Genomic DNA, 144179 nt, shown 5'->3' on the forward strand with positions numbered 1-144179 from the left:
ATGAATAAGTCATTTGTGCCACCTTTTATATACATCTTTGTGTGTAACATTGAATTATTACTACCTTTTGCTGATATTTTTTCTTACTTATGGTAATTTATGATTATACTATAGAATTTTTATTTCTGGACTTATTCTAGTGTTCCCGTTCTCAGCCGTGTGAAATATCAGTTGAAATGAAACAAAACCTCTTGCCTGGATTTTTAGTAGTCAGAATCAGGTTTGAGAAAAATCCCTGCAAGGACTCAGAAATCAGAAAATCAATCACATGAATCCAGTGTGAACTGCTTCTGAGATGTCACGATTTTTAAACCGATTTAATTATTTTAGTGGGGAAATGACTTGGAGAGTCTGGGCTGCTTGGCAAGGGCAGTGCTGTGGTATGCTACATTAAATGGTCCTGTCGACAAAAGGAGGTAATTAAAATACGTTTGTCAGAAAAGAGCCCAGATTTCCCATGCAACACGCAGTTCTCTCTACACAGCAGAGCTTTTCCTTTCTGCGCTCCCCTCAGCTCCTTGGTTTTATCATGTCTCAGTCAGAGGCAAGCAAGACAATAGACATTCTTTGACAAATTCACTACAGGGGATGTGGAGCTGAGATCTGTGGTGCCAGTTTTACATCTCCTTAGGTCTTGTCTTCGTGGCAAATGTGACCAGAATAGCTATTTTAGAATTAGTTTTCTATAGTGTTGCTATTCCAGAGGAAAGAGATTTTATTCCAGATGAATTACCCTGTTTACGAAAGCGCTTGTTATTTTGCAACTGAAACATATACGTGTAGAACAGCACATGGTAATGTACAGAGATATGTGATATAAGGAGGGTCAGAGGCCATATGGCCACATTAATGCCATGCTCAGGTCATGCTCTTAACTTCAGCATCATGTAGTTGCATGCACCCAGAAAAAAAACTAGGATATTAATTAATAAATTATAGTTGCCTAAAATACATTGTCCAGTGTGAGCTGGACACTCTGTCCTTCTCTGCAGTTAATGGGGTGAGAGGATCCTCCAGAAGGTTGTTGGTCTCAGCTGTCTTAGGTATCTCAGGGTGGGCAAACTGCTTTGTGCAAACATTTGCCTCTCTGCTGACTAGAAAGGAAACCAGAATTCAGAGCTTAATCTAGGTTTACAAGAGCAGTGATGAAATAAATCCTTCTTTGGGTGACTTCTGTCCTCAGACAGGTCGTGGGACTGGTCCTGCCAGTTCAGGTCAGGGTACACACCACTTTTTGAGGGGTGTAGAAACCCAAGATAAAAGTTGTTACAGTCCCTGTGAAAAGGTTTAAGGTGCCAGCGGGTCACTTGTAGACAAAATCTTTGCACCTGAGTTCAGTTGCATATCTGGGCTTCTTAGAAGTTACCACCTTCTCATGAATTCCCTTTCACTGTTGCTCCTTGCCAAGCAGCATCTTTTGTGTGGCTCAGCTCCCACTGCCTGCATACTCTGTGTTGGACTTAGTATTTGTTTAAGTGGATCAGTTGGCCCTTTCCCATCTGGGAAATTGTCCTTCGCTGCTTGGTAGCGACCTGCTTGCAGAATTATCCATCCTACTGTGCTCCATCCCTGGAGACATCCCAGGCCAGGCTGGATGGGGCTCTGAGCAACCTGAGCTGGTGAAGATGTCCCTGCTCATGGCAGGGGTGGCACTGGATGACCTTTGAAGGTCCCTTCCAACCCAAAAAATTCTATGATTCTATACCTGGTGGAGGTAATTTTTCTGTTTAATTAACCATGTATGATCCATGGGAAACGATAAAACAAAATAGCACATCATGTTTAGGCAGCATCAGAAAGCATCTCTGAGCCACAGATCCCCCATGCCCACTACAGTGGAGGAGATAAGTCTGTATGGTTTCTACCTTTTTGATGAAAAATTAGGAATCTTAGCAGGTTTTCTGATGGGAAACAGAGAGTGAGGATGTTCTCCTCTAGTCGAGTATTGCTAGGGAAATTTGTCAGGCCCTCAACCTTCCAGTGAAAGATGCTCTATAAATGCAAAGGAAAATCAATGCCACAATGGTTATAGGCCACTCAGAGTTTGTGAGGAGAGGGAATATATTTTTAGGCCATCTGATACAACTGCAGTAGCAAGATGTACTCCTGGGTACACAAGACCTTCTTCTCATCTAGATCAGTCAAAATTAGGAGAGATGAGACAAATGAAGAAGGTAGATTAGATTGCACCCTGTGGTGGTAAATGGTTTTCAGCCTCCTAGACATGACATATGCTGAGCCTTATCTCATCAAGCTATGCACAGAATGAACCTCGGAGGCCTTTTCCAGCTACAGTCATTTGTACAGGCTGGCTTTATGTGAAATACAGTTCCTAAGGATGGCAATGGACAGCTCTGGAGAGCAAGGGCTGCAAAGTCAGTATGTTGCAAGGCCCATTCCCAATTCAATATGTGGACTGAATGTTCTTTCTGGTTTATGAAAGATGTCTTACAAGGGTTAGGTTGAAAGACTGGCCCTTGAGATGAAGGGACTTAATCCCTGTAATGCAGTTCTTTGTGTAGTATTGGGGAATTTATTCGATGTGGGACTCATCTCACATTATCTATCAAAAAAATAATGTCTAATCCAACATAGTCTTTCACCTTCTATGGTTAATTAGAGAGATCTAGTTGTCTAGAAAGTGATTTTTCCCATCCATCCCAGAGGCAGAGTAAGATTGTAAGCTCAATGTATGTCATATCAAAGTTTTATTTCCTCAGGTTTTCCAGAGTGAGACATGCCCATCTGTTTCTCCTGAGGGCATCAAAAGACTTGATACTTAAATTTGAGAGAACCCAAATCAGGTGAAATGTCTTGCACTTTGGCTTCTTTGCGCTTCTGCTCCTCCTTTGTAAAATAAAGATAAGAGCACTCAACTCTATTATAGAGAAGATGTGGACAGAAATATGTCAAAAACCATGAGCTGTGGTCACAAACATGGCAGAGCAGTGTAGGTTAATTGTCTTGGCACCTGCCGTCTTCTGCTTTGATGGACGGTGGTTGAGGGCACGCAGTTCAGAGAAGGCAACCAACACAGTAAACTTCATCCCTATTTCTGGATGCTCAGTAACCAAAATCCAGTGTCCCCGCTGGGAGGCATCAATGGTAGGAAGAGGTTTCTGTAGCACTCATGGGTTTGGACTACAGTTGGTGAAGAAACCAACCTGTTCCTGGCATGAGGAAGTGTTCCAACTTAACCTGAAGCAAAATTGGCTCAGGAAATTTCTGTAGGTGTTGATTCACTATCAAAACAAATAGTGGTGGAAAACCATGGTGAGCTGTTTTCATGGTTTTAACACTGATGCCTAGTATGACCTCATGAATACATTGGCCCACCATTGTGCTGTCACTTTTGGCCTCCTGAACCCAGCTGAAGTGCTGATCTGAAAACCTTGTCTAGCATAGATGAGCAAAGAGTGTATGTTACTATGGGAGCACTTTTGGCGATGGGTACTTTACAGCCTACAACAGCTACTACAAAGCCACCTACCTTAGCAAAAATAGGGATAGCAATAGTCAACCATCTCAGTGTTGTACTTCAGTTCTCGGGCTGCCAAGAACCATGGGAAAACAGTGTAAGTGGGGCAACAGTGCAGAATTAAGCTCATTTTGTTATTTTTTTCCTTGCCTTTTCTTTCATCCCATGAGTAGACAATTCCAGAACAAATTCCTGTGCTGGTGACTCTTCAGGTTTAGAGTCTGGAGGGATTAACAGCCAGTGAAGATGTGTCCCCTCCAGTAATGCTTTGGGCCTGATATCTGAAGATTTTGAGAAGGTTTCAACACTCATCATGCAGTAGAGGACTGGGAGGAATTATTAACAGTGCATCTGTCAGATTACTTTCCAGCTGCTGGTTTGAATGCTGTAGCTCTTCTCTCTAGTGAGCTTTTGGTTTGGAGGGCTGCAGGGATTAAATAACCCTCTATCTCACTTAAACTGCCAAGTACAGAAGAAGAGCTGCTTATGAAGCCTGGTGGGAGAAAATATTATTTTTGCCAATGTTTTGTTGAGAAAAAGAGAAATCAAGACCTGATTGATCCACCACCCTTTGGATGTCCTCTGAGATGGAATGAGAAAGGGCAGAGAGAGGTCTGGGATGAGAGAGATGGACTTGAAGCCAGGACTGGAGTTCATAAGATTTTGTTTCTATTCTCTGTTTATCTGCAACACTCCTCTGAGATAAACTGGTTTCACGTGATTTATCCTTCCTATTTATTCATAACATTTATAAGCCACAGAATACCTATCACTAAGTGCATGCACAGTAGCCAACCTTCGGTTATGGCATAATACAAATAAAAAATTAATTTTCTGGGAAACATTGTGGCAGGAAGACTCCTTAACACCAACTACACCAAACACCTTTACTGCACTAAGTCTATTCAACATACCTGCAAGATTTGAGCCCTTTTGGGTTTGCATGGCCTCTAGTACAATGGAGACAATATAACTGTGACATTCAGACTCTATTTGAATGTGTAAATAGTAGCTGAACACTGTGACTCTGACATTACAGTGTAGGGGACAATATGCACCTGCTGGCCATTGTTCTCTGCTTATGCAACTGCTCATGTATGCTCCTCAGGGTATTGACTGTTGACCTCAAGTGGTGTGCAATAGATATTTTAGAGCACAAGGAATTACATATGATGGTTACAAGATGCTTCTTATACATGTGTTAAAGACCTAGACTTGCCCTTGTTCAAATCTATATTCTACCATTGTCTCAGTGGAGTAAGATGTGAGAAATATGTCCGTTTCATTTCGGACCTTTTGGAGGCTTCCAGTGAAATCCAGGGTTTGAGGCATCAAGAAGAGACCTGTTGTCTTGTCAAATACATTTTTGGCACGTTTTTTAACCCAATGAACAGACAGTAGATTTGTTATTGATGTGTGAGATATGGCGATGTGTGACAGTGCTTCAAGTGCACTGAATGGCATGGTGGCTCTGAAGATACACGGTCTTATTGAGACACTTCCCTAGCAAATAGATGTCCCAAGATCTATTTGCTTGCAGAAAATTATTCAGCCACCAGATGTCCCTCCACGCTCCCCTGGTGAACAAGGAAGACAAAAGTGAAACACAAGTCATATGGAAAAATGCTCATTTACAGTTTGTAACTCTTGTTCTTTATTAAATAACTTCTGCCTAGAGTTGGCTTTACTTCATCTCAAGAGATGCTGTGCTTCAAGGGTAAATTTTCGTGCATTTCTTTGGGTTGAAGAGACTGGAATAAATATTCTCTGGAGCTTCGTATATCAAAAGTTTTTGTCTGCCTGTGGCTATACATGACAGTGCTGTTGAAAGATTAGTACTAAGAAAGTCACTGAGGAGGTCAGAGGGGCTTTATGGGAGGTGGCCTTTAATGAAGGTGTTCCAAAATAGAGACTGTCTAAGATGTGAGTGGAGTAGTCAAAGAAGAACATCCAGCCAGGAATTTGGAGCATGGAAAAAGAGCCTATAGAGGACATATTTCCAACATGCACTGCTTCTCTGAACAACTGATTCTCAATCTTCTTCATCCTTCAGATACCCTGTACTGAAACGATCTGGAGTCTGAAGCAACTTTTGCCTCCTATTTATTTTGAGAAGTTTAAAGTTAGAGACCATTGTATCAGCCTGACATTTTTGAGTATTCCAAACAAAAGAGAAAATTGCGTGCTTCTGACACTAAGAGATCATGGACCTGGAATAAGTGCAGCTTCCTCTATCTTCACAAATTGTGGATGACTTTGTTTCCAAATGGGATAGATCATTTTATTCTGTTTAGTAGTCAGTCTATAGCAGGTTAGGAATGAAATATCCGAAATCATTTTCTCTCTTTTCCCACAGTACATATATATATTTTATTTATTTATTTATTTATTTATTTTCTTTAAAAACTGCAGTATGAGTTGAATTTGTGGCACCTGCAGAGTTACAGCCTCTTACATTTACTCTTCAAATTCACCCCTAGTTCAGATTAACAACCAGCTCCTGAACCTGTCAGGAAGCCCTTCTCTTGTGGAAGTGAGAAGACAACAGGTCCTTGGATCTGGAAGAGGAGTCCACTCACCATCACTGGCATATTCAGAAAAACTCCTTGCTAAGGAAGGCTTAGCAAGGCAAGTGCTAAGTTTGAACCAACTACTTTCCTTCTAACCACAGAGTCAAAATCCAGCTGACTCAACTCAAAACTTTTGTGCTTCTTCAGCAGGTGAGTAGAGTCTGTTCAGATTACTCCCATTAAGGATATATTGTTTTATGGTCTGGACAGACATTAAGGCCAGTTTCTGGTCAGAAATGAAATTTGCTTTGGTGTATTCAGACACAAGTTTAAGTTTCTTCTTAGTTAGAAGTGGCCTTCACTCTTCAGCTTCTGTGGTTATCAAGAGCTTTTCTTTCTTATGGAAAGTATTGTAGACCTCTCAGAGGGAACCGGTTTTGGGCCAGGAGCTGGCATGTAAACCTGAGGGGTTCAAAGGAAATTTTGGTGCCAAAATTTAGTCATCTTGTACAAAACAATTTTCAAATGTATTTGCATTTTCTTCAGCATTTATTACACTTTTTTTGGTACTTTTTCTACATTCTATCTCACAGTTGAGATTCCTGCAAATTTAAGGTGAGGCTTGCAGTTTTGGGAGGGTTTCATCAGCCCTAATTGACGCCTCTCAAAGTGAGATGCCTGGGTCCAAGTTAGTCAGCCCAGGTTTGCTTTGTAGTCAAGGGAGACGAGAGTCATCCCTAGGGGAAGATTCATCTTGTAAAACAGACACCTAAGGTCAGTCATGCAAATCACTTGCTGGACATGTCCTGTTCTCTCCTCTTTGCTGTACAGATTTGTCAGAATTTCAATCTTTTTAAAGTTAAGTGAAATGACTACTATCTTCAGCATTTTTCTTCCAGACTGGAAGAATAAATAACTTGTTTCCTGAAAGGCATTCCCCCCTGAACCGCAGAAAGTATGTGAGTCTCTTCCAAGTTTGTTTCATGGACATTTACATGTTGATGAATAGATGATCATCTGTGCTGGATCAGACAGCAGGTTGTGTTGGCCCCATCTCCTGTCTATGACAGAGGCCAAGAGTAGGTGCCTGGGGAAGAGCAGAAGAACAGGACAAACACAGGGTGACACTGCCACTGGCGTGTGCCCAACTCCCAGCAACTCCCAGATGGTATTTCTGATTGAGAAGTTGTATCTCTGAGTGTAAAAAAACCTCCTCATGCATTTTTCTTCAGTGAATTTTGTCTAGTTGCTTTTTAAACTCGGATAAATTTAAATATCCACAGCTCCCTGCGGCAGAGATTTCTACGGTTGAACTGTGTCCCATGAGAAGAAACACTCCTTTCTGTTGTTTTCAACCTGCTAATTACAATGGATGTCTCCCAGTTTAATATGATGAGAAACGGTAGATATTTGTTCTATATTCACTTCTCAGCCTCTTGTCTCCCCAGGCCTGGCTGCTCCAAGGATTTCTTTTGCAGATCATGCCAGCTTGCACCCTATGGCCTCTGCTTACAGAGCAGTTCCCACCTTCTTTATGCTAGCAAGGTATAACCACATGTTTGGTGAGCTAGCAGAACTCTAAATTTTTTATTGACTTGTACTAATTCCAAGCCACAAGTGAAAAAAGTAATTTCCTTGACATGACACGTTTGATAAATGATGCTAAAAAGTGGACCTCACTTTTCTTTAGTTAAGCCAAACACTGTTACTATTACTAACTTGCTGTTATTTTTGCATTCAGGTGACTTGCAAGACATCTGCTTGGTATGAAAGACTTTGTGGCCTCCTTGGGTATGGTTGTTGTGTCTACAGGCGAACTGGCTCAGGCAGCCTACAGCAATGGCTAGTGTTGGTTTTATCTATCAGCATCGCTGATGGATGTTAACAGGGTTAGGTAGAAACAGATGACTTGGACTAGAAGTTCTTTAGGACACAGCCCACCACCTTGTTCTGCATTTGCACATCACCTAGGCCTTGGGGTTGTCTTCAGCCGTGATGGGCACCATAGGCACCATCACAAGACGTGGCGTATGACGATGACTGAGATTATCTTAATAACAATGACACCTGGATCTCATTGTGTTCCCCAGATATCGAAACATCCTAATTAGAAGGGAGGACAAAAAATAATTCAACAAAGTTTTGCAGCCAGACTTTTGGTTGTGTTTGATTCCATATGAATTTGGAGTGTCTGCTGACTTTTAATGTGTAACCTTCTTCTTCCCCGCAGGGACAGCATCTGCTGCTAAGGAGAGGTGTGTCGAGCAGTCCCTGCCAGCCTGTAACAGCAGCTGGGCAGCTGGGGAACTTATTCAGAGCTCTTGAGGGCCACTCAATTGTCATTCATTAACAAGTCTAAAGGTCAGCTCCTTGCCAGCCCTCCATGTGCCAAACTCCTTCTTGATGACTGCCGTGCTCAGAGAATGTTGTTCCCACTCCATGGTTGAACCAGTGACAAGTGTGATTATTGATTTAGCTGTTAATAACAACCAAAGTCCTTTCCTTACCACCTCTAGGGTTATTTACTCGTCCTGCCCTCTCCACTTCATTGAGACACCCTACTGTCCAACTGACACTGCAGAAAGCATGCCTAGGAGAAATCTCCTGCAAAGTCCAGTCTGATATTCTGGCCTGGATTAGCAATGTAGAAGATAAAACCATCTGCAAGGCGTTTGAAGGGGCTGTGTCTCATCACAATCTACGTGGAAAAGCATAAATATTTGTCAAAAAATTCACCCATCTTCATTCCCATTGACTACCCGAAGGCTACTGTGGAGTCTTTACTGTGAACCTGGGCCTAAAGAGTGGGTGGGACCCAAGTTACTTCTTAATTTTTGAGAGCACTTGTAATTCAGGTGCATCGCTTGTGGGGGAGCGGCATGAGGAACAGAGAGGGAGCAGCAGTTTCAGAGGAAGCATTTTTCCCCTGGAAAGCAGAAGTTTGTTGAAACTAAGATTCCAGCGAGGTTGCTCAAGACTAGACTGGAGCTATCAGTCACTCAGAAATGGCTAGTGACTCAGCCAGGATGTTGGCTGTAGGTTCAAGTCTCTGTCTGATAGGGAGGGAAGGCTTGCCCTGGGGTTTCCATGTGCTGCCAGTTGTCCTTGCTGTGTGGCTGTTCTGGAATCTTTTTCTCACTGAAGTGATCCTATTTTGCATAAAGACCTTGATATTCCCAGGATGAAAGATGCTGCCTGCATAACCCAACAGCATTGATTAGGACAGAAAAAACAGGTTCGAGACTCTACTTGGATGCCTGCATGAAAGAAATTCTTGCTATAACAAGTTGGCACCCCACCACTACCACTGCTGTTTCCCACACACACTGATGCTGCAGAATTGAGGATGACCATGGCCTCATATATCCCAGGAAAAAATCTCATAGATGCACTTTATTTCTCAGAGCTCAAGTGCTTGTTGAGATATACTCAACCCAGCCTTGCTGTACATCCTCTTAGACAAAAGAGCAGACGAAATTTAGGGTATTGGGGTGTGCATGAGCCAAGGAGAACAGAACAAGGTTTCAAAGGTTCAGGTCCAGAGCACAGATCTATTTTAGATCACGGTTAAAGTCTATTTAGTCTTGCTGTCCTTGCATGAAACCAACTTGGAGAGAAACTGAGCTGACCTTACCTTAACACTACCACCAAGTTCATTAGTTAACACTTCACCTGTTGACACTCGCAGGCAAATCCCAGACTGGGTTGTAGCCCTGTGGAATGCAAATCTGGCTATGTGCCTCCTAATGACTGTACGGTGGGGAAGAAAAAAAAATCCACACCTGCAAATAAAAGCGATCAGTAAGCAAATTCCAAAGCCAGGCTGGGTAGCAACGAGGTGGCAAAGCTTTCAAATTATATTGGGTCACAGCTTATTTCTTTATGGCCTGGTTAGCTGCTGGTCAGGAATTGCTTTCAGCTGGTTTTCACAGCTTCAAAGGATGTTGTATTGGACTGATTGCTCAAGCGGGATTCAACTTGCAGATTAAGACATCTAAATTTAGGCAGCAATATGTAGTGTGCTGCCTACATGTGCTTGGAGAGTCTAAGCTCCCATTACAACCTGTGAAGATCAAAGTGTCAGTGTACTTGCCTAAACACAGGATCCTGGTACGATTTAATGTGCCTTAGTCTAATTCCCTTGGTTATCCACATCCCAGTCCAGAAGGGCTTAGGTCTCCTAAAGGGTCTGTAGCATGGGATGTGCCAAGTCCATATGATATTGCTGATGTCCTCAGTGATCTAAGGCAGCACTCAGTCCTTATGGTTAAATTAATCCCTTTCTAGACTTCACTGACAATAACGGGAACTTGAAAGTCAGACCTCAAATTCAGGCAAATTAGACTCAATTCACTTGAATAAAATGTCTAGTGCCTTTTGATATGTCTTGGGGTATCTGAGATGTCTTCCTGGAGCTTCCAGACATGACAGAGACCTGCAGGAGACCCATGGAGGTTCTGGAACAGCACCTGGAGGACAGGCAGGATACTCCAGATGGAAATGCCCAGAGGGCATCAATATGCCTATTTATGGTTCTGTGGGCACCTACATTTGTGTGTTTGAATCCGTGAGTTGAATCCCACTCCTTGTAATCAGTGAAGCCTGCGTGGCAAGTCTGCAAGTTTGGGGAGACTTTGGATGCCTTGTTCACATGCAGATCTGTCTGACTATGGGTGGTTTATTTCCACCAGACTGGTGCACAAGGACTCTGGGGGTTGTCAGAAGCCTTGGGCTCACTCTGCATGTACAGAACAATTTTCACACGTGCTACAGATCTGACACATCCCAGACAGCTTTGAGTTACTCTTCATATGTGACTGGGTTGCCTGTGCATGCAAAGCAGTCAGAAGAAATGGTGTAGTTCTACCAGAGATGTGGCATGTGAACTTGGCCGCAGTTTGGCCTAGGAGTAGTCTAGTCAGTACTGATTCTTTGCTGGGAACCAGACCTTTGGCCAAGTTCAGTGCACTGTTCTCAAAGAAATGTTAAACTCTCGACTCTGATGATTACAAGCAAGCTAGGTACCTAATTACTTCTCTGCATCAAGGCCCATGTGCACATCAAAACTTAAATTATGCTTGGGAATGAGGTTAGACCCTTGACTCTGAGTATCAAATAGCGGCCACTTGATTCATGGAATGGTTTGGATTGAAGGGACCTTCAAAGCTCATCCAGTGCCACCCCTGCCATGAGCAGGGACATCTTCACCAGCTCAGGTTGCTCAGAGCCCCGTCCAGCCTGGCCTGGGATGTCTCCAGGGATGGTTCATCCACCACCTCTCTGGGCAACCTGGGACAGGGTTTCAGCCACTCTCAGTGTACAAAATCTCTTCCTCATGTGTGGCCTGAATCTCCCTCCTTTAGTTTAAAACCATCACCCCCTGTCCTATTGCAACAGGACCTGCTAGAAAGTCCGTCCCCATCCTTCTTATTGTCCCCTTTTAAGTACAGAAAGGCTGCAATAAGGTCTTCCCAGAGCTTCTCTTCTCCATCTGAACACCCCAACTCTCTCAGCCTGTCCTCACCGCAAAGCTATTCAAGCCATCTGAGTATTTTTGGAAATACTGGAAAAGTTTTAGGTGACTTCTATGAGCTAGGCTGTCATCAGCAAAGTCCACTGCAATGGCTAAATGTGACCATAGTCTGTGCTGCCTACCCATAAAGAAAAAAAAAGACTGTTCTGCAAAAGAGAGGACTGCCACAGTTTCTCTAATGGTGAAAAGTCCAGGTCATGGGGCAACAGTAAGTTATCAACACCATATTTAGTTCATAAAAGGGACTAATAATAATAAAAGGGTTAACAGCATGCATAAAGTAAGAGCAACTGAGATGTCCACTCGTTTCAAACTTTTTCATATTTAAACCAAAAAAAGGCTCTTGCTCAAACCTGGTGAAGCAGGCAACACAGCTTGACAAATAAGCTTATCTCAAGTGCTCTTTAATAAGAATGTTTATCATTTATTTCTGGAAAATATGCCGAGTCTGGTATGCTGAAAGCTCTCTGTGGTGTTTGACCTGTGTCATTCAAAGCAAGGCATGGGTGTGTGTTTGTGGGGGGACGGTATTTTGTCTGGGCCATCACAGTGTGCTACTTGCTTCCCGGTCCCTTCTCATGGGAAGTGTGCATGTTTCGTTATTTATAGATGTGCTCATTTAGATTCTCTGTAGGAAAACAGATGTCTCTGGAAGGTGATTTATACCAAGTTCTGTATTTCGAATAAATGAGATGAATCTCTGAATGTGCCCAGATCCTTTCATTAGCTATAAAGGATGAGCTTAGATGAGACACTTGGTCTATGAGGGATAAAGCTGGATGGCTTCAGTGTCTCCTAACTGTGTGGTGAAGGCCACAAGAAGACCTGTGGTATCTGATCTGCTTCTGTTTGTTTGAGTGAGCTGGGAGGTGAACAGGCATAAAGCCCTGGAAATGCTGCTCTGTCTGCCTGCAGCCATCTACTCTGCAGTGAACCACCTCTGCAACCAACCCATCAATTCTGCAACCAACCCATCAACTCTGCAACCAACCCGTCAACTCTGCAACCAACCCATCACCTCTACAGCAAACCCATCAGCTCTGCAGTGAACCCATCAGCTCTGCAGTAAACCCATCACTTCTGCAGTGAACCCGTCACCACTGTCATGAACTCATCACCTCTGCAGCCAATCCGGTCAAGCTGAAAGTGTCGAAGAGAAGCCTTGCTTCTTTCTGAATCAAATAAGCCCATTTCATGAGGATGTCTTTCCTCACTAAGGAGAGAAGAATGGGAAAGGCTGTTACATGGGGTTTTTTTGGGGAGCAGATTTCTCTGTGTACGGTCCATGCTAGCCATAGTAGGTGCAATGGAAGGCCAGCCATGGTAGGTTCCAATGAAAGGAACAACATCAGTTGCCTCATCTTCTCCATCAGTGATGTCTCCCTCTAATTGTGTCCTAATGCACAATCTCTACAATCTATTCACTTTTCCAGCATGATTACAGCCTTGGTGGATGCATGACTATGCCCAGAAGGCTTCAAACCTAATGTAGTGGCAGAGGAAGAAAATGGCAGGAAATGGCAGAACCAACACAAAATTTCTTAGAACCTTCCACAAGCATTGTGCCAAGAGAATTCTTGTCTCCATCAAGCTTTTGTTGTTCTGGAGAACGAATATTTAAAGCATCCACATGCTGAGGTTATAGTAGCTCGCCATGTACCAGCTCTCAGCCGTGAGTAGCTCTGTGGTTGGTCTTTGTTCTCCCCATGTTTGAAACAAGATGAATGTCTTTTGTCCACCTTTCTTTATGTTGCAGGAGGGAAACTAGGTCTTTGTCCTAGTGATGCTCAGCTAAGAAATGGGCTTGTGGCAGTTGAAGTGTAGATATTTTACTCATAATTGGGTTGTCACCTACCATGGCACCTGGGTATGGGCTAAACGGTGCCAACTCATGTGGTATCTCTTCTTCCAAAGTACACAACTTCTGTCATAGAATCACAGAATCATAGAATGTCCTGAGTTGGAAGGGACCCACAAGGATCATTGAATCCAACTCCAGCCATCCTACAAGAGGAAGACATATTTGTTTCCTACTTCTACCCATCTGTATTTCAGCCCCTGATAAGAAATATCATCCCATCCATACTATGGAACAGTGGGAAAAAATACCCAAACACAGGTTAAAATTAATGCTTTTTTTTATTATTATTTTCATTATAAAGTTAACACATCTATCAAACTTAACTGGTAACAAAAAACAATTGTAAGACATCGCTAGTGTGCTGTCAGTAGAAAATAGGGTAAAAGCCAATGAGGTCACAAGCACAACAGCAGAGCAACGACACTGTCCCGATGAGTTATTTCCGCAAATATATACTCTTACTAATATATACATTTATTCATAAAATAAATAATCATAAAAAAATCATCAGACTTAACAAAATACTGAGAAAAATAAAAGGTGACAATCCTACTTTGTACAATAGCTTTGGAATTTCAGGTTGTATCATACATGCAATCTGTACAAAGGGGTGCGCAGGTAGGGTGAGGGCAGGGGAAGGGTTACAGACAGTGATGTAGCTTTGAAGAAGGCGATGTAATCAGGCAGACAGTCTGTGGGAAGGGAAAGCAACAGTGAAAAAAAACCCACCCGCAAGAAGGTACTTGTCCTCGGCTGCCGGACAATCATGTTTTGTACCATGGGGGAATCCCCTGGGGTGCTACAGGTCTGTGTTTTATGTCTTCCACACTGCTGGTGGGCTTGTCAGATAGTCCAAAGCTACGACAGGTCTTGTTCGGGCAGGTTTTGTCCTGGGAGTGACAGAAAATGATGCCATAAGAGATAGATTGAGTGGATCTCCACCGAGGTTAAGAGGCATAAGGCTGAGCAGCAGTCAGATGGGGACAGGAGAGCTTTGAGGTAACCAGGTCTGGAGGAACACACATCAGTGGGAAACCAGGGTTTCAGTGGGAAGGATTTTGTTGCACACAGGAGAATTTTGAAGGTTTTTGGAGCCTGCCTTAGGCTTCTTGTGCTTTCCAAGTGGTAGCAGCAGGTGGCAAGTACACATTAGGAAGGAGCCTTGACAAGAATGTGTATTCCCTCAAAAACATGGGTGATACCCGGCTACTTGCTAGCCTATGTCTATAGCAGACGTGCCTTCAAGACTTTTGGTGGAGTGGAATGAATGGTGAGAAATAAATAAATACTAATAAATAAGAATAAAGAACTTTCAGAAGAAAGGAAAATGATGAAAGAATCTCCTCACACCTTCCCCACTCTCCACTTCCATGCAGGGCTGTCCAAGATCTCCCTTGGTCCACAGAACATGTATAAGAAAAGCAAGGTCTAAAGAGGCGAAGTAAATCAAGTCATGTAGAAAAGACTCTTGTTACTGTTGTGCTTCAGGAGCTTTCTCTATCTGGATGGTATTCCCATAACAGCAAGCTTTTGCCTGTAGATGACTTGGTGAGACTTGTCCATTTTCATTATGTGCTCACCAAGAGGAAGAGCAGAGATGCTCCCTTGGGGTCAAACCCATTACATACCAGTCAGTAAAGTGGATTCAAATAATTATTCTTACAGAATACGTCCACCCTCTGCTCCCTTTGATACACTTGTAAGTCTGGCATTATGGAAATTATGTCTGCTGATTTATATCAGTTTGAGAACAGAATTGAGCCCATACACAGTTTTCCGTCTTAAAGTCTCTAAAAACATGAGAGTTAGGCATCTGGAGTGGGATCCAGCTCATACATAAAGACACACACTTGTAGACGTTCACAAGCGTGTGTCTCTATGTGACTTAGACATCTTAACACCTGTATCTGATGGAGATTTAGTCACCAGTCAGTGGAGTCCAGAGACTGGTTCAGCTTGCCCTAGAATGGACACTTGCATTTGGCCAGCCGAATTCTTCTCTAACCTCCATTCTTTATTGACTAGGAGGTCAACTGAGTTGCTCAAGCACAGCCATCTATTGTCTTCTGAGGTGCCCTGAGGTTTCTGCAACATCTATGTGGAGCTAGCAGATACACCATACGACTTAGGGGAAGGCCATACTCTTCCTGAGTAGTTTCTAGAGGTCAGTGGGATACCCTGGTGCACATCAGATGGCTCTAGACTCTAATTTCCAATAATTCAATTCAGTTCTAGATGATATGTTTAGGCAAAGGGATCTGTATGGGAGTTCAAGCACCTCCTTCACATGAAGATACCTGCATTGAAGCATCTCACCTTGTATTGTGAATCCCACCCCAGGTACCACTGCTTGGGAGTTAACTACTTGCCTCTCATTTGTGCTTGAGAAAATCTCCCTCTCCAAGGTGGAGACGCACCTCTGGAAAACTGCAACAAAGTGGGAGTAGAATGACTTGCCCAAAACCACAAAGAGACTAGAAGTGTCAGGAATGAGGACTAAACACCCCATTCTCAAAATGGAGACCAAGGAACCTCTGTTTCACACCAAATGGAAGTATCTGCACCCTGCAGGAGTTAATGGAGGCCTGAGGCAGGAAGGTCCTGTTCCCTTACTGAGTTGTGATGATCTGCAGAGCAGTAGCTTTTGTCGGAGCACACAGGAGAGGGCAGGAAACATGAGAATGATGGGCTAAGCCATGAAGAAAACAATTGAGCAAAAAAAGCAAGCCAGATCCTGCTACCTGACAAAAGAAGGGAAATCTAGAAAAGAGATTCTCCCCTAATAAGGAGTCCCTGCAACAGCCAAGATTTAGCCTGAAGGCAGGTAGGAAATAGGAGATATATAGCTATGAAGGAGAGATGGGATCTCCTCCCACCCAGCCCACCTTCTCTTCCATCATCTAATGCTCTCTCCATATCGTCTCATCCAAACAACTACTTTGGCACATGACTGAGAGATCTGATTGAACATCCCCTGTCCCTTGCTGTGTCACTAACGGCAGAGAGTTGCCTTCTCGGCAGCCTCAGCTCTGGAGTAGGTCTCTGGAAGAGCCAGGATGCATTTCCCTATGGGCTGCCTGTTTAACCAGATCCAACAGCTGGTATCTGCAGGGTTGTTTGATTCAATGTCTTTTCATGGCCATGCTTTGTCTTCTCAAAGAAGATATCATTAAGGCATCAATGGAAGTCCAAAGTAATTTCCATAGTGCAGAACCTAGGACTGGATTCACAGCTCCTAGCTCTTGCAGGGTGCTCATGCTGTAACCCTGAATATCCACAAGAACATCGGCCTCAGATTTTCATCAGTGAAACCCCTCTTTGACTCTAAAAAATGTGACCTGAAGCTCATAGAGTTTCTCCTATATTTGAATTTGAGGATGGGGGCATGACAAGCGTATGAACACACATGATAAATATGTTATAATCCATGGACACCTCTGTGGGAATATATCTGGAAATACCAAAATATTCTAGATCGAGTGGCAAAATAATTTGCTCTCTAAGATTTGCTAATGCAGAAATCCTGCAATGCTCGGCTAAGACCACAGCACTTTTGTCTGCAGGGCTGATGTGGTTGGTGCTGGCTCAGAGATTTCTGTAGCACTTTTGTCTGCAGGGCTGATGTGGTCGGTGCTGGCTCAGAGATTTCTGTACCAGACTGCATCTTGTGCCTCGGTTGCCTCTGCAGTCCCCTATTGAGATTGAACTCTGACTGGTTTAGTTCTGCACGTGAAGGCCCTTGCAAGGAATGGAAACAATTCTGGAGACTTCAAAATGCTTTGGAGAAGACTGTCAGTGTTGAGCATGACACTTAGACAAAAGAGATACCTCAGGGGTCAAGTATATAGAAAATGTCATGCATTTCCCTCCTCATGTTTTTCTTTTCTCTAAGAAAGAGAAACCTCCAAACTCTAAAACGGAAAGAAAACAAGAAAAAACTCCTAAACTTTCCATTTCTTTCATAGAAAGAAAAGAGATGAGGCCAAATTCACCCCTCACAGGTAACTCCACTGTCTTTGATGAGGGTGGATGTGGAACTGATGGGGACCATCAAAGCCATCTGTTCAGTTAAAGAAAAGGTTGGGTAGCAGCATGTAAGAGGATTGAATTATGTTCCTTTTTTAAATTTTTATTTTTCACATATGTTACTTGGTTAGATGATATCTTCTCTCTTTTCCCTGGTACTGCCAGACACATCCCTGATATAAACCATCTGCCCGAGCACAAACTTCAAAATAAGTGAAGACCAAAGGGAAGAGCAACACAGATCATGGAAGTTGAGTTGGCCAGCTCCGATTTGTGGGAAATGAATTATCTTTTCATTTTGACTATAGACTGGTCTATTACCCAGTTCAACAGAGATGAAGTTTTGACAGAAATCTATTTCCTGAGAAGTGCACAATTCTACAGGTAGGCATCTCATGTCATTTTGGACACCCTACAGTCTCTCCCTGACCTATCTGCCCAGGTTTAAGGCTGGTGGGAATCATCAAAGCAACAGCTGGATCCCAATAGGTTATTGTAGAGCACATAAAATGTCACCAGATGCTTACATTATTGAGTGAAATCCTAAGTCCTCTCCATAATGAAGACCCAGTGGTCTTCACAGAATGGGAGAATCTGAGGCTGAAGGCAGCTCTAAGATGGATTTAGACCATCTCCTAAATGGTGCTAAGTGTAGGCATGATGATGCATAAGGAAGGATGGCACCTCACTCAATATTTCATACCGGTACAGTGACAACCCTAGCTTGAAATATCTCATGTAGGCAATGGAGTGAGGTCTTAGTTTTTCAATCAAAATTCATGTGCATTAGGGAGCGATGGTCCAAGTCTCTCCTCCAAAGCCATGGGATGAGACTCAGACCTCACATGTGCACTCAGCATGCTCCCACATCCTTAGCAGGCTCTCTCCCTTCCCTCCTCATGGGTGGGAAGAGTCAGACCCAGGACTAGGGCCCTCAGATGTACTTGGAGTGATTAACAGAACTCACACAGGCATTTTTCATTGTCTTTAGTAGCAGCTGCTCAACCCTTTACATCATATCGTCATAGTGGATGACTAATTACATAATAAAAGCAAACAAGTATGCATGGGCTTCATTAGAATGGGTGGAAGTCCCCAAGTACTGAGTTGTTTCAAGCCTGACCCCAGCTTTGGATGAAGGAATACAACTTCCAGCCCATCTCAGCTGATGATCAGATTGTAGCTTCTCCTCCTTGACTCATGATGGACTTCACATCATCAGCCTGTATCCAGGAGCTCATCATCTAGTATGAACTCATCAGCTAAAGTCAGAGGAAAGACAGAGGTATACCCAGAGGACAATTTACCAAGCATAGCTTAGATACCATCCTAGGCTATAATGAATCACCTTCTGGAGTTGTTTCTTGCAATTGATCCTAGGAGAAAAGTAGATAAATAGCTTAGACTAGATGACATGGCCAGATGAAATAAATTCCACTACTGCAGTCAAAATCTGTTTGTTCACTTTGAGAGGTGATTGCTCAGCAAATGTTTAGTTTTTTGTTGTGTGTTTTGGTTTTGTTTGTTTGTTTCCCCCTCCCCCCATTCTTCCCAAGGAGTTTCGCCTGCTAGGGATGTTGGGCTTGTTTCTGGTGCAAAAGCAGAAACGGTGGATGTTAGCATGCTGTGGATGTGCTGGGATCAAAGTCCAGCTCCCATGCATGGAAGCCAAGTCCTTCAACCCATTTCTTCACCAGTGTGGTATAAAAGGAGTTTGAAACTACTTTGCTTAAAAATATTAGGGTGAAATCAGTTGTAGGTGTGATCCTGCTGAAGTCAGTGGATTGACAGGGACTGTGACCTGCAGCGATTTGCATCCTCACCATCAGGGATACCATTAACTTACACAAGTACCTGGTGGGACATGTCTAACATGTCTTGCTGTGGCTGCTAGCACTGCATCAGATTAAGTAAATCAGACATATTCCTTGTCCCATCTATTCCAATTCATCAATGTCTCCAACACATATATGGTTTTCTTCAGCTTTCTTGAAAGCTTTTGTTTGAATATTGGTTATTGTAGCAATATCCCCCTGCAGTGGCTTCCTTCTCTATTTGCCATAATAACCAGATTTTCCTTTTCTCCCAGACTGTATTGTAAAAAATCAGTCACACGTCCATTAATTGGTCCATCTTTCAGTTTTTAGTGATCTATTGCTTTCTACCAGTCGGTGTGTGGCCATCCGTTGGGTGCAACATTGACGTGTACAGATATGATTGATTGGTTTTCTCCTCCTTTTTTCATTGTCTCTCTTGATCTCTTCCTCTCTTCTGTGTTTCTGCTCTCATTTCATTGCAGTTTGGTTTAATTTTATATATATATATATATATATATATATATATTTCAGAGAGTAATAGAAGTGCCTCCATCAATAAGCAAAGTTTGCTTGTGCCCTTGGGCACAGCCCTGAGACAGATGGGTGATGCACAAACTGCACCAGCCTTGGAGTGGTCCCAGGAGACGCCATGACTCAGAGTCAGCCCTTGGAGGCATCATTTCCTCCTGTTTTCCCTCTGATGGGATTAAGCTCTGTTTGTTCCTTGCCTCTTTTGCATACTCCCTCTTTTGGTTCCCGAGAATAAGCAGGGATAAAAGAGCACTCCAGTTTCTCTACATAGACGTCTAGGTGTGAACGAGCCCATAACCATGATTGCATTGCCATGAAAATACTCTTACGGGTCACTGGGAGTTAGATCATGCCTGATTTCCCTTCCTGTACTGAAGAGGGAGAAAAAATGTCAATCCATTGTCCTTTTCCCAAGATAGGAACCCACAGGTATGGGTAAGGCAAAGAGGACACAGGACAAGAGCATGATTCACCACTCATTTATGCCAAAATTGACCAGGAGTAACTCAAGCAGAGTTACAGTGTGATAAATACCAAGGTGATGGGCTGAGATTCACATCTGACACCCAGGTGGCTGAAGAAGCCCTGGTGTCCACGGGGTAGGTGGGAGCTGTTGCTGCAGACTGGGAATCCTGACCTGAAATCAGAAGCAGGGCAGCACACAAAGACAGGAAGTCAGAGGTGAACAGCAGAGATGGGGCAGCGCTGCAAAGCCGGTATTTGTCTCTATGTCCAAGCTTGCCCAAAACTCTGAGCTGGTTCAGTGCCTGGGCTTTGTGCATTTTAATATGTGTCACTTTCAGAGGCGGGAATGGCTGTAGAAATTAGGTGTGGAACAAAATTCAGCATGAGTCTCATACTGTTCCAGCTTGTGTGTGTGGGGGTGGTGATGCGTTGGTTCACCATCACGTACGGTAATGAGTGACAAGCAGTCCTTCAGAGTCATGTTCCCAACAGACTTGTGATCTGAGGCTTTTGCTGAGTGCCCGGGGGGAAGCCTGAACGAGGTGCAGAGAGTGGATGGACTAAGTGCACTTTCCGCTGTTGGTGATGGTGTTTTCTAAGAAGGTGGTTTCCTCCCCTATGGGAGCACGCTGGGATGCTGAGGAGCTGCACGTCCCACTCCCAGCAGCAAATGTCCAGCCCCAGGACACTCGCTTTTCACCGGATGTTTCCAAGGAAAACTCATTTGAACCATGTGCCAGGCCACAGCTGGAGCAACATCTCCATCCGTGGGACTGTCTTCTTGACACACACACCAAGTCCTCTTCTCAGATCAGGCACTGAACTTGTCCATACCTTGCACATCACCTGTGTGCCAACAGGACATTTGCAGGAAACCATCAGCAGTTCTCTGTCTTTCTCTCTTTCTTCTTTCCTCCCTCTCTACAGCTGTCACTGCATCCTGTGTCAAAACTGGCAGAAACTACTGTGCTAAAAAGTTCACGCAAAAAGCCTGCCCACTCTACAGCTCTATTACGTATTTGTAGACTTCTCTGCTTCCAGGGCAAAAGCAAAGTATTTGCATTTTTTTTAAAAAAAATCATTAATTTATCTGCTTTTCTTTTTCTTTTGCTGCTTTTGTTGTCGCTCATGTTACACACAGAGCCTGGCCATTCGGGTAGGTAGATAGATCTCAGAAAGCTTAGTGCTGCTGTCCAACACAGCCTCTGCCAGGCCAAGGGAAAAGGAGACACTCAGGAAGATGCAAGTCTTTCAAAGGACACTTAATCACACAAGTCACTTCGAGTGGGCAAGAGCAGAGCAAATCCATGCTTTTGCTGATGCTCTTCTTTCCAGCTCTGTGTTCTCGGCTGGTTGAAAAATCACTGTCTCCTATGGGAGACATCATCGGGGCGCAACTTGTGTCACTGCCTGATGTAGCTCAGGATAGCCCAGAAGTCATTAGACCTATTCTATCCGACCAGTTTTAGCCTTTTTTTAAAAAAAGTTTTTATTCTTTTAATATCAAAAAAAGTAGACTTCTCTCGTGTCTGCCTCAGAGGAAGTAGGCTCGAATCTGTTTCTCCACCCAGAGCCCAGCAAAGGGTTTTTTGCCTGTTTTATTTGCACGTGTGGACATCATAGACTCGTATGCACTCCTGGCAGCGGACATAACAGCACCAGTGGAAGATACAGTGGCACTTCTCTTTCCGTTTCTCAGTCCTCGTGTTGTGCCCGCGGCCGCAGCACAAAAGGTCACAGCCGTCAATCCCATGAGAAGTGACATTACAGATCCTGTCACGGGTCCCAAAGGAACCCGTCTCAGGGTTGGGCTCGCAAAAGTTCGGTGAGTTCTCGTAGTAAACCAGGTCCTTCTCGGTTGGAGCCTTGAAGAAGTTGTATTTGGGCCTGAGGGTCTCCACCCAGCCGCGGGATTCTCGGTGTTTCTCCACCACCATTTCAGAAGCGCTGTCGTACTTGTCCTTGAGGTAGTCACCGATGACCCTGAAGTCTGGCTGAGACCACCAGCAGGTCTTCACTTCGCAGCTGCCCGAGAGGCCATGACATTTGCACTTGAGATGCATGAGTTCAATAATAGACTGAAAGAGAGGAGGGGGAAGGCAAAGAAGAAGGAAGACATTAGACTGTGTTCCAAACACATATTGCATTCTGCTATTTAGCCAGGGTTTCCTAAAGAATTGCGGTGTTTTCACAGATAATTTTACACACTTATGAACAAAAATCACCTTATCCTCTAGTCAATGCCCTGCATAGATGCTGGGTCTGAGGAAGATAAAACCTCTGCAACTTCATTGTTTTCAGTGACTATCTCTGGTTCCTACCCCAACTTTAAGCATCTACCAAGTGCTTTCACTAAGGGCTGAAGAGATTTCGGTGCATGCTAACTTCTATCTTATCAATGTTCACGTGTGAATGTTACAGTACTCTCACCCAAAACCACAACTCAGACACATCTAGGCAGAGAAGCGAAGAACACACAAATCTACTGAAACAATGTCTTTGTAAATGCAATATACAGCTATTCTATTGGAAATTGAAGCAATATGAAATATCCTAACTGTCTAGCATGGAATTCCTTCTTTTACATACGTTTCATGTTTACTTAAGCAAACAAAGTTCTAGCCTTGCTGCGGCTATGTTCAGAAACCTGAAAAGTAATGCATTTTTATTTTTAAATCAGGTTTATGATTTTTCTAAAACCATTTCAAAGAAAAAAAAAAATAGCAGCCCAACTTTTGATTTTGAAAGGCTCACACATAAAACCCTGTCCTGGAATAAATCCAAAGGTAATTATTGATCCCAGAAGTTTTGCTTTTGCCTCTTATAAAATTGGTCTAAAGGTTTCTCGAGGTGTTGCCCTCCAGTACTCTGAGGTGGGAGATAGCCTTATGCAACTTGTTTGATAATCTGCGTTTTCAGACTGATCAGCAAATTTCTGGGTACGTGAACAGACTAGTGCCAGCCTGAGTCCAAAAGATTTGCCATGAATCAGCACCTTGGTGCTCACCAGGTGCTTTCCTGTGTTATTTATGGAGTATCACCCACCGCAAAGGCGGTGGTAATTAGCGATGAGAGAGAACCACAAAACGTTTGGTTCATATATTCATGCTGAACTTAATCAAAGCTTCTGGCCTAGTCGTAGGGGTTGAGTTCATATGGGAACTAATAAGAAATATTGCCTATGGGTCAGGTTTAGCTGGAAACACTTCAGTATCGAGGCCTGGAGATCTGTACCATGCGTGCTGGCATGGTAAGAATGGAAAACACTAGTGCTTTATAAGACAATAGGATTTCAGATAATAGTGTGACATTTGCTCTCTGATCTTTGACAGCTGTAAAATGCACAAAAATAACTCAGTGTCAAGGAATAAGGCTTATGGTAAAAAGACCTCCAAGCCTGTGGTCTCAGAGATGTTTGTTCAAAGCTCAGTTCTTCCAAGAATTCTCATTTAAGGGCGAAGATCTCCTTTCCACTCTACCCAGCTTCACCACAGCCCTCTTTATCTCATCTATCCCAGCAGCTGCTACCAGCAATGCGTGATACCTTGGGGTACATGGAATAATTTGGGCCAGAGCTGGAGGAAACCACTTAACTTCTTGTAGGTATCTTCATTGCAGACAATTTTTGCTTCTGCTGGTACTTCATTTTGAATGGCTGTATTCCCTACCAGTTCTCCTGTGGTGTGAGGTGGAGTAACTCCATCATGATTTGATGGTGTCCACCTGAGGAGCTCACACTGAACTTCTAGCCTGCCTGAGGACAGCTGTTTCCCCACACAGTACAGTTGTGTTGGCTTTGCTATAGCTCACTGCACAGTCGTATGTCCTCATAGACATGTGTAAGGTTGTCTCCTGAGGCAACAAGACCATATAAATCTCTTCTGATTACAGTGAGGTATCTTTCTTCCACTCAGGGATAAACTATCTCAAGTTTACCACATGAGAAAAAATTCTGTTATCTTAGAGGAGCTGTGGCATGGTCTCCATTTGCAAGAGCTTTTACAAATTGTTTCCTGTTTTTCTAGCATTTATGGGCTATTCTTGAGATGAAAAAGAGAATGTTCTCTTACTGGGATTGTTCCTCCTTATGGCCAAAGATCCACTGTGTGTGAGGCAGTCATTGTGATGAGGGTAAGATTTTGTGCTTTCAGTTCCCTTACTTATTATACTCTGTGACTGAAGTGAAAACACATTAGCTGTCTTTGGGTCATGGTCCAGGTTTAATCAGGAGGCACCAAAGTCACATTCCCTCTCGTTTTCTTTAAATACTACCCAGGGAATGGAACAGTGTTGAGAAGAGGGGTGGTGGGAAATGCTGCCCTGCTCTTCCCTGCCCTCAAACCTACAGAGCAGGGTGGTGGTCCCAGGGGAATGGACAGTTGCACTAAAACTAGGATTCAGTTGCCCAAACACACGCATCTAATGCCATTTGTGAGCTCTAGTAGTGTCCAAGGCATCAGTTAATAGATAGTGGAGGACCTGCAGGAGACCCAGTCTTTCCCAGTAGCAGCTCATGGGCAGGCTGGATACTTCAGGATATCTCAGTTTACATTAAAATGCCTTTGCTTAAGCAGCTGAATCCTCTGGTCCATCTCTCCTATCTTCAGATATCTACAGTATGGACATCTCTGTCTGTACATCTCACTTTCTTCCTACAGCCAGCTGAGGTGGACAGGCAGAGTTAGGGCATCTTTGACTGAGATATTTCAAATTACTCCCTCAAGGTGGGATCAAATAGCATCCTAGACCTGTCTGAATTGATCCATTCTCTATAAAGACAACTGGAACACTGACTGCAATGTAGACGTTTACATTTGGGTGGGCAAATTTATTTATAGCTTTGATGGGTCAAGTACATCAATCACCTCCCTGACAAGAACTATCGTAGGATAAGTATGAACGTTTCATGATGTAAACCAGCTTAGATTTAGGTTTGGTTATTCCATCCCACTGTTCATTGTAATAAAAGATTAAAGGGAGATCGAGAAAGGAGAAACTAAATGTCCTTACGGTCCTTCCAGCTTCGTTATTGTGCCTGTTCATGGCCGATCGGGCATCTGGTCTGTTCTCTCGGGCGTCTGCAAACTCCCGAGACACCATGCTCCCAAACTCCACGTCCTCACTGCAGCCCCCCCATTTCCAGCCTTCCCCAGGAGAGCCCTTGTGGCGGGTGTCGCAGCCGCAGATGGTGGCCGAGCCCTCGGCGCAAGATCTGGTCACCGCGAAAGCCACTCCGGCAGAGGCAATGGCGTGGACAAAGGCTGATTCCCTGGTAGCTGTGGAAGAGAGAAATCAATGAATAGTGGCCAGTGAAGGCACCACCCATGGCTATGATCAGAATACCTTCTCTCCAGTGCATGGCAGAAGGACAGGAAACTCTCCTCTTCCCTGTGGTCCGGCTTGGACCTACTCCAAAGACATTTACTTATACTAAGAAATAAGCTTCTTGTGTAGACAGGACCAGGCTTGATTCAAGGTCAGCCAAGAGGTGTTGACTAAAGTCATCTTAAGGTCTTAGGATGGGATCATGGCAAAACAGTGCAAACCTGAGCTTCAGAGGCCATATGGTACATACTATATGGTACTTTGGAGGCAATGCACCTCGTAGCCATAGCTTGTGCTACAGTTGTGGTGTCAAATGTGCAGAATTTGGACTGTGTTCCCATAATATGGAAAATGCAGGTCTACACTTACTGACAGCCTCCACCCTTAGTGGTGGGACCAGCACCAGTTAAAGCGCCTCCTCTTCCTTGACTGGGAGAGGTGCTGATGGCTAGAAGGTAGGAAAATGCCAGGATGGACAGATACTCCCCAATCTTCATTATGTGAAAAAAATATTGTCCCCGCCCTCCATCGTCAGGCCACCTTCTTTTTTCTGGGCTGTCTAGCTCACTTGGCATTCAATATATGACATCTTGAACCTACCCAAAACTTTGCTCACTTGCCTAATTAAGGTGACTGTGAATTAACTTTCCTTTTCTGCCCATTGCTTCGGGTTGGGGGGGTGGAATCAGCCAAAAGATTTCATGGTTGGGGTCTGAGGAGCTGTGGTCTGTGTGGAGACCTTTCCTCATAGCCCTTAATCCTAGTTGGACCTGGGTGGGGAAGGACAGCTCAGCATTAACCTGTTTTTCCTGGATGCTAGTGTTTTTTTCTACACTGTGCTGAAATGAAAACCAAACATTTAAAACTGCTTTGCGAATGGGCAATATACCAGAATATCAGTTTGTATTCTCCAACCCCCCAGTTTTGGTTTCATGATGTTTCTTCACTCACTTGAAATGACCCTGGAGTTCAACACCACATCTCAGAAAACATGATTGCTATGTTTTTTAGCTTCAGAAAAATGGCATTTTTATTGTGAACAAGGCTATTCTCAAATCCTTGAGGTAGTTCTAAGAAGACACACGGATTCTGATAACTGGTCTCCCTTAGCCTACATCATTCCCCTCATTAACTCATCTCATGCCTATAGACCAGTTAGCCACAAAAGCAGGTTGTCTCTGACACCTTTCAGATCCATAAAGGCAGGTCAGGTTTTCAGTTGATGCATCTTCTCCAGTTTCTCCTGAGCTTTACATCAGCTGATGAGGTGCCTCCTCAAAACCACTCAAACCTTCTCTGCAACATATATTGCTGATCTGAGCTTTCCCTCGGCATTTTGGCTTAATCTTTACCTTCAAGATGCTTCCAGGCTTTACTAACACTAGGAGAGTTTAATATGCCAAGCCAAAATGCCAACATGTTCTGGGGGAGAAATCAAAACTGCATGCTTGCAGAGCAGTCCAGGCTAGATTGAAGGCTTAAGCAAGAACTTGTGCAGCACTACTTCGCTTTGGGAAGACTACCAAATACAACAATATGCAAATCAAATAATGTGCATGAACTTACAAGCCGAAGGTATGAGCAATGTCCTGGAATATGATGTCAATGCTCATCATGAGGCTAGTAAGTCACTGAGGTCTAGAACCAAAAAAAGGAAAGTGCAGGAATCCTCAGCTCCACAATGTGATTTTGAAAAACCCTTGTTCAGCATCTGTCCAGCCTGGAGGATCCCAGGTTCCTGCAACTGATGACCATACAGTTCCTGAGCTGTGTGAAAGCTCAGCTTTTCAGCGTGAACAGATGAGTCCAGTTCTAACAGGACTGGGGACTTAGCATCTTGCACTTGCCTAAGCCCAGGTGGAATCCAGAAACCAAATCTTGGGGGTAGGAGACTTGGTGTGGTGTCTCCGAGGGCACTAATTACCAGCCCTGTGGTCTGTAAAAGGCAAAGGCTTCTTGCAGAAGCCAGTCAGATAAACTGGTGGGATGAATGCTGAGGACATAGTGCCTGACCAGAAAATAGCTAACACACCTTCCACCTCCTTCCATTGTGGCCCAGTTAATCTTGAAACCTTTTGATATGCTGCTGTGCCATGGACAGGAAAGGAAGAGGATAATTCTTATTCTTCTTCTTCTTTTTCTTCTTCTCCTTCTTCTTCTTCTTCTTTTCTTCCTCCTCCTTCTCTTCTTTTCTTCCTCCTCCTCCTCTTCTTCTTCTTCTTCTTCTCCTTCTTCTTCTTTCCCCTTCTGTCTGACAGCTGTAGAGGCTAAAGGACATTTCTCTCATCTCCTGTGAATCACCCCTTCCTCTATTCAGAAGGAGAGACCTGGTCCAGGCCTTCAACTACCTGGGAAGGTGCCATAGGTGCTGAATTGATGTTTCAAATGCCATGGAGAGCCCTTGTGGTTTGCCACACTGAGACAGACAAGAAAGCTACTGCAGCCATGGTGTTTGTGTAGAAAAACTTGCATGAGGATGAGAAGAATGGTCTTGGCTCAGGAGCCCAAAGGTGGTGGATCCCACCTGCACTTCAGCAGGAGCAATTAGCTCAGAACAGAGGTGATTCTCTGTGCATACAAGTGCAGAGCTCACCAAAATCCAGGGAGCTTTAGGCAATGTAGCCAGAGAGTCTGCAGAATTTCTACATTTGCCATGGTCTGGAGCACAAGTGTGATGGGAGCGGCTGAGGGACCTGGGGGGTTCAGCTGGAGAACAGGAGCTGAGGGGAGACCTTCTGATCTCTGAACTGCCTGAAAGGAGCTTGGAACCAGGGGGGGTGTTGATATCTTCTCCCAGGTAATAAGTGATAGGATAAGAGGAAACGGCTTTAAGTTGCACCAGGGGAGGTTGAAGTTGGATCTTGGGAATAATTTCTTCCCAGAAAAGGTTGTCGGAACAGGCTGCCCAGGGCAGTGGTGGAGTCACCATCCCTGGAGGGGTTGAACAGATGCAGAAATGAGGTTCTCAGGGACATGGGTTAGTGCCAGAGTTGCGTTAACGGTTGGACGGGATGATCTTGAGAGTCTCTTCCAACCAAAATGATTCTGTGACTTGGTTGCAGCTGAACAAGGGGTTGTGGAAGCACTGCTTTGGTTGTAGATACCCAATTCTGCCTAAATCCCAGGTCTGTTACCTAAACTCTCCACTGGTGCTAGCCCTTACTGAAAGCCTACCGCTCCAGGAGGGTACTGATAGGATTTTCTCTAAGAAGCACCGGTTCTACTCAGCTCTCCTCTTCCCAGAAAGAGCTCAATGTCTTTTTACAGCCTGTACATGCCGTAATCACTCCCCTGCTTTTGAAATGCAGCCACCCCTGGGGTGGAGTGCAGCCACCACTTAACAGCACACAACAGGAAGCAAATAGCATCGTATCTGATTGTAACTACCTGGGGAATGTAGGCAGGCAGAGAGAAGAAGCTGAAATCTGGCCCCGGGGCACTGAGGTTAGGAGTTTGTCTCTCTTGAGAAAGTTGCAGCCTGATCTCTTCTTAATGACTCCACGAAATTAGGGCACACTGGGTTTACATCTCCTACCCCTAACTTAAGGCACCGAGTTCAATATTGACGCAGATGAAAGAGTGCCGTGGCGTGAATCATGTCCTGCCACCCCCTAAGTTATAGGACTGTCCTCCAATTACTAGAGCAGACCTGACCCTGCTGAGCTCTGAAGAGCTCCCCAGGTTGTAGCCGGAGGCGGTGTGGCTGCAGGAATGGAGAAGGAGTGTATAGAGATACAGATAAGCAGAAGGAAAGCATGCACTTGTAATGGAAATGAGGGGTTATTAAGGTGCCATATAAAAATGCAAGAGACTTTAGCAAAGATAACAGGAAAGTGCAGTATATTTGTCAGGTCGCCTCATTCCTCTCTGGGTGGTTCGGGTAGCAGGAGACAAGCAGCTCGTTAGGACTTGAAGAGAGCTTCTGGAAAGTCATCTGGCAACAGAAGGTTAATAAGGACTAATACTTCATGGGGATGTTGACTTAAGAGCATTTTAACCACTTTTTTTTCCCTTATTTTCTTTTGCAGTGCAGCACAAGGTCACCAAAGCTCTGGCTTCAGCTTGTTTAATTCCTGCTTGCTCCTGACTTTCCCTGCAGGGCTTAGAGACTTGAACCGCTGGTGTTCCAAGGTAGCCTGTTCTGGACCCTTTTTGGGGGATGTCTGCCAGTGAAAAAGGTGCTGAGACATATATAAGGCCTTTAGGGATGCTTTGTAGCTGCCCCCTCATGCAGAGCTCTCCAAGTCACTGGTCGCTTCCAGAGATCAATTCCTAAGGAGCCCAGTCTGGGAAGCTGAGAGCCTGAATGTCCCATGCAGAACACTTCTGACCACCCTGCCTCAGCAGAAGAAACATCTTGGGATGCAAAAATACGTGGCTGGGCTGCATCAATATGAGAATTCAGAGGCCTGAGGATGGGGTGACCTAAGATTTGATGTCCTGTTTTCTCAGTGACTTTGGGCAAATCCTTTAGTCAGTTCTTGCCTCTACTTGCTTATCCATACACCTGAGAACAATCCTACCTCTCTCCTCAGGAGCCTGCATGTCTTCAGGATTGTGGGAAGAAGGTGTTGGAGCTGAATAGCAGGTCATCAAGTTATCGGATGAGGAAGACAAATGAATAATCACAGAAATATCTCAACTGTCTAATATATTAAAGCCGCTTTCATGTGTTCTTCTGCCCAGACAATGACTTATTTTCCCTGAATCTTTATCTGAATGACTAAATGATTAACCCCAGGTCAGGTAGATATCCCAGAAATGAGAGAGGATGGACTACGGTGGTGTAAAAGGATGAACATGACGGTTTATTTTGGTCTTTAAAAGCTACAGTCTCTTTTTACCACCTTTGTACCATAGTGCTGTGCCCTGTTGTCCACATGTTTGACACCCTAAATCTTTCCTTCCTCCCTGCACAGTGTCCTGGTGGTAACAGCAGGTTCTTGGGATGGGGCAATGCAACCCACCTTCAGATGTGTTGGGAGCTGAGGTTGCAAGTCCTGTGTCCTGGACCACAGCTTGAACTGCTGGATGGTATTTTAGAAAGGAGGCACTACTCTTTCCACTGACTGCTCTTTAAAAGAGAGAAGTGAGATCTGTGCAGAGAAAGAAAGGAAGAAGAAAAGAAAAAAAAGAAAGGGAGAAAGGAAAGAATCATAGAATATCCCGAGTTGGAAGGGACCCACAAGGATCATGGAGTCCAACTCCTGTCCCTGCACAGGACAACCCCACAGTTCACACTGTGTGTCTGAGGACGTTGTCCAGTCTCTTCTTGAACACTGTCAGGCTTGGGGCCGTGACACCTCCCTGGGGAGCCTGTTCAGTGTCCAGCACCTCTGGGTGAAGAACCTTTTCCTCATGTTCAACTGACCCTCCCCTGGCACATCTTCTGCCATTCCCTCAGGTTCTTTCATTGGTCACTAAAGAGGAGAGTTCAGTTCCTACCCTTCCTCCTCCCCTTGTGAGGAAACTGCAACCACCATCAGGTCTACCTCAGTCTCCTCCAAGCTGAACAAGCCCAGTGACCTTAGCTGCTCCTGAAACAGCTTCCCCTCCAAACCATTCACCAGGAGGTGAAAGAAGAAGGAAGGAAGGAAGGAAGGAAGGAAGGAAGGAAGGAAGGAAGGAAGGAAGGAAGGAAGGAAGGAAAACAAAGAGAGGAAGGGAGCAAGATGTCTTGCTTGAGGTGGTTCTGGATGGTACATCTTGCGAGGAGGGAAGCAGACCTCAGCAGCTGGAGAACAGATAGCCAAGCAGTAGAGATGGATCCTGCTCTAAGTGTTTCCCACTCAACACACCACAGTGACCACGAGATGGTGGAGTTCAGCATCTTGTGTGGCAGGAACAGAATAGCAAGTAGAATTGCAACCCTGGACTTTAGCAGGGCTAACTTTGGCCTTTTCAAGCAATTGCTGGGGGAAATCCCATGGGCAAGACTGCTTGAAGGAAAAGGGGCCCAAGAGAGCTGGATTGCATTCAGAGATTGCTTCTTCCGTGCTCAGGATCAGAGCATCCCCACACGTAGGAAGTCAAGGAAGGGAGCCAGGAGGCTTGCGTGGTTGAATAGGAATCTATTGGGTATGCTCAAGCAGAAGAGGAGAGTTTACAGGTCATGGAAGCAGGGGCTGGCCACTTGGGAAGAATATAAGGCTGCTGTTAGAGGATGTAGGAAGGCAGCTAGGATAGCCAAGGCCTCCTTAGAATTACAGCTGGCGAGAGGGGTCAAGGACAGCAAAAAGAACTTTTTCAAATACATAGCGGATAAAACTAATACCAGAGGCAATGTAGGCCCACTGAGGAATGGGGTGGGTGCCCTGGTGGCGGAAGATACAGAGAAGGCAGAATTACTGAATGCCTTCTTTGTCTCTGTCTACTCTGCCGGAGGCTGTCCTGGGGAGCCCTGTACCCCTGAGACCCCAGATGAAGCCAGGTCAATGGAGGAGCTTGCTTTAGTTGATGAGGACTGGGTTAAGGAGCAATTAAATAGACTGGACATCCATAAATCCATGGGTCCAGATGGGATGCATCCGCGGGTGCTGAGGGAGCTGGCTGAGGTCATTGCTGGACCGCTCTCCATCATCTTTGCCAAGTCTTGGGAAACGGGAGAGGTGCCCGAGGATTGGAGGAAAGCAAATGTCACTCCAGTCTTCAAAAAGGGCAAGAAGGAGGACCCGGGTAACTATAGACCGGTCAGCCTCACCTCTGTCCCTGGGAAAGTAATGGAACAACTTATCCTTGGTGCTATCTCAAGGCATATCAAGGATAAGAAGGTTATTAGGGGCAGTCAGCATGGCTTTACCAAGGGTAGGTCATGCTTGACCAACCTCATAGCCTTTTATGAGAATGTTACAAGGTGGATGGATGATGGCAGAGCCGTGGATGTGGTCTACCTTGACTTCAGTAAAGCCTTTGACACAGTCTCCCACAGCATCCTAGTTGCTAAGTTGCAGAGGTGTGGTCTAGACAATAGAGTAGTGAGGTGGGTTACAAACTGGCTTAAGGAGAGAAGCCAGAGAGTGGTAGTCAATGGTGCGGAGTCTAGTTGGAGACCAGTATCTAGTGGAGTACCTCAGGGGTCAGTACTGGGGCCAGTATTATTCAATATATTCATTAACGACTTAGACGAGGGAATAGAGTGTACTATCAGCAAGTTTGCTGATGACACTAAGCTGGGAGGAGTGGCTGACACGCCAGAAGGCTGTGCTGCCATCCAGCGAGACCTAGACAGGCTGGAGAGTTGGGCGGGGAATAACCTAATGAAATTTAACAAGGAAAAGTGTAGAGTCCTGCATCTGGGCAGGAACAACCCCAGGTTCCAGTATCGGTTGGGAAATTACATATTAGAGAGCAGTGTAGGGGAAAGGGACCTGGGGATCCTGGTGGACAACAGGATGACCATGAGCCAGCACTGTGCCCTTGTGGCCAGGAAGGCCAATGGCATCCTGGGATGTATTAGAAGGGGGGTGGTTAGTAGATCAAGAGAGGTCCTCCTTCCCCTCTACTCTGCCCTGGTGAGACCCCATCTGGAATATTGTGTCCAGTTCTGGGCCCCTCAGTTCAAGAAGGACAAGGAACTGCTAGAGAGGGTCCAGCGTAGGGCAACCAAGATGATTAAGGGAGTGGAGCACCTCCCTTATGAGGAAAGGCTGAGGGAGCTGGGTCTCTTTAGTTTGGAGAAGAGGAGACTGAGGGGTGACCTTATTAATGTTTATAAATATATAAAAGGTGAGTGCCATGAGGATGGAGCCAGGCTCTTCTCGTTGGCAAACAATGATAGGACAAGGGGCAATGGGATCAAGCTGGAACACAAGAGGTTCCACTTAAATTTGAGAAAACACTTCTTCTCAGTAAGGGTGACAGAGCACTGGAACAGGCTGCCCAGGGGGGTTGTGGAGTCTCCTTCTCTGGAGACATTCAAGACCCACCTGGACATGTTCCTGTGCAACCTCACTTAGGCGTTCCTGCTCCAGCAGGGGGATTGGACTAGATGATCTTTTGAGGTCCCTTCCAATCCAGAACATACTGTGATACTGTGATACTGTGTTCTACATGGTCCTCCTGAGTCTGTGGAAACTCCTTTGCAAATGGAACCTGGATGTCTCCAGGGCAGCTACTGGCTCTGCTGTGTGGAGACAAATCTTCAATTCCAACAACCCTTTACTTCCCCTGACCCTGGCACCATCCCTTTTGAAACATAGTCCTTGGAGTAGAACAATGACTTAATGCCTTTTTTTTTTTTTTTTTTTTGGTCTGAATAATATATAAATGACACAGAAAAGAACAGAACTGTCTCAGATTGTTCTGGAAGACATATAGTGAAGGAAAAAGTTCCCACATCTTAAGCACTCCTCCCAGCTATCATTAGCATATCTACTCTTGAACAGAGGATCCTTCTCCCCATTCCACACTAGGAAAGACACTGCAATGGTATGGCTGCAACATACGAATTTCTGACACTACAGACGTCTTGACTGCTCTTGGGAAAGTCACTTAGCAAGCTGGGTAAAACAGAGAAAATCTCATATCTGATAGAACTGCAGGGAGGACACACATTTTTCTCCTTTCAACTTCCTTTTTCAAAACTAAAAGACATGAGAAAGCTACTTGTTGCATCAGCTATTTCAGACACCCATCTCTGAGGGACAGAAGGTGTAAAGTCTTTCCAACATTTGTCTGGCGGGGCATGTACCCGGGGAGTGTGAGGAAGGGCTTCAGTTCCCTCCTTGGCACAAGGGGACACAAACCCATAGCTCTCACGCTAGGATTTGCACAACAGTTGACACATTGACTCTGGGTTTAAAAAACAAAAAAACCCCAACAAACCAAAGCAAACCAAACCCAAATAAACCCTAAGAACCAAGAAACTGGAAATAAAACTGGGGCCAGACTAGTGTTTCTGGTATTTGGAGCCAGCACAGCCCTGTCCTTTACACTGAAGGCCTATCCTAACAGCTTGTTGTGGTTGGGGTCCTTCTTGCAGGGATTGCAGGGAAGGAAGGAGTTGAGGCTGGGCCAGACAGCTTATGTAAAACCCTTCCAGTTGATTTACCTGAGATAGGTTCCTCTATTTCTACAATCGAAAGGAATGTGGTGAAACTGAAGCTCGCCTGCCTCCAAGGCCACGAGAGCCAACATTTTGTTTCCAACATTCCCAGTGTTTTCCCAAATGGATGAAGTGGATGAAGATGGTGAGGAATTTGTGAACTGAGCTTTGAGAGTTTTGGAAGCCCAGTCTGTGACTCAGGGTGAGATGAATTTTGTTTTTTGACTCTAATATAAAGAGGACCAGCCAGCTGCAATGAGCAATCTGTGGTTTCCTCCTTGTATCCATCAAGAGAGCCATCTTGGTGAGATATGGGAGGGGAGCTGTGCCATTCCCTTGTGGGGAGGGTCACCCGTAAACACCTCCATGGTGAAAGCTAAGCCAGAAGGGCTTGAATGAAATACCATATTGCATGATTTTGGATGGAAAAGAAGGATGCCAGAAAAAATTAATACCAAATGCTCCTCACCGTGCATGTGGGAGTTGAAGTACTGATGGTGCAGGTCAATGCCTACTCCTTATTTCCAACTACACTGAAGCCAAGGTTGGAGGAAGGCCTCATCTCTGAAGGGTACCTCTCAGAGCTGCCTTGAGCCAAAGTCTCATCAGACGCTAAGTAGATGATGACCCTCCAGGGGAAGTGGGTTGTTTTAGGCTCACACTGACAGCCTTGCTGGCTCAGCTACCTCCTGAATAACAGAAGTTAAATCCAATGGGACTGGTGAATCAGAGCTCACAGGAGCTGCAAAAATACACTCAGAGATCACTACAGGCTTTTACAGGCATGAACAACATTTCCTGTTGGCCTCGAAATCTGTGTGCAAGGTAGGCAGGGACCACGTGCAGCAATGAAGCCTTGTTTGTGTCAGACACCAGAAGAAGATCCTCCAGTCCCCTCAGTCCTGCTAGTCTCTGTGCTAAACTTGACAAAGCTATTAGATCCCTCAGAACCAAGAACCAATGGATCAGGACATGGGAATGATGTCCTCCACCTTACGATGCGGTTGGCACTAAAGGGAGCTTGTAAGAAAGGTGAGACAGACTTTTTAGTGGAGTTGTGATATGAAGAGGGGTGATGGTTTTAAACTAAAAGAGGGGAGACTCAGACTAGAAGGAAGAAATTTTTGACAATGAGGGTGGTGAGAGCCTGTCCCAGGTTGGCCAGAGAGGTGGTGGATGAACCATCCCTGGAGACATCCCAGGCCAGGCTGGACGGGGCTCTGAGCAACCTGAGCTGGTGAAGATGTCCCTGCTCATGGCAGGGGTGGCACTGGGGGAGCTTTGAAGGTCCCTTCAACCCAAACTATTCTATGATTCTAAGAAGTGAAGGGTCACATCTCAGAACACAGGACATATTTCTCCCCAGGGAAAGGAGGAGGGAAGGTGGGAAAAAAAACGTTAAAATGCGCTTTTTTTTTTTTTTTTTTGCCAGATCACAAGGAAACAAATCGTTTGCCAGTCAGAACTATTAAACATTGGCATGGCACCAGGTGAAAACAGAGAACAGGGAACCCTTTGGCAAATGCCAGCTGACAGATCCATCCACACTGCAGAGACAGTGCCCAAGCGCTGGAGGGGAACAACTACTGTTCCCATTCTAGGGGAGGAGGAGAAGGAGGATCACAGAGGTGTCACGGCTGCTGTGAGCCTGACATTGCTTGTGGGGAAAACACTGGGAATGTTGGAAACAAAATGTTGGCTCTCGTGGCCTTGGAGGCAGGCGAGCTTCAGTTTCACCACATTCCTTTCGATTGTAGAAATAGAGGAACCTATCTCAGATAAATCAACTGGAAGGGTTTTACATAAGCTGTCTAGCCCAGCCTCAAGCTTCCTCTAGCAGCTCTCCAGAAAGGCAGAAAGTTCTCATGTTTCCCCTGACCCATCCTCAACAACATCAACGTGTTGGTCTCCTGCAGGAGCACCTCCTGGCCTGACACCGAAGGTTCCTCAATGACCCCTTTACCCCAAAATGGGATTATTGTACCACAATTGCTTTTTTCTTTTGTAGGTGCATCTGCTACCCATTAGGGAAAGCGGAGAGGAGAAAGTTGTGGCCTTGGATGCTCTGAACACAAGGAAAAAGGAGGGGAGAAGTCAAGCTTCTTAGTGGGAGAGCGAATCATTCATAGGGCACATCTTACTAGGTATTGGAGAATGCTTTCCAAAGTCAAAACTGCAGGAAGAGCTCCTGAACTTCCTTAAAGCTTTCATTTCTTTACTTGGTGTCACTTCCAAGTCTAAACACCAAGCAGCCAAGTGGCCTGATGCTGATTTCTATTTGATCACAGAAGCATCTATCAGGAAGTCCTTGTTGTTAGTCTGAGAAGATTCTGGAGGTTTTAGGAAGATCAGAGCCTGGTGGCACCTCACAGGGCTACAAATGCTGTGCTCTCCGGACATACATGTTTCCAAAACTGCCTCAGTTTCCCCTGTTTGCAAAAATGGGCAAAATTCACATATCATGACACATAAATCAAACACTCATCGATTCATTCAGATGGTAATCACTATTGACTGACACCACAGACCAGATCTAGCATACTGTCTGTACAGGACAGAGACAGAAAGCTCAGCTTACACTCTGTAGCCTGAGCTTTGATCACCATTTCAGAGTACAATGTCACGGAGGAGAGGGACAAAAGGGAGGACCTTTCTCTGCACCCACTATTGCATGATGCCTTAGTATCCTAGAAGTGATGCTTGTATCACTCTTTTCCATAGGGTCTTCCACAAAAACATCAGTACCCTGAGCTGCCTCTGTCCTGACCTGTGTGGACATGGCTACTTTCTTATCAGCATCTCATCTGGGCTTAAAGCCATTGCAAGTCTCAGAAATAGGACTTTCCAGGGCAGCTCTTCATTGCAGAGAGAAGATGTGTTCAGAGCTATATAAACTCACACAATCTTGTACAGAATCACAGAATCATTTTGGTTGGAAAAGACCCTCAAGATCATCGAGTCCAACCGTTACCCCACCCCTGGCACTAAGCCATGTCCTGAGAACCTCATGTCCGTCTGTCCAGCCCTCCAGGGATGGTGACTCCAGCACTGCCCTGGGCAGCCTGTTCCAATGCCCCACAGCCCTTGGGGAAGAAATTGTTCCCCAGATCCAACCTCAACCTCCCCTGGCACAACTTGAGGCCGTTTCTTTGTGTCCCTGTCTCCCCTCAGCTCCTGTTCTCCAGCTGAACACCCAGGTCCCTCAGCCGCTCCATCACACTTGTGCTCCAGCCCCTCACCAGATCCATTCCCTTCTCTCAACTTGCTCCAGCATCTCAAGGGCTTTCTTGGCTTGAGGGGCCCAAAACTGACCCCAGGATTCGAGGTTTGGCCTCCCCAGTTCCCAGCACAGGGATGCGATTGCATGGGATCCTTTAGAATAGAACAGAGCTGAAATAATCACATGGGATCCCTTGAGTGCAGAAGGATCACTAACTCCATTCCTCAAAGATGTGTTTGTAAGACTACAGTCTCACTGTAGATTTACAGACCGACCTGAATGATTTGTAACCACACACTAGTGAAACCCAAATACCCACTTCTCTTATCTAGTGTGTTGCCTTGTCTCAGGTCCCCCAGTCTTTAGTAGAATTTCCTAAGTGGGTTTTTCACCAAATCTGGGAAAGCCTGCTTTAAAAAACACCAGTCCTTGGGGACTGCAGGTAATTGAGCCTTTCAAGCCTAACCCTGACATGGAGTGGCTCTAAGAGCAGATGCAGTGATAGGAGAAATGCAGCTTCGGAGCACTCACGATGGAGCAAGTGATGTCAGCCAGGAGCTGCCCCACAGGTCCATGCCCAGCTGATTCTGCACTGTTTCTCATAAAAATCCAGCTCTGGGGTTTGTTTGAAAAATCAGGCCCCCAAATGCAAAGACTTATGCAAATGCGAAGCATAATAACAAGAAGCTAACCACGCTTTTGCATATCTTAAAGGAAAGGTTAGATTTGGGTCCCATCTGTGTTTTGAACGAAGTTCTGGTTGAGCTCTTGTTTCCTCTGAACCAGCGTGCTAGTGTCAACACATCCCTGGGAAGATGAAAGGCCCTAAAAAGACATTTGATCAGATTAGCTGTGATTCAGATCATTGGAGGGAAATTATTAAATGGGCAATTCCTGCCAGGGAACATGAAGGTGATACAGATAAGGGGGAATGTTGGATTGAAGGAGGTTGGATTAGCACAGTTTGTAAAATCCTGAAGGCCAAGTTCCCCTTAAACACCTAAAGAGCACTTCTTTTTTTTTCTTTTTCTTTTTCTTTTTCTTTTTCTTTTTCTTTTTCTTTTTCTTTTTCTTTTTCTTTTCCTTTTTCTTTTCCTTTTTCTTTTTCTTTTCCTTTTTCTTTTTCTTTTTTTTCTTTTTCTTTTTCTTTTTTCTTTTTCTTTTTCTTTTTTCTTTTTCTTTTTCTTTTCCTTTCTTTTTCTTTTTCTTCTTCTTTCTCTTTTTCTTCTTCTTTCTCTTTTTTCTTTTTTCTTTTCCTTTTTCATTTTCTCTTTCTTTTTCTCTTTCTCTCTTCTTTCTCTTCTCTTCTCTTCTCTTCTCTTCTCTTCTCTTCTCTTCTCTTCTCTTCTCTTCTCTTCTCTTCTCTTCTCTTCCTCTTCTCTTCTCTTCTCTTCTTCCCTTCCCTTCCCTTCCCTTCCCTTCCCTTCCCTTCCCTTCCCTTCCCTTCCCTTCCCTTCCCTTCCCTTCCCTTCCCTTCCCTTCCCTTTTTCTCTTTCTTTTTTTTCCTTCTCCTTCTCCTTCTCCTTCTCCTTCTCCTTCTCCTTCTCCTTCTCCTTCTCCTTCTCCTTCTCCTTCTCCTTCTCCTTCTTTCTCTTTCTCCTTCTCCTTCTCCTTCTCCTTCTCCTTCTCCTTCTCTTCATTTTCCTTCTCCTTCTTTTCCCTTATACCATGTCATTTTTCCCTTTTCCCTTTTCCTTCATGCACTTTTTTCTTTTTTTCTTGCTGTTTGCTTATGTTTATCCTTGCACTTAGCACAACAGAGCTGCAATCTCTGGCACTGTCCTCTCGCTTCCAAACCTTTCAGATTCTACCCAAAACAAGTAGAGTCAGATTGCCAGATGCTGGAGCATCCTGGGAGCCTCGTACATGGCTCTGGGATCAGGGCTGGTGCTCCCTGCTGCCCTCCCATCCCGTGTGAGCCGATGGCTGGAATGCAATCCCTAATTAGCTACTGTCAAAATAACCCCAGGTGACCACAGGTAACCAGACCCCCAAGACAGGCAAATCAGCAGGACTGTCTGGTATCAGTAACCCAAGCCTAATACCTGCAAAGCAAACATCCCTCTATCTCTCTCTCCATCGTCCTATCTCTCTGTCGATCTAATCACCACCATGTATGTCTCCCTACCTACCCTGCTTAATGCCAGCACATTTTATCTGTCTTTCTGTTGGTTTGGTCATGTGTGAAACACTCAGTGTCTGACCCCCCCCTCCTGCCATCCCATAAATGCCTTCTTCTGAATATTCCATTGCCATCTCAAGTCCTTAAACAGCACAGTCCTCTCAGCCCTTCGAACCACCCCAAATTACCCCGACCCCTCGTCTCCCCAACGCCCGACATCCCTGGGAGGCGCTAGACAAAAGGAGGCTGTGCACCAACTGGGGGTTATTAGCAGAGATACAGCGTGCTCATTGTGGCAGGACGGGGTCCTTAATGAAAGGGGAAGGTGGAAAAGGAGCTGGGGTGAAGTTCTTCAGGGTGTGCTCCAGGTTAAAGGATCATGGGGGTCCCTTCTAGCCCCCCCCCAAAAAAAAAGGAAACAACCCCAAAAGGCAAACCCCAAAGAGTGCTATGAAGAACAGTTCTGTTGTTTAAAATTATACAGGGAAGGAAAAAAAAATATACATATAGTTGTATTCTGTTATCAGAAGCAACATGGTCGAACAAAAGGATCGCCTTCGCCCACCTGAGAATGGAATGTGAGGCTCCATTTCGCTGCTCTGATCATATTTGACAGCCCCCCTCGAGACTGCCTGGTTGGTATGGCAAATCGTCCTTATTACCTGCTGGGGTGAATGAATCCTCCTTTGTGCTGGCACTGTCACGCTGCATTAGGTTGACAATGGCCCGAGATATTTTATATGAAATTTGCCCTCACTTGTGATTAGCCAGCATCAACTAAGTCATAGCAACCTAGAACTATGCATTGGCCGGGCCCCGTTGTCGGCCGAAAGGGAAATCCCTATTCAAATGGTTTAATAAAACAATCTAAAGGGCGTGTGAATCGTGAAAAGCATTTTCACTTTTCTCTTTAGCTTAATCTCATGGTCGCTGGGATATTGTGCTCTGAGCAGACCCCAGCAGGGTGTGGGCTAAGGTCCCCCATCAACTTCTTTTACAGCCTCCTTTTCTGCGAGTTAATGATATACCGGTGTGATTGCCTCCCGCAGCAAGAAGAAACACGCATTTGATGAAAAGGATGGACCTCCTAACACATCCTAAATGGCAACAATTTCTCATCCAAAGGTCACAGGTCATAACCTGGATTTTGAATCACCACCCAGATCTTTTTCAAAAGCCCCTGCTAAAGCTGGGGGATTCTGCAAGGCCGTTTTACACACACAGAGACACACACACACACACACAGACACCGCGTTATCTCTGGAGGTTCCCGCTCCCCTTGAGTTTAGTGTTTGGAAATAACTGGATTTTTCCCTGGTTTTGGGCTACACTTTGCTGCTTTTCACATCTGCTCAGCCCTGGGCTGAAATGCAGGAAAAGCACAAGAAATAGGTGGGCAAAGCATCATCGCTCTGTGAGATGCCTCCTGAGGCATGAGAGAGTTGGGGTGTTCAGCTGGAGAAGAGAAGCTCTGGAGAGACCTTATTGCAGCCTTTCTGTACTTAAAAGGGGTCTGTAAGAAAGATGGGAATGGACTTTTTAGCAGGGCCTGTTGTGATAGGGCAAGGAGTGATGGTTTTAAATTAAAGGAGGGAGATTCAGGCTAAACATGAAGAAGAAATTTTTTACAGTGAGGGTTGATGAGACACTGGCCCAGGTTGCCCAAAGAGGTGGTGGATGCGCCATCCCTGGAGACATCCCAGGGCAGGCTGGACACTTCCAACCCAAACTATTCTGTGATTCTGTGATCCCAAGAGGGGCACCCAGGGCTCAGCAGCATCCAGGGTACCAGCAAGACCTTTGGCTGAATCAGCAGCTGGCCATTCACCCCAATGGTGGCACACTCCCAGCCTCCAGCAAAGCTTTGAGGTCTCAAAATTCTCCCTACTCGCTTGCGCAGATCACAAAGCTCCCCCAGTGCTGACCCCTTGATAAGCAGGATCTACTGAGGACAGGAGAGATACAGCCACAGAGATTTATTTGTGGATGGGATGGGAGGAGCGGGAAGGAGAAGCAAAGGGTTCCCCTTTTGCATTGTTGCTCCTCTTCCTCACCCAGGCTGGGAAGCAGAGGAAGGCAGCAGGTGCAAGGTGTCCCCAAAGCAAGCTGAAAACCAAGTGCTCATCTTAACGTTTACCCATACAGAGGAGCACTTTGCACTGCAAAATGAGGCTGGAAATCCCCAAGAAAACAAGATCCCTCATGAACCTCCCCCAGCTGAGCTTCCGAGTACAAATGAAAGGTGAAAGGGAAACCAGCACAGAAATCTGTTTCGTTTTCCCCACCTTTCTTTCCTCTTCTCTATCTTTTTTTCCTTGCCCTCCTGAAGCCTCGGGCCTCTGTTGGTTGTATTGTCAATATTCTCCTTCGATTTTTTCCCACCGGAGCTCAGCAAGAATGGGTCTGCAGGGAACATGCACAATGGAAACAGCCCATGTTCTCATGAGGGACCCTTTTGGCTTTGGAAATCCACGTTAATATCTCCTAAAAGGTGTTCACATGAGCTGTGGTATGTTTGCACTGCAGCTTTCCATGTAATTGTAAGGTTTCTGGGGCAAGGAGTGATTTGGTTGTTATGTGCTTGTACAGTATTCAGCACAATGGGGCCCTGATCTCTGCTTGGGGCCTCAGAGTCTACTGTAATACAAATAATTAACCATAATAGAGCTGGGTGAATATCTTAATAAAGGCAGGGAATCAATTTGAGGCAATTAAGCAATTTTTCGGCTTGCAGAATTTTTTGCTTTACAGGCTCAATTTGGAGAAGGGAGGAGATTTTTTGGGTGCTGGGGGAACTGCAGGGAATAGCTCAGCCCCATGCAGCAGGCTTTGGCAAACTTTCTTTATTTCTTTCCCATTGGATTCAGTTTCACCCATCTGGGGAGGCAGAAAAGTTTTATGCATCTCCCAAAGCACAAAAGCCACATTTTATAAATATCTTGTGAGAGGAAGCGTGGTTTGGAGGCTGAGTTGATGGTTCCTGATGGAGAAGGGGCTCAGTCCTAAACAATATGACTTTCCAACAGCTCATCTGCTTTGCCTCTACCCCAAGTGCCCACCTGTGAAAACTGAGAGCAATCACTATTTTCCTACTTTCTAATCCCAAGCACCTGAGGACGCAGCGAGCTGCTAAAGCAATGGGGATTGCAGATTTATTTAGACAGGGAGGAATAAGAAAGCTGCAAAGGCCCAGACACAGACTGGATGATTAACAAGCAATTGGAAGTCAGCAGATAAGCTTTGGATGACAGATATTCTGATTGTAGCTGGAGTTCTTGTATAATTTGCAAGTGGAAAAAGGAGCTAAATATAGTGAACACTTGTTTAAAGTTGTATTCCGTTCTGTACTTGTCCGTCACAGAGGGAGTGCATGTGAGGACGCTACAGCAAGGGGCACATCTTCTAAGTAACCTCAAGAACTGAGCTACAACACCCTTTTCTGTAGGAAATAGCTATAACCTCCATAAAAACATCTACTGGCCTTCTGCAGACATCAAACTTTGTCATGCATAGATCTTTTATGTCCAAGCCTTTGCAGGGACTCTAGTGACCAACAGCCATGTTCTAAGAGGCATTCCTTAAAACTTTTAGTCCTAGAAAGACACAATCAGAATAATCACAACAGAAAAAAGTGAAAAAAATGAATATATCCCTCCATACAGCATTTTGCATTGGCTGTATGGCTATTATAAGTCTGTCAACTGGTGGTCAGCCTGTTGTTGGCCCCAGACATGGGAAAATACTTCCTAGTACTGAAAAATTGAAAAAAAGAATCTGCATCACAATGATTTCAAAGCTGACCTGACTATCTACTGCACCTATGTCCTAACAATGGTTCATTTTAGCTACCATGAAGAGCTAGTCTGTCATCCTGATGGTCTGAAAATGACTTCAGTTTGATTTGGGAAGTTAAAAAAACATGCAAGGTGAATACTTGGCTAGGAGACCACCTGATAATCTGTGACACTCAGAATAAGACAGAGAACTTGAGTTGTTGGTGAATATAAGACCACAGAAATGACATAAATGGAAGTGTTCCATCAGCTTCACTGTCAAATGGTAGGTAGACATTAAATAATAATAATGTCAACAATAAAATAGCCATAACTTGTATCTACTTGTGATTTAAAACAGTGAAGCTCTCTCTCACACAAACAGTATCTACTTTGCCCCCACCATGTGAATGGGCTTTGTGTCATGGACAACTGTCCACCCATGTGCCTGTGCCCACACTGGTGAAGTGAGTGACATGGAGTTCTCATAGAATCATTGAATGGCTGAGGTTGAAAGGACTTTCAAAGCTCACCCAGTGCCCCCCCTGCCATGAGCAGGGACATCTTCACCAGCTCAGGTTGCTCAGAGCCCCGTCCAGCCTGGCCTGGGATATCTCCAGGGATGGTTCATCCACCACCTCTCTGGCCAACCTGTTCCAGTATTATCACATTATCCTGTGATGTGGGCAAATGCCACATGCTCTTACTGCAGGGACAAGGAATCAGCTCAAGGACTGAGCTGTTTTCAGCTGGAACATCCAGCCTGAGTTAGAAGAATGGTTTGAGTTTTCTGATGCCCACCAGGAAGCTCTCATACAAGGTGATTCCTGTTCCTCACTGAGCCACACTCATTTTTTAACCAGTGACCCCCAAACAGTTTCAAAATTGTGTAGAGCTGTTGTCAAGACTCTGCTACATGATCCCTCCCATAATCCGAATTAGCACAGATTTTGCAGCATGAGAGAGCTACTTGACCTCAAAAAACCCACCAAAACAAAAAAAATTGCTGTAGAATAAAGGACACTACATACCTCCAGACAACTTTATCAACGTGCCATCATTTGTATTCATAAGACAAGCCAATTCCTTATGCTTACCTTATTTTCTCCAGGTTTCTTAAGCTTGAAAAACACCCACCTACCTAATTAGAGAGATGCAGCTTTCTCATCCAGCCCCGTGTCACACACTCATCAGCCCTCATGGCAAGAGCTGCTGGAAGTGTGCAGGGATGCTCTCTCCGATGGAGACGATCTCTTGCAGTCTGAACTGCACATGGATTTTGCCCTCCCAGGCAAGTAAAGAGACACACAACCAGAATACGAATAACCACCAGGTGGGGATTGGAGTCTCTCTGAAGACATATGGAGGCTGTGAGCAAGTGGGAAGAAGAGGCAGGTGCTGGGGGTTTAGATCCAGCTTCGATCTCTGTCTCTGGGTTTGCCTGTGTTAACCTGTTTTAAGCCAAATGACAACATTTGCTTTGATGAAGCATTCTCTTCCTCAGGCTTTGCTTCATTATGGTATTTTTGCCTCTTTTCTTTCACACTGTGAAGCTTTTCCAGAGCTTCTCCACTCTGATTGCAAGAAAACTTGCAATTCCAGCTTATACTTCTCATTCTTGCTGCTTTTAATTCACCAAATGCCCTTGTGTCAGCCCTGCCCTCGTATTTGACAAGTGGACGCGATGTTATTTCTGATTTTGCATCCTAAATGATCCTGTAGTTCTGCTACAGGTTGTTAAAGAGCATCCACACCCCACAGCTATGGGTGTGTGCACCCCAGAGTTGGTGGGAACAACTCATGGCTCCTTATCCAACATATTAACTTGGGGAGGGTAAGGAAGGGTGATGACCTGTTCTGCCTACAACATCTTCAATGACTTTAGTGGGAGTGGAAGGCATTTGCCAAACTGCTGGAGGAAGCCAGTACCTTAAGGGTTATACTGACAGTGCACATCGCTTTCATCCCTGACTATCTTACAGCAACAAAAATCAAAGCCATGCATCCTGCAGCCTCTTGGGATGGGAGCTGGTGAAGATTCCTCTCTTGCTGTTAAATGTAAGCAGCACTGCTGTTGCCCTGTGTAATGAGTGGGGGTAGATGAGATGTGAAGTGCAGAAAAATTTAAAGGAAAAAAAAAAGAACAAGCAAGAACCCTTAGGAAATGTCTTTGAAAATTAGTTGCTGAATAAATCGGGTGAAGTAAAAAGTATGTTTTGGCCACCAGCAGAACAACACGGGGCCTGATTCTTCTCTGGGCCTGGTGTAAATCAAAACAATCGTTTTATAATTCAGTGTAAATGGCAGAAAAGTTAAGTCAGCATCATTATGGGTACATCTTGGTATAGGATAATTTTTTCCTACGAAAAGCTTACGTTTTCTAATGAGACACCTCAGTTATTATTTTGCATGAAACTGATATCTAGATGCCCTGGCAGGCTCAGGCCCTGCTCCAGGAAACCTTAAAATCATAGATATCAGACTTGGACCTTGCACCTTTCTGCCCAAAGGCAGGATCCACTCTGCCTAGACTATCCCTGACAGATGTTTGTCTAACCTGTTCTCAAAAACCTCCCAGGTCGGAGCTCCCACCCCTTCCCCAGGCAATCTGTCCTCATGCTTCACTACCCTCACCGTTAGACCACTCTTCCTAAAGTCTAACCCCAGTCCCCCCCGGCTGCGATTGAGCTGGACATGGAGGAGAACTTGTCAAATTAACCTTGGCAAACCAAAGGAGGAGGAGGAAGCACGAAGAGGAGAGAAAAACGAAGTGATGCTATGAAGTTGTACAGTGGCAGAGCTGGGAATAGAGCTCAACTCCCTTGACTCCATGACTTAAGCCTGCGTAAGCGAGGGAGTCCTTACCTTATTAATCCCACTGGGTACCTTGCCTTTCTCCTGGCATTTTTTTTCCTACCCTCCCTCTTCTCACTCGCTTCCATCTCTCATGTTAATTTTCCTTGCCTTTCAGCATCTCACATGTGCCCGCAGAGGGAGAGGCTGTTGTAACATACGCAGTCTTCGACTGATTCATCCCTTTGCTTATACATGACTAACACTCGTGCTATTTGTCTAACTATTTCGACTGATGTACATTTAATATGTAAAAATTTAATTAAAGTGTTATTCATAAAAAAATATCTGGGCCAGTTTAATTTTTTTTTTTTTTAAATACCCAAAGGGAGTATTCCAATTAGGGATTAAATGCCAGAAAACACTGTCAGATTCCCCCCCCCCCACTCCCATCTCTAATCAAAGCAGCAGGTTTTGATATTATAAAGAAAAAGCCACCAAAACCACAACAATATTTACAGGCATTTGCTCTGCAGGTGTAGAGATCAATCCCAAGAGAAGCTGAGAACTTCCAGCTCTCAGTGGAAACCGGTGGAAGTTACTCTGAGGAGAAGCCAACTATGTATGCAGAGCCAGCTCCTTACCTAGTGGATCTGTGCTAGTGCTCTGATTGGAGAATTTGCTAAATCTTTCTAATCAGCTTGGTCCTGCAACCTTTAATCATGTAAATGGCTCACGTCTTCAGTGCAGTTCCAGACTTGCCAGCAAAAGGGAAACTGGGATTTGTGCTGGCACAACAAAGTTTCTGACGGTTATGGGCCTGAAAATGCATCCCTCCAAATAGATGCTTCTCCCAAGTTAGCTGGGAGGAGAAAAAACTCTTGGGCTTGCATATTACATGGCCCAACAAGTCTCTTTAGTGGACAACGTCATTCAGGAGCTTAGCGGATATATTAGTGTTTGCCGTTTCCAAATAGGCAAGGACTACCAAAATGAAGGAGTTAGGTGGAAACAATGGCCCAAAAAACCACAGCAATCATCTTAATTTGTTTATCCTAAGAGGACCAACTTGGTCTTGGGAAAAGGCTGAGATCAAACCACCCAGTCTTCAGTTTAACATCATCCTGACCTGATTCACAACCTTGGTCAGAAGGTCTGGTTTCCAGTAACTTCAGGTAACTGTGTAATAGTGGTTCAGTTAAAAAGTCTGCCCGGGACAATTCCCCACAACAAGGCTGGATGTGTTAACATGCAGTGCACACCAGGCGGTATAACAGTGAGGAGACAGAATTCTTATGTGACTCAGAACGAGGTGCCACACCAGTCAGTGCTGATGGTGGCCCTTGGTCTCCCTCCTGCTTCCCAGCCTCATATTGTCAACCGAAAGTCGCGAAAACTTGTGCTCCCTAACAAACTCAAGACTTTCAGCATGAAACAGCAAAGCTTCAAGAGCAGCAATGATCAAAATGTTCAGTCACCCCCATCCCAGATGGACATCTTTATGCCAAAACTTCAGCTGCTCTATGGCTGACACCTGCCTACAGGTTTTTGAGACCTTTTCAAGGTTTATAGGAATTTGTGAAAGTCTTGAAATGCCTCACTGTCATTCCAGTGCAAAAAGTCTCAGAAACCAGTGCAAAAATCTCAGAATTGTCCTCGAACTGGAGTGCCTATTTGCTACATTCATCAAAGAAGTCACAAGTGCCATGTCAAAAACGAGGCCAATGGAAATTCTGTGTGTTATATGTAAGGAGAGGTCCCCAAACTCTCTAGCCGAAGGCTGTGGATGAGTCATGAGATCCATTCTTCAGGAAGACCTCCAAGCCCATTTAACCCAAGTCTCAATTTCAGGCATTTTTATGAGGTTGTTGCAAAGGCTCAGTCATTTATGTCTTCGGAGGGAGATAGTAGGGTACCTGAAGTATGTGTTAGTACGTGATTCACCTCCATGGAGCAGCAGCCTTGCAGTGCACAAGTAGGAGCTGTTAGATATGCTAATACGCAACACAGGCCTCATCTTGAAATCTTAAGAGGGGATTAGAGCAGATGAGTCCTCATTTAGTTTTCCACAACAGTGGTAGAAATAAATCTGGCTGCTCTTTTGCTGGGTGTTAAAGGGGGATTTCCTGGTGGGTGGGTCCCCTCAGCGGAGTATTATTGTCTTGACAGTGGGGCGGAAAGGAATGGATTAAGCAACTGGCAATGGGATGTGGAGCCTTTGCATGTGCTGACAATGGATATGAGCTGGGGAGGGTGGAAAGCTGTCAGTAGACTATAGGAAATCAGGTTTGGTTCCTGGCTTATTCCTGGAGACCGTACTATCGCTCTTGAGCTGGGCATTACTCATCAGAAACTCAGTCATGGCTCCCACCCTGAGTATGTGATTGGTGACCAGTGATGGGGCCCAGGTGTTATGGACACTGCTGGACCTCCTGGTGTGGAAGGTGGTCAGCCAGTTGGAGCTGCTGAAGCTGGGTCACCCATACATTGCCCAACCCTGCAGTGGAGTGATAACAACACTGGTAAGAAATGTTAACTCCTGCCCATAAATCACTCCCAGGTCCCACCATCCTCTTGGTTTTCTTGAATATGTGCATTTTTTTGGCTATGTTTCCTGTCTATGGTGAAGATTTTGACACACTTTTCTTCTAATATGCATGTTTTGTCTTCTAGTCTGGATAAACACGGGCGCTATGGGCGTCACCGTCAACTTTGGTGCTAAATTTGGGGGATTGGTGCAAACCTGCAGGGAGTTCAGGAACTAAGAGCAGAACTGAGCAAAACAGAGCTCAGAATGAGTTTCCACTTCACCCTGGAGATATGGTATCATTTAGAGAGGAGGTATTTAGGTGAGGATCTGCAGAGATTCTTCACATTTCAGGGCCTGTGTTTGCCCCTGTTTTAATGTTAAATGAAACATGCTGACCTCCAAAGCTCTAAGTCCTGTTGAGTAAATACATTTAACTTAAGAAGCAAAACGCCCATGATCCGCAGATTCTCATAGTCTCACAGAGCTGCTTAGGGATCAAACACAGAAATGAAGAGCTCCCAGGTGGTAAGTCCTACACAAGGAAGATGCATAGAATCATAGAATCATTTTTGATTGGAAAAGACCCTCAAGATCAAGTCCAACCACTAACCACTGTTACTACTTCACCTAGTCCTTTGACTAAGTCAGGTGAGAACCATTTTCAAGGCAAGGAAACTTGTGTATTAGTTCAGCTGAGTATCTTAAGTTCAAAGCAGGTTTGGGTATTATCTTCAGTGAGTAGCTGAAGTTAGAGCTGCTATTGCAGGAACGTCTCTCCAGCAGCTCCTGAGTCACATGTGACTCTCCAAAGTTTTGCATATGGCTCTTTGCCTTGGCTATGGTATGTGGTTGGTTAGCAGGAGGGCCATGCTGTGTGAGGGCTAGAAGCCAATATCACTGGGCTGTATTACTCTGGGATGTGGCTTGCTTGCCCAGGCCAGCCCCAGAGAAGCCAACATCATCCTCTGAGGTAGTCCTGGTACACCTCTAAACCAGACTTTCTGATGTACATCACATGTGGCTCATAAAGTAAAGAAGATCCACTGTCTCACACTCAGATTCATCCCAAAGCTGTCTGATCCAAATCAGTACTAAGCTTAGCTCTTCTGTCGTTTTAAGACAGGCTAATTGGCTCAGTTGCCCAGTGAGAATTAAGAATACCATTCTTCTTCTGGCAGGGTTGATGGAACCAAAGAAAAGTCTTAAAACATCAAGAGACACAAACCTCACAAAAGGAGGTGTAACCCTGGATTAACAAACTAACAGTCGGCTCCAAGCCTCTCAAATGTCAGAATGCCCAGCCCTAGCTAGAAAAAGCCTAATATACTTTCAGCTTTTGGTCAACCACTTTAGTGGTCAACCCCTTTAGTGGTCAGCCCCACAAAATAGGCTAATATGTGTAGTTAACAGTTCAGAGTGCTTGACGCAATGACCTCACTGAGTTGCAACACAGGTGATTACAGCCTTTTTTCCAGTGGAGCTATAATGCTGATACATATATTTTTAAATTGCATCTTTCCAACTCTGCAGATTTTGAACAACTATAATTTTGTATCCAGCACCAGTGTATGAGGCTTGTGCCAGAGTTGTAATGGTGAGAGTGGCTGTTTGAGCAGAGTATCATCCATTTCTGAAGTATCTACCTGAAATGTCAGGTTAAACATGGAAATACGTTTGGGTTCCTTAGAAAAACAACCAACCAAACAAAAACTAACTAAGTCCACAAAAGAAACACCTTTTTCGCTTTTCTTTTGCTGTTCTTTTTTGAGAAGACACTGACATAAGTCAGGTTGATTTAAAGATTTCAGAGAAGTCACAATAGCCTTAACAAGAATAATGAACAAAAGTATTAATGACTGATGGAACAAGAGTATTCTGAAGGTTAGTGATCTGCTTTGGTTCAAATGAGGAGGTTCTAGGGAGAGTTTTTAACTCTTACACTTGATTATTCTTGCATATTGATTATTGATTACTTGGTATAGCTCCTGAAACCTTAGGACAAACATTAGCAACATGGAACTGGAAACCAAGATGGTGCTTTTCTGCTGTCTGAGAAGTTCAAAAGCTTCAGTGTCCATGTGGCCTCTTGAAATCCAAAACAAGAAGGCAAGAATCCGCTGTCTTGCTTAAAGGAAGTATTTTATGATAAGACATTTGTAGGTTCTTAAACTCTTTCCTGGTCCACAGGGATCGGTGAGATGATGTGGAGATGTGTTTGGACCAGGATAATAATTAATAAAGCCATGAATAGAACTTTACAAAAGCTATTATTTGATAGTGTCTTGCCATCAGAAGCTTACTAAGTTATTTCTGATGTGTTCAGGTGCAAGTGATGCTCACGTTAACTTCTGGTTGAGAAGACACTGTGCCGAGGCGAGCTAAACACAGAGAATATTCCTCATTGTAGGTGCTGGGCACAGAAAATACTTGAATCACAAATCTCACCAGAGTGCTGCTGTGCTGGGCACAGGCTGATCATCTAACACAGACCGGCCGTGCTCCACAGAGCTCCCATCTACCTCTCTGAAAATACATCTATATCTTCACATTCATCTACCAAGGAATCTATATCCAAAATGCAGTTAGGAAAGCAGACTGAAATTGTTGTACAAACAGAAGCATCTTTCTCCACCAAAACCAACAGCACTAAAATACTTTTTCACCTTCTGTTTCTTTTCTAGGAAGGGCCCGTGCAATTTCCTGCTGGAGCATCTTCATGACAGGACCCTGTTTATAACAGGGCAGAATGAGTTGTGGATTTGGGGCTTGTCTTGTTGCAGCTCTCATTTTATAGAGCTGTAAGGCTGCTTTATGAATTTAGAGGGGTCCTTAGGAGAGCCTTGCTAATACTTTGTTCTCAGTTAATCTGGATTTGGGAATGAAGGAGTTTGGCAAGTATGTAATGCCTAAGGCCAGTAAGGAGGATCGAAAAATCAAATTACTATATTATGGGAAATTCTGTTTTATTTTATGTTTAAGAGTTAAAAACCAGATACAAAAATTTTGGATATTTTTTGCTTGAGGAGATAAAATCATTCAGTTTCAATAATATTAAAACACTACAATAGTCTATAAAAATATCAAGGTACAGCAGTGTGTTTTTTTGATAGTTTCATGTCTTTCTATTTTGACAGAAGATCTCATTCAAAGTAAAAATAAGTAAAATGTCTTCTTTTCAAGAACTCAAATTAAACTATCTGAAATGACAAACAAAACAAGAAATCAAAAGCTGTTCATTTTTGGTTTGAAATTGATGAGGTTCTGTAAAACATCTCCATTTTGATGCAGCTGCCTTTTCGTATGGAAAAGTGGCCCAGAAAATAAATAAATACACTTGACGAGATATAATATCTCCCAGACTGGATCCTGTGTGCCTAGCCTAAGGGGTCTCCAACTTTTTTATGTCTCCGGGTGAACAGAAATATCTCCTCGTGCCCTCCCCACCCATTCACACTCCCACAACATCCCTGTGGCAACAGCTTCCCTGGGAAAGTAGCATGATTAGGAAAGGATAAACCATAATTATTAGCTATCATTTAATGTGATTTAGCACCTGGAAATAATGGAGAGGAGATGGTGCCAGATGCTTAGTCAATGAAGCCTAACAGGAAGCGCTTCATGAAGCATTACTGTCCCGTCGATCAAAACTGAGAGCAACAGACCTAAGTAGGCCAATAAAACTACCTAAATTATGTTGCAAGAGCTGCAGGGCCCTACATATGACCTACTTTGGTATCGCTCTCTTTGAAGTATCCAGTTGTTGCTGTGGTGCACTCTGTCATAAGCGGAGACGTAGAGGAAGGAGGACGTGCTCCACTGTCTCCACCACAGCCAAAAGCACAGCCAGAACCAGAACCAGAACCAGAATCTCTCTTTTCTGCGTTGCTACTCATCACTGATCCAGGCTGGGTCCGGAGAAACCAGCCAAATAACACGTATGCTTTGTAAACTGGTTTTCTTCTCTAGGAAGGGGGAGATAAGTCAAGCTGAAATGAAAAGCGAAAGACACTCTCCATTCCTCCACCCATGACCTGCACCCAATCTTGAGTTCCACCTCAAGCCAAGCTCTGTGTTTCCCAGGAGCTGTCTGTGCTTTGCTGTCAGGTTTTAGCTCCAGTCCCTCCCTGAGGTTCACCATGACGTCTTCTACTTCCTAAAAATCCTTCCCAAAGCAAAACAAAACCATGACAGTTTCCTTCAAGTCCTTCCCTAAAGCATATCTATACTGTGACATGTCTATAACCTTCTTTTATGGGCCCATCTGCTGTAGGCAACACTTTCTAGAACCATCTCAGTGACCCGTGAGAGCACGTTGAAGGTGAGCAGGAGACAACACACCATGCACTTCCCTGCTTAATGTCTTTGGGTCTACTTCACACTGTCCTCAGCTACCTCGGCTTCACTCATCTCATGCTGTTTTTTCCAAAAAATGACGCTTCTGCGCAGCACCTCTGCTTACCCTTGAGTGGTGGAAGGCCCTACCTATGACAGCTGGGTGCTGACTCCCATGAAACTCTCTAATCCTGTGACTTTGCACGCCCCAAGACTTTAGAGCCTCCCAAAATCCTGCTTTCCCTTTACTCCCGCTTTGGCCTCAGTGCTCAGTCTTAAGTCAGCTGTGCCTTAATCACTGCTGTAACCACATTGCTCACATGTGCAACACAAATCCAAAGAGTCTTAACAATCCTTTTCAACCCTTCCCTCTTTCTGGCAGCCGACCTCTGCCTCCTTGTTAATCCCATGGATCTTCTCGCATGATGAGTCCTTCCTTTGAAGGACGTGCTCCCTGAAAGATGAGGGAGCAAGGAATGAGAGAGGTTGATCCATCGAGGCGTACGCTTTCTCCTGCATCAGACCTTCACAGGGAACATGCAGGAAACTATCTCCTGCCAAAACATGCCTTGGCTGTCTGCCTCATCTTCTCTGCAGGAAACAGCCCCATTCCCCTCCCATGCAAGCACACAGAATCACAGAATAGTTTGGGTTGTAAGGAACCTTCAAAGGTCATCTAGTCCAACCCCTCTGCACAAAAGAAGGCACGAAAGGCGTCTTTGTGTGCCCTGTTTTTGCCCTTGCTGCCCTGACCTATCTGCTCAGGGAGGAGAGATGGGAGGAAATTCTCTGCTTTTTATACAGGAATCCAACCAGATGATCCCACAGCCCCTTCTGGCCTTAAAATCCCAGCGTCTATTCAGCACTGCCAGCTCATAACGCATCTCACAGGGAAGAAAAGCCACATTCACGGGCTTGGATCTCTCTTTGTCAGACGACTTTGCTTGTTTTGGCTGTTTGATGCATAAGAGTGCGGGCAAATACATCTACCACCTCAACTGGCAAAAGTCACCCTTGTGGACCTAAGGACGGTGAACCTCATCTCCAGAGACATCCCAAAGTGGTGCTTAAGGGTGAAACCCACCATGTCCTCCTTCCCACCCCAGATGAAGGCGACCAAGCCTCCGCCATCCCCATTTCCCTCCCTGGCTCCCGTCCATGCGTGTGTATGTGTTTGTGCCACCCCATTGTGCGCCGAGGGCCCATTTGGGGCTGGGATTCTCCTGGGACAAAGGGATGCTAATCAGCTCCCTCTACTGTTGCCTTTTGTCTAGGACTAGCTCCCACGCTTGGACTTGGCACTCTGGGATGCGGCAGAGGGAGCTCCTTGTTGCAACCAGCCTGAGCCCAGTTGGGGAATGCGATGTACCCAGCAGGGAAAGGGGAGGAAAGGGAGGGGAGCGGAGGAAGGAAATAAATCTATAACTCTGCTCAGCCCCACTCCCTGCCAACCCGTTGCATTGTGCATGCTGCCCGAGGCAGAAGTTTCCAGTGCCTCCCGCCACCGGGAGAGAGACACCACCGGTTTTGTAGCCACAGGCTGTCTTGTTCCTTCTTCCCTCCCTGATCCCCCGTCTAACGTTTTAGTCGCCAGAAAAAAAAAACAAAACAGAAAAAAAAAATCTCCATGTCAGGGCTGACAGATGAGAGTTGGTGCAGTGGGAGGGAGCAGAGGGAGCATAGAAAGCAAACAGGATCAGCTCCTGGCATTGCTGCCATTTCCTTTTCACCATCGCCGCTCTGCCGGGTTTGCAGCCCGTGCCTGGGTGTTGGCTGCTTACTGCTGTTTACATGGGCTGTGTCATTTCCAGAGAACTGTACAGATGCACAAGAGTCAGATCTTTATCCTGGGATCACTTTTTGAGGTGGAGAGGTGATGAGATCAGGGTCTCTTGCTAAAAAGCCTAGGTCACACTTCAGACCACCAAACCCAGGCCATGTGCAGCCTCCAGTTGACTCACCTGGCTGCATGGAGGATGGAGAGGCAAATACAGCCAGATGTGATGCTAACCATAATCTTCTGACTGCTATCCCACTGTACCAGAGGACTGCCCTTACTTTCCCAAGTAGCAAGGGGTAGGACAAGAGTAAATGGCCTCAAGTTGCACCAGGGGAGAGTTAGATTGGATATTGGGAAAAATTTCTTCCCAAAAAGAGTTGCCAGGCATTGGAACAGGCTGCCCAGGGCGGTGGTGGAGTCACCATCACTGGAGGGGTTTAAAAGACACATAGATGAGATTCTCAGGGATGTGGGTTAGTGCCAGTGTGGGGTTAGTGGCTGGACTCAATGATCTTGAGGATCTCTTCCAACTCAAATGATTCTATAATTCTGTGATTCTGTGACTATAACCTGGCCCTAGCAGCAGCCCCACCAGTAAGAGAAGGAGCTCCTCTACCACCTCACTGGTGTCCTGTTCCCAAAGATAAGGGACTAACACCTCGGCGAGTTTCCTCAGCATCTCTGTTTGCTGCCATCACAATTTTGCTCTTGCCAAGGCCCCGTGAATGCTGCTAATCTCCCAGTACTGATATGGGCTACAAACCAGAGACGTGTCTACGGCTCATCTAGATCTCCCCAAAGTGCATTTCCTTGCTGATACTGCTGCCGAGACTGAATTACCTACATGAAAAACAGCTCAGAAATGCTGCGACAGTGAATATGGGCTGTTCTGTACCTGTGGGCTGGAATGTGGACTCAGGCAGCACAGTGATGTACAGGCACTTATGTCTCATCACTGGCTCTGAGATCAGTTCACATTGACACTAAATACAACCAATGCTTCTGTCTTGAGCCAGGATCTGCCAGTCTTCTTCCCAGCAGCACTGGCAAATCTCTGGCCTACAGTATATATGCATCTTGACGGCTGAGCGGAGCTTGCATACTCACATTTTCAATCCTGATCCTTCCAGTTTCCTTCCCCATAGTTACAGGGTAGAGTTTGTAGATCTCCGTTGTTGATACCAGGGCAGCTGCCCAAATTGCCATTAGCGGAGAGGTAGACGGGGTGTGGTTGGAAATCAGATCCTCTTGGGAAGAGTTTCATGAGAGAGCAGAGAGTACCTCCTACATGTAACTAACCTCCTGGATGGATTAGTATCTTGTGGCTTTCTGCTCATGCCTTACTTTATTGCAGAAGTGGAGAAGTCTGATCTAGAGCAAGGAAAAGGGGGGGGGGGAAGCATTTGGCACAGAGACAACTGAGATGCCAGAATGCCATCAGGAAAAATATGACGAGGTCTGCTAATCATCTTAATTTTAAATCATGCAAGACATTATGAGATGGTATTATGCCTGAAATAACAAGGGACTGCCTGGATTCAGTGGTCCAGGAGATCCTTTTCAGTGCCATGTTCTTGCTTTAGTTAAATGGTCTCTCCAACAGAAGCTGGATTTCAGGACAGGTTTCTAACAGAAGAAAGATGAGGGGTGGGTATATTTGCCCCCAAAATGGGCCTCTGAGCAGTGGACATGGAAGTTTGAGCCTGTAGCCCTAGGCTCCCTCTATAGTCAATGGAGAGAAATAAACATCTTGGTATGATTCATGTTATCCTGAGATAGGTGTCTAAGATAGGTCAGATGAATTGCTCTCTGGAGATGCCGATTACTCTCCACTGACTGCAAAGGGAGCCTGGGGTGACTAGCTCAGACTTCGACATCTAACTTTGGTAGATGAGATCAGGCCTATCAGAGAGCCTAGGGAGCAGTATTGTTACAACACAGCAAGAAAAAAAATAGGGAGAAGACTTGTGTCTCCAAGGTATTATAACTGAATTTAAAAGTCTTGTTCCACTCTTGCTAAACCCAGAGAAAAAAAACTCACGTGGATTTTGCTAGACACAAGATGACGTTTCTCATCCACGGTAGCAACAGAGACAAAAGAGTCAGCCCATGAACACAGCTACATTTTGGATTTCTTGAGACAGACAAGACATGAAGTTTATCCCTAAAATGTCTAGACTCCAAAATAAACATAGCTGCAAAATAGGACTAGTCCGAAACAAGCCTAGCTGCAAAGGTAACAGTGGCCAGCATCCCGTATGAAACTGGATGTGACTTGAATCGCACATCTCTCATGAGCTAGACAAATGCCTGAGCTGCCCTTCATGTGGTCCCAGGGAGCGGGAGTCTTCTCATCAAGAGCCGGTCTCCCTGGATTCCCTCAGTGATTGATGGAGAGATGTAGAAAATTCAGGGTGTGAATAATTTAATACTAACTGTCTAGAATAAAGCAGAGGAATCATCGCCCAGAGGACCCCAGCATCAAATGGAACTCCCTTGACCTGTCTCACTGTCTGACATAATGGACCCAGACTTTTGCTGAGCTACTGCTCTTCTGCAGGCCTCCATTTTAACTTTTTATGAAGTAAGAGTAGCAAAGAAGATGCTTTGTTCTATAAGAGTTATTCTGAACCTAGAAAAGGAAAATATAGTGGCCAGTTTTCAACAGCAGAGTGGTGTTCCATTAGAAATGAAGAGGTTGGTGAAAGGAGACATAGATAGGTTGTCTAACTCCTGGTGTCAAGGCAAGATGTCTTTTGAGAAGAGATGCCATAGCCAAATTCATATTTTGGTTTCATTCCAGAAGTCTTTAGGGGAAATTCTACCGTCTGCATCATGCAAGAAGTCTGCTTGGATAATCTGAGAGACCTAGCAGGCTGTAAACGTGCAGTGTGTTCTCTACTGTGGGAAGGATGAAAGCATTTGAGATCCAGAGACCTCATATCTCTCTACCAATAACACACTATTATTGCTGTCCCTTTCCATTGACAAGTGCCCTTCAAAGAGATTATTTGGTATAATTTTCTGAGGGACATTCTACTTTGTCTATAATATTGTGTCATCTACAGGAACATCAGGAGTGAAGATAATAGTAATTCATGGTCTCCCTGGATAATATGACAGGGAGATATATACCACCCCATTGCATCCCATCCCATCCCATCCCATCCCATCCCATCCCATCCCATCCCATCCCATTCCATCCCATCCACCTTGATTAGAACTAGAAGTTCTGGAAACCAAGACATCTACACAGTTTAATAATGAAGCAATCAAGTGGTTTTCAATACTCCCTATTTCATTCCATGCTCATCCTGGTAACTGCACAGACAAGAGCTGTATGAAAACGAACATCCCTTTGCTGGACAGGAACAGGGTTAACCCAGGGGGACACGGACAGTGGTCACTATGCAGCTTTTGTCACTCTTGTCATTTGCCTTCTAGCAGGGTCGACAACCAACAATTGTTTCCGGAATGAACTTATGCCTCCCAGCCTCTGCATCACCCATTAGGCTCTCATTTGTCCAGTGGGCAATTTGATATATGTCCTCAGAGGACACATCCGACGGGCGCGGACACTCGACAAAGCAACGGGACACTCGCGCACCCGCCCTGGCTCGTTCAAACCCCCTCGCAAACTCCCCGACTTATAAAAAGGGACGGTGGTGGCTTCCCAAGGTCGCACGAGTGTTAAACTCTAATAAACAAGCCCCGTCGGCAAAAGCTGAAAGAATCTGAGCCCTCTCCAACAAAGCATTTAATCCAGTTTGGCATCACCTTTGACATTATTAGGGATCGCAGTGACCCTAATCCAATCAGATTGATTAACTAAAGCAGAGACCCCATAAGCTGACCCCCCTCTGGCCTCTGCTATTTAGTCCTGGCCAAACAGTGGGAGAGACGTGCCGTGTTTACACCACAATGGGTCCGCGCTGAGAACCTGTTTCATTACAGAGCGACTTAAACTCCCATTACTCCATCAATGTATCATTCTTCAATAGTTCATTAAAAGCTGCTCCTCCACAATAACTATTAACCATTTCTCAGTCCAGCTGGCAGGTTTAAAGCCCCAGCCAGTCTTTAGCAGAAGGAGGTAGGAGTGAGTGAAAGAAATAGATAGACAAGGGCTCCCTTTTAAAATCCCTTTTAAAATTTAAACGAACTGGGGGCTTAAATAGTTTGAGGTAATTTACTTTTATTGAATGGGGGGGGAGGAGAGGGAGGAAACTTTTATTTTGACTTAATTATGTGCTGAGGTCCTTTAAAGAGAAAGGGCCATGATAAGCTTGTATTGTATTGCTTCTCTTGAGGTCAGTTCATATTTCTGCCCAGAAGAGTTTCAAAGAGAGCTCGCGTGGTGTTGAGAGACTAGAAAATGCCCCACAACTTAAAACATGCACAGCATCTTCAGTCCATAAATGTTAAAAACAGGGTGAAGGACACAGTTTCCAGTAAATAGCACTTGAGATGGAAAATGCCCATTAGGTTGGAGAGTTCATTTTCTGCTGCTAGTGATGGTATGTCCTTCTACTACATCCTCCAAAGTTTTATCCTGTATATTTTTAAAGGCAACTCATAAATCTTCCCTTGTCCTTGGAAAACTGAAAGATGTGGCAACTGCCTTAAAAACTGTCAAACCTCTAAGGTAAATGACTGGTCATGAGTTGTGGTTAAGGTGATCACTTAAGGTCTTGTAGCTATGGCCATATTCTGCTCCACTGCTTCACGCAATACAGGTGCAGTGACCATATCAGTCCCAATGAAACAAGTGAGAAGAAATTTTTTCCTCTAGAAGTTACTGCCTTAAAAAAGTTCAAGTGACGTGTTCTGTCCTCTGTCCAGTAATTGAGATTTGAACCTCTGAGAAATTACATTAACTGTAGTCTCTAATATATGACTGGTAGAGAAGTAAGTAGGTTTAGAGAGGGGGGAAAAGATCAGGCTCAATTATTTTGCTATATATGTATCCTGTTCTTCACACTCCCAATAGTTTAGGTTACCTGAGCCACCTATTTCCCAGCCCTTAGCAAGACAGACCCAACAGTGGCATCTATCTGAATGTTTCTCCATGGAGCTGCACATATGCTTATACGCTCCCAAGACACAAAGGAGGAGGCAAACTCTCTTCCAACAGCCCGGTAGAAATTTCACCTCCTGTTAATGCCTGTATCATTCCCCATGCAGGTAACACAACACAGCGAGGAAGGGGACTCTGTTCTTTTCAAATAAGAAACATTTATTCCACAGCCAAGGACAGGCAAAACTGAGTAATTGAATAGCTGGATGGGATGGGGACTTATGAAGAGCTAGAGGGACATAGGGTCAATGCTGTCAAGGGTTGACCCCAAATAGCAGCAGATATGGTTCTCCTGAACATCACCATTCCCTTGTAGCTGGGCTCATGAATATAATCACTGTTTAATATGTGATTCATTAGGCCTGGCTATGGAAATGTAGAAAACAAAAAACAAAAACAAACAAAACCCCCCAAAAAACAGAACCAAAATCATAAGTATAGTTGTTGCTAAAACATGTGGGATATCTTTCCTTAAACAGGCTGATGGAGAAAAAAAGCGTCTGGTTTTAGATGAGATATCAGAATATGGCTCTTAATGGGACCAAAGTCTGGTGACAGTTTGGCACCGCTGAATCACAGCTCAAGCCTGGCCCTGAATTAGTAATGAGATAACAGAGCAGCAAGGGCAGCCCAGACACTGAGGCAGCCTCGGTGAGATTTGGGCCTAGAAAGTATTTCCTGAAGGCATAAAATCAGTCCTTTTCAGTGAAAGAATTTCAGATAGTCTTGTAAGGCAAAAGAGAGTTGCTTTAGTGACTATTCTGGTTTGTGCTGAAGGAGGATGAGGTTCTTATCGACTCAGATGAGAAGCTGCAGTTAGATCTTGAAGTAACTTAAAATTCAAGCTGCAAAGTTTTGCTTGCTTGCTTGCTTGCTTTCTCTCCTTTTCTCCATCTCTCTTTCTGGGTAGGAACTCAAATATGTTCCTACCCTGGGGGATCTGCCGCACAAGAATGTGACTGAGCTGTTTTTTTTTCTCCCCCCCTCCTGCTGTAGGTGAAGCAAAACTGAAGGGTGGTTTGATTCTCCCTCAAGGAACAACATTCTTCAGTTATGAAATCGTCCCAGCCTTCTTTCCCTCCCTGAGCCCAGCTACTGAAATCCTGCATTCTCAAGCAGGTACAAACCCTTTGTGTGGAGAATGTTGTGAGATAAGAGAGTTTTGGGGGCATTGGGATCGGGGCTCCTTCGGTCACCGAGGAGGTGAGGATCATTTTCCTCCTGTACAGGGTGTAATTGCTATAGGAGATTTGGAACTTCTAACCTGAGAGCATCTGTTGTAAAATGCTGACCCAGGTTTCCCAGATTGGTGGTGGATGCCCCATCCCTGGAGACATCCCAGGCCAGGCTGGACGGGGCTCTGAGCAACCTGAGCTGGTGAAGATGTCCCTGCTCATGGCAGGGGTGGCACTGGATGAGCTTTGAAGGTCCCTTTCAACCCAAACTATTCTGTGATTCGATGTCTCCTTGCGGACATCCAGCCTTGTGATGAGGTCAAGGTATTGGGTTATCTGGTTCACTTACTGCCTGTGCTCAGTGAATGATCTTGGGCAAGTCATGTTGAGCTTGTGTCTGCGAGAAAAATATTCAGCTTGGCTGTGCTGGCCTAGTTCAACTGCTGTAGACACCCTAGAGTGATGTACCCAGAATGAGTGTTTTAATTGTATACAGAATATTGTGGTATGATACTTTGATATGGGCTTAAGTGCACCATGCTGTAGATCTTACAAATGTAATTATTTTGGGATGATCTCTCACCACTAAGCCTGAATAGTGACACCAGCATGAATATAGTGTCTTGGCTCCCCAGCTCTAATGGGGTAACCCCATCAGCTGAAACCACCTGTTCTCCTTCTGGATTCTGGCTGGTGGAGGCCCCACCATGATACAAATCAAGGCTTTTCTCTCCCTTGGCTGCTGCATTTTTCAAAATTCATCCAAGAAGTAATGCCCAAGTCTCCTCTGAGTAACAAAAACACCCCTATCTCCAGATGGCAAGCACTGGGAGAATGAGCCTCAAGGTGAGTGTAGATCACCTATATATGTTGGGTCAGGACATTCCCTGAAACTATCTCAGGTGCTTCCTAATCTCCTCCTACAAGCTCAAATGATGATACCCCACTATTCCAGGCAAAGTCATTCCGACTCTCAGACTGTCAGGAACCTGCAACTATTTTCCTTCTGTGAAACAAAAAGAAGGAAGGAAGGAAGGAAGGAAGGAAGGAAGGAAGGAAGGAAGGAAGGAAGGAAGGAAAAGAATATAAAAGAAAGAGAGGATATCCAAGCCTTTTCTGCTGGTGCTGTCCTAAGAGAAAGCAGACACGTTCTTCCACAGATCTGGACAGGGCACCTGGACTCACCACCTGGGCAGGATTCAAATGCAAAACCAGTCTGCCCCTTGGATGAACCCCTTGGTGCTAAAGGGAAAGGCAGAGCTTGACCCAGACTTACTGAGACCAGCAAAAGCAGGCTGGACTTTAAAAGGCATACTGTGATGGCAAAAAAGGATAAAACACTTCTTATGGGCTAAAATAGGCTCAGACTAATTTACAGGGGAAAAGACCAGATACTCAGACTACGCCAAGTGCTTAAATCCCACTGCATTCAACAACTTAGGGGAAAACATTTCTAAAAGCCCCCACTTATATCAATGACTGCAGTGTTAGAATTAGTTGCCTGAATTAGCATCCTGTGTGAATTCGCCACATTCGTAACCAATGAAAGCAGAACCATTAATTGATGGTGATTTCCTCAGACCTTTGATCTTCATTTTATCCTATTGTGGTATCAAAACTGATAGTATCTGATAAGTCCAGCCAACAGCCCATCAATTCACCTCCACAATTATTGAGAGAGCTGAAAATGCAGCATGAAATTCCGTGGGCTCAGAAAAGGAGCCAGACAACCAGCTTGACCACTGAAAACACAATAATCCTTTGTGTTCCTCGCAAGGGGCATAGGATCATAGGATAATTCGTGGGATGGGCTCTGAGAGGTCTCTAGTCCAACCTCCTGCTCCAAGCAGGGTCAGAGATGACCCCACTCTCTACGCACTCAGAAATGGGGCACTTCTTGGTTCTATGCATCACCTGTACCCTCTCAGTAGAGCTTTGGGGTTGAAATAGTTGTTACCTATGACTGGATGCTGTTTGTACAATGGAGATGGTGGATAACCACCCTCCTTGCATAGGGGCGGTACACACTTACTAGCTATCCCCATGAGAAAGCTTAATAATCCTCTTTTCTCTACAAAAGACCCTCTGAGTCAAGTTGAAACTACTTGGATGAGGTCCTGGGTCAACAAAACTTTCCCTACCTTTGTCACACGTCTCCTTTATCAAGACAAAGTCCTGTCTCCAGCAGCCCATTCTACATGACGCTTTATCACAAGCAAATGAGTTCACAGTAGATTTCTCAAGATCTCTGCTGCCTCTCCACCATGGATGCTGCTGTCACCAAACCCATAGCACTGCACTCACCTTTATCTAGCACAGGCCCAAAAATGGCTAAGCTGTCATTGACGGTCGTGCAGTTCCACCTCCTCCCTCGAAACTGGTGTTGGCATTCTTGGATCCCAATCTTTACGCCTTCTGCCACGCTGGGCATGATCTCCACATAGTTCCGACAGAAGCGTAGCTGCTTGGGTACAAGTCCTGGGATGCTCCCGCAGAGGATGGGCTGAGTCCCCAGGGAGGAATACTGGTGACCAATTGCCAAGGACCTGGGAGAAAAGAAACACAAGGAAAAAGAGATGCTGTCAGTCTGGCTTTCACCTTTGTACTTCGTTCACAAGAATGGGGACAGAAAATCAACATCTTCGGTTCCTCTGGATTCCCCTCTCCAGAAAACATCCTTTCCGCAGTCATCCCTCCCCAAAACAACATCAGCTCTCCTGAGTTCCCTACTGGCCCAACAAGGCAAGCAACTCTGCCTTTAATATCTTCTCGTTTCTTCATCCTCTCAAAACCTTAATCCATCATTGAGCTGCTTCTTCCCAAAGAGGCTCAGCTCATACAGCTAGTTTGCTTTGCAACCAGAGGGTCAAACCCACATTTCTTTCTTTGAAAACCAAGCACGCTTGTAAGAGAAAAGGTAAGTTTTATAGGAAGTTTCAGCAGCTGATGAATCCCAGGAATTAGAGAGTCAAAAGCACTTTCAGAACTACACAAAGTAATAACACCAACAGTAGACTAAACCGTACTCCAAGTATTTGGAAGGGGAACAATAAAAAATTGATAGACATCACACAATTCAACAGCATGCCTTATACATTTAAATTTTTCCAGGTAACTTCTGTGCACTGAAACTGACACTAAAGTCTCAAGTAGTTTGGGCCTCGAGAACTTAAAAAAATCCAATTCTGAGCTAAATGCTGCAGAAGTGCTACAAAAACACACCACCCCATGATGCTTTCATAAGCAGTTATATTTCCTGTGCTGTAGAGGAAAGGGGATGGAAACATAGCCCTGCTGGAATAGAAAAAACCTAGGGAAAAACACTCCTATGGCTTAATATGGGTCCTACATCAATGCTATTCCCCTGTGTGAAAAACTGCACTCATGTTACTAGAAATACTTGTGCATAGGTTCATACAAGTTTGGAACCAGGACTGGCATATTGGTAACTTCCTTGAAAGTGTGGTCTAGAAAAGATTTTCTACTCTTTAGCAAAGCATTTCCACACCTAATTAATCCAGATGTGTGCTCTGCAAAGCTGAATACTAGGGCTTTCTAATCTGGCTCAAATGCTCTAAAAATAAGTTATTAAAATGGCTGCCAGCGTCCTTGTGGTTATTAGTTTAACACATTTTCACTTTACTTTCACACCAGTTTCAATTTGGGAATTTTCAAAAGTAGAGCTGTATTTTCACAAAACAATGCCGGCTTTGCTGTGCTGTCACAGGATATGGAGAGCCTGCTTTGATCATCAATCTATACGTTGGTTAAAGCGAGAAGAGTGAAATTAAAACAAAACAAAACAAACAAAACAAAAGCTAAAAGAACAATAACAAAAAACACCACAAAAATAAAAAACAACAACAAAAAATCAACAAAACTTGAGTGCAAATTCTGTGCTCAGCCAATTGGAAGTCTGTTGAAAGGAGCGTCCATGAACCATTAGGTTGGTTGAAGCCTTAGAGACAAACAAGTCAGCTGTGCAGAGAGATCAGCAGATATGTAGCTAATTATATAGATTTTTAAAGTGTTTTTACTAGTGTTTCTAATAATAACCTTGATTACTAAAACTGAAGGGATTTTTGGAGTATAATTTCTTTTTCTTCTAATTAAATCTCTAGATTGACTTTTCTGCTCAGAATTAATGACAAACAGAAACCTGCCTGGGCAGTGTGTACTCCTGTTTACATTCATTTTTGCTATGTGATCGTCTTTGGGCTAGGATAAAAACTGTTTTAAAATGTCTGTCCTTTTTATCAGACAAGGCTACTTGCAGTCAATTATGTCCCTTCCTGGTGGGTACCTGGTCAAGAGGGGACAGAAGTGAAAAGAGTTGGACATTCAGATGAGCAGGTACCAAGGTATTTTAGGCTGAACTCAGTGGCTTTACTAAGTATGCATAGACTAGGCTTTACATATCAGTCCTTTCTAGGCAAATGAGGCACAGGGACATCCAAATGACTCTGGTAGGAGTCCAGAACCAAGGCAATCAGCTCAGCCAAAAATGTGCCCTGTCCCTGAGTAAATGAAATTTAGGTGGGCAGGATAGGAGTTATCTGGGAAAGCAAAGGATTTTCAGCTGATTTCCTAAACTTAGATGCCTCCTTTCCACCTCAGCTCCACCTTTGGGGTATCAATCTCACTTAACATTAGAGGACAACTGACCCTACTCTGGGGAGGGCAGATGAGAGAAATAGCATGAAGTTCCTCTTTTTCACGGTATTAAAAGAGGGAGGAATGCAGCTCACATTGACCAGGAACTGTGTTCATCTCATCCACATTCTGATGTCTGCAACATGGACATCTCCAGCTGATCTACTCACCCCAGCCTGCTTTTGTAATCAGCCAGTGGAGAGAAACAGGCACTTCAAGGTACGATTCATCCTCTCTATTTTAGATGTCTACTTTGGGGTGAAGTGAATCATGGCATTGCCTCCATTGACTGTATTGGCTAGACTATCAAGACAGCCTGTCTCTTTGGTTGACTGGTTAAGTGGGATATGTCTGCACTGCAAAAGTCTCCAGATGAATCATGCTATGATATCTAACAACTGGGATGGCTAAATTCCTGGAAAAAGTCCCACCCAGGAAAGCAAAGTGCTGTGTTGAAGGACATGCAAAGAGGTCAGCTGTAGGAAGGAGGCAAGTTCCTGCAGGAGCCCACAGGAGAAGACCGAGGAAAGGACATGGTTAATTTGTTTTCCCTATCCAAGTGGCTTGATGTGTGTTCGCTTGAGTTTAAGATTAATTCAGGGAACAACCAGTGGCAGAAAAGCATCTGTGAAATGGAGCCCATGCCAAGCCAAAGAGTGTTTGCTCTGTGTATGATTTGTTTCATTGCTAAGTTATATAAAAATGCTGGATCACAGTTTCTGGACTAAACACAGCTCCTAAAACACTCTTTTAGGCTTCAGAAGACTTGAGTGTGTTGCCTCTGTGACCTTGTTGGGAACGCAGAGTCTTTGGGTACCACATCTCCAAATCTCAACCTATTCAGCCGCCTGAGTACTGGGATCTAGGAGGTATTCACAGATGCCAGATTCAGGCTTGGGAGCTGGATGATCTCTATAAACAATAGGGAGAGATAGATGCCTTCACTGAAGCCTCCAGAGAAGAGCACCAAGTTGCTCTGACTCATCCTTCAGTCATTGAGTATACAGAGAGTCCAGGATGTAGCCACCTTGCAGTGTCTAAAGTTACCTTTAATGGAAACATCTGTAGAGTTTGTTCCAACAACTAGAGTCACCAACATCCTTCCCAAAACTTTCAAAAGTGCCCTGTTCAGTTCCCGCTGAGGACAAAGTATCCACTGAGACTGAATCAACCTGCTACAGGGTCCATCCATAATGTTGTGAAGCCAGGAGGACTTTCTTGAGCTATTTTAATAGGACCTGGATTAAGTTTTAGGATTCAAGTCTCGTAAACTTTAATTTATGTGAACCACCAAACTCATTCCTGTCTCTGTGTTTTTTGGTGGTTACTACAGTGGTAGAACAAAAACATCGGTCATAGGAAGAGAAGCTTATAGGTTGATGCCCTCAACTGTTCGTTTCCGTTGCTGGGAAGATCATCTAAGATAAAAAAAATAAAAACATGTAGAAATACTTTTAATTGCTTTTCTCACTGCTCCCTTCTCAATACAGTAGGGAAACAGTCACACCTTGCTTTGATGTTACAGTCTGGAAAGTTTATATCTGCAAAAGACAATCTCCAGCAAGAGTCATGTTCTCAAGGCGTCATCAGGTGCTGAGGCAGTGTAATGCAAATTTGGCATTTCATGGAGGAGTGCGTAGTCACTTGACTTTCAGCTGAAGGTACAGGGTGGAATCTCAAAACATGTCTCCATGAACAGCATCTCTGCCATTAAACACCTCTAAGTACTTCTTCCTAGCTCCCTTGAAGACTCTGGAGTGTGATAACTTATATCACACCACTCTCTTTTGGTCTCTGCTTTGCTTCCAGCTTCTGGGTATAAATGCTTTCTCTCTCTTTCTAAAGTCAATTTATCTTAAGGAGGACCAAGTTATTTCAGCATCCTGTCATTTTTATTGATCATGAGGTATGAACCTTAAAAACTTTCCTCCTCTTCCCCCAAAAAAACAACAACAACCCAAAACCTTTAGAAAAGATTGGGAAAGTTTATAAAGATCAGAATCTTATTTCAGTGTTACTCAACCTGCTAGTAGCTCCCATCATTCATTTTTCCACACTGTTTCCTATGATTAAACCTGCCTTTTGCATTTTTCCACTCTCCTACCATCTGCTTCTAAACTGTCTTCTGCATGTGGGTAATTTGGAAAATGTGGTGTTGAGAAATGGGCCACGTGTCATCTATTGTGGTCTAACCAGGAATAATCTTCAAGTTTCTTAAGCATCAACACTTCCTGGATGTATTGACACCAACCTCTTATTTTCCACTGGACAATTAATGAAACACTCAAGTTCACAAACACACTCATCCCCAGAACAGGTACTGCTCAAATCTGAACCAAAGGAAAGGGTCAAAGAGCTGGTTTTTTTCAGACCAATTAGCTTTTTCTTCCCATTATCTTGGGAGGAGCCATGAAAACACTATTCTGTATGTCCACAGCCAAAGTTCTTGGCTTATCTTTAAGCCTTGCATGCCCTGAAGTGTTTAATTCTACCTTCAGTGAGCATTTTTCTTTGCCAACACACCTAGAGAGCTCTTCATTTCCCTTATCTCGATCTATCTGCTCCTTCAGCAGAGCCATTGTAAATACGTACCTGGCCACCTTCTTAATAAATTACGTGTACCTTCCCTTTTGGAATGGACACCCAGCCAGTTTATGAGGAAGAAATATGCAGGAAATATATGCTCATAGCTTTTTCAGAAAATGAGAAGGCTTCAGTTCTGGATGACCTTGCTGTACAGCACAACTCTACTGACTTTTCAAGGTCCCTACCTGCTCAGTATGGCTGTCAAAAGTCCTTGACACATCAGTAGCAGTATGTAGAGGCGTGTACAACTGCCTGTTTCTTCCTGAATTCAATTATTCTTGAACTCTGTAGGAGCTTTATTTTGCTGTTCATCTTGGAGAGGCCTTTTGCTGGCTCCAAGTGCTGCCAAGAGCTTCCTCAGCAGACATCCTTCTGGGATTCCGACCCAGGTGAAATAACTGCATTTATTAATGCTGTACAGAAAGAGTGTAACTTGTCTAATGAGCTGGTATAAGACCCAAAGAGCACTTAAGTCTCCATTGAATATTGAGAACTGAACAACGGTAGTAACTTTTGTCTCATATAGATGCAAGTTGGCAGCCAGTCCTGGTGCAGAAGTTAAGTCAAAGGATGTTCATCTGCTTGTAATAGAGGGAATTTGTGTTGGCTTGAAGATACCCTAGGTTTTCTTGCATGGGATCCCCTAATCGGAGGATTTCACACATCCTCCAAATCCTTTCTCATAATCTGTTCAGGTCTCCATTGTTTCATTGTCTTTTCCTTTCTCACCCTTTTTCTCTGCCCCTTAATGGTGCCACATCTAACTCTTTGAAGATGAATCTCAGCCACACTATGAAGAAGGGGACAAAACGTGCAAAGCTGTCTGTCTAAAAAGGTGAACACTCAGAAAGCACCCTTGGTATTACGAGACAAAGATACTGAAAAATGTTGCTTGAGAAGTATTTATAGGTCCTGCCAAGCTATAAGGAAAACCCAGCAAGGATTGTTTCACATCTCCTCGTACCAGACCAGAAGGGCTCACAGGGAAGCTGCTTGCATGCGGCGAGTAGGCAGACCTTAGACCATCCTACAGTATTAGAATTAGGCCATCTGAGGTACCCTACCCACAATCCCCCATGGACTGCTAAGGTTGACAAGCATGAACTTCACGTATTTGATGCTGCCTAAAAACTCCTGAACATCTAAACCAGAGCTAGGGACCAGGTATAGGAGATGTAGTTGAGTTAGTGTGTCTTCTTTTACATTTCTATAGCATCCATCAGCTCCCAGGCTTTACGAAACTCTTCTGTAGAACTGAACCACCAGCCCAGAGGCTGGGTGGGTGGGTGGGCAGAAACATTAATAAATCTGCATTCGTTTAATGGTACTCTTTTTCACAGAAAAACACCACTATTCTAGCATATGCAAAGATTATTTTTCTGTTTTGCTAAGAAAATGAAAATAAAACATGAAGAAATTTTAGAATGGAAAGAAAAGGACACTTGCCAACCCCCATCATTTTAAATGGAAAAGGGTAATTCCACTAACTAATGGCCCCCCTGGATGGAAGTTATTTTCTTGTATGGTGTTAAAACTATCCCAAACTCAAGCAACTACAAAATGTAAATTTTGATTAATGTTTTAGTTGCAAATATTTTAGCTGAAAATTTGAAAATCACTTTAACATAGGTCAGCAAAACAATAGGTTTTGCTCTAGAAAACATGAATCAAATAACTGATTATCACAACAAATATTTTTAAGTTAGAGGGGATATTTTGTTTATGTAATACTCAGTAATATTCAAACCTAGGCCTAAGCAGTATAACACTAATTGCAGAAGTAACATATTGTGATTGAGAAATTATGAGCATCTGTAATATTGATTGCAGTGGAATCTTCCACTTTTGATCTCTGAGGGTCTGGCTTCTCCTAAGAGGTCCACAAAGAGACCTAAAAAATCTAAGCCTGTTGTCAGGCAGCTCAAATTAACTGTGTGGGGATCTATCCTTCCAGATTTCTTTTTCCAGTCTAGAAAAACAACAAAAAAAAAGCCAAAACAAAACCAACAAACCAACCAAAAAAGGCTTAAAACTGCTGGATTAACTGTTCTTTCCATCTCTTTTATGAGATATCTCTTCTTTCATCCTAAAGTAGAGCACGAGAGCTACATTTAATTATTTTTTCTCTTCTACATACAGAAAGTATGTACACAAATGTGTAGCTGGGTCTGATCCTGCAATCACACAGGCATGGAGGTAACTTTTCTCCCACGAATAATTCCCTAACCCTTGCCCTGCATTAATAACAATGATGGTGATGATGATGCAGCATTGTATTTCTCTAGCATCTTTCATCAGAGTTTCTCTGAGCGTGAGACTCATCTCACCCAACTTTGACCATTTAAAAATTATCCATCTCAGCCAAGTTAGCTGTCCACTAGAGTCCGTGAAGCAAGATCAGCATCTCCAGAGGGCAATTCAGCCCATCCTAAGATAGGTGCCTCAGATAGGTGGGCTGAATCACTGGAGATGGCCAGGAGGCAGCACTGGCTGTGGAGAAGTGATGAGCATAAACTAGATACCTTGTTTTTAGCAAGTTAGGTAGAGACCAGGGATCTCACCCTTTTTAGCTGAATCTCAGAAATCACAGGATAATTTGGGTTGGAAGGGACCTTCAAAGCTCACCCAGTGCCACACTTGCCATGAGCAGGGACATCTTCACCAGCTCAGGTTGCTCAGAGCCCCGTCCAGCCTGGCCTGGGATGTCTCCAGGGATGGTTCATCCACCACCTCTCTGGGTACCTGGGCCAGGCTCTCAGCACCCTCAGGGCCAAGAATTTCTTCCTCATGTCTGGCCTGAATCTCCTCTCCTTTAGTTTAAAACCATCACCCCTTGTTCTATTCCAACCGGCCTCACTAAAAAGTCTGTCCCCATCTTCTTATCAGCCCCTTTTAAGCACAGAAAGGCCGCAATAAGGTCTCCCTGGAGCTTCTCTTCTCCAGCTGAACACCCCAACTCTCTCAGCCTGTCCTCCCAGCAGAGCTGTTCCAGCCTCGGATCATTCTGTGGCCCTAAATTCGTAGAGGGCTGGTAAGATGACACAAAGGAAAGTCTTTGCCGAGAGATAGAAGGCAGCTATCTCTAACGTGGACCATGGCAGCTTATTTATAACACCCAATAGTGGTTTGAGTCTGGATTTGGAAAATAACATACTCGATGGCACCTTCGAGTGGATGCTAAGAAAGCAGAGTGTAATTATATGAGTTGAGGTTTGGCCAGGACAATGTGTTCCCACAGGAACTAAGGCAACACCACAACACTCAGCACCTTCCACTCTCAGTGCAAGAGATGTTTCTTTGACTTTGTCTTCCCTTAGGATCTACAGAACAGAGCAGAAGGGGAGAGAACATGAGTATTAACAACCCAGTTCCTTGCAAAAAGTCTCAGGAACTCTTTAATTACCCTAGGCAATTAACTCCTCTGTTATACATGTCATCTGAAAAACAACCCATCCAGCAGAACAATGGCCCCTCAAACCATATTTTCAAGCCTGGCTCCCGGACACAGTGACCCTGATATTGTTTCCATACCACATCCTATATTCTCCCTGGAGGTCTCTCTGCTGAGATCTGCCTCCCTCCAGCTCCATTTGTTTTATAAGATTTGCCAGGATTAGAGATGTATAAGCATTAACATTTTAATCTGCCACCTACACTGCAGTTTATGAGAGCTGTAAATCTCGTGGTTACAATGAACTCATCTAATGATATTGCTGATGGATAAATTTACCTGGGACGAGGAACAACAGTTACTTGCAAACGAAAGAAGAGTAATTTGAAGTTTCATGTAAACACCTTTGCTGCGTTACATCTGACTTCTCCCAGCCTAACCCCTACCAGAGTTTCATGACAAATGGAAAGTATGTATGTATGTGTGTTTGCAATGCAACGACTGGCTGGCCTGTGAGAGAACCTGCCTCTTTCTACCCAGCTTATGTATCTTAGGCACTGGAATCAAGTTTTAGCTGAAAATCAAATTTTTCTGGGTCATGTGAGCTAAATTAGGGGAATGGCAGGAAGAAAGAAGACAATTATATTAGGCAATGAAAAATGCCCACAGTATTTAAAGTTATTTAGACTTCTACTATGAATTGCAACAATTAGGAGTGTGGCTAGTGCTAACCCTCCTAGTTCTCCCCCATCCCCAAAGCATCCCAACTTGAACTTTTTTTAAATGATCAGCAATACAAATTACATATTGTGGTTTCAAACCTCTCGTTAAGGCCCATCCCCCTGAATTGAGGTCTGTTCTGGGCTATGTCAGTGCTAAATACCTTGGAGGACTGGGCTTAAAGACCTCAGATCCTTGTGAAGATTGGATTTGGACTTCTAAATTGCTTAAGTGCTTAAATGCTTGGGGGAATTTTATCCTGAAACTCCTTAGTGATGAAGCCAATTTTGAAATGAGAACCACGGATGGAAAGAACTGTCATAGTGGTATTTAGGCAACCCTATAAGAACAACACAATTTTCACTGTTCATTTTTCTAATACACCAAATTATTCCAAGAATGCATTCAAAATACATATATCCTCCAAGAATATATTTTGGAAATGCATTTGGTCACACTAAACACATACCCTCACTCAGTCGTGCACGCATGTCTGCGAGATCCTTCTTTGGCTTTCACTGAGTCATCAGGCTACCAAATGTGTGAACTCACGCTATAATGTTCTCCCAGAAAAATAACAAATTGATTTCATTTTTACAGGCTACAGCATGCTATATAATTGGAGACACTGCCTTGTCAACTCAGACCGGTCTGACCCGACCAGAGACATTGCTTACAGCTGTTTACGAAGCCATAAAGTTTCCTTCTCTTTGTTTTTCCTTCCTTTTGCACCCTCTCTCTCCCTTTTTTTTAGTTCTTTTGCCTTCTCCCTCTAATGAATCCTACAGCTACTTTTTGTTCTGGTCATAAAATACTGTTAAGGAAAATGTAGGAAGCCTTGATTTGGAAAAGCACTTCAGAGTGTGCTTCAAGTTAATGCTGTAATCAATGGGAGTTAAGCACATATTTAAACCTGAGCATATGTTTAAGGACTTCTATTGTGCCAAGACAGCCAGCAAGGAACTTTCTGTTGTGCTGGTGTGTGCTTCTTTTTTTTAATTATCGATACCAAATTAGAGGTTTTGATTGAGCAATCTGAGGGACTGTTTCCTTGTTAGACCCAGAGCACAGCTCCAGTTGCATCAGGAATTGTTCCATTTCTCATTGTCACTGTGTCCAAATCCTGATCATTTGAAGAAGAGCAAACTCTTACGTTAGTTCATCTACTCTATTGAAACTGCCTATTAGGACTAGGCACATTTCTTTTTTTACATGAATCTATTTCTCATAAAAATACATCTATATCAAAACCCCCACCCTGAAATCTGCTGAGTATTTTTCACAGTAGTTTGCCACATTTGCCGAGCACTTGGAAGGACTTAAAGTTTCCTGACCATTGTAAAAATACAGTTATGGAGGGTGGTTGTGCATACAATTTTACTTTGTGTAAATGTATTTTATGTTTACGTTAAAATACTCAGAACCTGGAAACTTAAGTGAAATACTTTGATTTCTGATCAAAAAAAGAATTTCTGATCAAATGTTTGATTTTCCAACCATGAAAAAGGTGTTTCCATTTTGAACTACTGAACAGAAAAAGAAAAAAAAAAAACAAAATGAAAAAGATCCCAAACCTGAAAGAGCTTTTCATCTAGTTGCACCATCCATCAAGATACCATTTAAGTACTTTGCAATAAATTACGGCTGTGCTTCCTTTCATATCATCCATTCATCACCAATTCTGCTCCTCCTTTGGTCTGAAATGTCTCAAGACTCAGCTTATTCGATCCATCTGAAATGCTCAAGGATTGATTAATACTGAATGGACTGTTCCGAAGTCATACATAGATATGGATATATATTATACCCTCTTTGAGGGCATTTCTGTACACAAGATGGGCTTAGGACTAAGCAGAGTATCTCTGGATCTTGGTCCATACTTGTATGGGAAAAGGATGTGAGAGTCGGTCAGGAAAAAGAAACCAGCTTTCCTCCAAAAAGACATTGAAGCTTTTCAGGTTTATATTTTTCTTTTTAGAAATAATTGGAAAGGAGCAGAAGGCAGAGACCTCCTTAACCTCTCCTTCCTTCTATTTTGGAAGGGCTGCAGAAAAAGCTCATTGAACAGCAGAGAAAACACATGGAGGAAGGTCATGATGAACACGCCAACCCAAAGTGAAGTCAACTCTTACTTACAGCTCAACTTGTCCAAGACTGCCATGAAGCTCAGAATTTTTTTGCTGCTTATACAAACATTTTTTAAAATGAAAAGGCCATTTTATTTCTGCAACAGAACAACTGGATTTTTTTTTTTTTTTTTTGCAAAGAAACTACTTTGCATGGGAAAAAAATCCTTATGGTTCCTTGACATGTTTCAGCTAGATCTCGCTAAAATTAAGGAGGTACAGACTGATGAGTCGCTCAAAGGTACAGGAAAAATGCCAGTGTGTGTCCTGGCACTTATATACATTTTGAGAGAGAGAAAACTTTTCCCTCAAAGGTGATCTCTCACAACAGAAAAAAAATAACAACAGCAATAAACCTGACGCAGAGAAAGAAGTGAAAGATTTCATTCATTCTGATATTTGTAGACACCTCATGTCTGCTGAAATGAATATATTTGGTCTCCAGCTCAAAATTTATTTTAATGTGAATGGAATAGGCATGGATGTTTCAGCCATAAGGCAGCTCAATTTTCCTGGGCTGCTAAGCAAAACATCCCAACTTCCTACACCTATGTCAATGTTTTATAGTCTGTTTTCAAAAGGGGAAGCCCTATACATCTGTAATGAGAATCTATTCACAACCAGCTTGCTTTTCTTAGCCATCTTCTGTGGACTATTGAGCAACAGGCCACCCATTCCAAGGGTCAAAAAGGGTGATTTGGGTGAAAAGCTTTTCCAGTCTTTTGAGTAACCAAGGAACAGACTTGATCTGATTTCTTGCAACACATCTGGATAATTACGGCACCATGTGGGCATCAGATCATGAAGAGAAGGACAAAATTTTCTTCTCCGGGCTCCTCTCCCTAAACTTGTTGGAGTTCGGTGTTCGCACACCAGGAGCCATGGCTCAAAGATCTTGTCCGAGTCAGCAGGTGAGGTGACTTGATCACAGAATCATAGAATCATGGAACAGTTCGGGTTGGAAGGGACCTTCAAAGCTCACTCAGTGCCACCACTGCCATGAGCAGGGACATCTTCACCAGCTCAGGTTGCTCAGAGCCCCGTCCAGCCTGGCCTGGGATGTCTCCAGGGATGGTTCATCCACCACCTCTCTGGCCAACCTGGGCCAGGCTCTCACCACCCTCAGTGTACAAAATTTCTTCCTCATGTCTGGCCTGAATCTCCTCTCCTTTAGTTTAAAACCATCACCCCTTGTCCTATTGCAACAGGCCTTGCTCAAAAGTCTGTCCCCATCTTTCTTATCATCCCCTTTCAAGTCCAGAAAGGCTGCAATAAGGTCTCCCCAGAGCTTCTCTTCTCCAGCTGAACACCCCGGCTCTCTCAGCCTGTCCTCCCAGCAGAGCTGTTCCAGCCTCGGATCATTTCTGTGGCTCCTCTGGCCCCTTTCCAACAGGTCCATGTCTGTCCTGTGCTGAGATCCCCTCACAATAACATAACCATAACTGTTCTCCAGCCTAGTAACTTCTCAGTGTGACCGGTGACTCAGTGCCTGACTGAAAAAAGCTGGTGATGGTAAGACTGATGAATGGGAAAGAAACTTGGGTGAGAGAGGAAGCACATAGGAGGGGTACAATTTGGAGGAAAGAAAGAGTTTCCTTGGAGCAGGAGAAACTAACCCAATATTTGTCTTGAAGGATGAAATAAGATGCTGGATGAAGAGCAACAACGATAGCAGTGGGCCCATTTTCCCTGGTTGGTGAGGACAAATGACCCCCTAGTCCTTGGGACAAGGTGCCTCCTGCAGAAGGACCTTTGGAGGGTGGCAGCAGCCAGGAGCCTCACCTGCAGACCTGTGTGCAGGATCGGAGCCTTAATGATTTCTTTCTGAAAGTGGCTGGGGAAACGCAGACAGTCTGCCAGATAGTGATCAGCTCACGGAGGGGTGATCACTATTAGGCAAAGATACCAGCTTTGACATGTAGGGAGGGAAGCGGCCAAGAATTTGGGAAAAGCAATCCCAACTTTCTGCCGCATGTTCCTCTGCCAAGATACCTCCTGTGTTTACTTTAGAAACCAGAGACGAGCCCTCCGCTTCATAATAATAATAATAAAGCTGCAGGGTCACTCGGCTTAACAGATGGATTCCTTCCAGCTTGGATTTCTCCTCGTTTACCTGCAGAACTGTTGCACTGATGTATCTGGGGCATTATGCAATGTTAATAATTGGGTTTCACAGGAGATCTGAACAGTGACAAGGGGAGGCTGTGGGAAGGAAGCTTCTCTGGAAAAAAATCAAATCGACCCGTGGATCTCACGTGGAACCTGTGGACTTTGCTCAAGTTTGAGGAGCCTGAGCAGCTACATAGACCATGCAGCCCTCTGCAGCAGGAACTTGTTGCTTGCCAGAAAATTGCTCGTATTCATGCAACAGAAGTAGCTCTGTCTCAGCAAAGAGCTGCAGGAGAAATGAACCAAACTGCTTCCTCTCCAGTTTCTGGATTTCCCATGCTCATGTACTAGATCCTAAATATCATAGAATCATGGAATCACTGAATAGTTTGGGTTGGAAGGGACCTTCAAAGCTCATCTAGTCCAGTCCCCTGCCATGAGCAGGGACATCTTCAAGTAAATATCTAGAGGTGCCTTACATAGCAGGGTTAGAGAGAGAAATCCTGCAGGAATATTCCCTTCCATTTCTTTTCTGTTAGTACTGAATCAAAACCTTAAGTTGTGGATGTGATTGTGCTGAAATCCTCAAAAGCCTATGCACCTCAAAGCTTTTTTGTGCACATTTCTCCTGTGATGCACAGATTGTATACAGAAGACTAAACTTGTGCCATTGCTGGATTTAACCTGCTGAGGTTTTATTTTTTGCTTTAAAAAAGTGAAATGTCAGGTTGCAGTACAAGTAACTTATTTTTCCACATTGAAGCAACTTTTAGTACTGTAACTATTTACTATAGCTCTGCATGCATTAAAACATGCAGAAAAGAAACAAGAGAAGTAGAGACCCAAAGGAGATGTTTTGACTGGCTGGATATATTTAACTGAACAACGCACTTGGAATGTTAGCAACTTTTTTGATTAAGAAATAAAGATATTTCCATCTACCTATATTGTCTGAAAAGAGAAAGGCCAGTTTTCAAGGATTTTTATAGGAAGAATAAGTTAAGTCACATACAGATGTTACAACTACTACCTCATAAGGCACTGCACAACTCCAGGTTTCATAGTTATTGAAAAATTATTCTGTACAGTGTTCAAGTATTTAGTTAACATAACTCAGTTTCACAAGTTATTGTCAAGGTTCAGAGCTGAGCAGGAGTAAGAAGGGATCAGCTATTCTACGCACAACGGCATGGAGATGCCAGGGTTTTAAAGGCGTCTAAGCACTTCATCTACAGGGCATTATCCCATTTATCACCAAATAGGAGGGCAAAGAGGAAGATTTCTTTGGACGGAACAGTCTATTCCTTAACTGCAAGGCTGAAAGTGGCAATGAAAGCAAAACCATGAACAGAACAACATGTTTACCTTTGATGCCACCATCAGATGTTTTCTGCCTTCTGTTCCCTTCCCTTCCTGCATGTACCCACGCAGAGACACACCTATTGACACATCCCTGTCCACGGAGGCACAATTTAGCATTTCTCTGCTCTAGTGCACCTAAGCATTGACCAGAAACATCAAATGCCCTCAAGGAACTCTTTCTTACTTTTTTTTTTTTTTTTTGCTAATACCGACTAATAATATTTGGAAATCATAAGCTCAGAACTAGAGGGATTAAATTTCCAAAACCAGAGAGGTATTTCAAGACATGGGAGGGTCAGTTTGGTTGACTGCACATAGGCATCTCACACCCTTTTAGCTATGCTTGGAGGTCCTACCTGGTTCCCAGCTGCTGCACCAAAAGAGCATGGGTCTTCCATAGGACCTTGTCTGGTAGCTACCAACCTCACTTCATTATCTTGGGTACCATCAGGAATCTACAGCAGAAGTGGGTGCCTTGATGTGGCCCACTCAGCTGGGTGGGATTCAGCTCAATACCTTGTAGAAGACTACAGCATAGACCTGAGCTAGCCACCCTACGTTTCCCATGTGCCCAATGGAAAGAAAAAGGCACAATTAAGACACAATGATTTGGCCTAGTTTAGATATTTGTTTCAATATGAAGTCACATGCTGGGCTCCACTGGCTAGTAAAACAGTTATACCGCAGGTGGGAATTCCTGACACTGTAGGTGTTCAGTGGGATGAATCCCACCTTGAACACAGGATTGTGTTTTCAAGCGATAAACAAGAGCATTATATTCAGCTGTACCAAACCCTTTGGCCAAACAAAGGCCTGGTTCTGGAGAAGCTCCAGAGAGACTTGCTGAGAGGAGAAGGGGGGCTGCGGTGGAGTAGAAACCCCTCCCATGGGAAATATAACAAATGTAGGAACAGAGACCCACATCCAGATTTCATAGAATCATAGAATAGTTTAGGTTGGAAGGGACCTTCAAAGCTCATCCAGTGCCACCCCTGCCATGAGCAGGGACATCTTCACCAGCTCAGGTTGCTCAGAGCCCCGTCCAGCCTGGCCTGGGATGTCTCCAGGGATGGTTCATCCACCACCTCTCTGGCCAACCTGGGCCAGGGTCTCACCATCCTCAGTGTCAACAATTTCTTCCTCATGTCCAGCCTGATTTCCACTGTAGCCCAAGCCAGGACAGAGGGAGTCTCCCTGTGACACAAAATTCTAAAGATTCAACACCTTTCCCTTTGCTTGCCTCCAGGTGAGGTAGTTTTCCTCAACTGGGGCATGTGAACTGGTGAGAAGCAATCCCAAAAAGCTAGGAATTCTGCCCGGTTTCTCTTCACTGGCATTGTAATCTTATTGATTCATCAACATATATACTTTCCAAGCCAGACCACCCATTAGCTCATCTCCTCTACACCACTGGCCATTGCTGAATCATCTTCTTCATAAAGTCTTGATGCACAGATATCCAGAGATGGGGAATCTACCAGTTCCCCTAGGGATGTCCTAATCTCTTTCCCTGGTATGAGCTGCTGGTGCTGCTGAAGCCAATCACCTGTGGCAATGGTGGCGATCACAAACCACTTTGTGGAGACTTCTGCAAAAGGAATATGGCTTTAAAGACGTGGGCCTAGCAAGTGCTAATTTTGATTCCACTGAAATCGGTGAGACCTGAATCCTGTCCAGAAGAGGAAACAAAAAGGGGAGACAGTCAGTTCCCTATAATTTTTAATCTGGGCTGGGTTTGCCTCCTTAAAAATAATAATTAGTGGCTTCACCTGCTCCCTACAAGAGATCATTTATTCATTCTCCTGAAAAGATGAGTTTGTAAGCAAATATGCTGGATCTCTCCTGGAAGTGCTTCTGCTGGGTATTCACTTTAACGAGGGTGATCTCACCAACTGGAGAGGAGTTGGTGGTGGGGAGGAGGGGAAGGTTTGCACTGTTTAAGGAGGCTTGTGGGGGAGGATGGGGGGACCAACTCCCCTCCACCCCAAGCTGCTTTCCCCCACCACACTAACCTCCTTTTACTTTCTGAGCAGCAAGCTGCTGCTGTTATTGACACATATTTCAAACAAGCCCGTGCAAGGGACTCGAGACACATTACATTGCACATGGTGCCCCGGGCCACAGATTCGCCTCCTTACACCGACAGCACGTTTTGCTTCATAAAGAATGTGCAGGCCTTGTCCTCGAGCTATTTATCTGGTGTGCTCAGAAGAAATAAGAGAGAGGGAGAAAGCCCTAAATGCCCATGTTGGCTGTTAACCCCATAGTACATACCCTATAACTGGCCAAACATTGACCTCTGTCTATTTGAGGTCTGGACCATCCTCTGCTGATGAACCTGGATGGGTGCCTGCTGTCCATCCCCCATCTTTCTGTTCACCTGCATTTAGGAAAATGGCTTCTTGCAGCTCTTTGTAACTTCACTGACCCATTCATACAGTTCTAGTGTCTGTTTTATCACAGAGCACGACTGGAGCTCTCAGGCTCCAGTGACATCCCACACTGGAAGAGGAAGATTACCTGGTGAACAAAAGTTGCTGATACACACCTCTTTCCAGGATCAGGGTAATCTTCTCTTGCTGTTAGCAACATTATTTTTTTTTCTGCTTTCTCTAAATCTTTCCATCATTGTTATTATGATGATAATAACAATAATTATTACTATTATGCCTTGAACTTGAGTCTGAGCTTAGGGCTCCCATTGTGTTCAGACTTTGATGGAGAAACGTCAAGAAGCCAATTCGTGCTGGAGAAAGCTCATTGTCTGCTTTCAGGCAGGACATGAAGGGGTGAATGAAACAGAGAAAAGGGGCCAGGAATGAGGTAGGATGAGAGGCAGCAGTAAGTGGAAAATGAAGAGCAGTTAGCAGAATAGCAGGAGTCAGCACTGGTGCCTTGCCTAAGCAAACCCCGATCCCCGTCTGTGTCCACACATGTCAAATCTCGGCAGGGAGAAGGGGAACGCTCCCTTGAATTTTCCAGCTGCAGAAATGTGTAATTTTTTTGACATAGCAGGGGGAAAGCCTTTAGCAGCTGCACACAGGTCTAATTGCTGCCATTGCCTCTTCACTGATACAGCTCTGATTCAAATATGTCAAACGTCCAGAAAAAAAAACCCTCAGTGGCAAAATCAGGGTGTAGAGCTTTCCACCACAAAGAAAACCTACATTACTTGTACCTTGAGAAGAGGTATCTGCAGTCATGTCCCTTTTGGGGACTGGAAAGCTGCCAGGGATCTGGGGTTAGGAGTTGCTAACATCGTGCCATACTAATAATTTTTCATTTCACGCACCTTTTTTTCTGTCTCTTTAGATTAGATTTGAAGCGCTGGAGGGCAGGGACTGTCTCTCGCTATATGCGCATACGGTGCTTAGGACAAGTAGCTTTTCAACTTCCTTGGAAGTGGCGACTGCTAACGTATTGCAATTAATAAATAATTGGAAGGATCTCGAAAGTTGAGATGTGAAATGACAACAGACTCACTGAGAGGGACAGGGAAGGGTATAAAAATTTTGCAAAGGATTTTTTGGTGGGGAATGGTAAAAAGATGCACACATTTCCTGTCTATATACAGGAACAAGGAATTAATCCCTCCACCTGGACACAGCAACACTGAACCACAGCTTAGGTCAGCAAGGGTAAAAGAAACGTCTGTCCAGGTGGAGTGACATGAGAAAGTGAATGTAATTCCCTAAAGTGAACATCTTCACACTTATCAGGAAACGACAAAGTAGGTGAAATCCCACAGGTTGGTTTAAAATCATAGCTCATAGCACGGAATCTCAGATTAACTCCATTTCTACGTGCACTCATAAACAATGTGAGAAGAGTGGGAAATTGTGAATAAAGTGAATATAAATCAGCACTAAGTAAGGCAGATAAGTGATAAGAGAAGGTCAAGCCATCAGTGATTAATACATGGCTAGTAGTGCTAATAACATGAGAATGACCAATAAATAATTGTTTAATGTGCGGTTAGAAAATATACAGATATTCAAACACACACACACTCATACACAAACATACATTTGTAGTTTCTAATAATGAATTAACCATATGCAGATAAACAAGAGATAAAGAATGAAGGGAATCTAGGGTATTTCTGGGTAACTGCTGTTAACATTTGTAATAAATCTCGAAGTGATGATGGAAAACAAGAAAATGCCAAATAGGTTAGGAATCTCCTGTGTTGTTAAAGAGCAAATGGATAACTGTAAATCTGTTATCTGGCCCAAAAGGGAAATGGATGATACAAGACAGAACCCATAGAAAATTAAAGAGTTGCAATATGATTAGTGGCGGTAACCACAGTTACATGGTAAATTAATTTCATGCAATTTTTAAATGAGATTGTTAAACACAGATGACAAAAGAAATTTTGTTGATATAGCATTATTGTCAGAATATAAAGAAAAACACTGAATAAGGTTTTCAAAGTGGTAATATACTGAATCAATATAGCACACAATAAATAGATGCACAGCTGACGGCTCTCCAGCATCGTTCTGCTAGGCAATCATCATCAGATGGGGCTGTTTCTAACTGAAACTCTCTGAGATCATCTCAGTGCTATTTAACCCTCTCACCAACACTCAAAAAAACCCTCCATCACATTATTATTTTAAAAGTCTGTAGGATACTAAAGCACCAGGCAAGAGAGAGTGAAGTGGAATCCCTCACAAAGTGAGGGATCAGGATATGTCCACTTAAAGCCATTCTTCATGGCCAAGTCAGGCTTGCAGGGGTGACATAAACCATGTGGAGGCTCTGAGAGAATGTAGAGATTTGGGGACAGACCCTGATGATGTGAATGCTGAACACAACTGGGATGGTTAGGAAAGTGAAGACACAGGAGGAGAGAATAACCTCTGCACACAACACTGGTGAGGACGCTACCAAAACTCCACATCCAGATGTACTGAAAAGCTGGACAAGACCCTGAGGAAGCAGAAAGACATCTGAGAGGAATGACTGATTCATACCATCTGCAGTCCTCAGCTGCTACATCATTCCTCCTTTTACAGATAGTGAAGACAAGAAACGCAAGATTGAAGTCAGTCACATACAGAAGATGCTTTGAATTTTAACAAAGCTTTTTTTCCTGGTGACTCAGACAGTGCTACAGTTTTGACGGGAATCATTAATTACTTTCTTGATCTCAGATGCCATAATATGCACTGATAAGTTCCTCTATGGTCTAAGGATAGTGATCTGAATATGGACTACAGGAATTTCAGAAAATGCCACCTTGAACATCTCTCTAAATGCCGTAGCTCTAATACAAGTTATTAGACCTGATGAAGGAGTGACCAGGTGTAGCTCTCAGATGTGATAGTCATAATGGTCCTGAAGAGACAGAATCACACTCAGATTTCCTTGAAGGTTTCCCACCCAAGTAGTGACTCAACCTCCTTATTGTTTCAGGTAAGGAATCTGACACGATCAGGCCCAAGATGGTCCATGGCTTCAGGCCATAAAGTCCCCTATCACCAAGTGCTATAAAATTCTCTGATCAGAGAAGCATTCACCACCAGCCCTCAAAGGGCTGAGTACCAAGATCTGCCATAGACAATGGGATGTAATATATCTACAACCATATAAATAGCTGGTTGGATGAGAGTTGGATAAGATTATGGCTTTACAATGCTGCCCCTCCTGCTTTTAACTCATCTCAGCGTTGGCTGAAACCAGGATGTGGCAAGCCTTAAAGGGATTTATACCTTGAAATTGCTAGCCTTCTTCAGCCTTTACAGGAATAAGGATGTTGATTCTCACCAGCAAATTGCTCCCACTCAGCACTGGCTTTCCTGTTGATCCTTTTAGCACCACCTTTTTTGTTTAGAGCATCTAATCAGTTATCAGCAAAGGTCCTAAACTAAAAACGCTGTTTGGAAACATCACAGTTGTGGCCCTTTCATTCCATTGTCCTGCGGCATCCTGCTCAAAAAAAAAAGGCTTTTGCACCCCAGACTCTCCCTGTAAGTGATACTCTACTCAGTTTGGGTTGTCATTGTGAAAGACACCCTGTGCTAGCAGAAGAAAAGGAATTGCCTTGCTGCAATTCCGATGCTGCTTGCTGCGACAGGACAGAAATGTCTCTTCGGTACCCAGAATGTGGTTGGCGCCAGAGCTCTGGGAACAGACTTAAAGGCGTGGGTTGGTTTTGGATGAATCATGTTTTTAATCATCAAACACTGCCAATCAGAATTGCAGCAGATTTTCTTTTTTTGGTGTTGTTTTTTTGTTTTTTGCCTTAAGAATGATAATTTCAGGCTCCCAATTCTGGATTAAGCACAAATAGGAACTTCACAAGCGCTGACTAATAGAACCTCACAGCCCTCTTGTTTTAGATGAGAGAACCTTCAACACCAAGAGATTAAGTGATTATGAACCTGTCCTTAATGGATCTGACATGAGATTTGAGATAATAACCCTTCCAGTGTGCACATGGATCGATTATATCAGTGACTAACTTTAATTAGGAGAGATGATGACGTGGCTATTAAGGCACGAGTATAGGACTGTGGATTCAATACCTCATTGCACAAAAGATCCCCTGTGGACTTGAGGCAAATCAGGCATTTTGGTTTGCCTCAATTTCCCATCTGTGAAGTGGGAATAATATTACCATACAAATTCATGGAAACAGCCATGTATTTAAGGAATTAAAGACAAGCACCATTAACAGTTTGATCATGGATTATTAATAAATGAGCCATACTTCAGTGGTAAATTGAAGTTCACACCAACCACAGGAACAGAAGTTAACTGATGGATCACTGGATGTATTTTCTTCTGGAAAGGATGCAAAGATGCACATCATGTCTCTGCCTATATCCAGCACTTTAACATTAAGTATGACAGAGTATGCAGACTTGACCTCCAAGTCACTGTAGCATCTATGAACACTAGTTTTGGATGAGAGAGGCTTCAATTCTATTTCTATATAGGATTCCCCAAACTTCATCCATAAAGCTTTCTCGTAATCTTTGGAACAACAACAAATGCAGTTGTTTTCTACAATTCCAGTAAATCCTTGTCTGATCACTGGTAGATTTTTGTTTTCAACGTTTCAACCTACTTTTCTAGGTAGGACAGATGGTGGGAAGCTGAAAATTTCCTTCTCTCACTCCCAGGTCAATGACATTTGTTCCCGATTTACCCAATGACCCAGTCAAGCCATGGATCAATGAGACATAAGCAAGTATGTAAGTACAGGATGTTCCAGGTGCTTAAACATGTGGTGAAGTGCTTTGCTGAACCAAAGTTTTCATAAGGATTAGATTTAACACAATAAAATTGAGTAATCTCACACACAACTCAGGTTTTCCTGTGTTAGATGCTGTAACATTGGACCCTACCCTGAAAAAAAATGCTGTTATATTTTAAATTAAGACTTTCAGAACTTGAAAGCATTAAAATCTTCATCTGTTTAAAAACAAACAAACAAGCAAAAACCCCTTTAGATAAAACTTCCAATCAATTTATGTTCTGATCTACTTTACCAATCATAATAATCCATTTACGGGCTTAATTCAAAATTTGTTTGTATCAGTTACTAAGTCAGCAAAGATCTATGGAGACACTTCAGAATTTGTAGACAAAAGTGGGCACATCATACACTTATATTAGATGGAAAGCTTGATCTATAGCCTGATCCGTGTGGTCCAAAGACTACTGCTAAGTAGAGACATCCAATAAAGAGACCTCTAGGAAACCTCAGCCTCTGCAGCTGGTTTAGTCTGGCTTAAAGGGGAGCCCAAATAGAGACATGATAGAGTAGCCTGAGTTAGGAAACCAGAGTACCAAGGTGGAATGTTTCTGTCTTTGCACAATGGATATTTTAACTGATGTTAACTCTGTTACAGCATCTTCTTGAATGATGACCAACAGGCCAAATTTAGCCAGTGAAACACAAGTAGATAGGAAGGTTAGATGAACCCAGAGAAGAAGCAGCTCATGGTTGTCTAAGATCTGGTACTCACAGAGCAGAAGGTAAAAGTCCTGACCAGACACCTTCAAGACAATCGCACAAATACAACACAGATAAGAGTCCTGAGCTCTCATATTCACTTTAGCTCTTCTTGACCACTGTTAACTGCGGTCTGCATACTTCTAGTGTCTTCTTGTATCATCTCCCATTCAAAACCAGTTTGGAGCTTCTGTTTCTATTTATTTTAAAGGTTACATGAGAATAAAGAATTAGGGCAGTCAAGTCAAGCACCCTAATTTTTGAGAATGTCAATTTCGGGTTGCCTTTTCTGGTCTTTCTTTTCTTTTTCACAGAGACATGTAGGGAATCACGTGCTCAAGCTGTCTCTTGGGAAAAAGCCTGTATTCAGGTGGCCACAACTGTCACATACACTGTCCCAGGAGAAACAAGCCCAGAACAGACTGTCATCATCTGACCTAGGAGCTCAGCTCCTGAAGGATGGTAAATTAAAGGCATTTTATGTGTTTAAGGCATTTATTGTATACACATCACTTCAATCTTTTTTTGAGTGAAATCAGTATTTCCTGGAAAAAGTTGGGTTTCGATAAAATAAAGCAGCATCTTGGTCATCTTTTTACACCCTGAATCCCATGCATAACTTCTGCCAGCTAACTGCTCTCGGGTACCCATACAGCGCAGACAAGATCAACTTAGCGCACAATCAAGATACAGGGATTCGATCAAAGTGAGGAGATAAGAATCACAAAGGCCAACTTTATGACTCTGTTACTGATAACGTGACAGAGCAGGGACTAATCTAGATACTAGCATAATTGATAATAACCTTGGAGCTTCTCGGGGTTGTTTAATGACCTAGGAATCTGGGGAATGCTGTTGCATGGCAGAATTCCTGCCATGTGCCTAACACAATCTCTACCTGGGGCTGTGAGAGGAGGCATTAGGTCGGTTAGGTTGGATTGACAGGCCAATACTGAGCAAAAGGATTACTTCAGACCCAAATGTTGCATGTCTGGCATCTTGGATCCTGGTGCATCCAAGATTCTGGAGTACAACATCACAAAAGATAGAGAAAAAAATATATAAATCTTTGATAATTCAGCAACTGGCAGCCAATCCAAATTCGCTAGGCAAATTTGCTCATATAAGCTGGGAACCTGCATGTCGTGCCTTGACCTGGAATCAATAATATTTCAGTAGCTATGGTAAAATATGCAAACAGTGACTTCCAGCTGAGACAAGTTCAGCACAGCTCGGTCAATGGGGTGTAGGCTCAATTTTTGACTCACCCGATAGAGTTACTGCCTAAGGACCCTCTGTGCAATGTGCACATGAGCCGTGAAGTCCAACCAATGCTGGGAGAAGGGGTGAGGAGGATCTGTTCGCGTTTTTGGTTGTCAGCTGGGTGGGAAGCGTGAGATTCTGCTCCTGAGCTTGTCTCAGCTGGAAGGAACTCACTGCAGACATAATTCATCCAGACTCTGCCCTCTGCAGCTTTCTGTATAAATCTCATCCCAAGGCACTTTGGAGCAGTACATAATGTGACATGACAATGCTGCTGAAATCCAGTGATCTCTATCAGCTCTGAAAGAAGACAGGACCTCAGGTGGTGTCAAGCTGCAGCACTCCTGGGCTCTCAGGAAACAAGAACTTGGGTCCTTAAAGGCATTTAACAACCAGTCTGTATCTAAAGATACTTACTCCACCTCGACTTTGATGACATAAACTCTCCTCCTTCCTACCAACTCCGTACATGAGCATTTACCCAGTGATCTAAGCAACTCCACAGCTAATAGGACACAGGAACTTCAGCAAAGAGGAGTTTGCAGGTTACATATTCCCTTCTTCTACCTGCATCTTGTTAAGTCAGTCACTCAACTCTGACACTTTGCCCCATATATAGGCATTTCTTTGGCCATTTTACATGTCCTGTGAGAAGCCTCTTCTTCAACACCAACTCTTTTACTGCATGAGCATGCTGGTTGCCCAAATTTTCAGCACAGTGTTAAAGAGAGAAGTATCACATAGTTCAAACAGTGTTGATCCTGGGAGTCTTTTTTAGATCTGCTATAGGTGCAGCCCTCACACACTCTGTAAGACTGGGAAATTGAGAAAATAACCATGTCAGACTGAGAGCATTTCCAAAGGAGAGGAATTCTAGCTCCTGCTCTGGCAAGCAGTAGGACATCACTCCTTCACTTCATCACTTATGAAAATTTAAAGTAAAGCATTGACCTTAGCTTAAGTTCTCTGATGAATTATTATCTGTTCTAATACACACTGGAGCTTCTCAAAAACTCATTCGCAGCTCAAGTAGAAACCATCTCACCTACCATTAGCCATCTAAAATGTAGATGTTTAGTCTCAACTACTCATCCAGTTCCTAATAGATTTGATGGAAGGAAAAGCAATTACAGGAGGCAATTCAACCTAACATATCTAAGTTGTCATAACCTTAGTGAGAAAATTCCTGTTTGTGGAATACAGTTACTTGTTGGGCTACAAGATACATTTCATGAATAACACTGTGAAGGTGCATGAACCTAATCACAACAATTTAGTGTAGTCAAATGCAAATTATGAATTTACACACTTTGTTGTACCTGGTACACAAGGCCACAAATTGGCAATTTTAACATTTTACATCTAAATAAGTGAAGTCCTCAAATTGAGTACATGGATTAAAGCCTAGGGAGACCATACAGTTGTATCCTGAATTCCAGCTCTTCAGTAGCCTCTTCTATATCTTTGGATATCTACAACAGCTCCACCCAAGTCAGGGGAGCTATAGTGATTCACACTAGCTGTAGATAAGCCCTCACTGAATTCCATACAAAAATTACTGATTTACCTTGGCTCTACCCAGCCTCTTTGTAAAATAGAAACCTCCATCACAAATTCTCCACGGCCTTCCCTGGGATTATGTAATATAAGTCAAATAATGATAGTTCCACCATTTGAAAATCACTCCTCTACACTCTTGACATTCTAGAATGTCAGACAAGTTTCATTTCCTGATGTTTAGCTGATATCCCCTTTTCTTTCCTTCTCCTAGTAATGCAACTGATATCCTGTAGAATGATTCCTCCTTGCTCGGTGGAGGGCTCAGTGCGTTTGATCATGTGGCTTCTTCTTCCCCGTCACCTTGCATTTCACACTTAGGCTGAAGGATGCGTGCCTGTGCAGAGCTGATCAGTTCACCTCTACCTATGTGAAGTTGTGCACGTTGACATGGTAACGCTCTTCATAAATGTGGAGGTAGGGGCTCTACCTCCCTCTGTTTACTCACCAAGGTGATGAGAAGCGAGGTATTGGCACGCAATGAATGAGATCAAGTAATTGGCAAGTTCCTGCCTGCCAGCAGAGCTGCTGCGACTGTCCATGTGAGTGTGCTTAGCCTACACCAACTGGGAGACGCACAGGCTTAAGTCCCTTCCTTTAGCCTTGACATTAAATTAAGTTCAGGCCACGTATGGGTGTTGTTGCACCGCTGATGGTTGGTATATGTGGACTCACAGCAACTTTATTGCAATCAGTTATCTGAAGATGATGCACATTTTTATCACAAAGGAAGTTTGATGTTTTGATAACCTACATCTTTAAATTTAGTGCAGCTGCTGCGGTGGTGAGTTCAAGATTATGCTGTGCAACGTCACAACTTATCGTTCTAGGTAAGACTAACAGTTTAATTTTCTTCTTCAACAACAACCAGATGCAGATCAATTCTGTGATTCTATTCGATCTAAATCACTAATAGTAGATTACTCTTGAAAGTGAGAATTATTTGAAGTCCATTTATAGTCAGTGACTGGTGCTAGGCTACCAGTTTCTGGAGACAGTTGTCTTCCTTCATCTCCACACATCTACTGTCAAAGTGAACTTCAGCTGCTCTGAACATAGGCTAAACCTGATCCAAATTAACTGAACCAAAACACAGGGGTATGGTTAATTATTTTTTTTCATATTTCAGCCCTCTGACTCCATGATCAGTGATTCCCAGTATGTCCTGTTATAGTCAAGAGCTTCATGGCCAGGCTAGCAAACCTCTCAAATATTATTCACATTTATCAGGATAAATGTTCATTGCTGCACACAATTAAGATAACATTATTTCACATAATACTGTTAACAGGGAAACAGACATCCTGAAGCAAGCCTGCTAACAGCTGGTTTTTGGGAGAAATTGCATGTGCGTGTTTGAAATTATCTTTTTTTTTTTTTCCTTAGTTTATCACATGTTGAATTCTCAGGGTGGAATTCAACCGCTTAAGCAGAGGTGTGTTGAGTGCCATTTGAGGTGCTTTACAGTATCCACCTGGCTCCAGCCTGCTTTTCTAAAGCATGTGGATACCTCAAATGACAAAAATCATCCTGAATGGCACTACACATTTCTGCACATATATAACTGCATTGAACCTTAAATCTCCACTGATTGCAGCAGGACTCGAACAACTAGCTAGGCATCGACGTCTATTATTGTAGAAAACCAAATGAAAATATCTGAATCTGAAGCTCAGGGATCAATTCAATTGGCTAAGTATTTCCATGTGAAAGACCCTATATGAGATACCTACACAAGGCTTGCAGATATAACATGGGACTTATGGTAGAACTGCAGCCTTCTGGAGCAACACATGGACTTCAAGGAAATCTCAAATGGCTTTTGACATCTATGTTTAGTCAAATGTATCAAACTCTCAGTGAGGCCTATTACTGTTCAGTTCAAAAATTCACTATGTGTAGTACTGGACTAAAGTCCTCCTTTTTTATTTTGCTCAGACTGTATCAGAAATAAGGAATCACAACAGTGAGATTATGGAAAGGGCTATGTATGGGGAATGGAACTTGCAGCATTGTACAGGTTATTGAAAGATACTGATTAAAAAAAAGATACTGTATCATTCATTATTTCTCCAACTCTCAGCCTCTCTTTTCATCTCTTGTGGGCTCATGTATCCAGCTACCTTGGAATTTGACCAATTCTCCAATTATTTTGGCTCAAATTAAGAGAAGAATCGTATGCTGCAGAGAATCTCTAGTTCTCTGAGTCATCGTATACACCTATAAAACATGTATAGAAATCACTAATGATTTACCTACATGAGACATCATCACGTAGCAACCTGGATTGCAAATACATTAGGTGCTACCTATTCCTCATAAACCCTGAAATACAAATAGTCAATAACACGTGCATTTGAATAATCTTAATTGGAATGTCCCAAAAGTGACTCCTTCTTTGAAAGGGGGCAAGTGGTTTTACTTTTAGATTGTAGTTTCTGAGATAGGCTTGTGGGATTGGAAGATACAACACTGGACATTTGGGAGACCTGAGCCTTTTTGGAGGGACAGGTGGAGGCCCCCTAGATGGCACTAGGACCCTATGGCCTGCAACAAAATTCATCCCTCCCATTTGTCCAGCTGCTGACATCTGCAATGTAGAGGTCTACATCTAAGCAAGACATCCAGATTTCCTTTTCAGCAGTTAAGAGAAATACGCCATTTTAGGGCACAGTTCAATGTGCTTTCAGTTTTTATTTTAACATCTTTAGGGTGAGAAAAGTATCTCAATATAAACACTAATTTCTCTTCTTTATTGACTATAAAGGAGACAGAAAAAGATGTCTCTGTCGCAGATGTCAGAATGTGGATGTCCTAGAGTGCCTGCTGAAGGGATCAATACATGGACTCTACTGCATGATGAATTCAGATCTCCACTTAGGGCTCAGTCTCATGGTCAAGCAAGTGAGGCTCAAATTACTATGTACTAGTTGACCCACAGCAATCCTACATATATGGATTCCTAGCCTACAGCAAATGCTAGAGAATGTGATTTAAATTAACCCTTTTTTATTGTGGGTAAGCAAAGTCTAATTACCTCACTTGCTGCAGGCTAGCAGTGAGCACACAGACACTTACCAAGGGTCAGCTGATGTGTGGTAACTCGTTGCACCGCAGAAACTTGATCATGAGTTTAATTTGCTATAACTTCCACACACAGGCAAACCCTTAGACCTGGATTCTAATTTCTGCTAAAGCCTCGGGCAGTACAAAATTGACTAAAAGTTGTATTGAGCAGAGGGAGCAGTCACACCGATACCCCTCTCTGCTGGGAGATGATACGACATGGTGGACATCAGTTCATATTCCTCCAAAAACTTCAGTTTTCCACAAATTAACTAGTGTAAAAATAAAAAACCCTAAACTTCTGAATATTTTTCCAGATTAAAACATTAAGAGATACTTGTGTCAAATATCTACACATGTATTTCACAAGAGACAGCTAATATCCCTTGTAACACACCCCTACCTAATAGAAAACCATAAAATGCATTTATTTCTTCCAAATAAGCTGTAAATGAGACAATAGTACTTTTGTTTCTGAGCCAGGAATCAACAAATAAAAGTCACCAAAGGTCCTTAGTCATAGATATTGCGACAGTCCACCTAGTCTAAGGTTTCTAAGTCAGAATCACAATCTCTTTGTTGTCAGAAAAGAGATCTTCCAACAGAGACACTGACCATTTCTTTTCCCTCATCCCATCAATATTGTCTATTGCCCAGGTACAAGATAGACATGCTCAGCAGCAGTCTCAACATAAAGGAAGACCTGGGCACCTCACCAAGCTCAGAGCAGGACAGATAAAACTTTGTTTCTTGGACCTCCAGTGGCCCACAAGGTGCTTTTGAAATTATTTACTCAACAGATCCTCCCAAGCAGATACTTATATTATATGAAGGTTTTTTTCAGCCTATCAGTGAAATGGGAACCAGTGATGGTTCACTGAAACCAGCCAAATTCAGCTCAAAGGTAGACCTGAAGTACGGCAAAGTTGATGAATCGTCAAGTCCGTCAAGAGAAAGAGTAGTTTCTCCCTCCTTCTTGATAACTTCAAAATCATGACTGAAAGCTCTTCCCAAAAGTGCATTTCAGTCCAACACAAGTTATTTGGATGAGCAGGGGAAAATGTGGTGAAATCCTCATTGTTATATTAAGAAACGAACCCATAGAGCCTTACATCCCAGACCCACTTTGAAATGGCTCAAACTATCAATCACCTAATGCTGGAGTTTCTCAGGATGGGACTCAGGTCACAGGCTGAGACATATACACATAGATTTTACATATAAAAATGCCCAACAGGGCTAATTCTGGCTTTACTGAATCCGCAGCACACAGAGTATTCTGCAGTTAAACCTTATCTATCCAGGACTGCAGGGGTCCCCAGTCACCTCTGGGGCCAAGCTCTCAGTATTTATGAGAAATACCTGGAAACATGGACCAGTGTTATGCTAAAGAGCTGAGCTTGCTACTCCCATCATTCCCTCTGACTTCTTAAATAATGTATGTGGTTGGATTGGACTGTATGAACAAATGAAAGAGTTTCTTAAAACATAGGTGAAACGTGACACAAAAAGCAGGAAAGTGATGGGAAAGGTGTTCAAACAACATGGAGTTACAGGGAAGCAGATTAATGTTTTACTTATGAGAAAAAAATAAGTTTTAAGTTTTTCAAAGCCAAAACTTTGCACTTACTTCAATAGTTATCACTTTTGCCACAATGGTAAGAATGTGAAAACGATCCTAAAAAAAAGTTCCATGGGGCTTTGAAGCTCAATGCAGACCAGACCACTACTCTGCACTACCACATTAGTTGCAATGACATCTCTCATTTGTTTGGGATGTTCTGAGGAAATCTCCCTGTTTCCAGGTTGCCTCGTCTGAATACACATCCACAAAAACCTAATGAAATGCCGCGGCTTGTGCTTATGTCTGGAGACAGAGTTGTTCTCCATGTAGAGGGTTGAAGAAAAGTAAGAAGGAAACTTCCAGAGATTCATGGCTTGGTTAAAAACTTCCCTGAAGTCAGGGTTGCTATAGTATTAGCAAAATTAGGCTTTAGAAAGGCTTGTAGGTACTAGTAAACTTCTCAAGCCGTAACACTGTGCAAGCAGCCTCTGTAGCTTCCTCAGCCACAATGACCTCATATTTCATCTCTGCACTATAATACCATTGGTGTGATGTTTGTCAGCTGCGGTCCCCATCCTCCAGGCTATAGAGCTGTGCCAGTTCATACCATTTAAGCTTTAAACAGGTTCTCAAGCCTGAAGGACTTCAACAGATTTGCAAAAAACACTCAGTTCACCAAGACTGAAATCTCACGCATGTTAATGGCAGAAACCAATGCTCATGCCTAAGCTGGTCACCTGAAACAGGATTCATCTAATCTCAGATCTCATCTCTCTATAGTCATCAAAAAGTTAGAAATCCAGTTAATGATACCACCTCAGCTCCCTGTGCCTTCATAACAGAGAGAAAAGAAGGCTCCAGGGAGACCTTATTGTGGCCCTTCCATACTTAAAACAGGCTGATAAGAAAGATGGAGATGGACTTTTTAGCAGGGCTTGTTGTGATATGACAAGAAATGATGGTTTTAAACTAAAGGAGGGAGGTTCAGGCTGGACATGAGGCAGGAATTTTTTACACTGAGGGTGGTGAGAGCCTGGCCCAGGTTGGCCAGAGAGGTGGTGGACGAACCATCCCTGGAGACATCCCAGGCCAGGCTGGACGGGGCTCTGAGCAACCTGAGCTGGTGAAGATGTCCCTGCTCATGGTGGGGGTTGGATTGGATGAGCTTTGAAGGTCCCTTCCAACACAAACTATAAGATGATTCTATAAGATCAGCACCTCAGAAGAGCAGGTTGCTTTGTGTTGAGGATAGGTGGGGTGAATTGGTTTCTGGAGACGTTAGTCCCTACAAACGGAGGCTACACAAAAGCCATAAACTAGATATTACATTTTTAGATGTAAGAAGCTTGCTGAGATGGATCCTACAATTTTTGTGAGCCTTATACAGGCACACACACACAAAATTCAACAGCGCATTCAAAGAGAGAAGTTTTTAAATCACCTTTCAGCATGGTTAACAATGTACTGTTGGCAACTCAGCTTTACATTTCTCCAAAACATTGTCAAAGGTGTACTGAGCAAGTCACAAATCATCAGCTGCCCTCTGAAGGGTGCAGTGATGAAAAATTGCATCTATTTCCTCTACAAAGATCTTGGTGTACCCCTTGCAGCCACAAATGGATGAGCATTTAGCACCTCAGGCTCGTGACAGTGCTCTAGTACTATAGAAAAATGTGAATTAGCAGACCTGAGACCAGTAACATTTTCCTAGAGTGGCCGAAACTGGCTGCTCCAGAAGAAAATATAAGTATACTTGTGGAAAATTCTCTCCTTGCAGGAATCTCATTATGATCTTCAGTAGCCAGAGGTCACCTTAAGCCCAGAAATGAAAGTCTAAAAATACCTGCTGTCATTAACTATGACAACCCTGAAGATTTGTAATATATCTGTAAATATTGTCTTGAAAAATTCTATTGAAAAATTATCTTTAACTTTCTTAAGTTCTTGGCCTGATTATCATCCTGTTGTTTATCCCAAAGCTAAAAACTGGCAGGTTCTGCTTCTACCTCAGGACAGAATATAAAACTCACGTTCCATGGGAAGGGAGGTAATTTTAATTTCTTTCTGAGGCCTTTTTGGTTTTTAGAGCAGACCTGCCTACCCATTCCATTTTCATTTTTTAATGGCAAGCTCTTTCTTTCTCCCGAAGTAACTTTGCAAATCAATATCTACTTCAGTTTGTTTATGTGCGTAAATTGGAAGAGTTGTGCTGTTTGCAGCGCAGAGGATTTGGGTATTTTACCTCTTATCTCCAGGCAGAATCTCCGAGGAAGGTCAAGGACCTGACAAACACTTAAGCCTCCTCATCAGCCACTCTTAAAATAGGGATAAAAACCATCCAGACACCAACTGGCATCACATCAATGATGCCGGTTGGGCGTTGAGGCACTCAGTCATACCTCCCAACTTTAGCTGTCTAAAAGCTGGGTGTTTAGGCTGTTTCTGGAGTGGATGGAGAAAGATAGGCAACTCCAGACAGTGATTCATCACATCCACTAAAAAAGATACCTATCTCAGGAAGGATGAATCGCCTTCAGAAGATGCCCATCTTTCTAGAGGGAGGTAAGATGATTAGCTCAGATAGTTATGTATTACATGGCTAAAATTAAATGAGTGAATTCCATCCCGAGGTCTGTTAGAGGAGTGTGCTGTCATCCAATGGAGCACAGATACAACTCACTATATGCTTGGAAACAGAAGGTGTCCTCAAACTTTCTGGGAAAGCCCTATTTTCAAAACGGGTTGTCCAAAGTTTGTGTAATGCTTTCTTGAGCATAAACTGAATATTCCCAGTCTATCTGGAAAGGAGATGTCTCAGTATAGCTCGAGTCAGCCAGCCTTTGAGATCTTAATGAGACAAGGTCTCACCCTAGAAGCAAGTAGGGTTTGTTTGTTTGTTGGTTTTTAACTGGAACATTGAGTCCAGCCCCCGGAACATTTTGAAGGCATTTTTCCTTGTTCAGTCATTTAAGTCCAGGCGCAGTTATGCTCAGCCTGCTCCTAAGCAAAGTTGTCTATCTCTGCAACCCTGGAAGGTTCCCAGACCAATATGCCAAAATATTAAATGAAAATCATCTCTCCAGAACTGTGACCATCTCCCAGACCTATGGGAAGTGCATGAAAAAGTGCTGAGCACCCCCTGACCTCAAGGCAACCTGCAAGCACTGCTCATCTCACAACCACACCACCTTTACTCCACATGGCTAAATAGTGTTTTATGTGCCCAACTTCATATCTCCACATGTTTAAACCTCTTCAAGGCTCAAGGGCTGGCTGTCATAAATGGGAATATTAACATTATGTCAGTGCCCAGAAGGTCTCTGACTACGAGGCAGGCAAAGCTTGTGAGGTGTCAGTAGACTATTTGCCCATGATGGCTAAAGCTGGCCACAAGGATCTCAAATGGAGCTGTTCTCTGCCAAAAAAACTGCAGTGGAGCCAAGCTCAGCAAATCATTTCTGGCAAACCAAAAATGCAGTAAAATTATTATAATTGGAAATGTAGAAATGGCAGATTTTTTTTTTTTGTTGTTAAAACTGAAGAGTTTGATTTTTTTTTTCAGGATGGATTTTCAAGGCTACTGAGGTTAGAGGCACAGACCCAAGTTACTGGGAGTTAAAACCAGGGTGTGAGCCATGTGAACATCCATGTGAACGTTCTTGCCCCCTGGTATATATGAACCATCTTGTATTTATTGCAGGGTAAGAGCATTCACACGGGCAGTTACCACAGAAAAACTGGCATCTTATTAGTTCACGCCCTAATTTACCTCATGGTAATTTGTTCATGTGCCCATCCCCTAAGGTGCCATTCCCAAAGTGAAGTTAGAGGATGCAATGTCCCCTTTATGCTCATAGTCAGCAACTTAGTGGTTAGGGCATTAACCCACGGTATGGGAAAATGAGCTTCATAAGTTTCCTCTGCTTGATTTGAAGCAGGGTTTTGAATTTGAGTTTCTCAAATCTCAAGCAGCACATCCTAGCCAACAGATTATGCTGTTCCACAGAACTACCAAATCAATTATCCACATTAATTGAGTCTTGGCCAACACCGGGGATTAGCCAGAAACCTCTGGAGCTCAGAGCATAAGCTCTCAACTCAACACCCATAGTATCTGAGACCTGGGTGCAGATCAGGATAGGTAGTATATGGATGGATTTTGCAAATGCTGAAACCCATTAAGATACATGCAAAAGTTCTGCAATTCTGCCTTTGCATGCCCCAAAACTCCATTCAGCTCCTCGCCAAGTTTTGCTGCATGTTGTCAGATATATACAAGCCTTAACTGGGTTCCTTCTCTCTCCTGCAATGGGATAGGAGATGAGACCGAGAGATATGCCTGTAATTTACATACATTATTACTGTATGTCCCTGATAGCATATATATTAATGTGCTATATATCAGCCCAACACAGAAAAGGCTGCTCTTCGGCTTGATCTCAATCTATGTGACCCAGCTTGGTGCTGGTGCATAGAAAATGAACAGAACTGTCCAGATATTTAAGGATAAACACAAAGCTAAGCAGCACTTTCCTGGCCCAGAATCAAAATATGAAGCAAATTGCAGGATCAAGACCTAAAGGAGCTCAGAGTATAAGACACAAGACAAAGAGATTGCTTCAAAGTCTGTGAAATTCAAGGGAATATTTCCCTTAAGTTCGACCTGTCTCTGGAGTAGAAGCTAAACCTAAAGAGAGGGATATATGCATAATATTAATAATAGGCACTTTTTTTCTCCAAAGAGTTGTCAATGTCATCAATAACTGGACTTTCTGGAAGATAGACACCAGTCCACCAGGGAAGTGGGGGCATTTCTGCAGCAATCCTGTTCCCGTGCTCACGAAACACAAGCTGGCTGTTCCCACAAACCCTTCATCACTCTAATTCACTTTGTCTTCTGACCCTCTACTAAAATGCCTGCAATGCACAGATGTCATCCAGGTAGGGGACATGTGGAATGTGTTGTCCTGGTATGGGAGAGAATCTGTGACTGCGAAGCAGGGACCTTCCAAGTAATGGAGTCCTCCACCCTCCTTGAACCTAATGAAGCTAATGAGAGGGTTAATTCACCGCATCTCTTCCTCAGTCATACAATGCGATATTTACTATCAAGAGATTCATTGCATGGCCCATTCCCCCCATGTTCTCCTTCCTCCCACAAAAGTCAGAGTGAGAAGGAAGGGGGAAGAAACATAGGACGAAAGAATGAAAAAAAAAAAATAAACAAGGAATTATTCTGCAGGCCTTGAAACTCATGAGCGCTAATTCTCTGTCCTCCTGTCTGGATTTCTGATGTCCTGGGATTGTTGCACACACGTGTATACGTGCAAACGTATGTACATGCTTACTCCCATACATACACACATACACTGCAGCCTCTCAGGCCAGACATGAGGAAGAAATTCTTTACAATGAGGGTGGTGAGAGCCTGGCCCAGGTTGCCCAGAGAGGTGGTGGATGAACCATCCCTGGAGACATCCCAGGCCAGGCTGGACGGGGCTCTGAGCAACCCGAGTTGGTGAAGATGTCCCTGCTCATGGCAGGGGTGGCACTGGGTGAGCTTGGAAGGTACCTTACAACCCAAACCATTCTACGATTCTATGGTTTTCTCCCTCTGGGAGGGAAGCAGTTGCATCTCTCCCCAACTGCCCATTTTTGTGAGACTTGTGGGTATCCGATATCTTTGAGAACCTCTGCCAAATGAAGCTTGCATGGCCAATAGGTTCAAGTATCTTTAGGAGGGCAAACAGACAGCAGGATTGCTTAAGCCTTGATTAATGCAGAAACCAGCTGTAAGAGATGTAGTAGAGGACCAATGTATCTGAGAGCCCTTCCAAAAGTCCTTCCCTGCCCCAAGCCTGCCAGCCCCTCCAGGGCCACACAGAACGTGTCCCTGAAGGATGTCAGCCCCTTTGCACAAGCTCTTCCCTTACAATTAAAGGTCTACATTTAAAACACACTTTGAAAGGGGCTGAATTTTACAGAGGAGGGGACCAACATTGCCTGAAAAGTACACAAATTATACCTGAGGTGTTGACATCTATTCTCTCCTAGTATCGGTAATAAAATCTAACTTAGAATAGTAGTACCTAAGGTTAAGTTCATGCCTAACTTAACATCCAGACAGTTTTAATTGCAAAACCTATGTAGAGTACTGAAATTCAGGCAGTTTACAGGGATGTTCACATATTTTCTCTCACTCTTCCATTATATTGATGGCACCACATTCTTCTGGCATGAATGAAAATCCCAGGCATCTCTCTTGACACCTTTAAGATCAAGGAAATTTAAGATAAGCCAAACCCTTCCTCATTCACAGCAACAGAAACAGTCTGGGAATTTGAGGACTAGACAGCACAAGTGTGTGAATAAATGTACACAGATCTTATCAGCAAGGTCAGTAGAACCATAGAAATCTCAAGCTCAGGGGAAGACAATATGAGTTGGTGACTCTTGCCGCAGTGATTTTGGAATCATGATTGGCCTTGGGGGTAGTCTCTGTCATGATAACTCCACTTGGCAGCTCACTACTGGTTATAAAAATCAGCCTAAATGACTATTTTTATGAATTATGCTTCTTCAAGGGCACCTTTCTTGAATCAGCCTTTGTGTTGTAGGCTAGCATCACAGAAAAACAAAAAGAATAGGCTTTTGCCGAAATACAGATTCCTTAAGTGTGGGATCACACAGCTGTGCACAGAATGAACGCAAGGATTTGGGCTTCATGGAGTTTGATCATCTGACATAACCTTGTTCAGCCAAAAGTCAGGCACCCAAATAGTCAACTTGGTTCTCTTGAACACCAACATAGAGAGATCAGCTACTACAGGGAGAGTCATTGCATCCAAAGATTGACATCAAAGATAGGTCTGATGAATCAGCGTGAGGAAGTGTCAGCCTCCATTCATTGACTAGAAAGGGAGCTTAGATGACTACCTGAGATGAGATGTCCAGCTCTGAGATGGAGTATGACGAATCCCTCTCACCACGGCTGCAGTACGTAAGCATTACGTACATCTCTACAGTAAAGTGAACCAACCTGAACTCTTCGCTCATGGTCTGTGTCATACTGACTCACATGTCCAGCTGCCCAGACTGTTCTCCTCACCCGTGTCGGGGTTTTTCTTTTTTGAAACAGTGAGTCAAAGGTATGTCCAGCACAGCTTTTCCTCCTGCACCTCTGGCTCTGCTTGGTGACCCCAGACTGTACATTGAAATAGGATGTGTGCAGCCCATCTCTGCTGTAGCAAACTGTCTGGTTTTCCAGCTTTCTGATTCTCATCTGTCCAGGTCACCAAGCTTTTTCTTTAGGTTTGTGGAAGGCAAAGAAGAGGAATGACCAGAAGTCCCATGTCCTAAGGATGTGCTTTAGCCCCTGAGTTATTTTTTTTTCCCCTGGTTTATCACATTTCATATCATATTTCCCTCTCCTCCTTGTACTAGAGATGTACAAAAGTGGGCTCTTACATGCAGGAATGCAAACAAGAGCCTGTATTGCCTTATTCCTGGAACCTGTGTATAAGACAGAATTTTTCAATGTATTCTGTCTGGGTACCAGTGTCAGAGGCAACAGGATCCACCACGAGCATCACTGTTGATGGCAGACACCACCACTGGATCTGTGGTTGTAAATATATGCTAGACTATATAACCTTTACATTAGTTTCTGTATTACAGTTTGGAGATTTTTCTGGTAAACATGACGGTTTACTTGTAGTTTTAGAGGAGCTGTTAGAAAGCTGTACCGACAACACATTGCGTTGTATGATGACTGAGCCTGAACCTTTCATTCACCAGGAGACGCAGACTACATGTTGCGTCAGCAGGACAGATGGACTCAATGCTTCCTTTCTATCACAGACTTCCCTTATGCCTGTGGGCAAGTTGCACCAAGAGTTTCAGTGGCCACTGAATTAGCATTTCGCCGTCTGATTCCCAATCTTCTGCTAATGTCTCTTATCTATTCTCTTTCAACTCAGTTGTTTGCCCCATCTGTCTGGACCTTATACTCTTTCAAGCGAAATCTAGTTCCCACTGTGCCCTTAGTCCTCTATTGTAAGTGACTTCTAGGTTTTGCAATCAATCCACTAATATCTATGACTTGTCTTGTTAGAAAAAGGCTGTGATCCAGTAAGCTCCTTCCCTAACCAGCTGATATGCTTGGTAGTAATAGCTCAGTGCTAACTACCTCTTAAAACCAACACTCCTTCACATTTCTGATTTAGGTACTGATTTAATCCAGCCTGGGGCACATGAGGAAGAATGAGGTGATTTCTGGACTGAATGATTTAATGATGATAGAAGCTGTTATACCTATTATTGCAAACCCACAGTGGGATGAATCTTGACTAATCTAAGGTGCCTAATAGTTAGACAGCTAAATCTGTACTGCTTAACTTCTGTTCTCTCTACAGAATGCAAGGAGAAATAAGCACTTCAATAAAAGCAAGAGAGCTAATCCACTTTTCTTCACATTCAGAATGAGCTCAGGGTATTCATGGACCAGTCACTGCAACCCACTGAGAAGCAGCAGCTCAATAAAATCAGTTAATTGATCAGGTTGCAGCAATGCAGTCAATAAGTCAAAGGCATAAAGCAAGAATTATGTGTCTAAATAGCCTTGTACTTCACTTCTTCTGTCCTTTTCCACTTAAACTCATATTGTTTTGTCTGAGCACTTCCACCAGCAAAACTTTCCAGATGGTGACCAAACCACATCTCTGTTAATGCTGCAGCAAAACAGCTTTCAGGCCCTAGAGATCAAGCTGTCACTTTCTTTCTATGTAAATTTACACTATTTGTAAATGGGAGACTATCAAGGCTTTGAAAATGTCAGCACACTTTGTTCAAATCAGCTGGTGAATGGGCTAAGCTGGAGTGAGCTTTTTGGTCCCTGCGTCCCCCACTACCTCAAATGAGGTACCCAGCTCTCCTGGTCTGGATCAGTAAGGCAAATTATTTCACAACAAATGCATCAGGTCTGGTCTTACCATGGAAGAACTCAAAGAAAATGATACTTCATGAGAATTCCCTTCAAATACCCCCTGAGATGTGGGATTGTCACTCAGTTCTTTTATACATATATGGAAGGCAACACCAGGACTACAAGTGATGGGTTTTTAGAGGTAATTCCATTGCTAAAGATCTAAAGCAATGCCCACCAGGATTGTCAAAAGGATCTTGCAATGGAAGTATCCTCTTCCAGTATTGTACATGTCTAGATAGATCATAAAATGCCTAGATGCTCCTAAGCTTTAGGAGCATATTCAAAGTAAATTTAAAAAAACAAAAAACAAAAAACAAAAAACAAAAAAAAAAACCAAAAAAAAGGCTGGATTAATCTATCTCAAATGAGATATCTTGGTCTGACGTAACCATCCAGGATCCTTTTCCAGGCAATGGTTGAGAAAACTGGCATAGCAGAGATATGATTCATCTGATCCAAAAGCAAACGTCTACCACACGTCAGATGAGTTGCGTCTTACTTCTTGCCAATAACTCTAAAGGCAACTTGGCTAGAGACTGATACAGCTGCAAGGTGATTCTTCCTCTGGAAGGGATAGGAAAAAAACCTGGGTCTCCCCAAAACCAGCATTAACCAGGTTTTTATGCCTCTAAAGGAACAGTGGATCTCTCAGTAAATTCTGCAAATCTCACCTGATGCCCAGTGGTGTTTCCCCAGTCGTCACTGGGCTTTGGATGGGGTCCTACCTGTTTAGCAAGAGTTTAGACTGTCCTATTTCTTGCTAGTTACTGTAGGGTCATAAATATATATATATATATAAAAGGAAATACTCCCTTAAGTGTGTCCCTCAGCCTGCAAAGGATTTAGAGTTGCTTTCTGTCATGCCATGCAACACTGTTTAGCAACAAGCTCTATTGTTGTTCTTCTGGAAGCAGAGGGACAAACTGAATGGTAGGCTTGGCAGCTGTTCAAGGAGTTTCATTCCTGCCTTCCCACCCCTCAGCAAATATCTCTATTAGACAAGGTGCAACCCTTTTGGAAGCAGAACGAACTCCTGCTCTGCTCGGTGTCATTTGGCTTCATTTCACAGCCTTGGCTACAGCAGAGATGGGCTTTGCCTTTTCTCGCTGCTCCATCCCGCAATGTGAAATCTGTTCAATAACAGCGACTTCCTTGGAAACCTGAACGTGCATAATCTCTGCCATAAAACTGCACCTTCCAAAAGAGATATAGAGGAAATACAAAATCTGGGAAGTGAAATTAAGAGATATAGGCTGGGAAAGGAGAAAAGGTTTGATTTCAGAGAACTGAAAGTAAAACAGAGTCTCTTCAAAATGCAGATATAACTCTTTCAGTACTAGGAGTGACCGTGCCCTCTGCTGAGATAACTTTCACAATGGGGAAGCAAGAAAACCATTTTATAACTATTTTAAAAAAGTTTGGGGATGAAATTCTATCACAAGCTTGAGTCAATGACTCGTGGATGTGGTTGGAGGATGGTGGGAGACTCTGGGTATGTTTTGAGGTTAAGGAGCACTAGGAAGATGTATTTGTGCTCTGGCGTGTGCTGGACTAGAGGCAGAATTAAATGTTACAGAGGAAGCTAAAAACACTCAAGCTGCTTAGGCTTTCATCAGCTGTGATGAGACGTGACGAAATATAAGATGGTGTGAATTGGCTGAGGAGAGGGCTGGCCTAGAGGCTTTTAGTACCAGCCTGGATGGATGCGTGTTCCTGCAGTAGCAAAGCATGGCTGCACCCATTCCAATTCACCAGCGAGCACTGTGCACTAAAGAGCTTGTTTAAATAAAGGAAGAAGGTGGAGAAAAAGTCCAAGAGTTGATTTTAGCCTTGTAAAAATAAACCAGGCAATGGGAATTAGAAACAGAGCTCATATCTTAACAGCCAGGAAATACGCAAATGAGCAAACTGTCAAAAGGGATTCCCTGTCTTGGAATAATCTGACTTAACCTGGATAACAGCGGTGGAGGCACCTCTGAGCTTGTTGCCTCAACTCCTCCATAGTCACAGAGGATTTAGCCAGTCAGGCTCAGTTAAAGGACTGAAACATTAATTGCACCGTGAGAAAGTATCCATTTTTTTTCTCCTCATCAATGAAAAGAGCCAAGAACACCTGCCTTGCATGGAGACATTTAAACTGCAGACACATAATGGGTGAAATGAATTCCACACCAAGGCTTTTCTCAGTTGCCTGCAGATGGGCATCGAGTGCCGCCGAGATGCTCTACAGTTTTCTCAACTGGCCTCCATCTGCTGATGAGAAAGGAGCATGTCATGGGTGGTATACAATCCCTGACAGGCCTCTGAGGACAGACAGAATGTCATCAAGCATCTTGACTGGAAGTAGAACCCACTCATGGACTGCTGGTGGGAGCCTGTGCATCTTCGTTTTTGAACTAGATGTCTCTCCTAGGAGATAGGCTTAAACTGAACACTAGGGCTGATGCATGGCAATCAGGAGAGTTTCCAAACCTGTGGCAGACACGAGGCCAGGCCAGAAATGTGAGGGTCTACCATTATTTGAGCTCATGAAACCTCTAAGGCACTGTCTGAGACTTCTAGGCAAACCTTCTCCAACACACTTTGAGCCTCCAGAGCTCCTGTAGAAGAGGAGAAATGACCATCCCAGACACCTGGGGTGCCCTGTGAGGCCTGTGACCCGAGAAGGGAATCAGCCCACATACTATGATATGATCTTGTTGGTGAAGCCTGAGAGTGTTCAAAGATGCAATCAGAGAAGAGCATTTCACACCAACGGAGCATGGAGGGTATATCCACATTGGAAAAGAGTAACAACATACCTGCTGAGGATTATCACTACACCAACATAAAGCATAACTGACTATTATTTATACCAGAACAGAAACTGTGATGAGACCAAAGATGCCTTGAACTCCTTTGATGGCCCAGGCTCTACAAATGCAAAGTGCTCTCTGGGTATCAGCAACATCCAAGTGGGAAAGGGACTGTGAATATGCAGGTGACAAACAGGGACAAGAGACAAACAATGCCTTTGTGATGCATAATGCTCTCCCCTGGTTTACAGGCTCTTTTTGGAAGCAGTGTCCTATGTTAGGAGCTCAGAACAAGGGAGTTAATGTATTGATTCTTCTTCCCTCCTCTTGATTTTTTGCAAGTGCAGGTAGAATTTAGAGTCAACTAATGAACTGATGATTTTTTATACATTGTGCCAAGATCATCAGAGGTCTTAAAGCAAACCTTGCCACTTTTAAAGGGACAGAAGGGAAGAAAAGCATTGTGAATGGCCTGGGCTAGATGGAAATGGCACAGACAGTGTCAGGAGTCTTTTTTCTGCAAAGCCACTCCTTTACCAACCCTCAGTCTGATCCAGCAAAGCTCTAGTGGAAACAACATGGGAGGGCTCCTGACCTTACAGTTTCCTGAGTATTCCTCTCCTTTCAGTATTAAGCCCCAATGAGTTGTCTTGGTTCTTACGGACTCTGGGTCTTCATTTGGCTCCCAGTGGCATCAGCAAAGCAGAGAAGTTTGGTGAGACAGGATGAGAATAAATCTTGCTGGAGTCTTGGGCCTGTGCCCCATCCATCCTTAGCTGAGTGCATGGACAAGACATACATGTTCTGGCCAGTACTTCTCCCCGTGCTATTTCCCCTTCCCTTTCACTATATTTTTTACTGGACTCTTTGGCTCTACAGGGTTTCCTGTGGGATCCAAAGCAAGATCATGAGGTCAGTCCTGCTCTGGGAAGGGAATTTCAACACAGATGCTGGTGGGATCAGGACCAATCCATCCCTGCTCACAGGAAGCCCTGGTGATAAGACTGCATGCTCAGCACAAAGCCAACCGCATTCACTGTACTCCATAAAGCTCAGCTGTCCAAATGGAGCATCCCTGACTCAGAGCCCAGTGGATTCCCCCTGTGACACCCTTGTGCAATGCTCGTTAAGTGCTGTCATTAAGCCCAATAAAGCCCTTTGAAATGCGGCTGGGCTCTTTGAGTCATGCACTCGAGGAACACAAGCACAGATGCTGAGCAAGGGGGAAGCGGGTGTATCAACCTGTGGTTGTCCCATTGGGCTTTTCTTGTTCTCCTCTACATACAAAGCAAAAACATTTACTCCACGCTAGGTTTAGCACAAAATAGGCTCCTTCCCCTACTCCTTTGCACCAGTGACAGGGGAAGAACTGCAGAAACCAGCAACCCCTGTCTGGAGAGGCAGCAGCTTTGCTGCGGGGCTGGAGATGAGTTGGAAGTGGGATGCAAGCAGGAAAGGGATCCCATAGTTTTGGGATGAAGACATCAGTGAGCCAGCCTCGTTTTTCCTGGGTAAGAGCAACAATCCCTGATTTTCCTTTCCTAGGAGAAACCACAGATATACAGCAAAAACCAAGGCTCCTCCAGCCGGACCCTTTGGATGAAACAGTCAAAATGTCTTTTTTTTTGGCCACCAGAAAGCAGAGTTAGAGCCATTCCCCTGTTCCAAGTTCTCTACTTACAACAGGCCAAGCTGTTAAGCTGAATCTGAGGATTTATTAGGAAGAAATTACGATAAGGGTGGCAAAATACTGTCCCAGGTTGACCAGAGAGGTGGTGGATGAACCATCCCTGGAGATATCCCAGGCCAGGCTGGACGGGGCTCTGAGCAACCTGAGCTGGTGAAGATGTCCCTGCTCATGGCAGGGGGGCACTGGATGAGCTTTGAAGGTCCCTTCCAACCCAAACTATTCTGTGATTTTATGATCTGGAAAAGAAATGCCATGTGCACAAGTGAAACATCTCGTCAAGACAGCACAAGAGCTCAGAGAGGATCACAGGACCCACCTATGTCATTAATATCTACTGCCCCTGAGAGCAGCTGTTTCATTATCCTGCTCTGGTGCTGTGAACTGCAATAGCACCTAAGGACGAGGGTTCTGTGCAGAACAGAAAGAAGAAGAACAGACCTGTCTGTCCTCTGCAGGTCTTGGTGCTACACCCATCCCTGCTGAAGGATCACTGTGATGTCCAGGGCAGGACCGTAAAATTCTTCTGCCTCTGCTTACTCACTTGCAAAATGGGAATAAAAACCATCACTTCTCATCCTGGGCACATAGCAGAGTTTAAGCCATGTGAGTAGGTGCTCAAAGATTTTCAGATGAGAAGACTTAGAGGTGTTCAAATGTCTGTAAAGGACATATTTTTGCCTCTGGGGCTACCTGAAAAGGAATGGGGAGCAAAATTATTCACTTTATCTTATTTAGGAAAGTCTTGCTTGTTTAACGCCATGCCTTCATTCAGTGCTTTGAATATCAAGCTGCTGGGTTTCAGGTTAACTTAGCTAATAAAGTCCTCTTAAAACTGGAAAAAAAAATATGAATATGTAGTAGGACAACACAATTTATTAAAATGCATCTAAAATATGAGTAGATGGGGGCTCTTTAGCACACACTGCTCTCTCTGGGAGAGTCCCAGCCTCCCCACTGTGTTTGAAACAGGGGCTTCTTGCTCAGATCTTGCAAAATTTTCAGTTCCTGCCATGGCAGAGGCTTCTTATATGATTTTGGTCCAGTCACTTAATCTCACAGCACATCTGCTCCACTCCTGGACTATACCAGAAGCAACATAAATACCATTACACAGAATCTCAGAATGTCAGGGGTTGGAAGGGACCCTAAAGCTCATCCAGTGCAATCTCCCCATGGAGCAGGAACACCCAGATGAGGTTACACAGGAAGGTGTCCAGGCGGGTTGGAATGTCTGCAGAGAAGGAGACTCCACAACCTCCCTGGGCAGCCTGGGCCAGGCTCTGCCACCCTCACCATGAAGAAGTTTCTTCTCAAATTTAAGTGGAACCTCTTGTGTTCCAGTTTGTACCCATTACCCCTTGTCCTATCATTGGTTGTCACCGAGAAGAGCCTGGCTCCATTCTCCTGACACTCACTCTTTATATATCTGTAAACATTACTGAGGTCACCCCTCAGTCTCCTCTTCTCCAGCTCCAGAGCCCCAGCTCCCTCAGCCTTTCCTCATAACGGAGATGCTCCCCTCCCTTAATCATCTGTTAAGAGTCTGTTTCTTGGGTTTTACTGTGAAAAAATGGAGATGGGGAAATATTTCCCTTACCCTCTGCACATCACACCCTTGCATGGACCAGGCAAATGCTTTTCTTACCACTTACACCTCCAGAGCAATGTCCCCTCCACCCAGTTGCCCTCTATCCTTGTTGCTGGTTGGGTGCAAATCACCCATAGTGTGCTGAAGAAAAAAACACGCTGGTGGGCAAGTTGGTGTCTGAAAACAGCCTAAACCATCATTCTCTGCTTATACACCGCCTGGCAAAACAGGGCCGTGCAAGATACTGTTATAGATACAGGGATATAAAGATAATTCCCGAGCCTTGGGGCAAGAGTGCAACTGAAATGCAGCCTCTGCAGAGGAGCACGGCAGATATTTGACATTGCACCACAACTTGCGCCAATAGTAGAGGAAACGGAGACGAATGCCATCGCCTCGGAAATATCAAAATCCTCAACTTCAGCTTATCAAGCAGAGAAGTGAGTAGATGCAATTCATATTTCCGAGCTCTAGAGGTTGCTTTAGGAGCTCTGGTGCCAACGTGCATGGCTCACGCTGTCCCTTGGGTGACCTTCCCCAGCTCTGCCTGCCTCCTGGCTAACGAAGGATGATCATCTCTCACTTAACACGGTCTCTCTCTGCCAAACCTGAGCTTCGCTTTCTCAAGTGCAGAGGCTGCCAAGACTCAGCTTGGTTCTCCAGGGCTTGCAACAAAAGGAGAACTGGGTTTCTCATGGGATCCAGAACCCTGCCTGGCTTTCGCTCACCCCAGTGCAAATCTGCGGTTGTTCTCCTCACCCCAAGGGGGACAGACCCAGGAGAAACCTGAACCAGCTCACAAGCCATTCACTGTTCGTATTGCGACGATGCCATCTAAGTCTGACAGGGGCAGGTTCAGGTGTTGCACCTGCGTATTTCTGGAGTAATGCCATTGGGTTACCTGTCTTTCTGTTGGCAAAGCTCCCTGCCACCCTGCTCCCGTGCACTTGCATTTCCTAAATTGCAGAAAACAGAGATGGGAAGTTCTGTTAGATCACTTTCTCCAGCCCTCATGGGCTGTAAAGTGGCTACATCACAGACTTTGGCCAACTTCATCCTATGTGGTTGAGTAAACCAACAGAGCTTCTGTGTCCAGTCTTGGGGAATAAGCAATAAGAAGGCAAAAGCAAATACAGGTCACAGCCAGGAGAATATTCCTAACACACATCCATCATAGAAATATAGAATCATTTTGGTTGGAAAAAAAGCTGAAGATCATTGAGTCCAACTTTAACATAACACTGTCAAGTCCACCTCTGAGCCACATCAACATTCCAAATACCAGCCTGGCATCTCTGACAATACTGCATTTACTCTGTGGTTGTGGCTCATCTCTTTGACCAGTTTGCTACGGGACTGTTCTCCTCCCACCACACTCCAGATGTGATACAGATGTTACAGGGAGCAGCACAAGAGACAAAAGCTCCACCACAACCAGCGGGACGGAGGAAGGAGCACACACCGCTGCCCAAATCAATGCCGACAGTGCCAGTTCCTGTCTCCTCTTGTAAGATGTCCTCCTCCAGCCCTTCTCCAGGCACATCCTTCAACTCTCTGCATCCCCCAACATGCACCGAGCCGCCTTGCACCCCAGGAAGAACATTCGAGATGCCACCTGTCAGGTTTCTCCCATTCCAAAGAGGTCTGCCTGTACTTCTAATTCATTCCCATGATCACCTCCCCTAATTCCAGCCTCCCAGGCTACAGAAGGTTAAGATCCCCAGTGCTGAAGCTCTGTGTTGAACCAAACCCTTCTTCCTTCTGAATCATTTCTGCACTCTGTTTCTCCTCAGATCAAGTCAGGCCTCATGCCATTTATTAAAAAATAAAATAAAATGATTTTTCCATTCCACAGACAGCCAGACCATCAGCCAAGGCTAGAAACAGTTCTAAATTTGTTCATGCTGCCATTGTGAATCTGCATGGACACCAGATCCTAATAAGACAAGGAACAGGTAACATCTAATCCTCCCCCACCCATTAATTCTGCTTCTGAATTTCCTAAGTTTTCTTTTACTCATTCCAACCTCCATTCTTTAAAAAAACAACAACCACCAAACACAATAACAGCACTAAAATTTGAAAAACAAACACATTTTTGCTGTTAATCTGCCCTCCCAGGTGTGGAAGAGCCTGTTGCTCCTACCAGCAGCTCTTTAAGGCTGACCAGCTCAATTCTGTGCTGTGGTGAAGGTCCTGTGGGGTTACAGAGCCACAATAAATCACGTCAACACCTCCCAAAAAACTTGCCACATCAGCCTCAATAGGAACCGGTGCCCTTTTCTTTTACTATTTTAAAATAATTATTTCTAAAGGCGACTTCATCCCTCTCTCTAAATACATTATTTAGGAATTTTCTGTGTTTAAGAAGACCCAAGTATCTTTCCCCCTCCGTTGTTGCTGAAAGGATATGGATGGAACACAAGAGCATCACTGCTCTGGGGGATCCTTTTCATTTTACTTCACTGATTTTTTTTTCCCAAAAGTACATATTTGGGTCTGTGTGGATCCCACCCAGCACTGCAAGGCCTGATTTTAAACAACTGCCCCTATACCATGGTAGGAACAGCAATTTAAACAGCTCAGCTAAGCAAGGAGCTCTATTTAGAGGTAGGCAGAAATTACAGTAACAGACACATGCCCACTTGCTCCCCCTGACAAACACGCACTGGATGTTTCCTCTAATTTCTTTCCTTTGGGAGAATAATTAACCAAAACCTATAGGGGAGTGTGGCTTCTCAGTCCCTGCTTTTGCTCCAATTGTCTGGAAGCTGAAAGCAGCGTAAGCAACCACAGCTCTGTGTGCTTTAGGATGAGTTTACACTTTAATTAGAAGCTATTATTCGAGGGGGGGGCACAATTAGGGGATGGTTAATTACAGATTTTCTGCTGTAAGCAGTTAAGTCGATATGAGCCAAGGTAGGGGAGGCTTTAAAGAGAGATGGGTGAGATGAGCTATTTGTTGCTTGCACTACCAGACAAAAAAAATTCCTGGTCCTTTTCTGCTGTCCTTTCAAAAATGAAAAACAACTAAACCCCTTCAAATAAAAGAAAAGAGAAGAAGGAAATTAAAATAAAATAAATAAGCATGATCAATTTGCTAAATCAGCTGATTTGAAAAGCAGATTGTCCTTGACTAGGAGAAAAGAAACCAACACTCCCGACATTGGGATATGCATGTGGGGGACCCATATGGGGGTATAGGGGGGACCCCAGTGCCACCCCCCCAGCCCTCCTGTCTCCAGGGCTGCTCCCCAACATGGGGGTGGCCGCGGGTTTATATCTTGCTTGAGGATAAATGAAGAGGGAAAGGAGTGGGAGTGTGTGAGAGGGGGAATTTAGGCAGCCAATGTAACAGCACCCGGCCTCTCCTCCGACTCCCCCACCCCAATCCAAACCCTCCTTTGCATTTCCATGGCCTAAGGGGGGGGTTGATGTCTTTGCGAAAGAAACGTCTAAAAAACCGCTGGTTGGAATCGGGGAAGGATAGAAGCGGCATTAATATTTATATATTAAAAAAATAATTAAAACACCGAAGCGAACCAAAACCCAAAGAGTCGCCGCTGTGGTCACCCCGCACTACACCTGATGCCCCGGTTGGGAAAAAGATCTCCTGTCCCCCTCTCAGACCGCCCGTCCCTCTCTTAGACCTCCCGTCCCCCTCTCCATCGCCTTTTTCCCCCGACAGCCGCTTCTCCCGCACCGAGACTGCGGGGTCGCCCCGGCGGGGACAGAGGGACAAGGGGACGGAGCCGCCCCCCTCTGCCCTCCTCTCCCCTCGGTGGGTGACAAGGGAATATTTATGTTGGTATTAGAGGAATGCGATTCCTTCTCCAATCAGGAATGCGAGCCGAGTTTCTAATTATAAGTTAGATGGTGGCTGGGAATAAAAGATTGCTTTTTAATGACTCCCGTCCAGGTGCTCTCTCTGCCTGTCTTCCCAAGAACACATTTGCATTTTATTGCTTTTTTTTTTGCCCTTTTTTTTTCTCCCATCCCAACGAATTTCCCTGCTTTCAGACATACCTGAAATAGTTGGAGAGGGGCTGCCTTCAACACCCTCACCTCTGCACCGCCGGGCAGCGCAGTACCGCGGGGCCCCCGTTCGCACCTGAACCCCGCGAACCCCCCTTCGCGGGATGGGGCGGTGGCAGAGACTAAATACACTTTAAAATATATTTAATTATGACGATTATTAGCATTTTTTTTTGAGGGGGGTGGTTGGGCGCTCCGGAGTTATTTACAGCACCGCCCCGGGTGCAGAGCAGCTCCGCGCTACCTTCCCTCCCTTTCCGCGGCTGTGGGAGCTGGTGGTTCCCAAGCCGGGGAGTTCCGCACCCGCGCAGCCGGCGGCGAAGCGCGGGGTCCCAGCGGCCCCGCTCCGCGCTCCCTCCGCGCTCCCCCGCCAAGCTGCCTGCAAAGCCGGAGCCTTCCCGCACCCAGGGCTTCCCTGAGCCCAATTACCTCCGCGGGGTAATTAGAGCAGATCTTGCAGTTACATGCCTTGCCCAGCACCATTTGCTTTTTTTTTTGTGGGGGAGAGGAAAAAAAAAAAGCTCTTAAAGGTGTAGGGTGCAAAGCGCGGAAATTAAATAAAGAAAAGAAACAAAAATGAGCTCAATCCATACAAAAAAGTGCTTTATGCCGGGGCTGCGCGGGTCCCCGCCGATCTTGCGCGGGGCAGCGCCGGGTACATCTCCCCGAGCCCCGGCTCAGCCTTTACAGAACGAGCCCAGGTTGCTCAGCCTCCTCTCACCTCCTTTCTCTTCCTTCCCTTATTTCCCCCACCTCCCTTTCCCTCTAAATATTCCTTAAAGCGAAGGGGGGAAATAAGAATGTTTTCATCCTTTCCCCCCCTTCCTTCCACCTGACTAGCTCGAAATCACCTTGAAATGCTCATGTCATCTTGTATCATTATCTCTTTAATTCAGGCAGCGCCTTTTGTTCTTCACAGGAGAGGATCAAAGCACTTAAAAAAAAACTTTCCGATCGCTCTCTCTCTCTCTCCTTTACAGTAGGAGAAGGAGAGATCAGGTATAACCCAGTCAAAATAAACAAAGTGAATGCATAAATAAAAGAGGTGAAATGCAGGTTCTAAGAACTTGCTGGCGCTGGAACAATCCCACCTCTTTAGCTGAGTGGCAACGAAAGGAGGATTTCAAGACATCTTAAGCGCAGGGGTTGCAGAGAAAACAGAGGAGGGGAAAAATAAATGAAAATGAGAGGGGAAAAAAAAAAGAAGAATAAAACTTACCACCAGATTGGGTAACTTGACAGAGCCTGACTCAACCCACAAAGAAACAGGAAATATCCAAAAGAGGCCATTGATGAAAAGTTGTCTTTCCTTTTTTTTTTTTTTTTTTTTTTTTTTTTCTTTTTTGTTATAACAACCACCAGAGTTGCCAAAAACCTTCCTTTCTTCTGAGGCAGGATGATTATTTTAATAATAATAATAATAATAATAATAACAATAATTTAAAAACAAACCCCCCCCAAAAAAAAGAAGTCAAATGAAGTGAACTCAACCCGACACCAGGTAAATCCTCTCTTGCTTCCTCTACTACTACTCTCAAGGAACAAAAAAAAATAAAAGAAAATAAATAAAAAATCTCAGAGAGGTAAAAAACTCTTCTCTCAGCCAAGACACTCAAGGCAAATATTAAAAAAAAAAAAAAAAAAAAAAAAAGAAGAAGAAAAAAAAAGTTTGAAGTAGCTCTCTTAAAAAGGACCCAATCAGCACTTATTGCCAAAGGGAGAATTCTGATGCTTTGGCTTGTTCTGTCAATCAGGAGCGCGAAGTCAGGAATGAGCTAATTGCAAGGAGATAGTGTTTTAATACTCATTAGGGGGCACGTTGGCCCACAAGCCAAGGGATAAAATGTAGTTTTAAAAAGGGGAAGGAAGATTTAGGGGGTTTAAATAGACAGGGGGGACCCCTGTGGATTTGGGTAGCTATAACAACCTGCCCGGATTTCACTCCCTGGGTCGAAGCTACTAAAATGCAAAGAAAAAAAAAAAGTGTGAAGTTTTTTTTTCTTTTTTTTTCTCTTTAATTATTATTTTCTCGATTTGCTCCTTCTTGCCATTCTGTTTGCTTCTCAGATCCCTATTTCCTCACGGTGATGATCGGGACGCATTTGAACCAACTTTCTAGAAACCTTTGGTTAGCTCCATATTTTTTTTTCCCCCCTCCTTTTTTTTTTCATTAAAAAAGAAGAGGATTTACACGCAGACATGCACGCACACACACGCACACCCCTTCCCCACCAGTCCAACCAGCCAGATATCCAAGAGCTCCCCCGAAGTCATCTGCTCAGAAATCAACTCCTTCCACGCAAATCTCGATAAGGTTCCTCCAGATCATCCCCATTTACAGGAGTCCCAGCCCCGGACTTTGTGAAGACGCCGCTGCAAACGACTTCATCCACCACATCCACCCCACGGGGCTCTAGTAATTGATCTCTTTTTTAATTTCTCTCTCTACATATTGCAACAATTTCTCTCCTTTCAGCGGCGGTGGCGGGGGGTGGGTTGGGGTGGATCGCCAGGTTCCGAAAAATCCGCAGGTTTTCGGTGGGGTGGAAATAAGGAAAAATCGTGGTTAATATTATTATAAAGATGTAGCTCCTTGAGAGCGCGGTTACATTTCCCCTGGAACAGATTGTTTAAAGGTTGCTGTATCTGTGAGCAAGTGTCACCCAGCTGACAGGCTTTCCCCTTATCCTGGGTCATTTGAAAGGGGGGCTGGAGAGGCAAAAACGAGGGGACTAAATGAGCTATTTTCTCCCCGGAATAACAATGATGATTCTCTTTTACATTATTTTAATTTTGGTTGTTGTGGTTGCTACCTGTTGTGGGCTTTTTAAAATATTTTTTTTTGTTTATTTATTTTTTTTTTTTAGCAGAGAGAACTGGATGAGAATTAATTTATTTACTTTATTTTATCAGCGAATCAGAAAAATTCTGTGGCTCCCACGGAACAAAGACAGGTACAATTTTTAATGACTTTGTTGGAGGGAGGCTTGCAACCTTGCGTTAGCTCAAATCAAAATGCGCTTTCTTCCTCATTAAAAAATTGCATATATATTTTCCCTTAGTCGGGAATATTTCTATTTACACACACAGAGCTTTATATGCATACATATATATATAAAGATATGTTTGTGTTTAGACTAGATGGAGAGATATATTCATTCTAGTGAAATTATACTAGAAACGCAGTTCATTCGGGGATATTTAAATCACTGGGAATTTGGCAGGGGTCGGGCCCTGATTATTTTCTTTGGGGTTGGATGACAAGTGATTGCAAATGGGAGCTCTGGCAAGTGCTCCCGAGATTTAATCGCCCAAACTCGAGTCGATCCGAGCGGCTGCTCCCTTGACTCCAGAGGAGGGACTGATGCTCTCGCCGGCTCTCCCAGCAAATCCACGCTGAAATTATATTGAGTGCATTCAATCCGACCCCCCCACCACCTCCTTCAGCAGATCCCCCACCCCAGAGGAGCCAAAGAGGCTGGAGAGGGAGAGTTTTATTGCATAAGAGGGGGAAAGAAAAAAAGGAGGAGGGGTGGCGGTGTGTGAAAAATAATCTTAAAGGACTTTCCCTCTGTATTAAGAGAAAAATCCCATCCCAATTATAGCATTACTGGAAAGAACCAAACGCCGAGGCTTTCAAAGGAGGGGGATTTCTCTGTCTTTTCAAGTGAAATTGCTCACGCTGCAGACGGGAACACACACACACACACACACACACACAGACCCGGAGACACCGGGTCCCGGCAAACCGGGGCTGGAAGGGGGAGGAAGGGGCAGCAGACACATCCCTTCCAGGGGTCGAGCTAATCTCCCTTCCTTTTGTTCCTGGGGAGAAGATTTAAAACATCCCCCAAAGCCTCTGCCCCTCCCACCAGGAAGCACCAAGGCAAACTTTACCTGGAGGTACAAATTCAGCCACTCTCCCTTTTTTTTTTTCACCCCCCCTCTCTTTGCTTTGCAGCTGCTATTTTGGGGGAGGATGGAGATAATCCACTTTGTCATAGGCACACACACACAAGCAGGATGGTATTGATTCCTTCCGCAGGCAGCATTGCTACTTACTCTGACGCCAACTGCTTTTAATTACACTGATAAGAAGGTAGTCGGGTGTATAACAGCTATTCCCCTCACTTGGAGCACTACTGTAGATTAGTTATCTATTATCAATGTTACCTTTGAACCAGAGCCCTTTAAGGGCCAGATTTTGCAGCCCATTAGAGTAAATAAAAAGGCTGCCATGGGCTTTAGGGATGTGAGCCTGCTGGTTTTTGGGTGCCCAGATCATCAGCTTTTTCTCCCAACAGCTGGTTTCAGGGCCTGATGTCAAAACCTAGCTAAGCTCATCCATGCTAGTCCATTGGTTTCCATCCCTCTCCCAAATATTTGGAGATGCATTCAGACATATGTGTTGCAATGGACAGGAACTGGTCCTTGGAAGGGTGACAGAGAATGGCTTTGGCTCCTTTGGTCTTGGTGCTGCTCATCAGTGCCCAGGGACAAGTTTTGAGGGAGGTCCAGGCTGCAACGTTGTGAATCTTCAGTGGTAACCACCAAGTCTTAATCATGGTGGAGCTACAACCTGCTTTGCACGATTATTTTCACAGTGCCCATCCTTACACCAACAACGTAAACGCCAGTTTTGTTCGTGACTTCCCCAGGAGATGAAAGTCCATCACTCTGACTGTCAAAAGGGGGAATAAAATCTCGACCATGCTCACAGCCGTGGGACCAATTCCTCAGCCCCCAGGAGATTGCTGCAAAAGGAGGTGGGTAACTCCAGTTATCAAACTGGCGTGGGGAAAAGAGGATGGAAGGATACGGAGAAGGCCTCATCGTCATGGGGTTGGAATGCCTTATGAAGGCATTGCAAGCTGGTTCTATCTTGCTTACTCATGGGAATGGCCCAGCTGGCATCTTCAGGGCCCACTTGAGTTGCAAATAGAGCTGGATTTAGAAACATGACTGTTTCATGGTGCAGTTGCAACAGGGAACAGCTGCGCTCATCCATGTTCAAAAAAAGGCACATCCAGGATGTTTCCACCCCAGAGATGTCCATGTAAAGAGATGAGGGTCAAGAGGAGGAGGTTTGGAGGGATCCAGGCAGACAAGAAGACTGGCAGACTGGTTCAATGCAGTCCATCACACTTCTCAAATATTCTTTGTGTCACTTCTCTTGCTCTCCTTTCCCTTCTGCCCAACATGGAGAAGATTCATCGTGGCTGTAAGATGGGAGAGAGCATCCTCAATGAGAGCAAACATGGAGCCATGGAAGCCTCCTCATGGGGCAGAAGGTTTTGCTTGTTTATAGTGGAGGGCAGAGGTACATTCTGCCCCTTCCCTCTTTAATATTCTAATTTCCTCTAGTAAAATCTAACCCATCATCTGCTTTGGTAAATTTCCACTGGGATTAGTTCTTGCTGGAAGATGGTTGATTAATCTTGCCCATTTGCAATTTGTTCACTGGGTGCCTCGCGCATCACTCTCTGGACACAGTGGTCTTCATGGTTTGGTGTGGCTGCCATGTCAGTGTGAGAAACCCACGACCTATTTTTCCTTCCATGGTAAGAAGCCCATGTCGTAACACGTTGCAATAATGGGAGCACCACTAAATCCCCACCAGGCAGCTTTGTAACCCACCCTCCCTAAAGCCAGCCCGGGTGAGGAGCCCCAATAGCATGTAGGAGTTGCTACAGATACCTGAAGACCCATACATCAAAATATGTTGTGAACACTAAACCTCCTCCCTCCACTAATGCATGGAAAATATAATTTAAATGCAGGGATCCTGAATGACTTGGTGATGGGTTGCTGGACATCTGGCTTTGCCATGGGCCTGTTGACTTGTGGCAGGTCATTCTGCTTCCCTCTTTCATTTTACCTCTATGACTTCTAAGGTCCCTGAAGACTGAGATCCATGTCATTCGTGTCATCCATACATCTCAACCAGAAGTCAACAGCAGTCCAAATAGTGATAAGGTAGGTTAATATTGATTGCATCAGATGCAGACTACGGCAGAAGATGTGTAACATCTGGCTCATGGTATGGTTCAGTGACAGAACCGCTGAAAAGATGGATTTTGCTGCTGAACTCACGACTCTTCTTCAAGACAGGTCTCTCTATGACCAGCTCTTTCTAGAGAGGAAATGTCACTGCTGTTCAGAAGTGGAGGTTGGTCAGTGTTGGAAATAGAGAGGGTTTTAGAAATGTGCAAAATAAACTGACAGCCTGGGTTTTACCTTGCCTCCCTACAGCTGTCCAAATCCTGATTAAAGTACGTTGGCTGCCTCTACGGTCAATGGTTCATTGGAGACCTGAGCAACTCAGACCACTGTGGACACTGTTATGTGTTAGGTGGGGTGAATTGCTTCCAGAGTTGCACTTCTCTCTGGAATCTAATTTTGACTTGGTGTCTAACCTTCAGATAATTCAAGTTAGATGGGATGCCTGCAGGCCATTGCCTCTTCTCTAATCTCTAAAGAGGCACTGGTGGCAATGAACTAATCAGGAGCACATTTGGGCTGGGTTTCTCAGCTCTTTAAGCGGCAAGGAGATATCCTCAACTGCAGGGAATGTTTGACACTACCTGAGACACCTTTGGCTATAGCTGCCACCTGCCCTGAGATTTTGTCTGCTCCTGGATCCCCATCAAAACAATTCTATATCAAGGTGTTATCCTCTGATCACAGTGCTCATGAAAGAAATGAAGGATGGCTGAAAACATAAGATCCAGTCCTGATACGTCCCCAGAAGGACAGGAACAGTTAGATACACAGCATGGCTTTCAGTTCAATGGAGACAAAGCACCCAAGAGCAGAACTGCAACATGCCAAACTTTTTTTTCGGAATGGAGCAGATCTGTCATGGGTGGTGATCCTTTCCTTTGGACTTTTATATACAGGATATTCTGTTGCCTCATCTTGGGTGAAAAAAGTGTTATTTTGGGGAGGGTTCCTGTCTCACATTGTGTGTGCCTCCATTTATTACCTGCAGGCACTGGTGCTGACTCTGTTTCTTCCACACCAGGCTCTGAAGGGCATGTCCTGACCATCAACGAGCTGCTTTAGAAAGGCAGTAGGTGGTAAGGCCAGGCCTTGAACTCATGGTGGGGGCTCTGCTCTTGCCTTTGCCACCCATCTGTGATGTGACTTTGTACTTCCCTGGCCTATGTCATGTCCCAGCTGGGTTGCTGTCCCTGAGGTGGTCACTTCTTTAGGACAGGACACCAGTCCTGCTGGGGTCTGAATGACAGCAAGACTCAAGGTGAAAATTGAGGCTTTCTGACACCTCTCCCTATTAATTGCCTCCATCTCCTGTCCCTCAGCTGGCTGTCCCTTGGCCAGCAGACATCAGGCGGGCACCTGCCTTGCCTGTCTTCTGCAGGAGAAGTAGGACTCTCACTGGTGTAGCTTTGGCCCACCTAGTGGTACAGCAGGAGAACAAGCATGGAGAGAAAAAAAAGCAAAAATGCAGACAGTGCACAAGGATCTGACCCAGGAGGGCTCTGGTTTCCTTTCCTCATCTCAGAAGAGTTGGTAGAGCACAAGATGGGGTAGGGGATTGTCCATGCGTTGTCAATGGGGACGCAGGGATCCCAGAGAGGCCTGGTGAGCAGAAGAAGGTCTTGCCTTGGAAGGCAGGAGGATGAACTGTGGGTGCTACCTCTTCCTTTGGCTCCTCCATACATGCTCAGGAGAGGTCAGTGCTCTGGGATGGTGCCACCTTGCAGCTATTTCCTTGTCACCTGCCCAAGGTAGGTGGGGACACCAGAACCCCTGGGCCTGGCCTTATACCCTGGTGAAGAATAGGTATGCAGGAAGGCAAAATATCTTCTGAGAGTGATGTTGGCAATTAGAAATAACATGGGCATCACAAAAATATCCCCTAATAAATAACAACGGGAGGGAACCCAACATGTACATCCAATTTTATTAGACAACAGTAGCAGCCAAGAAGTCAGTGCCAAGTTCAGCTAAATATTTCCTTTCATTGTCCCTTCCTCCTAAACCCGCTGAGTTGGTCACCTTCAACCATTTTCTCCAGATCCTCTCACAGCTCCTTAGGGTTGTGGCAAGAGTAACCTGTGCTCTGCTTGGTCCATTTGCTGATGGTGAGGAAGACTTTTCCAGGTGGTCTCCACCAGCGGTTGCCTGGTTGATGTGAAGTCACTTTGTGGAGACCATCCTCTGACAGGTAAGAGCTGTGAAGGATAAGTTGGGATCTTCCTCACAGGATGAAATTTGAGGAAAACCAATTTATTTTGACAGGCAAAATGAACATTTGAAGGCAAACTTAACTCCCTGAGTACAGAAGGAGTCACCCTGTTTTTCTGGCACATTGAGAACTCTAGTTTTACAGAGGAAACAACCCAGAATAGGAGCTGAAGAATCTGATCAGTGTTAAGTTTTCCCCTAAGGACTCTAATTCAATAAACGTATACACAACCTGATCCCTACCTGTGTAATTTGTGTTTGCGTATGTGGGATTTCTCTAGGCCAGATTCAGATTAAAAACTTGTTTATTAATCAACAGTGGAAGCTGGCAATCTCTAATAATAGAGTAATTAATCTCTAATATAGAGGTAATCTCTAATGGCAGAGTAATTTATAGTTCGTACTTCAATGAATATCACTACCAATGCAATATCACTGGTCTCAGAAGGAAACCAGAGGAGCAGAACAAGGCTTTTGGGGAAGATTCCCTCTAAACTCACACTCAGAATAAGGACTGGCTTAAAAATTGTAATTTCTTTACTCTGGTCCATCCAATCTCTCTTTAGAGAGGTGATTTTTTTGGGGAATACATTGGATTAAAGAAAAAAAAAAGAGGAAAACCAAGTGTTTGAGAGACAGAAAGATCAATAATAGGAACATTTATTAAATCATCGATGTTGAAATTTTCTAATCCCAGTCTAACATACCATTCAAATAACCCATTTTCAAAGGGCTAGCCACACTCCTGTTGGAGGTACAAACAAAAGGAAAATATTGAAATTGAAATTGGCACTTTATCCCTCTGTGAATTCAGTCATAACACCCTTCTTTGAAACTCAAGTGATACTACCACTAGTAATGAATGCTGGGATTCAGACTTGTGCTTGCAAATCAATGTGCATTGTAAACAGGGATTACAGCACGCTGCTGACAAGCACTGGACTGAAAAACTGCCCAGACTGGAGTGTCTTCTCTTCAGCCACAGAGCGAGGCTAATTAAGATAAATTAAAACCAGAAACTAGGAACCTAGAGTACAATTTGAAATCATAGGGGCATCTGCTAGACTAACACTCCTGTTACTCTTGTCAAGGCATCAAAACTATTTTTTAATGTTTTAAGAGTTTGGAATATCAAGATTTGGTCAGTACTGGGCTTATTTTAGAACAGTTTAATATGAAATATCATGATGGCAAAGGTGTTGTGATGTGTTGCATTGGGTACCAGCCCAATGGGAGATGGGAACATGGTGGGGGATGATAAGCTGGGCCAGAGCTTTGGTATGTGATGGGAAAAAAAGGAATAAGCAACAAAATCTCTCACACACACACAAAAAAATCACTGTCAAGGGCTGGACAGGGCTGGATGGGGGATTGAGACTCTCATGATAAGAGGACACACATTCTTATAAAAGAATAGAGAAGAAAAAAATCTGCCTACACTCAGGGGAGGAAAAAGGATGGATTTGGCTGAGAGAGTTAAAACCAAAAAAAGGCACAAAATCCCTCAAAACCTCATCAAGGTGCTAAAACCTCAGTCAAGTGAGGTGTTGACAAGGGATCCGAGTTGATAAATAAACAGAAAGGAGCTCTCCCTTGCAAAGCCTGAATGACAAAGAGAGAAAACCAGGTCCTTGAGAGTGTCCCTGACCATTTTCATCACAAAAGCTGACGGTGGGGAGAAGGTTTTAACACAGGAACAAGTCTGACTTTCTCTCCTTTTCTTTTTTTTCCTCCTTTCTCCTCTCTCTTATAAACAGAGAGGACAAGAGGTCATATCCCCAGGGTTTAAAGAGACACTTCTCCCCCTTCCAGGGAGGGTGGATGTTCTTTCAGCCTGTTTACAAATTAGTCAAAGTTATGATGTCTTAATGCAGTTGCCGGGTGGCCACCTGTCCTAGGCTTTCTTCTGGTGCGTTTACTTCATGTGCAGGAGTGACACCTGCAGATGGTTTCTAGCTCAGCATCCAAGTCAATGTGTCAAAATGGGGCAAAATGCCACGAGTCCAGTTCTTTGCGTCTGTTTTGCTTTTGGTGAAGATCAGTGCATGGGTTTGCAAAGTCTGCAGGATGCTTTGAAGACGGGCTGTGCTTTCAGACAGGGTGATTGATGTACGTTGGGTTGTTGTATGGACCTAAAAGACACCTCAGGGAGGGATTTCTGCCAGAGGATTTGGAGCATGGTGATGTATGGGAGCAAAAACAGGGGCTGCATCACCCTTGTTCACAGGATCAGAATTAAGTCCAGATCCTCCCATTCTTCACACTGCTTTAAAAGGTTGTTTCCAAGCCCTGGGCATGAAGCAAAGTGGCTTAAGCAGCAAGTGGTTCAGGAGGAAATGGTGCTAATGATGATCCATGTCCCCTGCACCTTCCTATGTGTGCTCTCTGATGCTTAATAAAGCTTGAGCTCAAATTGCAACCCTTTTCTCCCAGGGGGAATGCAGGGAAATACAGTAATAAGATCTTTCTTCACCTACCCGTACCCTTATTTTCATACAACTTAATCTCTCTGCAACTTTTATCTTTCTGCCAAATCAGGCTGGGATTGGCCGAGGGGGCTCAGAACTTGGAAGGGAGGAAACGAGCGGAGGGAGGCACACGAAATAATCAGTTAAACCACGTTTCCCAAGGAAAATCAGGTTTCAAATGCGCCATAGTGCTTTGCAAGTCTTGCAGGAGCTGCTTGTGAGCCAGAACCCCCCCAGTGCCAGGCACTGTATGAACAGATTCCTCCACACAATCCTTTCCCCAGGCCAGTGCTCAGGAGGTTAAAACAAGAAGTTGAAGGCATGTAATGTTGGCAAGCACCCGCTTTTCAATATGAATGTAGAGCAGCTCCCTTAATGTGGGTTGTATTTGGCTGGATTCAGCAAGAGAGCAGAGCTGGGCTCTGCCTCTGCTGCAGCTCTTTTTTTTTTCATGGGAATGGCAGGGAAATCACAGGGCTTGAAGAACTTTGCCTCCTAACAGCCCGGCCTGGCTTCAGTCCTGCCCAGAAAACCTATTGGCTCGGTGGAGTAAGAAGGGAGTAAAATCTGCAGGGCTCAGCCCCACTGCCAGCTGTGCAATTAGTCCTTTCCTTTCCTTTCCTTTCCTTTCCTTTCCTTTCCTTTCCTTTCCTTTCCTTTCCTTTCCTTTCCTTTCCTTTCCTTTCCTTTCCTTTCCTTTCCTTTCCTTTCCTTTCCTTTCCTTTCCTTTCCTCTCCTCTCCTCTCCTCTCCTCTCCTCTCCTCTCCTCTCCTCTCCTCTCCTCTCCTCTCCTCTCCTCTCCTCTCCTCTCCTCTCCTCTCCTCTCCTCTCCTCTCCCTTCTCGTTTTCTATTTTCTATTTTATTATTTTTCCAAGAAAAAAAAAAAAAGAAAAAAAAAAAAAGGGTTATACTCTTTCTCTGCAGCTATGTCAGGTAGAAAAAGTACTTAGGTCTTCATGTGGCACAGGTCACCTATATGCCATTGCCCTGCTGGTGTCACACCAGGGATGAGTAGGTCCAGTGTCTGGAAAATGCCTTTATCTACTAAGACAAGTGGTAAACCCCACAGACTGCAGTGGGGACCACTGCACAGATAATTTCTATTTTTAGGCAGCTGCTGGGTGCCCATTGGTTCCTCATCCTCTCCTCACCTTCTCTCTCCCTAAGTGAGCACCTTGGAACTAAAGATGCACAAGTCTGAACCTGCAGATTTAGAAGACACCAGGCAATAAACCATTGGCACTCCAGACATCAGGACTCAGCTCTTTCTGCCTGTTTCCTCCTCTCAGAACTTGTAAGGTTTTAAAGAATAAAATATATTTCGAGTCACGAGTTGCTTACTGCTTTTCTGGACTTTCAAAATAGGTGGGGAAGATGGCTTCTGAAATATATTGCACACCATGAAACTTACTTTATGTTTGCAAAAAATAACATGACTCTGGAATTTGGTGCATTGAGAAGACAAAACAAAAATCTCCATCAAATATTGAGACATTTGGCAACTTAATTTGGAGATATAGACATTTGGAGAAGTAGCAAGTGATAGGACAAGAGAAAATGGTCTCAGGTTGCACCAGGGGAGGTTTAGATTGGACATAAGGAAAAAATTCCTGATGGAAAGGGCTGTTGGGTGTTGGAACAGGCTGCCCAGGGCAGTGGTGGAGTCACCATCCCTGGAGGGGTTTAAAAGGCGTTTAGACGAGACATGGTTTAGTGCCAGAGTTAGGTTATGGCTGGAATCAATGATCCTGAGGGTCTCTTTCAACTGAAATGATTCTATGAAATGGAGAAAGTGACAGCTATATTCAGATGGGGTAGGCAAGGCTAGTCACAAGGAATATAAAGAGAATTCTATTTGTATTCTGTCCCCATAATTTCTTTGCAATTCTCTCATCTCCTTGAAGCTCTTTTGTAGATCTGAGGGCAAGGGACAAGTGGAGCAAGTCCACACCAGCTCAATGTGGCCAGTTAAGGGAAGGTGACAGGGCATGGGGACAAAAAACCAGGTTGCCCAAAATGCCTTTTTGCCATAGCTGCTCCCATCCAATGTCTACCTGATACTTCCTGCACAGTGTTGAACATGGAAGCTCTGGAGCATCCTTGGATACAAGAGGCAGTGAGTTTTAGGTGGGTTGACAGAAGGAAGTTCTCATCTCAGTTAAGCAGTTGGAAAATGCCCTAAAGCAAAGGCCTCAGTGACCTTGTTCAAAGGTACAGACAGTATTTCCCCGTGTAAGGTTACAGCTGAAGAAAGCGAATCGGCAGTTTTTCAAGGGAGAGGTAGGTGACAAGAGAAAGTTAAAACCTTTCTCCTATTCCAGTATAGGGTTTGTAGGAAATGACAGGTTTTTTGGACCTGTGTGTGGTGGGAAGTGACGTGTTGCCTTGAATGGTTGGATGAAATATTCTCATGAGCTTCGTGCCATCAAACACCACAGCGCATCATTTGAACCTACTTCAAACTCAGCCTTCTAGGGTTTTCCTGATAACCCTTCTCAATGCTGTTGTCCATCATAGACAACATGATGAAGGAGGGTCATCGTTGCTCAGTCCCTACAGTTAATCATTTATGGCATGCCTAAACAGATTGAACACCCTGTCTTCTCCCTAGAATTATAAAATCATAGAATAGTTTGGGTTGGAAGGGACCTTCAAAGCTCATCCAGTCTCACCCCTGCCATGAGCAGGGACATCTTCACCAGCTCAGGTTGCTCAGAGCCCCATCCAGCCTGGCCTGGGATGTCTCCAGGGATGGTTCATCCACCACCTCTCTGGTCAACCTGGGCCAGGCTCTCGCTACTCTCAGTGTCAACAGCTTCTTCCTCATGTCCAACTTGAATCTCCCCCACTTTAGTATAAAATCATCACCCTTTGTCCTATTGCAACAGGCCCTGCTAAAAAGTCTGTCCCCATCTTTCTTATCGGCCCCCTTCAATGCATTCTGTATCATCCTGGATGTAAAGCACTGGTCTGCCATCTCCTTTAGACGGAGGATTACTGCAGCACCATAATGCATGAAATATAGGATTTCTCAGTCCAGGAGAAATGAGCAGCTGTCCAGAAGAAAAAAAATAGCAAAACCAGAAAGAAAATGCTGAATGCTACTGAAAGAGACGGAAATATGAAGAGATGGGAAGAACAGGGAAAAGGAGGAATAAAAGCATGTGGACAGGAGAGAAAGTGTCAACTCCTGTTGAAGGAGGTAAGAGGAAGACAGAACCATCCAAGTCAAACATACTGGTTAAAAAATAGCTTATGGATGTGGCAACAAAGCGGTAAAATATCTAGTGGTGGTTTAGGTTATTTGAGGTTTGATTAGCATCAGGCAAATGAGACCGGCTGATAGCATCCAGTGCAGGTAGCAGGTGATGTTGCCTCTGAAGAACCTAGATTGGTGGGCACCATGCAGGTCTTCTCCATGAACTGTCACCACTCTGAAAAAAGCTGTTGTCCTTGGTGGGCAGTTCCCTGTGCAGGAATGATCTTAAAAACACAAGGAAAAAAGAAAGGGCATCAGAACATATATATATATATATATATATATAATCCTGGGAGTACTTAATGAGATTGCCTAAATATTAAAACTATATTCAGCTTGAGCCACCCTCTGTCAAAACAGACAAAAGAAAAAGAAGAGAGAGATGAAGAGGAGCAGATTTAAAATATCAGGATTTCATTGCTGAGAGCTGGTGAGTAAGAGATGTACAGTGTAATGAACAGGATAGAAATCAGTCAAGAAACTGGAATTTGTTCTGACTCATGATACCAGCCCAATGGAATTAGAAGCAACAAAATTAAAACCAGTAAAAGCAGAAGCTTTTATATATATAGCTAATGATTAAACTGAGGAACTCATTGCCACAGGACAGCATGGGCATTTAGCAGGATCAAAATTAAAAAAAAAAATCCCAAAAGAAATTTAAAAAGCAGTTTTACGCTCTGATAAATCAAATAATATCAGATTTTGTTTTGGAGAAGTGTTGTAATAACAGCTCCAGCATGACTTGGAGTCTCTGTTTTGGGCATCACTACAGGTCCTATGAGGATGCTCAGCCTCTGCTTGCATTGGATGTAGGAGCTTCTCACATATAGTGTCTGGAACATCACTGCAACCTTTGAGTCGCTGCTTCCCAAACTGACAGACACAAGCATGTCCTGAACGTGACTACAAATGTGGGAGTTACAGAGGGAAAAAGAGGTCATCAGCAAAATACTGTGCTGCTTCCCTTGCTGTTGGACAACGACTGGGGATTCCCAGCATGGGTTTTGGGCAGCACCAGCTGTGATGCACTTCACAGTTGTACTTGCAATTCCTGCACTGCTGAGAGGACAAACAAGAGCCTGGAGCGAGTTGAGAGAAGGGAAAGGAGCTGGGGAAGGGGCTGGAGCTCAAGTGTGATGGGAGCGGCTGAGGGACCTGGGGGGTTCAGCTGGAGAACAGGAGCTGAGGGGAGACCTTCTAATCTCTGAGCTGCCTGAAAGGAGCTTGGAGCCAGGGGGGTCGGGCTCTGCTCCCAAGTAACAAGTGACAGGACAAGAGGAAATGGCCTCAAGTTGCATCAGGGGAGGTTGAGGTTGGATCTTGGGAACTATTTCTTGCTCAAAGGGCTGTAGGGCATTGGAACAGGCTGCCCAGGGCAGTGGTGGAGTCACCATCCCTGGAGGGTTGAACAGATGCGGAGATGAGGTTCTCAGGGACATGGGTTAGTGTCAGGGTTGGGTTAATGATTGGACTAAATGATCTTAAAAGTCTTTTCCAACCTAAGCGGTCCTATGATTCTAAAAGGTCAGACTTTTGTGAAGGGGATGTGAACCCATGTGTCTCAAGGAACCAAGATGTGGCTGAGCTCCGTGTTTTCTGTGCCAGAGAGGCTGAATGAGCTCAGACCACTCCATTTCGTTTGCTGTCAGAGTCCCTGGAGACAGAGACCTAAATGTCTGGTAGGATCCCTCTGTCCTGTGCTGATACAAAGCTAAGCTTATGGAGACCACAGCACTGAGTGGGCAGCAGTCTGGAGCTATTGCTGCTCCTAGTAGCACACATGCCAGAGGTGGGGAAGGAGTAGAGACCCTTCAGCTCCAACTTGCTGTGACACATTGATCCAAATTTGTTTTTAACAGCTGAAGAAGGAGCTTCATTGTTTCACTAGATGGGTTGTCCCAGTGGGCTCCTGGTCAGCATCTGTCCCCACAACACATCAAAATGTCCTTGCTGAAAAGCTTTGTTCCAAGGGACTCTGATTTCTCCTCAGCCTTAGACAGCCTTCACCTGTCAAGGACTGCCAAATATAAACACTCACTGCCATCTAGTGACCAACAAACAGCTCACAGAAAACTCATTTTTTTAATTTCTCAGGGGCAACTGCAAGGGGATGTGGGGAAAGAAGATGACCAGTTGGCCCTAGGCAAAGACACTAAGACTATGCATAGGTACATGTGAAGCTAATTTAAGGTTGCAGCTGGAGGCATTATTTCATTACCCATTAATTTGCCATTTCTTAGGCAGGTGGGAAGGGAATATGAGCTTCACTGAAGTGTCCTTAACAGCTACTGTCTCTGGAGGACTTCAACTAGCTGCTCATGTCCTCAGCAAAAGCCGTCCTATCCGTGGAGAGGGTGATTTGGGGACACCTATTGCCTTAACTCCTGTTGTTGTCTCTTTGGCTCAAGCTAGAGCTGAGCCACAAAGGTGCATCCACCAGTTTCATTCAGCAAAGTGTTAAAGACACCAAATTAATTGATAGTGTTGTATTTTGCCATGTGAGAGTGAACCACTGCTAGGAAGAATTGCGATTTAAGGGGTTTGTTTCTCAGCTATTCATCCTCACTCATCCCATAAGGTGAGTTGCTCCAGGATGGTCCCAAGCCACATCTCAGATCCAAAATTTCAGCCTTATTCTCAGTGGATTAGCAAAATGGGACTGAAATTACAAGTAGCCCCTGGCTCATTCATGGTGAAAGCTGAAGTGAGGTTGTGTTATCGATCTCAAATGCAATGTTTCTGAGAAATCCATACCTGAGCTAGCACAACATTATATAATCATATAAAACTGCATGGACAAGGAAAAGAGCATTTCCAGCTCTTCCAGGCATGTACAGTCTTTCATTCTACATCTGCACACAGCCTACCAAAATGGGGGTGCAATCCATGGCTAAACATGGTGATAACACAAAAAAATGTCAGTGCATCTTCTGGAGAGCTCCTTGTCCAAAGCGACCTGAAAATCTGGAGTTGTACCTTGTCCTGCTAGTGATCCCCAGGCTGTGTGTTGCTTGCTGGTGCTGGGTTGGGAAAGGTGTCATTTGCCAGAAGATGGCACTGGTTCTCCATGGAGCACATGTGAGAACAGGTGCATCCTTACCCATCCGAGCTGCTTATGCTCCTCAGCTTTAGTTAAAGCCCTTCCCCAGTCCTGCAGGTTGCAGGTTGATCAGAATCACAAGGACAGCTTTTTCCCTACCTGGCCAGAGCCCAGGTCCCAGAAATACACGCCTCTTCCTACATTAACTAGTGCAGCCCATGCATGGTGGATTCTTTGCTTGTAATTGTACAAAAAAGCCACCTTTTAATATATATATATATATAAATTTATTTTCCCTTCCTGCAGTACTTCACTCCCTCATCATAAAGCTTTGCTTTCCTAAGGAGAAAAAGCACCTGAAATAAGTGCATTTAGCTTGGCAAACAAGGACTATTTTAGGTTAACCCCCATTCATCTCTACTATTGCAGCCACTGGAGATGTACATCTGCTCACTCCTGGAGATGATAGGTCCTTGTTTCAAGATGCGCACAGAGATGATGGGAGAAGTGGGAAACCGAGGGCTGTTGCCCAGTGGCAGATGAGCAATTTTATATGATTTCAGCAAGGTCACTTGTGCTTCAGATCAGATTGTGGCCAATAGATGGGGCCATTTCCACAGCTACTACTTCCAGGTCCACTCGAGCAGGTTCTCCCAGTGACCACAGGAAGGTGGTTCCCATGTTGATAGGATGAAGGCTTTTTAGGTATGTGGTTAGGAAATGCAGTCAGGAAGGCTGGTGCTTGGGCCCTTCTTCTTTCCTTTGCAAAAGATGAGCAAGTCTCCTTGTTGCTTCACTTCTTTCACCCGAACTTTCCGTCTGTGGTGATATGGGACTCCTCTCTGCCTTGAGAAAATTAAGCTATTAATAATTTAGTGACTCGTGGCACTTTGAAGAGGTCAGATGCTCACCAGTGAATCACAGGATTCCCAGACTGGGATCTGGGACCAGCAGTGGATCTATCAGAATGGCAAAAAAAACCCCCAGTTGACCCATATCTGGAAAAGCAGGAAAAATGGAGAAATACTAGTTGGCAAGAAGATAGGAGCTCCTCTGTTATTCCAGTTTCAACAGTACTTTTTAATCTCTTGGACATTAAGACCTCAATAGGTAAAAAGCAGAAATAAATACACCCAGAGAAGAATTTTCCTGCTGATTAATTGCCCTTGGACATGATGCAATGACCAAGTGGAAGAGAGTAGTGCTCTGACTTACTTTGGCCTGCTAGCTACCATTCTGCCTATGGATTTTATTGTCTGTACATTTGAGTTATTGCTCCTGTCTTGTGGGGGGAGGAGAGGAGGGTTGTGGGATGGGATGGAAAAGCCCTCAAAACAAACAGAAAAAAACACTCCAACATCAAAGAATAGCCCAACAAGTTTCAGTTTTAATCCAGGACATATTTGAGTCACCCAGCCATAATCCAGCCACACAGGTGGGTGGTGGTCCTATATTTTTAAAAGGCTCTTGCCACTCATACTCATGAAAGTATTTATGTTTCCAGCTTTGTGTCCCCTCACAGCATCACCCTTGTTGCTCAGGAATCACAGCAAGACAGAGGAACATGGCACTGGTGTCCGTCAGAAAGGAAATTTCAGCAGGACAAGCTAGCCCAAGACGTACACCATTTTTACACCATATGGACCTATTAGACCAGGTGTCCTATCAGTGCGATAAGTCTCTGTGAACATCTGCACACCACAGATATGAATAAATATTCAACTGAGGAAATCATCTCTTCCTAGAAGAGTGAACTCATTCACTCCTCCATAACAGGGAAAGGTGAAGTTCCAAAGAAACCCTTCCACTTTCTGGAGATGAGAGTCTTCCTGGCTGTCAAAAATAAGAAGAAACCAATTCCCATTCTCTCTCTGGAAATTCAAGCCTTGGACTTCTCAGGAAGAAAATACCCAAACTCTGCATTGTACCAAACACGGTTTATGGCAGTCCTTCTCTTCCTTCAGTCCTCATGCCCTTAATCTTCTCTCAAGGCCAATGAGTTCATGCAAAATCCTCTTCCCAGGCTCTAGGACCCTACTATTGCTTCTGGCCAAGACTACAAGGACACCTACTTCCAGAATCAAGACCACCTTCAGCAGCTAAACCCTCGTTAACTACAAAACCATCTGTAGACTAATTTCAGCACTTTACAGCTTGGTCCACCAGTCCCAGGCTTTGTTGCAACTTGCAATTGCATGAGCCTTTATGAATTCCAGAATGGTTTTGCTTCAAGATAGGGCCCAAAGGAAGGATGGACTATGTACAGCCTGTACTAAATGTGCCAACAAACCATGACCAAGTCATACATATTTTTGAGGATTTAAAGTGGGTAGTTAAAATAGATGTGGATTACTTTTATATGCCCAACAACAATAGCCAGCAGAAACATGCACTTGGAAGTTGCACATACTTTTTGGCTTTTTAATGTGCCACTGTGGAGGGAATGAAGGTCACACAGAGTCCTCTTTGCGGGAAGCCCAACTGCTGCACCCTTCCCTGAACGTGGGATCTCACAAACCTACCGAGACACCCACATCAGCCCCTTCCTGCCACTATCGTGGTGCATGGAAACCCTGCCATAACCCTGTCTTAAGTGGGCTGGGCTTAGGACTACAATTAATGTTACTTGCAGAAAGATCAAAGAATCATAGAATCAATCGTTTGAGTAGGAAGGCACCTTCATCCAGTGCCCCCCCTGCCATGAGCAGGGACATCTTCACCAGCTCAGGTTGCTCAGAGCCCCATCCAGCCTGGCCTGGGATGTCTCCAGGGATGGTTCATCCACCACCTCTCTGGGCAACCTGGGCCAGGCTCTCACCACCCTCAGGGACAACAGTTTCTTCCTCATGTCTGGCCTGAATCTTCCCTCCTTTAGTTTAAAACCATCACCTATTAGAAGGATACAGGTTGGTAGGGGTTTCAGGAGGTGTCCAGTTGAGTGATGGATGAGGACAGGCATCAGGGGGAGGTGAATGTGAGACAGTCCTTTGGCCTGGTGGTAGGATGCAGAAAGAATGCGTGAGCAGATGAAAGAGAAGACCTGGACTGATAAAAGGTTAAAAAGGGGATTAAGAGAGGCTTATGCAAGCTGACCGTGGTGATCTTTGCATTTTCCATCCACATGGTTGGCTCCAGCTCACATGAACAATCAACATGGTGCTTAAGAAACATGAATCTTTCAGTAGATAACTTGAAGGAGACCCATGGCATATGGCTGATGGACCATGATGTATTTTGCTTTGCCCAAATCTTATGAAATCACAAGAATGAGAGGGTGGTCATATAGCAGCCAAGCAGTCAAGTGAGCTCACTCTTGACAGATGATGCAGGTGTGCTCTGTCATTTCTTTGCCGCTGAAACCAGCATTTTCTGTGTGTAAGGCATCTGAATGTGACAAAGCTGCATCTCCTCTCACCCATGTTAAGATTTCTCATGCCTCCCATAGCTTGATACCCCTCTGAACTTGCATGAGGAACCATCCTGGGAGTGTCGTGCTGTGACTGCTCATAAATCAGCAGTATGAGAGTGGATGCTTCATTGGTTAGTCCCTGAACTATGGCCTAATACGTGTGAATACTAACAATGATTTACAGGCCAGGAGTGGTTTGCATGTCCACACACACGCTCACAGGTGCCGAAATGCCCTTGCGTGCTGGCAGCTATGCACTTCCCTCCATCCCCCAGGGCACCTTGGCATCGGACAGGTTCTGCCTCTCTGGTCCAGTGCCATCATCTGTATAATGTGAGGAAAAAGAGCAGATTACTTCCCTCTTGCTCCACATTGAGTTTTAGCAACAACCAAAACAGGAGAGTAGAGGGCAGGTGGGTAACGGGGAATCGGCAGCAGGAAGAACATAGGGTGAACCCCGCACATCATTTGTGAGTGCCTGCAGCAATTTTAAACTGTCATACATTATTTTAGCATCACAGAATGACAGAATCATTTTGGTTGGAAAAGATCCTCAAGATCATTGAGTCCAACCATTAACCCAACCCTGGCACTGCCCCATGTCCCTGAGAACTTCACCTCCATGTCTGTTCAACCCTCCAGGGATGGTGACTCTACCACTGCCCTGGGCAGCCTGTTCCAATGTCTGACAACACTTTCTGGGAAGAAATTAATTATATCCAATCTAAGCCTCCCCTGGTGCAACTTGAGGCCACTTTGAATTCATGTGTGCCAGGCTGGCCACAATGTTGTCCGTGCTTGCCCAACAACCTGAGGTCTGAACCAAGGCCCTGTGGCAATATCTGTGCCACTAGATAACAAGGTGGAGGATGCTTTCTGCATTTGAGGGCAAAGAGCATGGGACAAACACATCCAGATACCTGCATGGTGTCCTCCCTCCCAATATGGTGGCTGCCCCAACTGGCTTCCGTGAAAATTACATTTTCCTCAGAAATCAAAAAGTCATAGAATAGTTTGTGTTGGAAGGGACCTTCCCAGCTCCCCCAGTGCCACCCCTGCCATGAGCAGGGACATCTTCACCAGCTCAGGGTGCTCAGAGCCCCGTCCAGCCTGGCCGGGGATGTCTCCAGGGATGGTTCATCCACCACCTCTCTGGGCAACCTGGGACAGGCTCTCAACACCCTCAGTGTAAAAATTTTTTTCTCATGTCCAGCCCAAATCTTCCCCATTTAATTTAAAACCATCACCCCTTGTTCCAGTGCCCTGCACTAGAAGAATCCACAGTGAATAATTACATATTGATATACAAAAGCTGATACTTTCCTCCAAATTTACACATGCAGTAGTTTCACTCAACAACAAAAAGCTCGGACAAATGTTCCTGAGCAAACCACTTAACCTGTGACTCATGCATATGGTCCAGTTTTGTGGAGTGACAATATCAAACAAGAAACAGACTTGAGCATCCAGCATCTACAGTGCACACAGCAGAACATTTTCCTGCTATCTATCTCATCCTCAGAAAGCTGGCACTGATCCAAAAAAAACCCCAGAAGTTGAAGACAGTAAAAGTAACATTGAGATAAAGTAAACTACTGGTCAGGACTACCTTAGACTCCTTTGCAGGCAGGGAAGGATGAAAATGCAGAACGATAGTGAGTCTATTTCGTGGCTTCTTCCAAGGTCAGATTTGGCTTCTCATTTCAGGTCAAAGCTGAGGGCATCAGGAAAGATGTGCAAGTTAACCTGACACTTGTGGACCTGTAGGCCTCATAAACCTGGAAAAACTCTTTGCTGAATCCAGCATATTCAGGTAACATTTCCTTACATTTAGGTCATTCCTTGTGGCTCCATGAGGTCCAGGCACATGAATAGGAAATATGCAGTCACTGTGGGTCTATCAAGATGAGTTGAGTGATGGTCCACATGTTTTGTGATAGTGGCAAGTACCATGGCAGCTGAGTCCCCTTCACTGACATCAATCTAGGCTGCTCTCCTCCATGCTGATATAAGCAAGAGATGTAGATGTACCAGAATGTGGCTGCCTGAACCCCTCCCCAGTCCCCATCAATCAGATCTCCACTGCTTATAACGCAAACTTCAATATCTTCTTAAATGGAGACCCCAAAGCTTGAATCAACTGCCTTGATGTAGGTGTCTAGTGCTATTTGAGACACTCTGGGGCATCTGAGACATCCATATGAGCCTGACCTGCAGGACATAGGACCTTTTGGAAGGCTGCATTCAGGTGGAGTGGCACCTGGACGCTGGTGGGGCATCCTACAGAGCATTTTAAATGGCAGTAGATACCTGTGGTTGAGTAACTGAATTGTGCCTCTACAAGTCGACACCAAAATTGAGGTGCTTTGATGTGCAACAAAATCCCACTCCTACAGCTGTTTCAAGGTGGAAGCTAATTCAAAGGCTTCCTATAATCATCAGAGCTTTAAATGCAGTGACCAATGAGAAGAAAACAGCCAAACTGGTGAATATTTGGCTACTGGGATCTGGAGATGGGTGTTCAACCTCTGCATCATTTTCTTGGGCATGAGGTCTCTTGCCAACCATCTTCTAACAAGCTATGAGTGAGCTGCCCTGGGCTGCTGCCAGTCTTGCCTTTGGCCATAGTCCTGACAGCCCCAGAGCTCACATGAAGCACTTAGGAAGCAATAAAATAAAACCATTTTGCTAGGGGAAAGCAGTGGATGTTCAGAAGGGGAACCACCGAGAACCAACATCATTAACTTTACCCAAGGTACTTTTACAGTAGTCACATTGTTAAGAGCAATCACATTGTAAAGAAATGAAAGCTTAAACTGTACAGCTTTTTTCTTAGCTGACAGTGTGGCAAACATTTTTGATCTATTGGAAAGGGATACTTGGGTGGGAAGAGACCTATTAGTTGCTTGTGTTGCATTGTGATGTTCTCCACTGGGCATTTTTGGGCAGACTGTCAGCCTCTTTCTTCCCTAGCATAGTTGTGCATTTAAGTTTTTCTTCTTTCAGACAGTGCAAAGGAGAGAACAAGCTTTGAAAGAGTGAGATGGGGAACTGGAGACCAGCTACAAGAAGCAGCAGAGCGATCTGCAGGCAGGTATGCTATCAGAAATGTCTGACATACGGCTCGATTGCATATTTTTTCTGTACCTTGCAGACGTCATCAGCAGAAAATGAGTTTGGATTTGAATTTGAATAGAAATTCATGAATTATGGTCCTTGAAAAAGGGAGGGGTGGCTCTCATGAAGCTGTAACTGTCCAGGCTTGAAAAAGGTCCTGGGGTTTTCATCTACCCTGTTGTCCTGTCCCAAGACAGCACCTCATCTGCCAAACCACCCCAGGCAGGAATGTGCCCCTAAGGATCTCCATACAGGTTGTTTCCAGGCTTTACATGAATTCTCAGTTAAAAAACATAAGCCTGGTAGCCAAGGCTTGAAAGACAAAGCACCCCACTCATCACAGCTGTGCTGTGTGGGGACAGGTTCCCAAAGGCAGGAGGGTGTATTGGCAATGGATGGAGAAGAGGAGCAGAGCTAAAACAGGGGTGGGAAACAGGCAGGTGTGAATCTTGTTTATTTTACGTGGGTTTATGTTTTTGTACTGAGGGGGGATTTTGTGTGTTACTTTGCTTTCCCGTATTATTAGCTTTGCCTTTTCTCCCTTGAGTAAAATATTGTTTGTTGAACTAAATCATTTTTCTTGCTGAGTGGGGGAGTTTTAGCTCACCGGGCACCAGAGCGTTGCTGTATGTCCTCAAGGTTCCTGGGGCTGGATCCCAGGTTGGTGTTTTCTGAGTGACCCCTTCACACTTGAGCCCAGTCCATGTTGTTGCCAGTCAGGCCAGCAGACGGGTCACACTAATGTTTAACTCCAGCCTGTGTCACTGCATTCAGAGCCCATTGTCGCCTCCCCTCTCATTGAGCAGTTTATTCCCTTCTTTTCCCAGCAGTGCAAGTGGATAAATTGACCTCATCACCTCTTGGTCTCCCCTTCACCAAACAAGTCTATTCCTCCATTACCCTTCACAAGTGCTATTTCAAGATCTCTTTCCATCTCAGTTGCTGTCCTGTGATGCTCTCCAGAAGGGACACATCCTTCCTTGAAGTGCTGGGAAGCCTGAAACAGGTCAAGGATTATTTTTGCTAGGAAGGACATAGGAATTTCTGTGCTGGGATGAGGACAGGATCCTGTAATAGGGCAAATCCAGGACTACAGGGTGATAGGGATCCATCTCATGGTCCCTGAGCAAAAGCAAGAGGGAGGTCCATCTCTTTGTTACCCTTTGCCCACAGTGGGGTTGGCTATTTCATCCAAGCGAGTAGGCTCATCTGGAGTAGCTGGGCTGTGGGCACTGTTCCACAACCTTCTCCAGAACCTCTGGCACAAGGACAAGTAGAGGAGCTCATGTCTGAAACCAGGGCAAAGAGATCCATGCCAGCTCAGACCATCAGTATTTGCCTCAGTCTGCTTCCTTGTGAAGAAACCACAGACTGCCCCATTCCTCCCATTTTTAAGATGCAAGTTAAGCACATTTTATCCCTGGAGACAGAGACTAACTTCTTCTGCTGATCACCTTCTCTAACCTGGCAGCCATGACCTCTCTCCATCATCTAGCACAATGTTTGCTGCTTAACGACGAAAACATTTGTTGAGGGTGCAGTGTTGGCCTGCCTCTTCAGACAGGAAGGGGATCTTTACTTCAAAGGTTGCCCATCCATGCCCTGGAAGGCTGGAAGTACTTCCCAAGTGACAAGTATCCGCTGGAGAGGAACAAACACTCCAAGTGTTTGTAGACCATTCTCCTATCACTTCTTACCTCTCTAGAGGATGACATAAAGTCAAGGCCGTTGTTCCTAAGTGGACTTGAAGTATATTGACCATACTGAGTCACGAGCATTTCAAGACTGCTGTGGGGAGTCCTCTGTCCAGACTACTTGCTGTTATTGTCTGAGATGTGTCTTTTTTTCATCTAAAATGCCACATTTTCCCAGTGTTGGGTTGCCTGTCTGTGTGCTTCAGCAGATAGGAAAATCATGGCATCCTACTCAGAGTGATGGGAATGTGTCAAGTATAGTTATAAATAACATCTCCCCAGCATACTGGTGGTTGGTGTTTTCTCTCATCAACTCATAGACACCTGCCTTGAAAAGGGACAGATCATGTTCTTTGGGACATGGTTACGTGCCAATGTTGGGTTAACAGTTGGACTTAATGATCTTGAGGGTGTCTTCCAACCGAAATGATTCTATGGTTGTATATTCTGGAAGTAACCATCTTGAGAGAGTGGGGCTGGATTCTCAGGTTAAACTACATGTAGAATCAAACTCCTGTCAAATCTGAGGAGCCTGGAGTGAAATCAACATTACCCTCAACCAATTAACCTGCATATTTGTCACTGTCACATAGAGACAGAGATTTTTAGGTCAAGATATAATTATGGGGTTTGATAGCCTGAATACAGTAAATCAGGAAATTTGATCCAGTGATTTCTGCCTTGACCCTGACAAACTCTGACTTCTCATCTGGATGACTACAGGTGCCCCAAGGCTCAAAGTAATGGTTTATTCGTGGTATTAGAGATGCTGAAGCAAGAAACCTCTCCTACATAACACCAGCAAGTCAGGGACACTTGTAAGTAGAAATTGGCCACCTGACTTCTAGGTCTACATCATCTCTGCTGGACCTATTCAGACAGCACAGGGTGCAGGGGTGAGATGTGCAAGTTTGGGATCCAGATGTCTGGAGTTGTATGATGTTGAAGCAACCAGGATACGAGGTACTACTGAGAGTCTGAAATCCTGAATGGTGATGACTCTCAACTTGCTGCTTAAAAGGGTTTGGAGTGAGTTTTGCATGTCAGGTTGCAGCCACTTGTGTGATATCTGCTAGTCAGCTGATTAAACTGTGGGAAAATGGTCTGGGGTTGAAATATTCATTTTATATGCATCTGTGTATGTGTATACACATACTTTTTGCATATGCATACACGTAAGATAGTGTGTATGTACACATATATGTATTTAGGTGTGTTATTACTTCCCTGGTTTCCACCAATTTGAAGTCAAAGCCTTGTAGTCTGACATTTCTCCTCTTTCTTATTCTCCCAGTGTCAAATACTTTCCCTGCACACAGCTGAGAAGTCAGCCTGTCACATGAACTGCAGGCAAGGAGCAATATCTGCCTGGGTTTACTTGTTGAACAACGTTAAGTAGATGATTAACCATTAAAGCAACAGAGTTTGCTGACCCATTAACCACATAGGAAGGCCCTCTGGTTTGCTAAACAATGGGTCCCATACAGAAAGCACCTCCACTTGTCCATCTCATCAGCACCACTGCTGACAGACCTGTGCGGATATTGCGATGTAATGACTCAGTTCGGGCTCTCATGCAACCAATCGCCTGCTGAAGGCCAGTGCTCCCCACATTTTCATCTCCACTGTGTTGACCTTGGAAATTAATCTTGCCCAAATTCATGCTTTGTGTCAAACCCTGGGAGACTTTATAGCTGCCACTCATTTTTTCACCCTCACTTTTGCATGCAATGTGTCTCGGCGTTGCAGAAATGCTGTGTCTGAATTCAGCAGCCACTGAAGCACACAAATTTACTCATCTGGAGGCACAGGTCAAACACTCATCAGTTCTTGCATGGGGCAGGATTAATAATTCCTTTCTAGTTTAGCATTACTAATTAATCCCCGCATTGCGTACCATCCTTGCCTTGTCAGTCAGATGCCTTCCCAATCAAGACATAACCCTTGTGATGTTGCTCTGTGCATGCTCAGCTGTCAAATACTTGTTACCTGTCATTCTCCTTGGTGGATGCTACCAGAAATTCAGGAAACAGAATGTCCCACCTCTCTAATTTCAAAAAAGAAGGAAAACTGGTGATCTGATTGTATGAAGAGGGAATGTCTTCCATCTGAATGTCATCAAAATTGTACTGTGACACAAAGACCAGATACTCTGATAGACCTGGGTCACCTCTGTCAGCCATATCTTGTTGTCTTGGTTGGCAAACAATGATAGGACAAGGGGTAATGGGATCTAGCTGGAACACAAGAGGTTCCACTTAAATTTGAGAAAAAACTTCTTCTCAGTAAGGGTGACAGAGCACTGGAACAGACTGCCCAGGGGGGTTGTGGAGTCTCCTTCTCTGGAGACATTCAAGACCCACCTGGACATGTTCCTGTGCGAACTCACCTAGGCATTCCTGCTCCAGCAGGAGGATTGGACTAGATGATCTTTTGAGGTCCTTTCCAATCCCAAACATACTGTGATACTGTGATACTGTGAACCTATGTCCTCTCAAATGGCCAAAGATGCTTGTGTTAAGACAACTGATTCCCACATATGGATTGCATAGATTATATTGCCTCGGAGTAGGGTGAGAGTTTAGATGTTAAGGGGAGAAGAATTGCCCTTTAGGTCCCACTGCATATATTGCATAGATCTGCAATAGCTATAAAAGGAATAAGACATGAATGGCTAGGTCAGATCATACAATCATAGAACAGTTTGGGTTGGAAGGGACCTTCAAAGCTCATCCAGTGCCACCCCTGCCATGACCAGGGACATCCTCACCACCTCAGGTTGCTCAGAGCCCCGTCCAGCCTGTTACGGGGTGTCTCCAGGGATGGGGCATCCACCGCCTCTCTGGGCAACCTGGGCCAATGTTTCACCACTCTCATTGTAAAAAATTTCTTCCTCGTGTCCAGATGGAGGTATCTAGACTGTAGATCACTACATCAAATCCAGGGAATCTCATTTAAAGATTGAATGGAATGCAGATTAAACAAATATATGCCAGCTGGTGAATTTTGGACCAGATCTGAGTGATACCCAGTTGGTGCATGTAGGATAAATATCCCACCCTATAGACGGCATGCAGATCTCAGCTTACCATGGCTTTTGTGGATCCTGCTTTTCAGTACTCTGCTTACCAACTACCCAGCCTGCCCACATAGTAATGTCATATCACAGACATCAAACAGACAGCACAGACTGGGAAGGTTCAGCCCATCTGCAAGAGCCTTGTTGAGATATGAAGCTGGATGATGTTAGATAACAGGGCTTTGGGTTGTCACTCAAACTGGCTGTGTTAGATCTTAAGCTTGAAATCTAAGACACAATGGCTACAGAAGAGAGGAGAGGAGAGGAGAGGAGAGGAGAGGAGAGGAGAGGAGAGGAGAGGAGAGGAGAGGAGAGGAGAGGAGAGGAGAGGAGAGGAGAGGAGAGGAGAGGAAAGGAGAGGAGAGGAGAGGAGAAGAAGAGAAAGAAGGGAAGGGAAGGGAAGGGAAGGGAAGGGAAGGGAAGGGAAGGGAAGGGAAGGGAAGGGAAGGGAAGGGGAGAGAAGAAGAGAAGAGAAAGAGAAGAGAAGAAGAGAAAAGAGAAGAGAAGAGAAGAGAAGAGAAGAGAAGAGAAGAGAAGAGAAGAGAGAGAAGAGAAGAGAAGAGAAGAGAAGAGAAACAGTGAGATGGCTTTGCTCAGCACGATGGTGTGCTCGTAAGGCATTACACTGGATCAAGCAATACATGCTATCATCATCCTTGGTCACCACGATAGTGTCCCGCCACCAATGGTATCTGAAAGCCTAAATAAGAGAGAATTGCAGAGTTCAGCCCTGAGTCATTACAATGGCTGTATATGGAGACCACTCCTTCTACACCAGTTACCTCAGTAGTAGTATTCAGATTTTCCCCAGCAGTGAGTTACCTATTGAGATCTGGCATTTTTATTCTGTCTGTTACTTTGATGGAAAGAAGTGGTAAAAAATTTCAGAGATGTGGTGGTCTGGAGTAAGGTTTGCAAGAGCCTGAGCAGCAGCTGGCACATTGCAAAACAGTTATTTCATCACTCTGACTGTGCAGGGAGGAATTAAACATTGAATAAGCAAGCAGAGAGCACGACTGGTAGCAGACAGGTAGCGTAGCAAGAGTGATCCTCTACTTTCCACTCAAGAAGTCCTAAACCTAGGAACATTTAAATAATTACAAACATCATGGATGTTCACGCTCCTTTTACAGCCACCGGAAATGCTCAGTGCAGTTAATGGGGTGGGATTCAAGTATCCAGACATGGGCATCTAATATTGTTTAAGATGCCTTAAGGTGTCCTGGTGACCTTCGGCTGCTGCTCCAGAAGACACAGGTCTCCTGCATCATGCCTGTGTGGATGTCCAAGGTGCCCAAGGCCAGCTTACTGACCACAGACATCTGCCTTCCATCTACCTTCCATCAGGTACCCAACAGACACAGGACATCTTTGCTGCAGATCTCTGAATGGAGAGGAGTGGGTCCCATCGAGGGTTTCTGTGTTTTGCCACACATCCGCTCTGGAGCATCACAGCTGACAAGCCCATCTCGACTTCTGAACCTGAGTTTTCTTTCAAAAGGCTCATTTTGCTCACAGGTATGTAGATTCACTCATAGAATCAGAGAATCATAGAATGGTTTGGGTTGGAAGGGACCTGAAAGATCACTTAGTCCAACTCTCCTGCCATGGGCAGGGACGTCTTTCACTAGACCAGGTTACTCCAGGACCCGTTCAGCCTGGCCTTGAACAAATCCAATTCGGGTCTCATGAGCAAAAATCTGTCAGTCTACTCCCGCACTGACATGGATATAAAAACACCCAGCTCCTAGACTCTGGCTGAAGACCAGACAGATGACAACCTTCAAGACAATGACATTTCAGTTACAGCAGTAAATCGTAAATCCCACTTTAAAAGAAGGCTAAACACTGTGAAATAAACCCCTTTCATTAGCATGAAACATCCAAAAAGTGAAACAACATGACCAAAATCACCCTTCATCTAAAAATAAAAGCAAAGAGAGGGTTTTCAGTAGTGCTGGAAAATACCCGACACGCGTTCAATGGGTGGGCTTGATATTGTGACTACAAAAATATTTTCGCTCAGTTTGTTTCTGGCTGTTTTGCAGCTGATGTTTTGCCAGATCTCTTCAGCATTCAATGAGATGGGTTTGCCAGCTTCGCCCTACGGTTTGAAGACACGATGGTGCCGCCGAACTGCGGAGATGACCTCCCAGTAAATGTCCCAGAAGTACCCCACCATTCCGAACCGCTGCAACTGTCAACATGTGCAGAGAAACTTCCCAGAGCTGCTTAAAACACAACCAACGTCTTCTTGCTTCGGTGTTTTGGACGGGGTGTAGCGGGACCAAGGAGCAGCCGTTTTCCCATTTTGCTTAAATAAGTGTGGCTGCTCACAGGACGGAGGAGCATGGGAGGACAGGTCCCTGGGGACACTTCCACCATCCAAGTGCTGGCGGTGAGTGGTTTTGGACAACGCTCTTGGCTCCTCTCCGCCAACTCACATGGCCCCAGCATGGGGGGAAGAGAGGGAGGTAGAACCCAAAAAACGGGGGCTGGAAAGTGGTGACAGAAGTTCAGGTAGATTGGAAAGACCAAAAGGTTTATTTTATTTTATTTTTTCCCAGGCTTTTCAGTAAAAAATGAAATTGGAGAACAGAAAATGCCCTTTTGGCTCAGCTCATAACAGTCCATTTGAGATCATTTGCTGGTTTTGTTCCTTTCTCAGGGCATTTCACTCCTCCCTTTACTGCCTTTCCTTTGCACAGGGGTATTTTTTTTTTTAAGAGAGCCTATAATTTTCAAACAAAAAGGTCATATTTTGAAATTTCCAAGGAAATCTGTTGGCATTTCAGACCTGCCTTGAGAACGTTGCAGGGAAATGTTTCATTTTTTCCCCAGAAATTTTCTGCTACCTTTTCTCCAGCCCACAAAATTTCAACACGAATTTATGAATATCTTCTGTCCCTCCTGAATCTCCATTTCAAAAACATTCACTATTAGTTTTAAAAAAAAAAAAAAAAAAGAGAAAATAAACTACCCAGACCTGCTTTTTATCCACTATTATTATAATTTCTTGCTCTTTGCTATGTTAAAAAGTGATC

At 44.3% G+C, this 144179-nt stretch overlaps 1 protein-coding gene across 1 annotated transcript; it reads right to left on the minus strand.

Annotated features, from left to right (window-relative positions):
• Nucleotides 1-21819: 21819 nt before the first annotated feature.
• WNT3A (Wnt family member 3A) lies at nucleotides 21820-115113 on the minus strand (the record flags this gene model as incomplete). The annotated part of the gene is made up of 4 exons (XM_080339149.1): nucleotides 114074-115113; nucleotides 63696-63937; nucleotides 25232-25497; nucleotides 21820-22299 (listed from the first exon to the last, which is right to left on the minus strand). Exons 1-4 carry the CDS (start codon nucleotides 114142-114144, stop codon nucleotides 21820-21822), a joined length of 1059 nt encoding a protein of 352 aa, XP_080195275.1. The 5' UTR covers nucleotides 114145-115113.
• Nucleotides 115114-144179: the final 29066 nt, after the last annotated feature.

Source organism: Nesoenas mayeri (genome assembly GCF_963082525.1).
Source record: "Nesoenas mayeri genome assembly, chromosome: 2".
Classification (NCBI taxonomy): domain Eukaryota; kingdom Metazoa; phylum Chordata; class Aves; order Columbiformes; family Columbidae; genus Nesoenas; species Nesoenas mayeri.